This window comes from Dermochelys coriacea, chromosome 2, assembly GCF_009764565.3.
Source record: "Dermochelys coriacea isolate rDerCor1 chromosome 2, rDerCor1.pri.v4, whole genome shotgun sequence".
NCBI classification, from domain to species: domain Eukaryota; kingdom Metazoa; phylum Chordata; order Testudines; family Dermochelyidae; genus Dermochelys; species Dermochelys coriacea.
The window spans coordinates 66,497,388-66,641,566 of NC_050069.1; the positions used below are offsets into that span (position 1 = coordinate 66,497,388).

General features: G+C 41.7%; 1 protein-coding gene across 2 annotated transcripts; it reads right to left on the minus strand.

Annotated features, from left to right (window-relative positions):
• Positions 1–891: 891 nt before the first annotated feature.
• Positions 892–78,754, minus strand: RAB2A (RAB2A, member RAS oncogene family). 2 transcript variants are annotated; one of them, XM_038389927.2, is made up of 8 exons: positions 78,058–78,754; positions 60,394–60,465; positions 52,815–52,882; positions 33,057–33,139; positions 29,520–29,612; positions 24,217–24,328; positions 8,772–8,840; positions 892–2,277 (listed from the first exon to the last, which is right to left on the minus strand). In XM_038389927.2, the coding sequence occupies exons 1-8, from the start codon at positions 78,101–78,103 to the stop codon at positions 2,182–2,184; spliced, it is 639 nt and encodes a 212-aa protein (XP_038245855.1). In that variant the 5' UTR covers positions 78,104–78,754; the 3' UTR covers positions 892–2,181. The 2 variants fall into 2 exon arrangements, with proteins under 2 accessions (XP_038245855.1, XP_043363753.1); XM_043507818.1 differs by lacking the exon at positions 892–2,277 and adding an exon at positions 5,704–7,712 and having other exon boundaries at positions 78,058–78,399.
• Positions 78,755–144,179: the final 65,425 nt, after the last annotated feature.

The following is a 144,179-nucleotide window of genomic DNA, read 5'->3' on the forward strand; positions in this document are numbered from 1 at the left end:
TCCTGGGGGTGAGGTTGTATTGGGGAAGGGGAAGCTCTTGTCCATTAGACTTATTATTTTGACAATTGCTATGGCCAAGGAAGGCTGGCTCCAATTTCCAAAATGGCCTGAGGTTACTATGAAGCACTGTATTCCTATCTCCAGGATCAAGCACTTTATCTTTGCAGCACTGCCAGCCCCCAATATCCTGGAAGCAAAAAGACTCTTGGCTCACATAAGGTAGCAAGTTGTATTGCTAGACTACCACTCAGATCCAAGGTAGATTTTTATTCTTAGATTTCTTGTGTGGCTACTCGATCATCACATTGTTTACCACCATTATCCATATAACTGATTAGAATGGATTCAAATCAGTGTAGTACCATACTCTTCAAACCTCTGAGTCAGCACAAGGGAAACCCTTTCTTTTTTGTACTTTATGAATGCTTCAAGTTGTACACAATTTTGGCTTCAAATGATGTTATATTACAAATAATTAATATTCATAACTGAGAAATATGGAATTACATTATTATGGTCTCACAATGTTCACTAGTTGAAAATATTTAGGTGAAGGATATAATGTATTACAGACAGATTCCAATACTTCTACAACCATAACTGGATAGAAGGAGTCTAAAATTAGAATCAGTGATGATTATTTGCTTATTAATAACATCCCCCCTTTATAAAAATTGCAAAAGACCTCACAGAACCATTGCTATGTTACACTTATCAGAGTGAGCTTTATCACTTTTGATGTTAATGTTCCCTTGTGTAGCTTGACAGTAAGTGTGGATGAATTGAGGGGGAGTCCATGGCCCCAGATTTATGCCTCAGTCTCTGCTGGTCCATTAAGACAAAACTTGTGGCTGAAATTCTTTCCTTTAGAGAGATATATGAAGCATGAGCTAGCATCAGTGTCACCCCTTTATTTTTGTATGTAAATATGAAAAATAAGTGGAAGTTGTTTTCCTCATTTGCAGTCAGACCCCTATTAATATTCTGCACCTTAACAAGTTTAAATACTTAAACACAGAATTTTATTTTGCACTGTTAACTATTTCATTATGAGAAAAAATAAAATAAACCACCATATTGAGTAAAGTACCAAAGCATTTCCAGTTTTGGCTTTTATCAAGATTTTCAGTCTGGCAGATTTATTGTCACACCCCTTTCACAACAGATAAGATGCTTACCATATATTTAGGATTACAAGTTGCCACTGAAAGAAAACTTTACACGGTCACTGTACAACTAGGTTGAAAAACTGTCCTGCATGAAAAATATACTGAGAAATCAAGCGGTAAACAAGAAAAAAAATATAAGAAAAGATCAGTCTTCATAATGTGCCATTTTAAAAGGGTATCAATTCCTCCTGTATTTTTCATTCATTATACCGTGTTTTTACCTACAGTATTCATTAAGGCAAACTGCTAATCCATTTCTGAAGAGGTGCTGTGGAAATTGTGGACAAACAGCAAACATTTGGCATTAAAATAGTTAACACAGATGTAGCCTCCAGTAATATACATTAAGCATTTTTCTTGGACTTGAGGATAATGGCAGGAGAGGATGAACATGCTAACAATGTCAAAAAGGTTTAAAATTCAGCATCCAAGCGATTTCTAATAATGTTTCTGTAATTTTCAAGCTCTAAATAGTATAGAATTTATGCAAATGCATTAAAGAATTCTAGCTTGGCAAATACACCCAAGCAGGTTATTAAACTATATATACAGAAAGTAAATGATAAATACAGAATTAAAAGAGTCCTTCTGCTTTTCTTTATAGCCTTGAAAATTGACAAAAACTTGGACAGCTCTACAATATTAAACATTAGGTAACCACAGTAGTTGGAAACCTAACTACACAAACTGATTAAAATACTCAGATGACTTTTTAGTGTTTAATACAATTCAGTTTGTAGTCAAGGGCACAAGACAACATTTAACAAAAATAATCACATCAACTGAACTAGAAATCAAATGTAAATAGATATGAATACAATCTCCAAAATCTGTCTTTAAGTGAACATTAACCATTTATTCAAAGTTATACAAGAAGTTGAAGGATAAAGTCTTCTTCTGCTGCATGAAACCAACTTACAATAGTTTCATGTCTCAGTTGAGCTGCAGTGGGGGGAGGGTGAAAGAACAAGTTATTGGGCCCTATTCGGGCAGCTAGAAAGTAAAAATAGGTTCAACAGCAGCCTCCACCAGCTTGTTGTCCTCCCTGATTGCCTGCAAGTGTTGCGTTAGTGGCAGCATGCTGAGGGCCAATTTTAATACCATTTGCCTGAAATAAAAAAGTTGAATACACAGCAATTATTATTTTAAAACATTTTAATATGCTGGAAAATACTAAAATTAGTCCATTAATTTTTGTTTATGCATGTCTAAAAGAAGTTCTCCTTTTACTTTCATATACAATAAGCCACAGAAAAAACTCCTATTTAAAACTGTGCCTTGATGCAAATAAGAAAGTAAAATTAAGGGAAAGATGTTTTCCTTATTGTTTTAGTTTTTCTCCATTTCACTGCTATAAAAAACAGAACTCTGCCTGTTATCAAACTGTTAACAAACACACAGGAAGAATAGTATTTAAATGCTATTCCACATAAAGTAGCAAACTTTTAAAAATACATATATACATTTCTAATGCACACTTAAAAGAGATTCAAAACCTCCACTGGTTTAATACAATGTAAAACTTTTCCTCTCTAGACAGCATTTATTTCCATGTTGAATCAGCTGAACAGGCTAAGGGCATATGAATGTTCTGTGTCATCAATAATTTCTATGATCCCCAAAGACATGGCAACTTGCCAAGAACCCACACACAGCGTAGCTCTTTCATTCATCAAACTCACACTTATATCTTAACCCTCACTCCCTCAAGTGGATTTTACCTAAAAATACAGCACTTTGAGAAAAGTAATACAGTAGCTTTAGAAATTAAGCTCTTAAGGAAACTTTGCGTCACAGTAAATCTCAGATTTATAGTGCTTGGCAGTTGTTCTGCAACAGTAGTAGCCTTGGGGTTTCTGGCACTAGCTCAGTATTGACAGCAGCTGATGTGGTTTCTTTTCGCTCTTTGACTCCTCTTTAATAAAAAGCATGCCCTATGGCTCATTGGTTTTGCCCCCTCTGGGCTGGTAGCAACTTCTTGAGGAATCAAGGAGCCAGACGTGGCATTAAGCCAAATAAATAGCATGGACTGTTGGCTCTTGACAGCATATTGCAATCAAAGCTCCATAAGGCATAGTAAAGCAGTCAGCTAGTATATGAAACTCGACAGATACAATGAGCATGCCTCTTCAGAGGCCCTGATTACTGTCCAATTTATAAGCATCAGTTTCTAACTGAATGGGATCTCCTTTAAACCAACTCAAGATTTTCTGCTATATTAACCCTGAAGAATTTTGAAAAACTGAACAAGCTGGATGAAAAAAACGTATCAACATAATGAAATATTAATTCAAATTTACAAATAATTTTTGAGAAGTTGGGATCTTTGTTTTAAGAACCTATGCTTAAGACTGAAGTCCTATTTAGCTACAGGTCACATAGTTCAAGCAGCTGGAATGGTAGTGAAGCTTCTCTCTAATGCCTTACTAATAATGTCTATTACTATAACTAGAAGTAATTTTATTTTTTAAGCTTCCATGTGCTGAAACAACTTAATGCAGTTCTGCTAATTCCTTTGTGCCATATTCCCCAACAATTCAGTGACTTTCTTGTCCATTAAAAGCAGTCAGATTGACACTGCTAGAAAATGAAAGCCCTATTCACAGAACAGGTACAGAATGGTTCGTGGCAGTGCACAATCCTCCATGTGGTTCCAACCAACTGGCCTTAGCACTGATCTCAAGGGACATCTCTACGGGTGAAAGAAAGGCTATGTGCCAAGGACATCCTAGACTGCCAACAAGGGTGCCAATTAGTGCTGATTGTGCTGCTGCTTTGTGATGTGGACATTAGTCCACCGAGAACATGACTGATCCCACCAACTTACTTCAAAAAGGGCAATGAAGAGCTATATTAGATGATAACTTTAATTACTAACCTGTACTGAATTTGAACCAGTGATCAGATGTGAAAGGCTCTCTCTTCCTAAGCTATCCAGAGCCCCCTCACATAGTCATTTTCAATACAAGGGCATACGATGTATTTGAGAATTTAAGGACATACATCACAGAGATCTACTCTGAGACAGTACACGTTGATCCAGAGCAGAAATTTTCAGTTGTTCCAAGACATATGGGTTTTTTTGGCTTTAAGAATTTCTTTACTTCAGAACAAGAACAAGCCATAATCTTTACTTTGCCTACAGAAATTCTTAACAATGGGCAGTATTTTACTCCTTATAGTAACCAGCTACGTAAATCTGGATTATTTAGTCATATTTCATGTAATTCTCAAAGTTAATTCTTCCCTCCTCAGTCTGGGAGTACATGTAATTACGGGGCAAATTATAGTAAGGTATCATTTGATTTATAAAAATCTACAGAATCAATTTCAGTGGTGTCATCCTATCTGGAGTGAATGGGTGTACTTGCTAATCCCCCGGTTGGTGGAAATTTTGATAATATGTCATCAGGGTCAAGATGGGTATCATTCAAAAGCCCTTTTTCCCACGAACACAATGGTACCAAACATGACAACCCTAGAATAATTCTGTAGATAACATTTGAGAAAATGTTTAAAAATCAAAGCTTTTTAAATTATATTCTAATAGAGGCACGTCAAACATGCAGGCCTCTCAAAGTTAAATTGTGGCCCTCGACTAACAGTACTCTGTTATCAGTTAATGCTCAGAACATGATACCTGATTAAATTTTTTAATGTTACAGATTACTATAAATGGAAGAAGTACCTCAAGTTTATTTGCCATTATTGTTAAAAAAGAAGCAGCTCATTGGTATTGATTATCAGCTTGGTTTATTATGCCAAGAGTTGTAATGAGTAAGGCTCCATGGTTGTCACGGATTCTGTGACTTTCAATGACCTCCGTGACTTCTGCAGCGCCTGGCCCGAGGGCTGCCTGGCCAGCTTGGGCAGGCCCCGGGACGGGTGCACTGGTCACTGCTAGGGCAGTCTCGGGCTCTCCCGCCCCCCAGCAGCAGGAGTTTGGGTGTGGGGGCACTCAAGGCTGTGAGTTGGGGTGCAGGGTAGTGCTTACCCAGGGGGCGTCTCACCAGAAGGGTAACAGGAACTCCCCATCCTCAGCACCTAGCTCCACGTGTTGCCTCCACCCGCAGGCACCACCCCTGCAACTCCCATTGGCCGCAGTTCCCAGCCAATGGGAGCTGCAGAACCGGGGTTTGGGGGAGGCAGCACATAGAGCTAGGGTCACCGCTTCCCAGGATCTGGGTCAGGAGTCTGCCCCCACCCCACCAACCCCGCCCCCCAGCACCCGCACAGGCCGTTCCCCCCAACCCTCGCGGACCCCCCCCCAGGTTTTAGTTAGGGGTATATAGCAAAAGTCATGGACAGGTCACGGGCCGTGAATTTGTGTTTACTGCCCGTGATACATCCATGACTTTTACTAAAAATACCTGTGACTAAAGAGTAGCCTTAGTAATGAAGTACCGGTTAAGACGCCAGCATCCAGCCAGAAATTACTGGAATCCGTCCGGAAACAGTATGCACATAATTATATAACATAATTAATTACAATCCTAGAGTAATTTATTACAAAATCCTTGTTTTTACTTTGGTCTTGATAATTTTTAGGCATCAATTGGGAGACGAAGAGTAGCTGACTCTTTGGAGAATACCACTGTAGAGGACTTAGTTAAACACGATGCTCGGTGGCACCTTACATGCTATAAGAAGTACACCCATAAACTGAATCTGACAATGTTGGAGAGGAAGTACGTTGAGCAACAGGAAAAAGTTGAGGATTCTGGGACAAGTGCCAGCTATGGGCGAGACACCTAATAGTAGGTCCCAAGACGTACATTTTGAGAAGAACAACTGCTTCTTTTGCAGTAAGCAGAAAGATCAAAGGCATCAATTAAGCACGTTTCAGCAGGTGAGAAACTACATGAAGCAGTCACTTTTAGCAAAAGCACTGCAGGGAAAGTAAAGTGGGTACACTGACCCAAAAGACACCCATGTACATGACATTGCATATCACATCCTACACCAGAAATGTATTAATGTGCTACACCAAGCCTTACACCAGTAACATATATAATGTGTTATGTCAAAAGGGCAAAGCAACAGAAACCAATACTGATTTTACTACTGCAAACTGTGCGACTCAGCTAGAGTTCACGAATTGCCTCAAAAGCGCTCTAGTGGATGGGAAAGTGGTGGTGATGGCCAACGCAGAACTACGTACAGTGTGCTTTGAAGGGATTGAAGAGGAACAAATGCTTAGCAGAAAGGCTCTTAAGAAACTTATTGAAGATGGACTGTGGGATATGAATGTAGCTTTTTCAATCATATCTGCATAAATGCATCATAGCACCACAACATTTTGCAGCTTTTAAGGATACCAAAAGCAGAAGAAAGCACTGATGTTAATAGTAACATGAAGACTGTTTGCAGCTGCTAAATTTATATGGAAAACTATTCTGTCCTGGAGTATATGGGAATTTCAGGGATCCATAATGGATGACAAATCTAAAAAAAAAAAAAAAAATACTGTGTGACCTGTTCTACCTCTTTAAAGAAGTGCATCAGTAGTTTAAATGACTTCAGAACAAGTATATTAATAAGCAAGCATAGCACAAGCCTCATGTGCGTGTGTTTGAGTGAAAGGCAGGTTTCCAACACATGCATGACAACTGAGAGACACATAGTGGTAGATTACATACAAGTAGCTGTTGGTTTACCAATTCATTCCAAAACAGAGTACTCCATCTGGAGACTGCAATTGAAAATGAGGTTCTTTGCCATCTGCTGTATCTTCAAGGAAGTCCAAGTTCTCAACAGCACTAAATATAAAACTATCCTAGACAGGGTCTGGTGGAAAACACAATTCTTCATTCAGTTCCATGTGGCAAAGGTACCATTTATGCCAATGTGATGGTCTGCTATTAGAAGTGAATTAATGGGGTCAGTCCCTTCCTCAAGAGCTATCTGGACCAGCAAAAAACTGGGTCCTTGAAGGAGCTTACAAACTTCATAACTTACTCATTTTCCTATCAAGATTCAAAAATTCTGAAGCCAAGAAGTCCAGTTTTCAATGAAGTAGCAGTTAAATAGACTACAGTAGAGCTTTTCTACATTCGCTAACCTTGCCCTCACTTGGTTTATGCAAGTCAGATGTACTTCAGAGGCAAAAAAATCATTGAGTATGGTTTCAGTTGAAGAGATAGAACACACCCTCAAATGAGTTGGAAACCCAGGACACAGCATACTACAACATTTCAGGAGAAAGGTACATTCTCCAACATGGTCAGCTTTTAATACAACATTATAAATGGTGCCAGAGCAAAAGACGCATGTATGCATCCTCCCAATCATACCTGCTAACCCCACTGATTGCTCAGTTAACATTCTTTATGCAGCTGGAACACATGAACAAATATATCTGCATAACTGAATCAAATGTGTCATGACATTAGACATGGTCCTTTACAGGCCTGTTCAACAGCGAACAACATCCTGTGATGATCTTTGTGGACGGTGGAGTCTATGTCCTGGCGAACTGTACACGTTCTTTACAGCAATACATATAATTGGATCCTTTGTTGATGGCACTGGTGTTCCTGAGATTTGGGAGGGATTTTGAACAGTGATAGTACTGTAAACCAAATTCTTTGCAGGGAAAATGATGTGACGTGCTATGGAAGCAAACAATTGAATGCTTATTGCCCTTCAAAAATGCTACCTACATGTCTTCTTTGACAAGCATACTGATGTGTCTAAAGTAATTTCCCAAAGGGTACAGAACTTGCAAGACCAGTTCCACAAATCCAGTGTACATTCTGCTCATAAATGATCTATTGAGCATGATGGAGAGCTGCATCATCATCACAGAACAGATGAAGCAGTTCAATGAGGTTGAATTGATGACAAAGCCAACTTTCGGGATGGTGTGGCAATACATGTAGATCAGTGGTTCCCAAACTTGTTCGCCACTTGTGTGGGAAAAGCCCCTGCCGGGCCAGGCCGGTTTGTTTACCGGCCGCGTCTGCAGGTTTGTCCAATCGTGGCTCCCAGTGACCGCGGTTCGCTGCTCCAGGCCAACACTGTACTATCAAAATTTCCACAAATAGGAGGACGAGGATCTGGGAGGGTGGTGAGTCCCCATGACATGCCACAAAGGGCAATAGCATTGAAATTATGATTCTAAGATTTTTATAAATCAAATGACACCTCTCCTTTATTTTTCCAATCACTAATTTGCCCACGGAATGAGATTTTTACTACATTATGCTCCCATACCACCTCTTCCACACTGGACAGCTCATGTAGTACATCTGGCACATTAACATGGTCTCCCCATTTACACAGTGGAAAATTATCTTTGAAAGCAGACGACCCCATATGGGAAAGTGAATGAAAGTGGATTTTCTTCTCTTTTTTGGGGATTTATATGATTTTGTGATGTTTCATGAATGGATAGGGCCACTTAATTCTAATCTGTTTAAATCACAATAGTAAGTGAATCTATGTAAAATCAGAATGTACAAATGTTTTACTGCAGTGAGTGCAGAATACTGTAATACACGGGTTACAAAAAGTGGTCCAAGATTTTGTAAGTTTTGTGATTAAAAAAAAAAAAATAAAGTAACTCACTAGAGCATACTATCAGAATACTATAAATGTTACCTCATTATTAATATCAAAGACTCCTTCTTGGATTTTCTCATAGATTTCTTTTGCTGTATTAATAAATGCCTGAAATGGAAACAATATAAAATTAGATCATATTAATGAGACAAAACAAATATGGACATAAGATACTCTACAAAGCCCAATTCTCAAATGAAAGGTCAAATTCTGCTCCCACTAAAGTCAGTGGGAGTTTTACCACAGATCTCAATAAGGTATGAAGATTAGGGCTCTCAAGTGATTAAAAAAATTAATCATGATTAATCTCACTGTTAAACAATAATAGAATACCATTTATTTAAATATTTTTGGATGTTTTCTACATTTTCAAATATATTGATTTCAATTACAACACAGAACACAAAGTATACAGTGCTCACTTATTTATTTTTGCTTACAAGTATTTGCACTGTAAAAAACCCAGAGAAATAATATTTTTCAATTCACCTAATACAAGTACTGTAGTGCAATCTCGATCATGAAAATTGAACTTACAAATGTAGAATTATGTACAAAAAATTGCATTAAAAAATAAAACAATGTAATATTTTAGAGCCTGCAAGTCCACTCAGTCCTACTTCTTGTTCAGCCAATCACTCAGACAATCAAGTTTGTTTACATTTGCAGGAGATAATGCTACCTGCTTCTCGTTTACACTGTCACCTGAAAGTGAGAACAGGTGTTCTCATCGCACTGTTGTTGCCGGCGTTGCAAGATATTTATGTGCAAGAGGTGCTAAAGATTCATATGTCCCTTCATGCTTCAACCACCATTCCAGAGGACGTGTCCATGCTGATGATGGGTTCTGCTTGATAACAATCCAAAGGAGTGCAGACCGGCGCATCATTTGAGTCAGATGCCACCAGCAGAAGGCTGATTTTCTTTTTTGGTGGTTTGGGTTCTGTAGTTTCCACATCGGAGTGTTGCTCTTTTAAGACTTCTGAAAGCATGTTGCATTTTTAAGACTTTTGAAACTCACTTCAGATTCTTAAAGCTTGGGTCAAGTGCTGTAGCTATCTTTAGAAATCTCACACTGGTACCTTCTTTGTGTTTTGTCAAATCTGCAGTGAAAGTGTTCTTAAAATGAACATGTGCTGGGTCATCATCCAAGACTACTATAACATGAAATAGATGGCAGAATGCGGGTAAAACAGAGCAGGAGACATACTACTCTAGCCCAAGGAGTTCAGTCACAAATTTAATTAATGCATTTTTTTTTTTTAATGAGCATCATCATAGAATCATAGAATATCAGGGTTGGAAGGGACCCCAGAAGGTCATCTAGTCCAACCCCCTGCTCAAAGCAGGACCAAGTCCCAGTTAAATCATCCCAGCCAGGGCTTTGTCAAGCCTGACCTTAAAAACCTCTAAGGAAGGAGATTCTACCACCTCCCTAGGTAACGCATTCCAGTGTTTCACCACCCTCTTAGTGAAAAAGTTTTTCCTAATATCCAATCTAAACCTCCCCCATTGCAACTTGAGACCATTACTCCTCGTTCTGTCATCTGCTACCATTGAGAACAGTCTAGAGCCATCCTCTTTGAAACCCCCTTTCAGGTAGTTGAAAGCAGCTATCAAATCCCCCCTCATTCTTCTCTTCTGCAGACTAAACAATCCCAGCTCCCTCAGCCTCTCCTCATAAGTCATGTGCTCTAGACCCCTAATCATTTTCGTTGCCCTTCGCTGTACTCTTTCCAATTTATCCACATCCTTCCTGTAGTGTGGGGCCCAAAACTGGACACAGTACTCCAGATGAGGCCTCACCAGTGTCGAATAGAGGGGAACGATCACGTCCCTCGATCTGCTCGCTATGCCCCTACTTATACATCCCAAAATGCCATTGGCCTTCTTGGCAACAAGGGCACACTGCTGACTCATATCCAGCTTCTCGTCCACTGTCACCCCTAGGTCCTTTTCCGCAGAACTGCTGCCGAGCCATTCGGTCCCTAGTCTGTAGCGGTGCATTGGATTCTTCCATCCTAAGTGCAGGACCCTGCATTTATCCTTATTGAACCTCATTAGATTTCTTTTGGCCCAATCCTCCAATTTGTCTAGGTCCTTCTGTATCCTATCCCTCCCCTCCAGCGTATCTACCACTCCTCCCAGTTTAGTATCATCCGCAAATTTGCTGAGAGTGCAATCCACACCATCCTCCAGATCATTTATGAAGATATTGAACAAAACGGGCCCCAGGACCGACCCCTGGGGCACTCCACTTGACACCGGCTGCCAACTAGACATGGAGCCATTGATCACTACCCGTTGAGCCCGACAATCTAGCCAGCTTTCTACCCACCTTATAGTGCATTCATCCAGCCCATACTTCCTTAACTTGCTGACAAGAATGCTGTGGGAGACCGTGTCAAAAGCTTTGCTAAAGTCAAGAAACAATACATCCACTGCTTTCCCTTCATCCACAGAACCAGTAATCTCATCATAAAAGGCGATTAGATTAGTCAGGCATGACCTTCCCTTGGTGAATCCATGCTGACTGTTCCTGATCACTTTCCTCTCCTCTAAGTGCTTCAGGATTGATTCTTTGAGGACCTGCTCCATGATTTTTCCAGGGACTGAGGTGAGGCTGACCGGCCTGTAGTTCCCAGGATCCTCCTCCTTCCCTTTTTTAAAGATGGGCACTACATTAGCCTTTTTCCAGTCATCCGGGACTTCCCCCGTTCGCCACGAGTTTTCAAAGATAATGGCCAAGGGCTCTGCAATCACAGCCGCCAATTCCTTCAGCACTCTCGGATGCAATTCGTCCGGCCCCATGGACTCGTGCACGTCCAGCTTTTCTAAATAGTCCCTAACCACCTCTATCTCTACAGAGGGCTGGCCATCTCTTCCCCGTTTTGTGTTGCCCAGCACAGCAGTCTGGGAGCTGACCTTGTTAGTGAAAACAGAGGCAAAAAAAGCATTGAGTACATTAGCTTTTTCCACATCCTCTGTCACTAGCTTGCCTCCCTCATTCAGTAAGGGGCCCACACTTTCCTTGGCTTTCTTCTTGGAAAGAAAGCATGGAAGCATGTCCTCTGGAATGGTTGCCGAAGCATGAAGGGGCATATAAATGTTTAGCATACCTGGCACGTAAATACCTTGCAATGCCGACTACAAAAGTGCCATGCAAATGCCTGTTCTCACTTTCTGGTGACATTGTAAAGAAGAGGGTAGCATTACTTCCTGTAAATGGAAACAAACTTGTTTGTCTTAGCGATTGGTTGAACAAGAAGGAGGACTGAGTGGACTTGTAGGCTCTGAAGTTTTACATTTTTGTTACATAACTGCACTCAAAAGCAAAACAAAGAAAAATCTACATTTGTAAATTGCACTTTCAAGACAAAGAGATTGCATTACAGTACTTGTATGAGGTGAACTGAAAAATACTATTTCTTTTGTTTATCATTTTACAGTGCAAATATTTGTAATAAAAATAATGTACACCTTGATTTCAATTACAGCACAGAACACAGTATATATGAAAATGTAGAAAAACACCCAAAATATTTAATAAATTTTAATTGGTATACTGTTTAACAGTCCGATTAAAACTGCAATTAATTGCGATTAATTTTTTAATCGCGATTATTTTTTGAGTTAATCGCGAGTTAACTGCGATTAATCTACAGCCCTTATGAAGATCATGTCCATTATCACATCTGAAATAGCATGCATCACACACAGCTTACAAAAACAGTGTTTTTTGTAGTAGCATATGTAGCCCAAAATCTGTCATCCAGTAATTACTGAGAAAAGTGGTTTTTAAAATATGTATAAATTACTCTTAAATAATTTATTTCTGACCCTTATGGACAGATAATGTGGCAGATGGTTCTCCCACCCTTAATATCTTTGTAATATTCCACTCTAGATTAGAGTGCTTAGCAATGTAAAACCACAGGGTGCTTACGATATGATGTAAGGATGCTCTGCTTGTTGTACAAAACCTTATACTATCATTTAATATTCACCCAATTTTAATTTTTTTCTCTTAATTAATCTTGTACTTGGGAGGTTACAGGCAGTTATCTGAATAGTAAAAAGCCAAAGACCTGGGCTTTTTATACTGTCTTCAGAAAACGTATCTTTGAATTCACAGTAACGATTTAGCTATACTACACTTAAGGTCAGAACTAACACATTAGTCAAATGAAAGGAAGTTACTGGAGAAAGATTAGCATTAGTATTGAGATACAAAATGTAATCTTGCCCTATTTAGCTTTATAGGGCAAGTAACTCCTGAAAGACAATGTATAATTTAAGGTTTGATTGACAATAGATAATATCTATAATCAATATTACAAATCAAATTCTCTTCAGATTGAAACACCATCTCTGTATAATCATAAAAGGGATTCTATCTTCTGCACAAGCCCATCACAGCTGATGTGGCTCTAATTCAAATATAAAAAAGTAAACAGGGTTCATGAAGAGGAACAAATCATACCTTTCCTCATTTCTACACTGGAAGCATTTGACTGCTGAACTTGCCACCAGAGCTTTGTTTCCTAATTAACAGGACTGATATGTTTTCACCTTTAAAGGCCTTACAGCTCCCCAGAGTAATCAATCTACTGCAGCTCAATTACTGCACCAAGCACACACCACAGCCAGTGAAGGAGACTTGAACGACTGCAGCAGGAGTGAAAAAGATATGAATATGCATAAACTCTAAGTGGGTGATCGAATCATCACAGAGGGTCATGAGAATTTGCAGCAAAATAATGAGAAGAATTAATCATTGCAGATTCACAGGCACTTAGGAAGAGAGTACGTTTTTCAAACGTGTGTTAGAGCTGAGGAGGAGAAGAAACTGGCTTTCAGCCAACTATGAATTGATTCACATTCCTCAGAAATGGAAGTTTTCATTATAAAGAAGAAACTTATCTTTGTTTCTGATAACGGACTAATTATTGCAATGGCCCCATACACTGGACTAATTGAAAACTATGGTCAAAGCTTGTGAAATTCACACAGCTGGAAGCTCTTATGTGGATATTCACTTGTTCCCATTAAACTAGAACATTAAACAGAACCATGAAGTCCTGAAAATGTGTTATGATAACTTCATGTAAACAAGCACTTAACAATTGGCACATACAAGACGGCTAGTCCTAGAAGTCACTGTCTGAGCATGCCTACCTCTTACTGTTAATTCTATTAAAATAAAAGGTAATCTATCAAAATAAGTTCCAAGGGTTTTGTTTATTTTAGACAAAGAAAACGGCATTGTAATTTATGAGCATAAATGTTACAAAATACAGTGATAAGTCTCTCTAAAGCAAATATAGGTATTACAAACTTAACATTCAGCAGATAACAGTTTTAGGAGTACTTTGGTCACTCATGAAATAATCAAATGTAAAACATTTTTGTTCAATGACCTTAAGCATGTGCCTAACATTAAGAATGCGAATAGTTCTTTTGACTTCAAATGTGACTACTCACGTGCTTCATGTTAGGCACACACTTCCTGAACTGAGGCCTACAAAAGTGTGTGATTAAAAATGGTAGGAAAATAGTAATACAAATATTCTAATTCAACTGGTTATCTTTAGAAAACTTAAGTAACAGATTAACCACTTGACACCGGTGGTTCTGCAGCACCAACTATTAGTGGTAATGCACTGTACGTTAGCCTGCTGCATTGGGAAATAACCACTTCTATGAAGTTATATATTAACTTTAATCCTGATTTCAAAAAAAGTTGGATTTTCGTGTACTATAACAATATTTGGTAAGTTTACTTTTTAAAATTTTCTTCACTGGCACCGATTCTGAAAGAACTAGTCAGCTATGGAAGTGAAACACTTCATATCTACCTCTAAAAAATAAATAAAATAAAGAAACCTACAGTTTTCAGTTAATTTCCTAGAAATTCATACTTTAAGTCAGCCCATGGTTCAAACCATCAGTAGACTTAAAAATATGAGTTAAGAAAACTAACTAAAAATTGTAGTTGACTCACATTAAGGGCTCTATACCAATTTCAGGTTTTAGAGTAGCAGCCGTATTAGTTTTGTATTCGCAAAAAGAAAAGGAGTACTTGTGAGCTGTAGCTCACGAAAGCTTATGCTCAAATAAATTTGTTAGTCTCTAAGGTGCCACAAGTACTCCTTTTCTTTATACCAATTTCAGTATTCTATAATGCCCCAATTAGCAAAAGAAAGTGCATGAACTCAGCATAACTGACTTTCTATCAAAAGTCATTTATATGCTGATTGTACAATGTGAAACATTCAATATATATTTTGAAATTTCATGTGTTTATGCGACCTCCATTTGACTAAAATGTCCCACAACTATTACAAAAAATAATTACAACCAGGGATCTACATGTGCAAGTTTAAGCCTCAGTTTTTCATCTTCATAATTAAGCATAAAGTCATCAGTGAGATGATATGAACGGTGTTAGATCAGTCTGTATTGGAAAACTATCTGGGGGTGAAAATAAAACAAACAAACATGATATTTCATGAATTTATGGAGCACATTGACCTTCCGATTCCCTTAAAGCAAACACACATGAATGCTTACTGGATAAGCAATGTGAGATTCAGTATTTCCAAGAATCCAACTCACCTTAATGATCATCTAGGATATCAAGTGCAGTAAGTATCTACACTACCAAACAAGCAAGACAGGTAGCCTTTGCTCACTGGACCCTATCACTAACAAGCAGGAAGAATGAACTCGCTCTGCCTATTACTACTGGGAGTCCAGATCTGGAGTAAGTGAATAGCTTGCCTGCAGCTGTCTTAATACTTCACGAGTCCACAAATAAAGAAGAATCGATTCATTGAGATATCTTGAGGTTAAGGCACTAGACCGGGACTCAGGAAATCTGGATTTTATTCCTAACTTTGCTGCAGGCTGACACACACATTGGTCAAGTCACTTAAAAGTGTGGCTTGCTTTTCCAATTTGTAAAGTGGAGATAATATCACCTCTCTGCCCTAGAAGTTGATGGCAAGGATAAATCCTGCATAGTGTTTGTGAGGGTCTCAGATGCTAAGAGGAGAGCTACAGAAAAGCCTATAAATAAATGAATCAATCACTGCTGATTTTTGAAGCTTCATGAACACAAAAGTAGTGAAAAAATTAAACAAATACAGCAATAAAAGGAAACAAACTCTTCCTTGGCTTAAAACTAAAAAACATCAACCTGTTTTCTGTTCATGTAACATGCTGCCATCTGGTGGCCACATTAAAGTTATCAATTGTTAATTCAAATTTTCAGCTGACTGGGTCAACAATCTGAAATGCTGTCAAAAATTTATAGGTAATGTGCTATAACAATTTGAGGATAAATAATCAAGAAAATTTAAAAATAAGTTGGAATTTTAGTTAGCCAGAAATAAATGTCAGATATGATATTCATCTCTATTCAGCCAATCCCTGGAATTAAATGTTCATTTTTATTTTCCACCATTAAATAATAAGATTCAATTGAGCACAGATTGTCATACATTAATTCTAGAACAAACTAAAGGGTGTGTTTGGAAGCAGAAGTGAAACTAAATATATCTTCATATTAGAAATACAAATAACTTGTCAGTGAACATGCCTATGCATTGTCACTACAAATCTTAAGTGTCCCATATTCTTCAAAAAGTGAATTTAATATGTCTACCTATGACGTTTAAGACCCCTAATGTTAGCATGGAGTTCTGCAAATTATATAAATTAGAATCTCTGCTAGCCAAATCAAGATGTTTAATAGCTGTTTATTACTCTCTGATTAAAGTTTAAAAGACATATCCTATCACCCAACCAAGCAAGCTTAACTGGCAGAAGTGCAATATAGTGTGCTTTTAAAAAATAAGTTTACTTTGGAGAAAGGCTTGTCTCTGAGAACAGTTCAGTTTTGTTCAGGGTTTGTCAATTTCCCCCTCTTTTTAAATAATATGCATCACTTCTTAATGGAGAGTTTCTAGGGCCACCTTCCATCCTATTTGTTATCAGATATTATCCTTGTGGAAGCTACATTAATTACTTACATGGATAATTAATATTAGAAAGAGTAAGGTTTTTTTTTTAGCTTCCTTTAGTGCAATTTAAGAGCTGGAAACAAGAACCAGCACCATATGACTAGTCAGTTCTCCACTATCAATCTGATAATTACCCAGGTGATTGGTGCCAACATCTGAGTACCTGGGGTTAACCCAGCCTTAGTAAGAGCATTTCCACAGCAAAGTCCTCTCCATGTTTCTGTGTCCTTACTGTTTCTACGCTTGGTTGTGTGTGTCTGGGGCATATGCAATGGTTCTCTGTGTTGAGATAGTCTAGAATTCTTTCCAGTCAACTGTCAGTTGCAGGAGAACTTGCCTGTGCCCTTGAGGGAGGGGAAACGGTGTGAAGGGCACTGGAGGACTGACATTTGCCTGCATCTCACTGCCCAGGGGGCATGTTCTGGCCAAAGCTAAAGCGCAGTTTAGGCTTTAAACCATACCCCCAGCCATGAAAGCAAGCATGGGTTCAAAACACAAATGAGCACATACCTGAAAGTTGTGTGTGTAGACAGAAGGAAGGTTTGAGCAAATACAGGAAGGAGCGCAGGCTAAGCCTACCATGTAGACATACCATGAGACTTGATCCTAGACAACTAATCCACTAATAAGACTTTACTGATTCAAAACTACTTCTGAAAAGCTAGAACTCAAGGTCTATCCCTTTCCCTTAAACAACTCCTTAATATTAATGTCTAATACCCTCAAGAGAGGGACAATCTTTTACCTTGGGAGACTTCAATATCCATATTGACAAATCACTTTGCCATTAAATTCTATTCCCACTGGACACTGGGTTCCTCATAGTTTATCTCCAACTCCCCTACCTACTCTAGGAGGGAATATATTCCATCTAACAATATCAAATGTTATTTTCATCTTGTCCATCAGCAGTAAGTCACTCATATTTAACTAGGGGGGAGGGAAAGAAGGAAGAAGGGTACTAGCTTAGGATGAATAGTCCCTTTATTGTCCCATAAAATAATGGAACCTAGAAACTGACATCTCCATAATTTTCTAAATATGAATTTAGTACTTGTGAAGACAGTTGAAGCAGCTGCTCTGGAGCCACAAGGACGCATAAAATATGACCAGCATAGACAAGTCTTCAGTAAACTTCCCTATTCTACTCTGTCAATGTGTGTCAACTCTGTCCCAGTATATTTCACCAGAGTGGAAAGACAGTTCAGTCCTCATGACCATAACCTCATGACTGCAACCTCTCTCCCTACACTCTCCACAAGTGTACTCTACCAAAAGGTGGCGAATGCAATTCATGTGGTGACCCTAACAGGAAGTACTGACCACTAATTTATTTCACAGTAGCCACTGTGCAGTAGTAAGATAGTAGCAATTTTCGGATATTAATGAATTGGGTTGTGTTCAAACTAACAACCTAGATTTTGTATGTGTTACTAGGCCACTGAACCATCAATTCCTCCCTCACGGCCCTGCTATTTGTCTCCCAATGAATCATCTGCTGATCCCTCATTTGCAGATACTAACCCACCATTCAATATGTCAATAACTGCTGTAAAGCTCTATCCCTTCTTGGGCTCTGCTAACTTTGTCCCCACTTTTCCTCACTACCTGATCATGGTAACATGGAGACAGGGGCATGAGACAGAACATACTGTTCATCATTACTTGGGATTGCCCAATGCGCTAACCAATGATTCTCTTGGGAGCAGAGACCCAGTCTCTTTAAAGTTCAAGGTCCAGTTGGTGTGAGAGACTCAGTATGTTCAGGACTAATCCACCCTAACATTTCTCTCTCCATTAGATCCTAGGAGGAATTTGTTACTTTACCTTTTAAAAAGAGAAAATATTTAGTTCTTATAAAACACTTTTTACCTATAGCTCTCAAAAAGTTTCAAAGCAGGGTAAAGCATTATCTCCATTTTACATATGAAGAAACTGAAACACAGAGAGGTGAAGCAACTTGCCCAAGATCACACAGCAGGTCAGTAGCAGACCAGGAGATATAATCAAAGTCCCGTGATTCCTAATCTAATGGACCATGCTGCTTCCCATTAAAATGAGACTATTACTGCTTACAGCCAACACCAACAACTCAACCTGGTGCTCCCTTTATCCAAAATGTTTTTATGTCATCTATTAAATGCAAAATGCCATGCTAATTCAAGATTATGGCTGTACAGTGCACATTCAAGAAATATATAGGTTGAAGTTAAATTCTACCCCTTTGTACATGTGCATTATATACATGGTCACACACAAAGACCACTATACATATCTAAGGTAATGTGATCAAGAATTGAAAGATCCAATTGTAATGCACATATAAGGGAGGAAAAGTTATGGATTCACATTACAATTTAACACCCAACTGTATGGACCTTAATGTGGCATTAGTGTACCTTTCTTTCTTTTTTTAAAAAGGGAAAACAGAAAACTCCCTGGCTCTATAACTAGTCAAAGGACAACTAGTGCATCAGTATAGTAAACTAACTGTGCATTTCCATACCTATGTAAATACCTGCTATTATAAAATAGCATAAGCATCTCCCAATCCCTCTTGCTACTTCCTAGGACACTTTTTATGCCCTCAGTTTTGTGCCCTGCTTTTTGTCTTTTAAATTGAGCTAAGGTCTGTAAAATATATGATGCAAGTTTAAAATGCAAAAAGCTTCTACAAACTGGGATACAAAAAAGGGTCTAGTGGGCTGGCAGGTGCTTATGTTGCTTTAAATATTTCTTAAATTGCATAATTCATATACCTATTAGCTACTTAAATACAGGGCTTGTGGTATTTTTTTGGATACTTATAGCACTAAGATCAGGGTTCCCAACCTGGAGGTTGCAACCACCCTGTTCTTTCCATATTGCTAAATGGGAAGAGATAGCAAGGCAGGGGGCCACCTACATGGAAAAGATAGTGAACCACCTCTGTAGGGGCTATAATAGCTCTTGGCATGGTTATGGTTAATTAAGTAAACACATATCTTGGTTCAATAGTCATTTTGACAATGTCTCTGATAGACAAAAGTGGAAAGTAGTATAAATCTGTTTTGACGCTTATTTGATGAGAGTTAATTTGGAAATATTAGATGTTACTGTAACAATCCAGACACTTAAAGAAGTTAAATATGGAAAATCTGTTATGTCATCACATCCATCTCCCTGTCAATGCACAACTGTTCCAAACAGTACATATACTAAGGCATTTTATAGTCCAAATTTATTTTTCAAGCAATGATGTTTCCACTATTCCCTTTGTAAAAATAATCTATAAGTCACCATTTAAGATAAACATTCCTGATATCTGACCCACATGACTTTTGCTTCGTTTCATCTCATTAATTCTAGTTGGATCATCTTCAAATATACATAAACTATCATTTCATCACCTTTTAGTTGCAAAGTCAACTGAAGTCAATGGGAGCTTTGAGTAAAGAGGGCTAGCAAAACCTTGTCCCTCTAGTTCTTTATAATTCCTTCCTCATAAATTAATCCCTCCAGGCCAGAAATAACCTCTTTTTGGACACCCTCCAATTTCTTGACATCTTTTTGTTACTGACTGGTATCCAGAATTGAATGCAGGTAAGTGCAGTCTCAACAATGTTTTATGGAAAGCCATAATTCACCTCCTCATTTCTTCAAAATGTGACACCTTTTGCTTATGCAGCTCAAAACAGCACTGCCTGTCCATCCTTCAACGTAAAAATCAAATTTTACTTGTGTTCACCATCTCACCTAGGCTTCTTTTAGCATCATGCTTTCTTAAGTATTTCCCTCATTTTTCCCATATCCGTTATCTCGTGTGTTATAAGCCAAAGCTCATTATTTCCTGCTTACCGTTTTAACTTCTCTAGATCCCTTTGATTATTTCCTGTTCATGCCGTCTCTTAATTTAGTACTGCCTGAAAAGATAATTAAAAAGTGCTCTCTACCTCTTTTAGGAAACGCTGCAAAGCCTTCCTATTTCATAAAGCTTTCCTATTATAACTAGGGCTGTCAAGCGATTAAAAAAATTAATCATGATTAATATCACTGTTAAACAATAACAGAATACCGTTTATTTAAATATTTTTGGGTGTTTTCTACATTTTCAAATATATTGATTTCAATCACAACACAGAACACAAAGTGTACAGTGCTCACTTTATATTTATTTTTGATTACAAATATTTGTGTTATAAAAACAAAAGAAATAGTATTTTCATTTCACCTCATACAAGTCCTGTAATACACTCTCTATCATGAAAGTTGAACTTACAAATGTAGAATTATGTACAAAAAAACCTGCATTCAAAAATAAAACAATGTAAAACTTTACAGCCTACAAGTCCACTCAGTCCTACTTCTTGTTCAGCCAATCGCTCAGACAAAGTTTGTTTACATTTCAGAAGATAATGTTGCCCACTTCTTGTTTACAATGTCACCTGAAAGTGAGAACAGGCATTTACATGGTACAGTTGTAGCCAGCGTCGCAAGATATTTACATGCCAGATTCATATGTCCCTTCATGCTTCAACTACCATTCCAGTGAGCACGCGTCCATGCTGATGATGGGTTCTGCACAATAACAATCCAAAGCAGTGCGGACTGACACATGTTCATTTTCATCATCTGAGTCAGATGCCACCAGCAGAAGTTGATTTTCTTTTTTGGTGGTTTGGGTTCTGTAGTTTCCGCATCGGAGTGTTGCTCTTTTAAGACTTCTGAAAACATGCTCCACACCTTGTTCCTCTCAGAGTTTTGGAAGGCACTTCAGATTCTTAAACCTTGGGTCGCATGCAGTAGCTATCTTTAGAAATCTCACACTTGTACCTTCTTTACATTTTATCAAACCTGTAGTGAAAGCGTTCTTAAAATGAACATGTGCTGGGTCATCATCCGAGACTGCTATAACATGAAATATATGGCAGAATGCAGGTAAAACAGAGCAAGGGACATTGAACTCTTTGGGGGAGAATTGTATAACAAATTTAATTAACACATTTTTTTTTTTTTTTTAACAAGCATCATCAGCATGGAAGCATGTCCTCTGGAATGGTGGCCGAAGCATGAAGGGGCATACAAATGTTTAGCATATTTGGCATGTAAATACCTTGCAATGCCGGCGACAAAAGTGCCATGCATTCTCACTTTCTGGTGACATTGTAAATAAGAAGCAGGCAGCATTACCTTCTGTAAATGGAAACAAACTTTTCCGTCTTAACGATCGGTTGAACAAGGAGGAGGAATGAGTGGACTTGTAGATTCTGAAGTTTTACATTGTTTTGTTTTTGAGTGCAGTTATGTAACAAAAAAGAAAATCTACATTTGTAAGTTGCACTTTCAAGACAAAGAGATTGCACTACAGTACTTGTATAAGGTGAACTGAAAAATACTATTTCTTTTATCATTTTACAGTGCAAATATTTGTAATAAAAAATAATGTACACCTTGATTTCAATTATAACACAGAATACAATATATATCAAAATGTAGAAAAACATCCAAAATCTTTAATAAATTTCAATTGGTATTCTATTGTTTAACAGTGCGATTAAAACTGCGATTAATCATGATTAATTTTTTTAATTAATCGCGTAGTTAACTGCGATTAATTGACAGTCCTACTAAATTCATTAGGCACCATTAATAGCCTAATTCTGTTAAAAAAAGTGAGATGATGTCTATTTTATGAATGCATGCTGTTTATTGTTCATTGTACCATTACCCCTAGAGGCTTATTGATCTCAATATTTCTTCCGTTTTTGTTACTAGCAACTGAAATTGGACTTCCTGGATGGTTATTGTCAGGCTCACTGCCCCAAAATTTTTCTGAGGGATTATGTGGGGATGGAGAAGAATATCAGTGTCACACTACTTCCCCCACATTCTTCTAATGCCTCCCCATTTTCAGAAATTCTTGCCACTGATGAGGTAAATACATTACAAAATTTGCTCATCTTGGGATGCACACACTCTATACCTGCATATTATGAAGACATGTCAGCTTAGTTAAAGCTGAAGCAAGTCTTCACTTATAACCCTGATTTAACCCTCACCCTCACAATTCCACCCCAATTTTGCCACTGTGAAACCAAGTCACCTGAAATTTCACAGGCATTGAATTTGAGCCATTGTGAAAGTTTCAGTAAATTTAAAGTTTATTTTGGTGAATACATGTGCCTTAGACCAGTGCTACTCAAAGTGGTGGTCCGTGGACAGTTGCCGGTCTGCGAGCCATCGGCTGCCAGTCTGTGCGCACATTTGGAAAAAAAATTGCTGGTCCCTCACATCAGATAGCTTGAGTAACACTGCTTTAGTCCACATGAAACATTGACCAGTCTGGGAAAATACAAGTAGGAGCCTGTTTAGTGACTCTAGATGTGAGCTTGACTCATACAAGGTATGGATCCCTCCAGCAGGCAGAGAGAATTTATATCTCACGTAGCTCAGGAAGCTTGTATTCAACTTCCCTAGACAGAATTGGACTATTTCTGATTGCAGCACATGAAAGCCCTGTGCCTCAACTGGGAGTAAGAAGGCTGTGATTCTGTTTCCAGCTTCCTTCTACGAGAAGTAGTTTTACCTTGTTTTTCCTTTTGATATCCAACAGCTAATGGGCAACAAATCCACTATCAAAAGTGAACACAGTATGAAAAGGACCAAAATCAGACATAACAGTCAGAAATACATACTAGAACAGAAGAGTCTGAGCATCGTCCATCTTGCCCAGTATCCTGTCTCCAACAACAGCCTATATCAGAACTTCAGGGGGAGCATACTGATCAGGACAAGTATAGAGTGATCCATTCCCAGTTTCCACTCCCAGATTCTGGTAATCAGAGGTTTAGGGTCATCACTGACCATCTTGGCTACTAGCCATTGATGGATCTATCCTCCATGAACTTATCCAGTTCTTTTTTTTAACCCAATTATACTCTTGGCCATCACTAAATCCTATGGCAATGAGTTCCACAGATTAGCTAAGAGTTGTGTGAAAAAGTACTTACTCTGGTTTGTATTAAACCTGCTGCCTATTAATTTTATCAGATGACCAATGATTTTTTGCTAACAAAAACTCGAGGAAGAGGCATATGCCAAACTAGGTTTACGACACTCAGTATTTTGACACTATATTTGAAATGCTGTAAATGTACATCTTAGCTTTCTTAAACTGATAAATATCTGTCAATTCTTGTAGAAAGGTAGTATAGCAGGAAAGTTAAACACTGCAATCTCAGCAATTTACTCAGTCTGATGTGTCCACTACATTTTACTGAACTTTGTCTCAGAATATTAAAAAAAACAAAATAGAAAAATGAAGAGTAGGGTTCATGTCATATTTCTAAAAGGGAGAGTGAAATGAGATTCCAAAAAATTTCAGGATAAAAGGAGTGGGAAAGTATGTTAAAAGATTAAAAGCTTAAAACCAACTGTTTAATTAAAAGGTTATCAAGAACAATTGTAAGATCAGTTACCTCCTCGACATTAGAAGCAGTTTTGGCAGATGTCTCCATAAAAATAAGTCCATGCTCTCGTGCAAATGCTTCACCTTCTTCTTTTTTCACTTCTCTTCTAGACTCTAAGTCACTAAGATGACCAAAGAAGAGACAGAGTTACTTACCTGGACAAGTAAAAAGATTCCCAAAGCAGTTTCTTTAGAGACATACCTCACATGGCTTTCATGTGCTTCCCATCAAGGGAACTATTCATATCTATTAGTTAGATCTTTACCTCAAATCAGATATGCAGCAGTGGTACCATAAGGGATAGTCATACCACATCTGTTTGAAGTAATAAGTTATTTTTGACCCAAACTTTAACCATAGCATGAACCTTAATGAACCAACTTTCAGAAGGAAAATATAAGGGAGCATGCATGCATAGACACTAACTTCAGAGAACTATTGTTAGAGGCAAGTATCTCTCCTCTCAAATGTAGCATCATCAATTGGTAAAAAGCATGTATTTATATAAAGAAGATATTTTTTGTGAAATAAAAAGGTACCAGTCATCTTCATTTTCTGGTTCACATGCAGTAACACAACATTGCCATGTGGGGTTTGCAAAGGAAACAAAAGAAAGCTTATATTCAGACAAAAAAAACCTTATTACAAATCATAAAGAGAAACATTTCTAAATGATTCTATGTTGCCTTAAACCTCGTTTCTTACAAAACCTAATTGTTGGTCTCGAAGTTGCATACCCATAAAGACTCCTTTACAACAGACAGGTGAACTTGAGTGATTGATATACAAAACTACTCGTTTTTGACTTCCTAAGAAGTCTAGGTGAAAATTTATTACTGTAGGTTAGGAAATCGCATACTTGGATTAGACAACTAAAAAAATGATATCACATTTTGTGAGTTACGTAAGGTAATTGTAATAGCTTGGGCTATTTCATTCTTAACTCAGATTTTGTTACGTATGCAGAGTGATATATTTATTTCCTGTCCATTCTGCTTACCTTCATTTTGGACAGGAGGGATTACACTTTTAAAAAGTTGTACCTAAACTGTGCATGCAAAAATATGTATTTGCAAACAGCGTTCCAAGTAAAATAGCTAACTGTAAACTGAACACGCATTTAAAAAGATAAGATCTTGTAGTGGTCAGCCACAGATATTAGTGTCATATTGACTTTATAATGATAATTCTCATGAACACAATGTATACCAGAGTGAAGTATCTGTATAATATTTTATTTACACGTTTACTTTTTAATCACAGCAACTGCACTTCAATTTTGCATCATAAGACAGGTATCTGGTATTTTGATTGTCTTGTGTGAATATAACAATTTTGACTGTATACTTTGGCTTAGTACACATACTATGACTATAGCTGCATTTATAAAAGATACTAAGAGATACTGTGTAATGAATATGACTTAAGAAAAACAACCAATTTCATCATATTAAACATTTGACTCAAAGTTTGGGGCAAGTTAGCAGGGTGTTTGTTCTGGAAGACCTGCCCTGATAATGACTTTGAGGCTTGAGCTAATATGCATATGAAGTGTCTGTCTGTCAGTTGAGATCTGTAAGTTTCAAAAGTGGTCTAGAATTTGTAGGCTATTTTAAAATGTCCTTACAATTAACGTGTTAAAACACAAATGCAGACCAAAGCTTTAAATTTAAGTAACCATTTCAAATATTCATGCAAATATCTGACAGAACAGGTTGCTGCCTTGATATTACACACCCACCCACATGCACATACCCCTGCATGTGCATCATTATAAAAATAATTATAAAAACTGAAAATTCTCCTGTACTTTGTCTTCTTAACTTAATGAGTTAAGGCTTCTTTATTTCCAACTTAATCTTCCTAAGGAGATGTCAGAGTTACTCCCCAAAATTCTACTTATTCACTTTTTTGAAAAGCTAAAGTAAAGGAACATTTCCTAAAACCTGAGGACTGGGGAGGAGAAAGGGGTAAAGAAAAGAAATGCTGGGTATTAAGTCTCAGCCACTATAATATAAGATTAACCCATGACAGTGTTATGCCAGTTTTAAACTACTACTACAACTCCATTGATTTCAATGCAATTGCACCAGTTTAAAATTGGAGTAAGCCGAGGGGTGAATCCAGTCCAAATCCACTATTTCTCAACTTTTTTATTGGGGGGGGGGGGCAGGGAGTAAAGTCTTATCTGTATCTTCTGGTACTCCAGGTTGCACTCCTATCCCTACCCACCCATTCCAGTGATTAAAGTATTTGGTCTTGTCAGAATAGCATAGATATAATGGTTTGTCATTATTTCTTCTTTTGAAAGGATTAAGTGATGGGAACTGTATTGTTTTGGTGCTTTGTTATTGTGCAGATATAACAATGCAATTTGCACTGTACAGTCTTATTCTGACTATATTATTTGCATATACTTTATCAAATGTTTACAATGAAACATCAATTTAAGCAATATCTTGGATTGTGATGTTAGGGACACTTACATATCTTAAGTAATCTTCCCCATTACCAGAATTCAAGAAATAAAACCACTGTTGTAGTATATACATTTCAGCTGGGTGTATTTTTTCCTTTAAAGCCTAGTGAAATCTAAAGAAAAATGAGAAAGGTTGCTTCTTGAAGATTACTGCTCCTTTTGCTTCAGGATTGTAGCTTTCTAAAGGCATTTAAAAAAAATCTCACCACACTGTAAAGTTATGAAATTTCTGTACATTAACAGATTATGTTTAAGTAATAGGAGTTCTAAGTGTGATATTAATGATTGTGGCACACAAACTAACAGATCACCACACTCCCAGTTGTGTGTTATAGTAAACAGATTAGCATAAACTGCAAAATAATACATTCAAAATATGCAGTATATCTTAGCAGGAGAGAAACAGATGAGTCCCCTAGCAGCTTGGGAAAACATGCTCACAGTAGCCTTCATGCAGGAGGTCTTTATCCTGCTGGTCGGTGGAAAAGGGATGCTACCCCTTTAAAGGGATCTCCCTACAATAGGTAGGAAGGAGGCGGAAAGTTTACATGGATGGGCAGGAAGCAGCTGAGGCCACGTCAGGGTAGGGTCACTGGTTTTCCTGCTGATGAGATGAGTGTATATGGGGGTTATTTATATTCCAGGCAGCTCCAGAGAAGCACTTTTTACCACAATTGAGCTGGTAGCACCCATCCACAACTATGCAAAAGGACCAGGTGTTTTTCTCATGACCTGCTATGGGGATTACAATATTGACCCTTTTCTTTGGGGGCTGGGAAGGAATTTTTTCCCTCACTGCCAGATTGGTTGGGACAGGATGTTTTCCTTCGCTGTACCCATCAGCAGGTCTGGACCCAGTGAGGTAGAGCACAGGATTTATGGCATAATATTTTGCAACACAGTACATAAAACTCATGGCAGATGTCTAGTGCAGGTCTTTGGTATGCAAGGGATATGGCTATTGGATAAAATGGACTGGAAAAAGGATTTGATGGAAAGCAACCCTTACGGGATCTGAGAAAGGGGGGTTTAGGGCTCCTATGACTTGAACAGCAGGGAACTGATCTTTTATAGCCTCCATTTCATCTTATATGAGGTGATAGAAGAAGGGTCACAGCAATGGGATGGCTGGGACAAGGTTGGGAATTACGTGGAAATTATTAAGAAACTGATGATGACCTGCACTGTACCATTTATTGCCAGGTACTCCCAAATATTTTAAGTGAATGAAATTGCAGCCTACCACATTTATCATCTCGTCTTTCTTCTAACATGGCTGGACAAAGAGAAGTTATATTACGCAAACTGATGTGGTATTTATATCTCAAATACACACAATGAAGATCTAATTTGCCACAAGATATGCTGTTTCCCCCACGGCCATATTTTAGCTCACATGACCAGAAGAATGTGTGACCACTCATTTAAGTAAAACAGGTGTAGTTTGTACATTTCATTCAGTAGTGTTAGCATTTGCCAGTTTGACTACTCAATCCATTTCACTGGCTAATGGCAAATTGTCAGTTAGCCATACAGTCCTTTTTCCAAATTATATGCATTATGAAATTTTTAGGCAGCTTTCACAATTACTTGACTTCAGAGCATGTTAAAAGTTAGCTTTACAGGGAAATAAGATTTCATGGAAAAATATTAGATGAATGAGCCAGATTGTGAAATGAGCTGGTAGTCAGTTCAATTGAGTGGACAGGTATCCACATTACAAAAATCACCATTACAACTGACACCTTTGTAGAATTGCTCAGGCATGTAGATAGGTTGAGCTCAGACCAGGAAAAGGCAGCTATAACATAGCTGACAGATCACTTAAATCCTGAACTTCTACTGTCTCCTTTAGTATTTGAAATTGAAGTTCCAGATTTTTACCAAAAAATATGTTTTGTCAGTTCGCTGAATCAAAATGGTAGAAAAGTCAAGATGAGAGTTGATTTAATAATTGTCATTTTTCTAGGGACCTATGTTCCTGTTCAACCATTTCAGAATCAAGAGAGCATTTTTATTACATTTGGATTGCTTTTGCTGAAAATTAAAAGGCTAGGTGTTGAAAATGCAAGTAAGTAGGATAAAAAGTATATCGGTATCTAAGGCCAGACACAAGAAAAATAGGTCTAGATAATCAGTTACTGTGTCAGTTTGTTGCAAACATTTTTTATTTTTCCAACTAGCTTATAGAAATGTACAAGTTTTTTAAAAATGTAACCAGATCTACTTTCGTTTCACTTACTGAACACACTTCTCATTTTGGACAGCGTGTGTCTTTTTAATTTTTTCAGAATAAATGTGCTTATGAATTGAATCACATAGTATGAGTTTTATATATAAAAATACTTCTTCTCCCCCTCCTTACCATTCTTTCAGGAAAAGGCACAGATTTTTGTCAAATTTAGGGAAAAATTGTAACCACTCTGGCATAAAACATGCAAAAATTTGCATTTCAAGTAGTATTAGAAACAGAAAGAAATGCATATAAGCTTAGAAGATTAATAAACAGCATCAAAAACGAAACCTAAACAAATTACTGGATTTTGTCTTTTTAAATTAAAATTACTTCTGAATGATCTAGCCAGAGCAGGAGTGCATATAGCTCATCCATGTATGAGGTTATTACATCCAGACTATTTAAAAAAGGGCTGTTTTTTTTTGTGCACTGAAAAAAATCTTTATGTTCATTAAAGATTAAAAATGATCTAAAATTAGTACATTGATTACAAAGAATCACAAATATCAGAGGAGAACTATTACCTAAACAAGCAGGTCATAAAGCTTTATTACCTGAAAACTCATTAGCTTCTATTTCATAAAGGTTTATTTTTACCTTTTATTTCCAATAAGCATAATGACCATGTTGGAATTGGAATGCTGGCGAGCGTCTTCTAACCAGGTTGTCAAGTGATTGAAAGTGTCTCTCCTGAGTTTGAACAAGAATGAAAATTAAGAGTGATGTTTCAAGAAAGAAAAGTATTTGCTCAAATACGATCACCCACAGATTTTTCTTTAGTAATTTACTTCAGTGATAAGATTTCTTACATTAAGTTCACACACAAGCCAATATATTGTAAAAATAATCAAAGCTCAATATACCCTGTGACACATAAGACACAAAGGGTGAAATCCTGGCCCTGATGAAGTCAATGGCAAAGTTTCCACTGACTTCAATGGAGCCAAGATTTCACCCATATTCTGTGGCAAGTACACCTTGGCAGTCTGAAAAATAAAATAAAGTTTTATAATAGCATGAAATGCATTGAAAAGGATGCAGAAAATGAAGGTTTGTTAAACTAATATATATCTATTGATTGTGTTATTCATTTATGTAGTTTTAATGAAGATTTCCAGTTTGAATTATGCCACAGGCTGCTGTTCCATTTTGCTGCAAGATCCACTATTTGCCATACCTCCCTCTTCCTTTTTTTGGCCACAAGGAGTATAGGAGGTTTTAACTGCATCTTTCCTTCTTTCTGATAGCTAGGATGTTATCAGCTTAAAGGAGTAAGGGGTAAAGGAATGGGTGAAGGAAGCAGGTGATGGGAAGGAGGGCTCATCAAGTTCAAAGACACCTCAAGTTCAGCGTTCCAGAGTTTTTGTTGTTTTGTTATCAGCAGAGAGAGTCAGCATGCAAGGTTCAGGGTTCAGAGTGCCAGTTAGAAGATGTGCTGCCTCAGATGCTCCACCTCATGACTCAAGCAGTGAACTCACTGAGCTCTGAAACATGCCTGCTAGCAACAGCTAGAATTCCCCCTGGGGGAAAGGAATAGGCAGACAAGTAGCAGTAAACAGGGAAGCAAGGACAAAATGGTGGTTGTCTTCACCTAAAAATCAGCAAGTTTGCTACTAAGTAAGTTCAAACAAGATGCTTTCAGCAATACAACTGTAGATTTCATGACGATAACTTTCATTAAGAGTAATCAATAAAAGGCTCCACACATTGTAAAGAATTCTTCTAAATTACCTAAATAATTCAAACTTTAAAAACAAAACAACACACCAATGCAGTAGATACAATAGCAACTGCTACAGTCAAGATAAAAGATTTCCATTCTACCCCCCATTTTCTGGTGATCAATTTTCCACGTTCAGTGTCTGCCTAAAAGAATATATATTTTAGGAAGTTTAAGTTTTTTTTCTTTTAAGAAAAATGAAAAATTTTACGTAGTCTTCACTCTCCTTGTACTAAAACCACCCCAAAAACAGTTTCTGCACAAAGATGCTTGTTCCATTATAAACAAAATCACAAAAAAATTACAACTCTTTTTGAACAGATGTACAATTGAGGCTGCAAAAGATGAAACTTAGAATGGAAATATACCTTATTGAGAAAGCTGCTACCTGTTCTGATGAAATTTGTTTTAACTCAGTAGTTATAACCACCCTTGAAAAAAATTACATACTGCACTTTTCACCTTTTTGTTAGTTTGTAAATGTGAATAAGTTAGATATGTAATGAAAAAGTCTAATGAAAACATGCATGAACCACGGCAAGGATTCCGCAAACATTGTAAGGTGCAAAGGGAGGTCTGCTACACACTTTGAAAATACTAATGCTTTAATCCTGAATTCAGAACCTTATGTCTACCTACACAGTTTTCAAACCAGGAGCAGGGGCTAATGGTGTAAGCCCTTCAGAGGCCTCCGATGTGTCTTAGGGTATATCTACACTGCAACTGGGAGGTGTATAGGCTGACTTTATAATGGACACAGAGCAGCGGTAAAGTTCTGCTTTCAGCATGAACTCTGGTATTTTCTTAGTGCTTACCCATGCAGCTGTAACAACTTTTAAAAGATCTTGTACAGAATTTCCTATAGGGCTGTCATATTAAAAAAAATAATTGCAATTAATAGAAGCTTTAATCATACTGTTAAACAATAGAATACCAATTAAAATCTATTAAATATTTTTGGATATTCTTCTACATTTTCAAATATATTGATATCAATTACAACACAGAATACAAGTGTGCAATTCTCACTTTATATTATTTTTATTACAAATATTTGCACTGTAAAAAAGATAAACAAAAATAGTATTTTTCAGTCCATCTCATACAAGTACTGTAGTGCAATCTCTATTGTGAATGTGCAACTTACAAATGTAAAATTATTATTTATTTTTACATAATTGCACTTACAAACTAAGTGCAGTTGTGCAGTGTAAAACTTTAGAGCCTACAAGTGAAAGCATGAAGGGGTGTATGAATGTTTAGCATATCTGGTACGTAAATACCTTGCATTGCCAGCTACAACAGTGCCATGCAAATGACTGTTCTCACTTTCAGGTAACCTTGTAAATAAGAAGTGGGCAGTATTATCTTCCATAAGACTTGTTTGTCTTAGCAATTGGCCGAATAAGAAATAGGACTGAGTGGACTTGTAGGCTCTAAAGTGTTATGTGGTTTTGGTTTTGAGTGCAATTATGTAAAAAAATAATTCTAAATTTGAAAGTTGTGCTTTCAGGATAAAGAGACTGCACTACAGCACTTGTATGAAATGAACTGAAAAATACTATATATTTTTTTTTAAGTACAAATATTTGTAATAAAAAAATATAAAATAAGCACCATACACTTTATATTCTGTCTTGTAATCAAAATTAATATATTTGAAAATGTAGTAAAACATCCAAAATATTTATAATAAATTTAAATTGGTATTTTATTAACAGTGTGATTAAAACTGATTAATAAAGACTATTTTTTTAATCGAGTCAATTTGTTTTTAGTTAATCACTTGCATTAACTGTGATTAATTGACAGTCCTAATTTCTTAGTTTTCTGGGTTTAAAAAAAATGGGCAAAAGAAAAAGCTACTGACAAGCACTTTACTCTCCCTAACTTGGAAGCTCCATTGGTTTGCAATAAATAAGCAAATAGCCTATGTAAATTCCATAATTGGAAATTATTTGATTGTACATCCTGCAGGGCTTCTAAGGATATACTGTATAAGAGACATGATTGCAACACATGCAGGTATACCTGAGCTAGTTTTGATTGTGCTAGCTCACTAAAAATAGGCAAAGTTGTGGCAACACAGATGGCAACAAAGGTTAGCCACCCAAGAACAAGCCCACCTAGGATCCCAGGTGCGTACGGATTGTATTTGAGGAAAAAAAAGTAAATCACGAAATTAAAGACCATATGGTACAGAGATAAGGTTCAACCTTCACTTGGCATTTCTTAACTTTTGACCATTTAAACCAGGTGACATTAATACACTATTTACTACAGTTTTCGCGTGGCTTGTATTTCAGTTTATTTTACTCACTGACATCTAAAATGTATCAATAACATTTCTACAGACAAAAAAATCTAATTGTACATTCTAAAATATTTCTGATGTCCTTCATTAAGTTTCCCACCTTGTAATGTCATATACTAGTAAAGCCCCTGCTGCCCCTCTGTAGTATGACCTTGTGATGGAACGGAAGGACTCTTGCCCTGCCTGTAGGAAAACAAAGTACAGTTATTTCATTTATTAAATCACCATCTGTGACAAAAGCTACCAACTTATTAATTACATTGAGGGTTTTTTGGGGTAGGAGTGGGGAGGGCTTGGGAAACAAAACCTCACTAGTTCTGGAAAGAAAAGTCACATATAAGAAGATGACTACAGCAGAATGTCATTAATAAAAAAAAGAAAAAGAGAGAGAGAAAGAAAGATCAGGAACAAGACCTCTAAACCTTTTTTGGCAATCCCTGACAACCCAATTTACTGAATGGCTTCACAATACATGAATCATTATTAGAACACAGAATGGACTCCTAGCAACTAAGCTCTGAAGACAAATTTGAAAGGAAGCAAATAACCCAGAGCTTCACATTTGAATTCAATAACCCGCTCCCTGGGGCAGCTGTTGACACTAGAATAAATAAAGCCCATTGTAAATAAATGATGAATGACATCTTTACGCCCACCATCTGCTGGTGTAAAGGTTGTTGGAAGGCCAAGGATGCAGATTTTATCCGTTATATCATAAACTGCAGCCAGCTTTCAACAGTCTTCAGACAGAATTCTTTCAGTAATCATTTTATTATGAAAAACAGAAAATGGTTCAGAATTTAATTTCATATCATTCTGCTCTCTACTTAATTAGTTTCCTTTCTATTTGATATATAATGCTTGCCAAAAGGCAACAAGATGTCAGAGTCATCTTCATACCCACTGGTGAATCAAACACCAGAGATCCTGCATACATGAGGCAGTTTCTTTTTTTTGTAGATAAGAATTTCTGTTACAAAGGTGTATCAGCACAAGGGATGTGGCCCACTGATTGATATTTGTGGTCATAGTGAAAGATTCTCCAGTTTATTTTTACCCCTCCGTGAAGTCCAAAATGTCCCTAACTCCTTGGAAGTGTCGTCATGCAGCTTTCAGAGAAGATTCACCTGTACTATTTCTATTTGTAAAGATCCATTTCTGCATATATGACAGTATTAAATTTTTCAGCGCAAGGGAACTAATGACAAATGTAGTTAGTCAACTGTACTGTAAGAAAACAATTTACAGAAACTAAAACAGGTTCAGTGGAAGGAAGAGTAGGCCTAATCAAGATTCAGCTCCTGGAAAATGCAGAAATGCACAGCAGCAGACCCTGAGCTCCCTTCCCCCATTTCCCAAGAGAAATGCTCACCAGCATCTGACAACCATGTTATTATAAATACTGAGATGTGAAACGTTCACCTCCAATTCTAAGCCACATAGTACAATACGTCTTCCAGTGATGTCAGAAAATGCCACTGAGCAGGATTAGGACATACTAACATTTATGTGGAGAAGGCCCCCACAGGTAGTAAAATATTGTTACTCAGCTGAAATTAAGATAATGATTTTTGAAAAATGAAAATAATATTAAACATACATGATATTTTATTGAAAAAGAGAGGCTTCTGCCATATATGCATACTGGGTCTGCAAGGAACTTACTCCCATTGAATAAGCTTATCTTCCAAGAAAGGCCCTCTTGAATCAGGGAGAAGAGTTCACTAGCAGGAGTGACATAGGCCATATCTACTCTACAAAAGAATCCATAATATTAAATCTTTAAAGAAAACAAAATCAAAACCCACACACATTGTTAAGAATATTTTGTTTTAGCAGAGTTGTGCTGTGGTGTACATGGCTTTCTCAAATAACATTGGTTTCAGAGTAGCAGCCGTGTTAGTCTGTATTCTCAAAAAGAAAAGGAGTACTTGTGGCACCTTAGAGACTAACAAATTTATTAGAGCATAAGCTTTCGTGAGCTACAGCTCACTTCATCGGATGCATTTGGTGGAAAAAACAGAGTAGAGATTTATATACACACACACAGAGAACATGAAACAATGCATTTATCATACACACTGTAAGGAGAGTGATCACTTAAGATAAGCCATCACCAACAGCAGGGGGGGGAAGGAGGAAAACCTTTCATGGTGACAAGCAGGTAGGCTAATTCCAGCAGTTAACAAGAATATCAGAGGAACAGTGGGGGGTGGGGTGGGAGGGAGAAATACCATGGGGAAATAGTTTTACTTTGTGTAATGACTCATCCATTCCCAGTCTCTATTCAAGCCTAAGTTAATTGTATCCAGTTTGCAAATTAATTCCAATTCAGCAGTCTCTCGTTGGAGTCTGTTTTTGAAGCTTTTTTGTTGAAGGATAGCCACTCTTAGGTCTGTGATCGAGTGACCAGAGAGATTGAAGTGTTCTCCAACTGGTTTTTGAATGTTATAATTCTTGACGTCTGATTTGTGTCCATTCATTCTTTTACGTAGAGACTGTCCAGTTTGGCCAATGTACATGGCAGAGGGGCATTGCTGGCACATGATGGCATATATCACATTGGTAGATGCGCAGGTGAAGGAGCCTCTGATAGTGTGGCTGATGTGATTAGGCCCTATGATGGTATCCCCTGAATAGATATGTGGACAGAGTCGGCAACGGGCTTTGTTGCAAGGATAGGTTCCTGGGTTAGTGGTTCTGTTGTGTGGTGTGTGGTTGCTGGTGAGTATTTGCTTCAGATTGGGGGGCTGTCTGTAAGCTTCCAGGCTAACCAGTAACTTAAACTGTTTATTAAAAGCTTATGCCCTAAATACACTGGGGAAAACACACACACTTAAAATTATATTTTTTAAATTGCTTTCTTGGAACAATTGTAACAAAACAGGACTCTAGCCACTCTTCAGGTGCTATGTCCACACATACATCTTTACAAAGTTAAAAACCGCTACTCTCAGTTTGCTGTTAAAGTTTATATGTACCACAGACAGGATGCCAATAAGGTTTTACAACTCTGTCCTTAGTTCTAAAACCCAGACGCTCCATGAACTCTACAAATATAATTTTGTTTTTCCGAGTGAGTGAATAGTTCTCAAACTCACACACTGGTTAAAAAAAAAAAAAAAAAAAAAATGGGTTACTGTAACTGATTCTCCAAGATGTGATGCAGAGGTTTATTCCACTTAGGTGTGTTCGTGCCAGTGTGCCGAGTAGGAGACTTTTGCCTAGCAGTGCCCTTTGAGGGGTGGTGCTTGTGCCACGTGGCTGTAGCCCCTCCCCTGACTATATGAGGTGGTGCCACTCTGATCCCCCTCAATTCCTTCGTACCAAAAGACTCAGAGGAGACTCCACACAGATGGAGGGTGGGTCATGGAGTACATCTTGAAGAACCACAGTTACAGTAAGCAACCATTTCTTTTTCTTTGCAGGCATGTATTTCAATTAGGTGAGTTGCGAGCAGTATCCCAATCCAGAGAGGTTTGGAGTTTACTGCAATTGGAAGGGCAATCCTGCAATCCCTACACCTGGATCAGCCTGGAAGATGCAGAAATAGCATAATGGTCCCTAAACAGACGCATGGATGACCACGTGGCTGCTCAGCAAGTATCCAGTATGAAAATGTCACTGAGGAATGCTATCAATGTGCTCTTGTGGAGTGAGCCCATGTGCAATGAGGAGGCATAGCCAAAGCAGCCTTGATACAGGACAATATCCATCTAGAGATTGTCTGTGCAGAGATCGCTTGCCTCTTCATGCGGTCTGCATCTGCCACAAACAAGCAAGGAGAAACACAAAACCGTTTGCTCGTGTCTAGGTAAAAGGCTAGATATCCCCGACATTCAGAGTATGAAGGCATTATTCTTCTGGGGAAGAGTCCATCTCAGGGAAAAACACAGGTAAATACACTGCTTGATTCAGATGCAACTGAGAGACTGCCTTGGATAAAAATTTTGGGTGTGGTCACAACATTACCTTGTCTTTGGGGAAATGAGTATTAGGTGGATCAGTCATTAGGGCCTGCAACTCACACACCATTCTTTCCAAAGCGATGGCAATTGGGAACATGGTTTTCTGAGACAGGAGGGACAGTGGGCAGGCCGCAAGGGGCCTGAAGGAAGGGCCCATCAGAGCTGCCAGACTGTGTTTATGTCTCACAAGGGAACTGTTTTTTAGATTGGAGAATGTGAGGGGAGAAGCCCTTTCAGCAGGGTGGATAAAAATCAATGATAAAAAAAAAAATCCACAGATTTTTTTTTTATTTAAATCGGATTTTTTTGATAAAATGCTTTTGGGGGGGGGGACGACCAACTATCTAAAGACAGTTTTAATTAAGATACATTATAGCTGAAAGATATCTCACCATGGAATATGGATTATAAATTCTAATTCTATAGTATGAGACAATATATTCATGTAATGTTTAAGAAAAGTTTTGTAAATGAGTTCCAATAGTTAATGGATTAGAGACCCAATCTTATGGGGTTCCAGGGGGCTTGTGTATAGATTAACCTAAATAATCTATCTACTCAATGGGACTCAGTCTAGAAGATACCATCAGAGAAGCTTAGTTTTGCAGTTCTCAAACCGTGGATTTGTGTCTCCAGAGAGAATATGCTTATTAACAGCAAAAATGTTTTTAAATAAATAAAAAAAATTATATATTGAGGTGACAAATAACAGACCTCAACCCGACAGTCCCTCTGCAAATTTGCATACACACAGTCCCTTACCTCTCTCTGAGGGCATGTCTACACTATGAGATTAGGTCAAATTTATAGAAGTTGATTTTTAGGAAGCAATTTTATACAGTCGACTGTGTCCCGTCCTGTCCCCCCCCAAGCGCATTAAGTCGGCGGAGTGCGTCCACAGTACTGTGGCGTGTGTCGACTTTCGGAGTGTTGCACTGTGAGTAGCTATCCCACAGTTCCCGCAGTCTCCACTGCCCAATGGAATACTGGGTCAAACTCCCAATGCCTGATGGGGCAAAAACATTGTCGCAGGTGGTTTTGGGTACGTCATCAGTCGCCCCTCCTTCCGTGAAAGCAATGGCAGACAATCATTTTGCGCCTTTTTCCGTGACGACGCCATACTGCAGTCAGCAGACAATGCAGTAGGACTGCTAACCGTCGTCGTCATCCACCACTTCCACTGCAACTCTGCTCTCCTGGTGCCATGAATCCACCTCAGAGGTCCTCTCGTCGTTCTGTATAAATATCTATTCTCGTGTTTGAGCAGCATATTCCAGAAGGCTTGAGGTCTTTCTGAGTGTAGCCTTCACTGATTTGAGATCTACCATACTATTCTCTCACTAGAAGGGAAAACCTATAATGGCAGCAGGCCGTAAAAGAGACCCAGTTTGGGTCTCATATATCTCGGAGTTGTGAAGAATATGTATTATAACAACCAACAAGAATGCACTTTTATATAAAATCCATGATTAAACAGAGTCTTCCTGACTAGTGATTTAAAACATGATTTAAATCAAATCCACCCTGCCCTTCAGAAATCTTGTCCGCATGGCATGGAAAAAAAAATAAACTTCCCTTGAGTCAGGGGGTGGAACACAGATATCGCTGTCAAATGCGCTCTCAGAGAACTGAGCACAAGGCCTGATTTCTGAAGATATAGCAGGTACTCCAAGATGTCCTGGATGGGAGCCCTGTCAGTTGGATCCCACAGGTCAAGGACCACACCAAGAACCTCTTCCACTTCACTAAGTAGGCCGTCCTACTGTTGAGGAGAACTTGTTGGAAAGCCACCAAGCACTGCTTCTCCTCTTCATTCAACCATGTAGCATATATGCCATAAGGTGCAGGGAGCTGATCGCAGGATGGAGGGTGCAGTCATGGTCCTGAGTGAGGAGGTTGGGATGGAGAGGAAGCAGTACGAGAGGCTGAACTGATAGAGCAAGGAGATCTGAGAACCGGTACTGTCTTGGCCACACTTGAGCAATGAGGATGACCTTTGGCCCGATCCACCTTGGAGCTTGAGGATGACCTGTGGAATGATCGGAATAGGGGGAAAGGCATACAAAAGAGCCCACTGCCAGTTGCAGTGGAAGCTGTTGGAGAGGGAGCCTGGACTGAGACCTCTCCGGGAGCAGAATAGATGACACTTTGTTTTCCCTGTCACAAACAGACTGATGATGGGGATGCCCCATGTTGCAAAGACAACCCAGAGAACACTTCAAGGACCACTCGTGGCCGAGATGGTTTGCAAGATGATTTTATGTTCCTGACAAATGGATTGCTACTGGAATGATGTCATCTTTGATGCAAAAACATTGACACAGGTTGACTGCCTCCAGACACAGTAACATGGAACGTTATCCCTGATTGTTCACATGGTACATTGTTTTGATATTGTTTGTGAGTATGCGAACCACTGAGTGTATGATATAGTCCCAGAAGGCACAACGTGCACTGTGGATGGCCCAAAGTTCCAACACGTTGGTATGGAGGTCTGGACACAGGCCCTGTACCCTCAATGAGTCCAGATGTGCCCCATTTCCCCCAAACCCAGAAGGGAAATGTTGGTAGTCACTGACTTGCTTGGAGAGAGCTGAGTGAAAAGGACTCCTTAGCAACATTGCGTGGGAGTGTATGTGCACCACCCTGAAGGGGATCAGCGTGGCACCGCCTTATATAGCTAGGAGAAGGGCCACAGCCACGAGGTGCGAGTGCTGACCCTCTCCAGGTAGTGCTAGGCAAAAGTCTCTGGCTCCTGCATGCTGGGCACACGCATCCTTAAGTGAAATACATGTCTGTATCTATTCAAAGAAATTTTCCTCACAAACAGAAATATTAGTGTTCCAAAGTACTGTATGTGAAATGCTGAAATCACATCAGACTATATGCTATTCTGATATGGTTAGGCATTTGCCACAGATACTACTACATTAAGGTTGCCTGTTTGCCACGATCATAAATGCCATCACAAAAAACATGACAGGTTTCTCCCCCCCGCCCTCCTGAAAAATCGTAGTCTTTGTCACCCTGTCTAGCCTGCTACTGAGCAAGTGGCTCTACGAAGTTTTACAAATTTGGCTCCCTGTACATACAGCACATGGGTTTTGAAGTTATTGTAAACATTTATTGTCAAATATCTGATGATGTATCAATTTCCCTTCATGAAAAATATCGTGCACCATGACTTCTCCTTAGAAAAAAGCCACAAAAGTCTATACTTTTATTTTATTGCGAGAATGGTCATCACTTTTGCCATTTTTTGCCACAAATAATCAACCCTAGTTATTACCACCACCACCACCACCTGAAGAGGTGATAAGTGAAAAGTGAATTTACAGCTCAGTACTTAATACTTGTTTGAAAGCACAATCATCAGCATTACATCAAGCATGCCCTCATATATATGTTCTCAACACTCTACCTAAATGTAGTTTCTTTTCACCCTATATAGAATAAGAGAGTTGGTAAATAAGTTTCTATAGAGAAGACAATTAATTGCATATAAATCTAAATGTATGATCTTGCTCTTTAATAAGCAATGTCTTTTATTCTAAAAAAAGCATGCATCAAATATCATACTTTTTGAAATGTGTTTCTGCAGAAGGCCAAGATAGCAGGTAGATACACATAGAATACCAAATAAAATGGTCTACAATTGATTTTTAAATATGTATAATTTTAAGCCCTGCTAATCTGAAACACATACACGTTAAGGCTTCCTGATACCAGCAAAAAAAGAAAAGCAGTGTTTATTAAGCAGCCATAAAACTTTACATTTTTCCAATAACCTTATATTAAATACATTGATTCAGACATTTATAAAAAGTTATCATGTTACTACTTTGCAAGTCTGATCCGGTGGGACCAATTTGACTTTAACTACTTATGATGCCAAGAATGACATTTATGAAAATAGCAGACTGGAAGCTGAATCCAAAATTAAAAATGGGTCTGACATTTTATTATACATTCATATAGAATAGACAAAGAAATAGGATTAATCAGGCTCCTTGTAAAAGCCAATACAGTATATTCCTGTTTATCCAAAACCCTATTATCCAAACCTCCACAGCACGTATCTCATGCTGGAGGACAAGGAAGGGATTTGAATAATACAGAGGTTCGGATAGAGCCGAGATCCCTGGCTAGGACTGCGAGGACGAGCCCCCAGCCATAGGGGAAGCTACGCTGCTTCTGAAAGGCTCCAGGTGCAGCACAGGGAGCCCTTTGCAGCCCTGCTGTCACAGCCCCACTGACTCAGGTCTTGTCAGTTTTGTCAACAAAAGTCAACAGGGTCGTCTGGTGGCATGGCAAATCAGGACCTCTTTTTGACTTCAGAGGAGTCTAGCCAGTCCCAGCACTCCAGCTCTGGTGCACACGATTCAGGAGAAGGGAACTCTGGTAAGTGCTCATTCTGCTTTAATACTGCATAGTGTGTGGAGATTAAGCTCTCATTTACTTTGTTACATGGAAGAGGAAGGATAAGGGTCAGAAATTAACAATACAGCCTGTGGGAGCCCGGCAGAAAAGTTTGTTAATGTACACTGAGATGTCCTGGGAATTCTCCATAGTAATCTCTAGGAAACTCTCTCATAGGTATTCTGCAATCCTTTGCTGAAAGTTCCTTGGCAGAGCTGCCTTGTTTCTCCCCCACGCTGTAGGAACTTTACCACACTGTGATGCTCTGTACCTCGGGGGAACACCCAGCACCCCCATGTTCATCCTTGTAAAATGACTGTGGCAAAGTTTGTCATCTTGGGTGTCTGCGGAAGGCTCATGATGCACCAAGCATTGTTGCTATCGTGATATAGTAATTGTTGTTACAATTATAGTAATGTTACAGGTTATAATTTCATGTATATAGTTATGAGGCTGAAAATGTATCCTCATGGCTTAAAATAAGCCCAGGCAAAAACTCTCCAAGAGCAGGGTTAAATTCACCACTGTGCAGAAGGCCAGCACAACACCTACTCATAGATTCCAAGCTCAGAGAGGACCACTATGATCATCTAGTCTCACCTCCTGTATAGCACAGCCACTGAACTTCCCAAACACAATTCCAAGAGTGTATCTTTTAGAAAAACATCCAATCTGGATTTAAAAATTGGCAGTGATGGAGAATCCATGATTAACCTTGATGAATTGTTCCAATGGTTAATTACTCTCACAGTTAAAAACATAAATAAATAAAAAATTAAGCCTTATTTCCACACTGAATTTGTCTAGCTTCAACTCCTAGCCAGTGGACCATGTTATACCTTTATCTGCTAGACTGAAGACCCCATTATTAAATATTTGTTCCCATGTACGTATCTACAGACTATCAAGTCACCCCTTAACCTTCTCTTTGTTAAGTTAAAGAGATTGAGCTCCTTGAGTCTATCATTATAAGGCATATTTTCTAATTTTTTAATCATTGTCATGGCTCTTCTCTGAACCCTCTCCAGTTTATCAACATCTTTCTTGATTTGTGGACTCTGCAATTGGAATCAGTATTCCAACTGCAACTGCACCAGTGCCAAATAGAGGGGTAAAATACCCTCTCTATTCATATTCGAGATTCCCCTGTTTATTCATCCAAGGACTGGATTAGCCCTTTTGGCCATAGTTACATAGTTACTTGCATTACAAGCTCACGTTCAGCTGATTATCCACCTCAACTCCCAAATCTTTTTCAGAATCACTGCTTCTGAGGATCGAGTCCTCCATTATGTAAGTATGGCCTACATTTTTTGTTCCTAAATATATACATTTACATTTGGCCATGTTAAAATATATATTGTTTGCTTGTATCCAATTTTCCAAGCAATCCAGATCACTCTGAATCAGTGATCTGACCTCTTCATTTTTTACCAACCCACCAATTTGTGTGTCATCTGCAAACTTTATCAGTGAGGATTTTATGTTTTCTTCCAGGTCACTAATAAGGATGTTAAATAGCATAGTACCAAGAACCACAATCCCTGCAGGACCCCTCTGGTAACACAACCATTCAATGATGATTCCCCATTTACATGTTGAGACCTATCAGTTAGCCAGCTTTTATCCATTTAGTGTGTGCCATCTTGCCTGAATAAGTGCTTTTTTACCCACGAAAACTTATGCCCAAATAAATCTGTTAGTCTTTAAGGTGCCACTGGACTCCTTGCTGTTTTAGTGGAATAGAAAGAGTGCTATCATATAGGACAACATGATCTGTTTCTACCCGCGCCCCCAGAACAGAAATATTTATTGAACATTTCAGCCTTTTTTGCATTACTATTGATAATTCTACCTTATCCTTATGGCAATGGACCAATACCATAGTTAGGATTATTTTTGTTCCTAATATACTTAAAGAACTCCTCCTTTTTGTGCTCAAAGCTGCTGGTCATAGATTTCTCGTTATGTCTCTTTGCTTCTCTTATCAATTTTCCACAATTTCTAGCTTCTGATTTATATTTATTATAATCAACTTCCCCTTTCTTACATTTGTTATTTTTTAAAAATATTTTTTATAGCTTCCTTCATTTCCCCATTACACCTGGCCGCCTTCCTTGATTTTGGGATTATGGCTTTTTGAACATCTAGTAAGGTGTTCTTAAACAATTCAAATTGTCATTCACTAATCCTTCCCCAAGTCCCACTTAAGTTCTATTTTGAATATTTAAGTGGGATATAAGTGGTGCACTAGACATTTGCTGGCCCTCTGCACAGTGGTGAACCTTAACCTTCCTATTACCCCAGAAAGATGCTTATCGTCAACCATACTGTATGGTGCATAATACACACTTGCAGTTTTCATTTGAGACTATAAATGGATCTTATTGCTTGGTCTTATATGTGCAAACAAGCCTATGCTACTTGCAATCAGACTGCTGTTAGTAAGGATCAAAGACCCTTTTCTTCTCAGTAATCAAATTTTGGACACTAGAAATACAAGATCCTGGACATGCTCAAATTACTTGTTTCCTCAGTAAATTTAAATTGTACCACTGCTATATTTTTTTCTTGTGTAGAAAGCTTTATCTTCTGATTTGTGGCATATAATGCATAAAAAAAAGATTATATTGGACATAAGTGACTTACTTGTTTGTACTACAGTAGCAAAATGGCCCCATTCAGTAGTGGGGTCCTTTGTGCTACATTATACAAATTTTACAAGACATAGTGAAAGTCTGTGACCTTTAATTGCAAATATTATTTATTCGTAACTGAGATTTTATAATTAATTTAATTTACACATATTTTATAAGCTCTCAGTTCACTTTTGTGTGTGTAAATCTAAAGATAAGCACTAGCCCATGAAATTTGGGCAGAAGGATATCCAGGTTGGCTACCACTCTGGAACAGTTCTTAAAGTATGATCAGTGGAATAAAATATTTTAGATGGAGCTAAAGGGGAGACAGATATGTGCCCTTAAACTGTAATTCTGCAATATTTTCTGAAATTTTACACCCAAGATGTGTAAATAAATTAGAGAATCCAACCACATACGAGCCCACACTTTCATGCAAATGACTACTCCTGGGGGAATTCTGTGCCTCTGCACACGCACAGAATTCATGTTCAGCGCAGGTAGATTCTGCCCAAGAAGTGCTGCAGTTCTGCCTTTCTCCCACTAGAGGCTGCTGTGGCGCCAGAACAGCCAGCAGCCAGTTGACCGGCAGTAACGGCCAGCAGCCAGCTATGGACATCACAGCACCCTGCTTGTGGAACCAGGTTAGGAGGCACAGACTGGGGTTCAGAAGGGCTAGTGGGGCAATAAACTGGGACATGGACTCAGGAGCTATTGGGGTGACAGCATTGAGCCAAGGGCTGAATGGAAGGGGGGCTGCAGGGCTACATGGAAACATGAGATAAGTGGGCTGCAGGGCCACACAGGGACGGGGCAAATGTGCCTGACTGAATGGGAGAAGCTAGAAGTCAGTCAGGTCAGAATGAGCAAGGCTCCCCAACTCCCTAACAATCCCTCTCTCCCCTGCAAAAAACCTGTTCCATACTTCCCACCCACACTCAACAATCCTCTAGTTCACTCCCCTCTCCCTCAGGTTCTCCGTTACCCCGGACTACCCCAAGCCTTTGCACTGCTTCTGAGGGGTGTGGGAAATACCTTTCGATATTGTAGTTTAAATCAATTACTCAAAGTTCTGTATTAATTTGCCTAGTAAGGAATCTATTTGTCAAAAAACATTTCCTGAATCTTTTTTTTTTTGGTCTGTATTGTTAGACATACTTGCTGACAGGTATTCTGAAATAAATTACCAAAATAATTGAAACTGGCATAATTATATTATGTTATTTTGGCAAATAAAATATGCAGAATTTTAAAATATTGTGCACAGAATTTTTAATTTTTTGGCACAGAATTCCACCAGGAGTAAATGATTGATCCTTGCAATTATTTATTCCAGAAAAATTTGGTTCACTTCCAACTAATTCAGGGCATTCTCAGAAAACCTATGTAAAAGCAATGTAACTTGCCTGCAAAGTTATTCAAGAGACATTTATCATAAGAGTGAGCTGTTCCCTAAAGATTTGTAAAACAAATAGCTGCTGAATTTTCCACAGATAAAGTTATCTTTTTAGGACACTTTTTAGTACCTAGAAAGTAACATATGATTTCAGAATAATCCTCAGCATTCTCAGGTTTCAGAGTAGCAGCCGTGTTAGTCTGTATCCACAAAAAGAACAGGAGTACTTGTGGCATCTTAGGGTATGTCTACATTACCCGTCGGATTGGCGGCAGCGATCGATCCAGCAGGGGGAGAGGGGGTGTCAATTTATCTCGTCTAGTCTAGACATGATAAATTGATCCCTGAGCACTCTCCCGTCGACTCCTGTACTCCACCACCATGAGAAGAGCAGGCAGAGTCAACGGGAGCGGCAGCAGTCAACTTACCGTAGTGAAGACACCGCAATGAGTAGGTCTAAGTATGTTGAATTCAGCTACGTTATTCACATAGCTAAAGTTGTGTAACTTAGATTGATCCCGCCCAGTGTGGACCAGGGCTTAGAGACTAACAAATTTATTATAGCATAAGCTTTCGTGGGCTACAGCCCACTTCATCGGATGTATAGAATGGAACATATAGTAAGATGTGTGTGTGTGTGTACACACACACACACACACACACACACAAGGGCGAAGTTGCCATACAAACTGTAAGAGGCTAATTAAGATGAGCTATTTTCAGCAGGAGGAAAAAAAAAATAAATCTGAGATCCTTATCTCAAAAAAACAGTTTGGATTTCTAGAGGGATAAAGATATCCAAGTGCAAAATCCAGTGCCCATGCTTCCCATCCTAAATTAGATACACTTGTGCCTATTATGTTGAGGTTGTGAAATTAAAATCCATCCTTTTGAACATATTAAAGAGATCTCCTTTAAGTCACAGAAACCAAAAGCTTCTCCTGTTTACTACTGGTAAAATAGATTGAGATCACTGTGTGAAAACATGAACACTGTTGAGGTCTTCAGGTTTTAAATAAAGCCTACACTTATCTGCAGAAGCAATTTTAGCTTCCTTAAAGGTCATGAAGTCCTGATAAGGGCAACAGGAAACATTTTCCTCTCTTCTTCCACCTAAAACCACATCTTAAGTAAGGACCTGGTTTAATTCTGTTGCTGCCACGTACAAGGGAACTTTGGAGAAATTCCTGATGAACACAAGAAGATACAACACCACTGTAGGAATCGGAAAGAATCTTCTTTCATCGTGGAGGTGTTCAGCCAGTTTTTGAAACAGGAACATCTGCTCTCTCTGACACCGAACCTATGTTACAACTACAGTGGATGCCAGTTATTAGCAACCTCTCTGTTGCCAGGAAAAAATTGCCATTCTCTGAAAGTTGCCATTAAGTGAAAGCCTGGAGGCAGGGCAACAGCACAGAAGGGGCTGCAGCCCAAATGCCAAGAGAGCCCCTGACAGAGATCCAGCATTACAGACTGGAAGGGGAGGTTGCCGGCAAGGGCTCTCAGGGCTTTCCATTGTCTCTCTCTCTGGAGTACAGGTATTGAAGGGTATGTGCTGTTTAGGAAAGAGAGAAATAAAGGCAAAGGTGGTGGAATAGCATTGTATATCAATGATGAGGTAGACTGTAAAGAAATAAGCGATGGAATGGATAAGACAGAGTCTGTCTGGGCAAAAACCACACTGGGGAAGAAAGCTACCACAGACTCCCCTAGGATAGCACTTGGGGTGTGCTATAGACCGCTGGGATCCAATTTGAATATGGATAGAGACCTCCAATGTTTTTAATGAAGTAATTGTGTGATCATGGGAGACTAACTTCCCAGATATAGACTGGAGAACAAGTGCTAGTAATAATAATAGGGCTCAGATTTTCCTGGATGCGATAGTTGATGGATTCCTTCACCAAGCAGTTGCTGAACCAACAAGAGGGGATGCCATTTTAGATTTGGTTTTGGTGAGTAGTGAGGACCTCATAGAAGAAATGGTTGTATGGGACAACCTTGGTTCAAGCGATCATGAGCTAATTCAGTTCAAACTAAATGGAAGGATAAACAAAAATAGATCTGTGACTAGGGTTTTTGATTTCAAAAAGGGCTAACTTTAAAAAAATTAAGGAAGTTAGTTAGGGAAGTGGATTGGACTGAAGAACTTGTGGATCTAAAGGCAAAGGAGACCTGAAATTAGTTTCTGCAACCTTGACTTAAAGTATCAGAAGAAGCCTGCATCCCAAGAAAGGGGAAAAAAAAACTCATAGGCAGGAGTTGTAGACCAAGCAACTCAGAGAGGTGATTAAGAAAAAGCAGAAATCCTACAAGGAGTGGAAGCCTACAAGGGAGGGATCAGCAAGGAAAGCTACCTTATTGAGGTCAGAACATGTAGGGATGAAGTGAGAAAGGCCAAAAGCCATGTAGAGTTGGACCTTGCAAAGGGAATTAAAACCAATAGTAAAAGGTTCTATAGCCATATGAATAGGAAGAAAACAAAGAAAGAAAACGTGGGACCGCTAAACACTGAGGATGGAGTAGAGGTTAAGGATAATTTAGGTATGGCCCAATATCTAAACCAATATTTTGCCTCAGTCTTTAATGAGGCTAATGAGGAGCTTAGGGATAATGGTAGGATGACAAATGGGAATGAGGATATGGAGGTAGATATTACCACATCCGAGGTAGAAGCCAAATTCGAACAGCTTAATGGGACTAAATTGGGGGGCCCAGATAATCTTCATTCAAGAATATTAAAGGAACTGGTACATAAACTTGCTAGCTCATTAGCAAGAGTTTTAACGAATCTGTAAACTCAGGGGTTGTACCGTATAACTGGAGAATTGCTAACATAGTTCCTATTTTTAAGAAAGAGGGGAAAAAAAGCGATCCAGATAACTACTGATCTGTTAGTTTGACATCTGTAGTATGCAAGGTCTTGGAAAAAATTTTGAAGGAGAAAGTAGTTAAAGACATTGAGGTCAATGGTAATTAGGACGAAATACAACATGGCTTTACAAAAGGTAGATTGTCTAAAAAAATCTGTTACTTTCTCAAAGAAGGAAATCAGGTTGGTTTGGAAATGGAAACGCAGTGGATCTAATTTACCTCGATTTCAGTAAGGCATCTGATATAGTTCCACATGGGGAATTATTAGCTAAATTGGAAAAGATGGGCATCAATATGAAAACTGAAAGGTTGATAAGGAACTGGTTAAAGGGGAGACTACAACGTGTCATACTGAAAGGTGAACTGTCAGGCTGGAAGGAGTTACTAATGGAGTTCCTCAGGGATCGGTTTTGAGACCAATATTATTTAATTTTTTTATTACTGACCTTGGCACAAAAAATGGGAATGTTCTAATAAAGTCTGCGGATGACATGACGCTGAGAGATATTGCCAATACAGAGAGGGACCGGGATATCCTACAGGACGATCTGGATGACCTTGTAAACTGGAGTAATAGTAATAGGATGAAATTTAATAGTGAAAAGTGCAAGGTCATGCATTCAGGGATTAATAACAAGAATTTTTGTTATAAACTGGGGACGCATCACTTGGAAGTAACAGAGGAGGAGAAGGATCTTGGCGTATTGGTTGATCATAGGATGACTATGAGCCGCCAATGTGATATGGATGTGAAAAAAGCTAACGCAGTCTTGGGATGCATCAGGCAATGTATTTCTAGTAGACATAAGGAGGTGTTAATACTGTTATACAAGGCATTGGTGAGACCTCATCTGGAATATTGTGTGCAGTTCTGGTCTCCATCTTTAAGAAGGATGAATTCAAACTGGAACAGGTACAGAGAAGGGCTACTAGGATGATCCAAGGATGGAAAACCTGTCCTATGTAAGGAGACTCAAAGAGCTTGGCTTCTTTAGCCTAACTAAAAGAAGGCTGAGGGCAGATATGATTGCTATCTATAAATATATCAGGTAAGGAGAGGAATTATTTAAGCTCAGTACCAACGTGGACACAAGAACAAATGGATATAAACTGGCCATCAGGTAGTTTAGACTTGAAATTAGACAAAGGTTTCTAACCATCAGAGGAGTGAAGTTCTGGAATAGCCTTCCAAGGGAAGCATGGGAGACAAAAGACATATCTAGCTTCAAGACTGAGCTTGATAAGTTTATGGAGGGAATGGTATGATGGGTTAGCCTTATTTTGCAATTAACGGATCTTTGACTATTAGCGGTAAATATGCCCAAGCTTTTTTCACATCCATATCACATTGGCCTGTGATGGGACACTAGATAAGGTGGGATCTGAGTTACCACAGAGAATTCTTTCCTGGGTGTCTGGCTGGTGAGTCTTGCCCACATGCTCACGGTTTAGCTGATCACCATATTTGGGGTCTGGCAGGAATTTTCCTCCAGGGCAGATTGGCAGAGGTCCTGGGGTTTTTTTGCCTTCCTCTGCAGCGTGAGGCATGGGTCACTTGCTGGAGGATTCTCTGCACCTTGAAGTCTTTAAACCATGAGTTGAGGACTTCAATAGCTTAGACATAGGTCAGGGGTTTGTTACAGGAGTGGATGGGTGAGAATCGGTGGCCTGCGTTGTGCAGGAGGTCAGACTAGAAGATCATAATGATCCCTTCTGACCTTAAAGTCTATGAGTCTCTCTGCACTCTCTGGAATGCACCATCCCCTGGCACTGAGGGGCCAGGCTTGGCTTGTCCCAGTGCTTTCTTTGCTGGCTGCAGCCCTGTAAACCTGCCTACAGCTGGGACTTTCCATGCGGAACGAGGACATGGGGGGGGGGAGAGGAGGGGCGGCACAAGGCTGCACAGTTTCTCTTCTTGCTGCACAAGGCTGCAGACTCAGAGCCAATTAATTAATTACTAGTGGAACCCCTCTTCCAAAGAAGTTGTCAATAAGCAGCATGACAGTTGCTAATATCCAAAAACTCAACTAATGTTCAAGTCTATGGGACAGAATTGGTTCTTGGGAAAACATTGCTAATAACCAAAAGTTGTCTTTATCAGGATGGCATCCACTGTATAACCAAACATATGTGAATGCAAAGTCAAAATATAGCTGGGATGGAGGTACTTATAGGTGAAATGTGGATTTCAACTTAGCTGTAAACCCTCATTCTGGTTCAGACATTGGTCCTTGCATACAGGCTGTGTGTTGGAAAAAAATATTTGAAGGTACATACTACTCCCCTTTTGAACTCAGGTTAAAGACAAAATAAACTTACAGTTAGGGCCTTACCAAATTCAGAGTCTATTTTGGTCAATTTCACAGTCGTAGGATTTAAAAAATTGTAAATTTCATGATTTCAGCTATTTAAATTTGAAATTTCATGGTGTTGTAATTGTAGGGATCCTGACCCAAAAAGGAGTTTGGGGGGGATGGGAGGGGTCGCAAAGTTATTGTGTGTGTGTGTCTGTGTGTGCACATGCAGGGGTGTCTGCGTGCACGTGGAGGGTGGGGGAAGTGGTACTGCTACCCTTACTTGTGAACTGCTGCTGGCGCTACCTTCAGAGCTGGGCAGCTGCAGAGTGGCAGCTGCTGGCCAGAAGCCCAGCTATGAAGGCAGGGCCGCCACCAGCAGCAGTGCAGAAGGAAGGATGGCATGGTATGGTAGTGCCACCCTTCCTTCTGTGCTGCTGCCTGGAGAGCTGGGCCCTCAGTCAGCAACCGTAACTCTCCAACTGCCCAGCTCTGAAGTCAGCACAGAAGTAAGGGTGGCAATACCGCAACCCCCCTAAAATAATCCTGTGACCCCCCCTGCAACTTCCTTTTGGGTCAGGACCCCTAATTTGATAAACACTGGTCTCCCCCTTGAAATCTATTGAGTATAGGGTAAAAGCACACAGACAACCAGATTTCATAGGAGGAGAGCAGATTTCACGGTCTGTGACGCATTTTTCATGGCCGTGAATTTGGTAGGGCCCTAATAGCCAGTGGGTTCACAACTACACCTGTCCCCTGGCCTAAGCCTGCCCCACTCCAAACTCTCAGTGTAGCTTCTTTATACCGGCTGTATAAGCTATAAAGCAGAATTACACTAACAAATTCAGAGCCTTCCACAACCATAACTTGAGCCAGAATATTTAGATATAAACCTTTAGCTACCCAAGTTCAGAAGTAAGTCCAAGCCAATAGAGTAGGAGTTCTCAGACTATGGTCTGCAGAACACTTTCTGGTAGTCCATATTACCAACAAAAGGAGGTAGAAAATACCACAAAATAGGTGAAGAATTGAAAGGAGATGTTTACAGAAGGATCACAAAAACTGGTTCACAGAATGAAGACACTCATATGTGTGTTAACTTAGTCTTTTTGTTGGTGAACTTTATCTCATGTTACTAAAAAACAAAGGTGTTTACTAACTGATTTTAAGAAACTAGAACTTGAATAACTGACCTGTCAAAGTCAGCACTGGCATTTCCATCCAAACCCAGAGCATTTGCAAAGTATATTAAGAAAAAAAATCCTACTATGGGTCCCATGAATGGAGACATTTGGGATGGTTATGCTTTCTCTTGCAGAAATTCACTGTTTTTTAAAAAAGGTAATAAATACATACAACACTATTCAGTTGGAGAATCTCTATTTGGAAATACAGGAAAATGTTGGGTTTGATGCCACAAGCTCCAAGAACAGGAGGGGATTTATTAGAAGAAAGATGTTTTTCTCATTATCTAGTTTATGCAACAAAGATTCTCAAATCACTTATTTCTTAGAGACTTAGAAAAATACGGGACCTTAAACTGAGAGCAGTTTTTAAGTCACTCTCACCATAAATAAACCCCTGACCAACACAAATTCAGGAAAAAGTAACTGAAGTTATATTTTGACAAATTTCAAATAGAAAATTAAAAAAAAACATATGAATGATGGAAATATTCACATTTAACAAAGTTTAACCGAATGAGGAAACTTGAACTTAGTAAGGGCCACGTGTCTGTCCATCACAAATATGAGAGGTGGGAAAGGAAGGAGACAGAAAAATCCATCATCAGTAGTAAATCTAAGTTTAAAAAAAAATTGTTGAGCACCTGGACAATAATCAAGCAGTGAAGGAAACTCCACAGTTAAAAAATAAACACTCAGCTGTAATTAAATTGGTTATCCTCACAATGAAACAAAACTGAATATTAAAAATGCAGCATCTCTCTTTAAATACACAGGAAAAAATTATTTCATATCCAAGAAACCACAACATGATTCAGAGGTACAGCTAGAGATACATTTTATACCTATACCTAACACAAGTACTTATTACAGATTTCTTTTCCTTCCCATCTTCTCACAGAGTTTTGTCTTTGTTCCTGAGAGTTACGGTGCTAAATTTATTTAACAGAAGAAACGGCACAATTTTTAAGAAGTACTTTGAATATAAAAATTTAGAGGAACCAGTGAATATTTAATCTTTACATAAAATAAATGCATTTAAATGTATATACAAAGAACACATTTTTATTTTGCTTACCGTATCCCATATCTGAAGTTTTATCTGTTTTCCATCAATTGTTATCATTCGAGCACCAAATTCTACACCTGAAGAGATTTTAAGAGTTATAGTGTTACTACCCAAGTGGGAAAAATCTATCCAACATGAAATTAAAACAGGTGAAATTAAATTCAACTTTGTAACCATAGGAAGCAACCTTGCAGTGCACTTTTACTTTATATCATATTCTAGTTCAGTGGTTCTCAACACATGGCCCAATCAGTACGCAGCTATAGCTCATCGGACATTCTCTGGACCACACAGAGAGCTGCATATACAGCCCACAATGGTAAATAGGCTGAGAACCACTGCTCTAATTGCTTTCCTATATTGCCTTTACTGCTTTAAATGTACACTGCTTTTTCTAAATCTTCCAAAAGACTTAATAAAAAGGTGTTTGTTTCCTTAGTTCAAGTGGGTGAAAAAAAACAAAAAAACCCACACCCATGTGTCTGTTTAGGCTTACAGAGGAAATTAAAGATAAACATACAACCGTACTCATTTTTGTTCTCTATACATAAGATTGTTATTGGAATGCTATAATGTTGATGTTCATTATTTTCTCGAAATATAGATTCATACATGTTTTACATAAGCAAGAAATTCAAACAACAACAGACTGAAAGTAAAAATTCTGACCATTTGCAGTTAGTACAGCAATAAAAGCATGAAGTAAATATTGCTACCACTGTATAATCAATATCTGTAAAGAATTTCATAGTTTCTCACCTGTGAATAGTATTTTTTTTTTGATGGACAGGGTCAATTTCTAACTAGAGAAGTTTGTGCTTATATTAGAATTTAAGAGCTTGATGAGTCAAAGTGAAATTGTAGAATTTTTGAGCACTAATCAAAGTATCTCAAGGCTGCCGTTAGCTTTCTCAACTCTAAGTGCTAAGCAGAGATTTGGAGCAATCAAATTTTTGAATTGCTCCACTCCAGGTCTGCTTCGGTACCAATAGTGACTGCTCCGACTCCACTCTGTGCTCCGATTCAAATTAATTTTTAACTAAATAAAAAAAGAAGTGCATACTGTAATTTTGAAAAAAACATTTTTATTCAGACTTTTAAAACAATTTAAATATCAAAAGATACAAACTAGAATAATTCATAATTAATTCTGTAAAAAGTTATTGCAGCAATCACCTCATCTTTCATAGCCTGTAGCAAATCATTTAAAATGAACTTTAAAACCGAAAACAGTCACGCTACACTAGCTTGAGTTGTTGGCATACTCAAAGCAACTCTACAGGCAGCCTGAATGCGGTGTGGGTAGCTGTGAATGGCCTCAAAAACAGACAACTTTTAGTCTACCAACAGACTCCATCGCCTCACAATCTTCCCTAAAGTTTCTCTCGAATAATGCTTCATTACAATTATGAATCGCAGAAATTCGCCAGTGTCTTTCTTGTCTATCTAATTCCTTTTCAAAGGCATCATCTTCTGAAGAATTAGTGCTTGAATTATCTCCATTTCCCTGTGATGGCTGAAGACGTTTCAGGGATGGACACTCGAACAAATTCAGAGTGGAGACGGAAGTTTGAAAACAGCCTGCTATTTCTGAAGGATGTGAACTTTCTGAAACTGCAAATTCGATTGTTGATGACTCCTTTTGTTGTATTTCATTTTCTTCAACCTCTTTCACTGAGTTCAAATGTAGCAATAGATTTTGTTTTTCAAGTCGTCGAGCAATATCAAGGAGTCCTTCCTTTGCCTTTGGTATTTCCCTTGATGTAAGAAGAATCAGATACCGTGAGTCAACATAAACTCCAGCAAGGAAATGAACATTGTCAAAAAGCTTCTCTTCGTGTTTCTGCATGGAGGATAGAATTCCTTCTGCAATTTGTCCACCATTTTCTTGCAAGAATTTTGCCATATTTTGCCATTTCTTCATTAAAACTCCCGGGATTACATCAACAGCTTGAAGATTCATGGTTGTTCGGTTTGACTTTGCCAAGAGGTCTCACAGGTTCTTCACTTCGTCCCATTCAACTTTTGTTAACTTGAGTTCTCTTGTTCCAGCAGCAGCCACTTGTTCACCGTAAGATTGAAAAACAAGACGACAATCAATCATCGCAAATGTTGAACCCCAGTGAATCACAGTATCCAATGACTGAGTTACCCCATGTAGATCAAGCAGAACACTTCAAATAATTGGGGTTCGTAATTTAATGACTTGTCGAATTTTTGCCAGAAATTTCTTATATTCTTTGTTCAGTCCATCCCAGATACCACACCTCATCAGTTGGACTTTTGAGTCGTCCTCATGAAGCCATGTTGGAAGTATGAGGCTAGGGTCATTAACCCATTGCGCAGCAGCATCCATGTTGAGTTCGATTTCATCCATTCCTTTAGTTCCTTCATCAGGCAAAAAAGCTTCAGTTCTGTCCACATCGCTGTTCTCAGAGGTAGAAAAGGTTTCATTGTCCTTGCTGAAATTTTTGATGGCACACGTCATGTTTGCTGCATTGTCAACGCAGATGCTCAGCACTTGCATTTCACTGATCCCAAATTTTTCTAAAATAGCTTTTACTTGACTTTTCATGTACGAAGAATTGTGATGCCCTTCAGTGTCGATTATGTCCAAGGTTTTTACCACAGTTTTATCTTTTCCTTCTTCGTAGTACTGAGCATTGATTGCAAGGAAATTTCTGTTTCCACAGGTTGCTGCATCCATTTTCAGGTAGTACAATTTTTGCTCCAAAGCTTTCTTGAGCTCTTCGTAACCAGACTCAGCTGTGCGGACAACTAAATGACGAACCGCATCGTGCCCCGTCGAAACGTCAAGCTGCCGACCCATTTTGCCTGCAATTTTTTGGAATCCTTTGTTCTTTAGCCTGAAGATAGTGAGCGGTGTTCACTATCAAGCAAACCATTTCCATCAGCCCTTCACGGAAAGCATTGGCATCCCTTGTGACTGTAACCTTTGAGGACTTCAAATATGAGTCAAATTTTGTTTGCTCAATTTTGAGTTTCTTTTCAGATGAAGCTCTGCAAAAAATCTTTTCTCCAGTTTTCAAAAAGCCAGATGAACGTTGGTTAGCTGTGTCAGCTTTCTGTTTTGCTTCATCTTCCTGGTCCCTTTTTGTAATCAGAGCCACATAGTTTTCAGGATGGTTACGTTTTACATGCCGCCAAAAATTTAAACTTTTCACGGCACTTGCTTCACTTGTCTTGAAGCTACATGGTTTGAGCTCGCCATTCACTTCCTTTTCCACTTTGCATGTTGCTGATTTCTTCTCTGCTTTTCCCAAAAGCCCAAATTTGGGCTTTTCAAATTCAAAAGTAAAGATGTCGTTGAGATCCTTTTCTGTAAATCAGCTATCAATCATGGGAGGCAGATTTGATATTTTTGTTGAAGCCATGGCCAAATCTTCTTGTGCTGCTACCACATCTAAACGTTTCTTGTTATGATCTTTGAAAAGCAATGAACAAAAGCATTACATTTTTTTATAATGTACCTGCTTGTGATATCTTAACCACTTAAGGTACTTCTAATTTATTTTGGATTTTCTGGACAAAAATGATTGCATTTTCTTTTTACACAAAATTATTATTAAAGTATATTTTAACATGTTTCTTGCAGTTTTAATGAAGTATTTTTAATATACATAATATACATTTTTATTTATAAACTGAAAGTTAGTTTTTCTTATGAAATTTTGAGGTAAAAATATTTGACATATTTTCCAAGTTTTTAATTAATATCTCAAAAACGCTTTAATATAGATTATCAATGAAATTTGGTATGTGTCATAGTGTTAGTACGTGCTATCGCTGTTCTACAACATTAAATTGTTGGGAAGTAACGAGGCTACACATTACAAGGTTGAAAATAAACTTTAACGGGGAACAAAATATTACCGCTTGTAGCCGGGGCAGTCGACAACAAGCCTTTCTTGAAATATGAAATAAAAATGACCAACCACCAGTTTGGGATGCCTATGGTTTAAATAATTTTAGATAATGTAATGTAATATAAAATAATATGTAGCACATACCAACGCTAAGACACAGACATAAAGTTATGAAATTATATTAAAAGCATTTTTGATATATTAATCAGAAAGTAACTTTTCATCACCTCCTTGAAGGGACTGTAGCTCCCTAAGGAGAATTTTAGGACACATGTTCACAGAAACATTTTTTCTTAAAATGACCTAAGGATTCACCCCCAAAGTTGTGCTGGACATTTTCCACTCACTCTGGATATTCACAAAAATCACTCCTAAATTTATGCAAAAATGTTTACTGTATATTTATATGCCTGCTGCACGCGACTTTTCCAGTAAATTTAAAATTACAAACAGTACTACCAAAAGACCGTTGAACAGATGACATACAAAATAAGTCTGCCAGAGTGATACGGGAGCACGTACAAATAAACAAATGTATCTGTAATGGGAGCACATGTGAGAAATGAGTTGTTAATATCTCTTGCGATATCTTAATATATCAATAAACAAAAACATTATTTTTTTTGCAATATACCTGTTTGTGATATCTTAAATGTTGCGTCTTGCATCACACTTCTCTGTAATTGCAGCACTCAGGGTGTCTCGATCAACCCTTACAAAAGGAGTATCAACACATACTAATCTATGCGAGTATGTACTCGCCTAACCTTGGCACAAGGGTGGGAGCAGTCTGCAGTGTTGCCCGATGTCTGATAATTATCTGATTCTTTAATATATCTATTAATAAACATATCTCCAAAAAACTTTGTAATTTTGTATCTGTACATTAAATCTTGATTTCATTACGTAAAGTGGTAAAGTAGATGTTAATATCAATTGTTATACAATCTGAAACTTTTTGGCACCTTTAAGACTTTTGTGCTAAGTATCATTCATTTTGGATTGAAAATGAAAAAAAAAAACTGGAGCAGTCAAGATTTTCTGTGCTCTGGCTCTGCTCCAGCTCCGGGCAAAAACTTGCAGCTCCACTGCTCTGTGCTCCAGGCTCCACTCCAAACCCCTGGTGCTAAGTACCCAAGATAAAAAAAAACAACAACCTGGGTGAGACAGTGGTAAAAATGATATTAGTTTGAAAAAGAAATGAATTCTACTCAAGGTTAGATTAAGTTGGCAATGTTTATTGGTGAATATAACAGATAGTGAAAGTAACCATAGTCAAGGAGATATATTTCACTAAAAGGCCAGTTTAACAAACAATAATTGTACCAATAGTACTAATACATCATAACAGCAAAAGATTGATGCTGCCCATCCGAGCAGTGCTATTTACATGTGAAAGAGACTTGTTGAGTGGACATGGCACATCAACAGGATGGGATCTGGGGCATTTCTTCAGTACATAAGCACAGGACTATTTCTTAAGAACAGATGCTTCAACAGTTTTGGTAAATATTGTGGGCAAAGTTTTCAAACTTGGGTGTAAAATTATGCTCCTCAACTCAGGTTTAGGCACCTAAATAGAAGTGACCTTACTTTTAAAGCTGCTGATCTCTCCCTGTCATAACAAAGTCAATGGGTTCTGCAGGTACTCACTACTACTGGAAAATAAGGATTGAATAGTTTAGTTTTAGGAACTCAATTTGAAAATTTTGGCTAGTGTCTGCAGACATGCATGGGTGGGATTTTCAAAGGAGCTTAAGGAAGTTATACACCAAATCCCACTGAAAGTTGGAACTGTAATACCTAGAGGTACATTTGAAAATCCCAGCCTAAGTGTCTTTCTATAGCAGTGATATTCAGACCTCAGTGGTTCAGGAGCCAAATTAGCGATCAACCTTACCCCAAAGAGCCAAGCAGTGTGAAGTCCTTGTTTCATTTACTATATAACTAGATGTTCATATTCAAACAGTATGATGGGAAATATTTTTTTTTATAAATATATTGCTATTTTATTAACTACAATTGATTAACAACATAGTAAAAGCATGCTAGGAGAAAGTACATGTTGGTGGCACAGTCTGAAAATTGTCATGGATGGGTAGAGTACCTGGGGCAAACTTTTCTCATTCTTTCCTTTCCCCACCATGCTCCTAAGTTCTGTTCCTATCCCCCATTTTGTCTTTGGATAGGCCCAGACCTTTTAACAACTCCAGATCTCAATCCCCACCCCCCTCCTGCCAGCAACTGCTTTCCCTCAGGTCTCCAATGCTGGCTGCTGGTGAGGTAGGCAGAGCAGGCACCGTAGTCATCATGGGAACCGCAGCTCTTTACCATCACCCAGACAGATATAGGAGAATCCAGCTAGCTGCAGAAATACGTGACAGGGTGGCAAATGTGTGAATCTTATTCAAGATTTGACATACTTGACAGCCCTGGTCTTGAAAGAAAGATGACAAGAAATCTGCCTCCAAAGACCAAGTCCCGGTTCCTTATTCAACCAGCCTACCTGGTTCCAAAACTAGGGGGAACAAAGCTGCTGCTAAGGCTGACAGTTTGAAGTACTTCAGAGACAGCTGCATACAATGTCTGGGAGGTCTGTCAAGAGACAGACCATCTTGCACTCTTCTGCTAAAAGAGAAACGATTGTTTGTTTTGCACATGTCAATTTTAAGTACTCCCACAGGAGAGGAACTTCATTAATCTGTGAGAAACTATACAAGAGGGTGGGAAGCAAAAGTGGGTACAGCCTCATGTTGTCCATCCTGTGGAAGGCTGAGCATAATTGGGGAGGCTACCTTAACAGGGACCTTGAAATAACCTGAATTGTAGTTAAAAGATTCTGCAATTTCATTGTTGGCTGGTGTCTGTTCAAGCATAGCCTAAGTAAGACTCATCTGAAGACCAGCCTTGTCCACAAGAGAAAAATGACTTCTCATACCAGGCATCAGAAGTATCCATCTGCTTCACAGCGGAAAGTAAAAAATTGCAAATTTGTTTCATACAAAAAAAATAAAAAATAAAAATAAAAGTCAGGTCATAGCTAATACATTCCCTCCCAGCTCACTCATTTCACGTAGCTCTCCCACCATCAGACACACCTCACACACACACATGCAACCTCCCCATTATGCCCGTCCAGCTGCACAACAGGCCTCAAACCTTGCCCTTCCAGGGGATAATCATATCCACAATTCAACCTTTCGCCATCAGAAAACTCTATACAATTTCTCATCTAGTAAACAAAGGTTTTTATTTGTTGAAGTCTGCTTTATTTTTAATCTTAATTTATGCTCATGGCAAATGGCAAAGAGCCCTGGAGATTGAAGTTTAACCCACTGAGCAAATGCAAGCTCTCCATGACATTCTACTAATGTGCTTCAAGCCTGACCAGTTTTTGTGCCCACTCAATCTATGGCCTTTCTACAGAGGCAGCCAAGGAGGTTGCCAATTATGATTGTGGAGCATTTTTGTGATGTGAATATTTACTCACTAGGAATTGGATTATCTTATTTCACATAAATTATGATACAGGCAGCAGACAGCAAAGACATATGATTTGTGCCACAATACAACAAATGGCAATTAAGTGAAAGGATATACAAACCGTAACCAACATGCTAAGGCATCTAGCTGTCCATCACCTTTAAAAATAGATCCTTATTAATACTTTTTCAATAGACTATTTAATAGGAAGAACTTACCAATAGTAAGGTCATGCACTGGTTGAAACCTCTTGTCTGTAAACTGTAACAATAAACATGATTTCCCAACACCTGAAAGAGAGAATATTTTCTTCAAGCAAATTCAAAAAAACTTTACTTAAGCTGCAGCAATTAAAATCTAATTTACAACTCATTTAAAACAATATATATCATTAGACAATTTATCATTAGACCCATTTTGATATGCAGGCCCTGACATTTGTTTATCCTTGTCATATTATATTATATCCTTGTCTTACATATTTTAAGACAATTTCACAAGTGTCTGGAAAGTGACAACCACAATTCGAAGATTAACAGTTAAAATAATACACTTTATCTTTCATTCTCTCACTCTGTAATGTGAACGCACTTTTCTCTCTCAGTACCCAACATATAGTTTCTCTATCACTTCCACTTCTACCTTTCTCTCTTCCATATCCCTTCCTTCATGCTGCTTACACATTGCCAGATACATGCCTGCTACCTTTAAAACGTGACCAAAATAATCTGATCATCAACCTACCAAACAGAGAAAAGCAGAGCACACCAGGAACTCCAATCCTACAGTGATTTTCGGTGTGCCTGAGATAGCAATCTTGGTGGTGGGGGCAGAACAGAGAGAATACAATTGAACAGCCTACATGAATGTGACAGCAAAATCACTAAGATTCTTACAAGATTTTGTTGCATTACGGCAGAACAAGGCCATAAGAATGGCACACAAAGTAGAAGGTCCATTAAAAAAAAAGTACTTAAGTTATATAAAGACATAACGTCAACAGCAGACACAGCTGCTGCCTGCCAACAGTATAGAACACTAACCTTTCAGCTTCCTTTTCTTTAAGTTTTATGCATGTCTAGGAAATGTAGTATTTTGTTTTAGTTACATAATTCAGCTAGTTATAACCAAAAATATCAGAAGTATGTAAATAGGTTTGTGTAAAACTGAGGCAAATTTAAATGTAAGAGGAGTGAAGTCTCTCAGAAAGGGATAGAGGGAGACAGTTAAGAGGCAAGATTCCCTAATTAACACTTGGTTGCAGTTTTTCATTAAATTAGTAGTTCATCTTTCCATCTAGCTAGGGACAAACATTTTTATTAATAGATTCATAGAGTCATCTGAAATCCTCCAAGCATTTTGCATGTAGGAATCACTTCCTGTTTCCCACCGCTTAAACACAACTACCTCTGGGAAGAACATTTCATCTCACTGACAAAAGCAACTGTATGCATCAGGGTAGAGTAAAGTATCTTGTCTAATTAAAGCTACAGGAAGACTTCTGGTAGAGTATCCTTGTTGGAAACATAACCCCTCTATGATATTAATGCAAGCTTAAGATGCAACAGTCCAAAGATTTGAGTCGCTGACTATGTCGCTGAACAAGCTTTCACAAAAGTCTTGTCCTTGTTTCTTTGTAGCGATGCAGTTAGACTGAAAATTAATTCAGACTTAGCTAAACAAAGTGACACTATTAGGCAGTTTAAACCACAGCTTGAAAAAAAATTAATTTATGGTAAGTGGGAAGTTTTTCCTGGAGAACACAGGAGGCTCAAGCCAACAATTTCTGCTGAATTTGGGATTATATATTTCAAATTAAATTAAATTAAATTAAATTTCTGGACCTAATGGTTAAGATATCCTTCCAAATTGAATCTAATATAAAACCATGTAGTTTTGTCTTCCTAAATCTGCAGACAGCTATAATCACTCTGCTACTGCTCAGACTTACTAAGCAGCAGAAGAATGAAATTAAAGCCTTGTCTACACTGGCAAGTTTGTGCGCAGTAAAACTGCTTTGAGCACTGTAACTCCCGAGGTGTACACACTGCCATGCCACTTAGTGCGCAGAAACTCTGCAGTTGTAGTGCTCTAAAAAAAATCACCCCAATGAGAGGCATACAGCTTTCTTCACTGGGACTATAGCACCTGTATAGACACTGGCAATTACAGCGCTGTGATTGGCCTCAAGGAGGTGTCCCACAGTGCCTGTTCTCACCTCTCTGGTCATCAGTTTGAACTCTACTGCCCTGCCCTCAGATGACCAGCAGTCATCCCCACCCTGTACATTCCTTTTCAAATTTGAAAGTCCCCTTCCTGTTTGCTCAGTGATGCGTGCAGTGGTTTTAGTGCATCTTTCCAGGTGGCCATGCCTGCTCCACGCACCAGGAGATCCCTCGCTTGGAGCAATACTGAGCTGCTGGACCTTATCAGCATTTGGGGAGAGGCGGCTGTGCAGTCCCAGCCATGCTCCAGCCATAGGAATTATGGTGCCTACAGACAGATTTCACGATGCACGATAGAAAGGGGTCATGACCAGGAAACATTCCAGTGTAGGGTAAAAGTGAAGGAGCTGCAGAATGCCTACCACAAGGTGCATGAGGCAAACCACGGCTCCAGTGCCGCACCCATGAGCTCCCGGTTCTACAAAGAGCTGGACGCAATACTTGCTGGCGACCCCACCTCCACTGAGAAGGCCCCTGTGGATACTTTGTTGGTTCGCATGCCAGTCGAACGTGGACAGAGCCAGGAGGAGGAAATCTTGGACTAAGAGGAGAAGGGGGACCCAGAGGCAGAGGATGACTCGAAGGCCAGAAATGCATGCATTCAGGAGTTCTTTTCTATCCCGGAGGAGCCTAGCCAATTACAGCACTCTGATCTTGGCGAAGCGCAAACAGGAAAGGAGGCCCCTGGTAAGTGGATCTGATTTTGTGAACTACTGAAGCGAGTCGTTGAGGGCAGGAGGGTTGCAGAAAACAGGCTTGTATCCCACCGCATGCCTAGTCTGAGTGGCGGAACAGGCTATTTATAGACTCCCTCACTTCACAGGAATCTCCCTCAGAGATCTCCAGGAAACTCTAGTGGAGATACTGGGCAATCCGCTGCCGCAGGTTCCTTGGCAGTGCTGCTTTGTTTCTTGCCCCATTAATGGTAACTTTCCCACGCCACTGTGCCATCACGGGGCGGGAGGGGGAGAAGAGAATTGCTACACACAGGTAAGTCACATAGGCACCAGGGCGGAAGCCGCAGGCTTGGGGAAGACCCTCCCTTGATTCAATGCTCACCCTCACTAACGAGATATCTTCCATAATGATCACCTCCTTTGGAAAGTGTGGGGACAGGAATGTACATCAGGCCCCCCCTACATTGCTGGTTCTCCCCAAGAGCCACATGCCCAGTGTACAGCAGGGTACGGGAAGAGCAATTTATCCTGCCCCTGCAGCTACTCACCATTTTGTGGGTCTTGTGGCTCATGTGTGCTTTCCTGCGGTCAGCCAGTTAGTGACTGGTGTGAGTACTGGCTGCTATATCAGTGTTGTCTGTGTTGCAAACAATACTGCTTCTGTAAAAGGTTGCATTTAAACTTTATTGAGATGACCTTGGGAGCCCAGCCTCCCTCTTTGTTATTGACGGCAGAACGGCTGCGCAGAATTAGAAAGCGGCCAAGAAGAACTAAGAAGGACTTTCTCCGTGAGGTTATGATGCACTCCGCTGCCAAGAAAAAGGAATTGAAGGAGTGGCGGGACAACAAGAAGAAGGACCGAAAGGAGAATGCAGCACACCAGAAAGAAACCACGGAGAGGCTCTTAAATGCTATGGAGCACCAAGTGGACAGGCTCCAGGAGATACTAGCTCTTCAAACCTAGCAGCTTCGCGCCCACCCTTCCCTGTAGCCGCAGAACTCTTTCCCATGCACCCTCAACACATTGCCAACACACTTATCAACCTCCTGGCTCCACTCTCTACCCACAGCATTCCACTCCTCCCTCCTCACAGTCCAGCACTGTGGACTCACACTACACTCAACACCCATCCCTCTGCAGTTTGACCCTGCTGAAGTACGGTACCTGCTACATTGTACTCCAAAGGAGAAGGCTGGGTATGATCTGTAGCAATCCCAGGACCCCTCCTCCTTTTGCGACCTTCCCTTCCCCCATTCCTGTCCCCCTCCCTGCTGATGAATGTTTTCGTTTGACTCTGTCCTTCGATTATTGTCTTTTATTAAAAGATTTGTGTTGGTTTGAAAGCAATCGTTATTCTATTAAGTGAAAGCAAAAAGAGCACTGCAAAGCAACATACAATAATGTTAAGCCCCCTTCTTGCATCATATGTACCAATCACCTCCTAGAATTACAAGCACTGCAATCCCAAGCATAGCAACAAATATTAGTGGTTTTCAGCTTCAAACTGCTGCATCATGGCATCCCTGATCCTTACGGCTCCACACTTTGCCCCTCTAATAGCCGTGGTCTCTAGCTGTTCAAACTCAGCCTCCAGGCACTGAGCCTCTGCAGTTCAGCCCTGAGGGAAGCTTTCATCCGTCCCTTCACAAGTATTATGACGTGTATAGCACCTGGCTGTAAGCATAGGAATATTGTCATCGGCCATGTCCAGCTTCCCATAGAGGCACTGCCAGCAGATTTTTAAACAGCCAAATGCACACTCAACAGTCATTCTGCACTTGCTCACCCTGCTGAGAGCAGCAAGGAGCGGTTCAACAAGTTGCCCCATGTATGGCTTCATGAGCCACGGCATTAAGGGGTAGGCGGTGTCTCCCAGGATCACAATGGGCATTTCGACTTCCCCTACAGTGATCTCCTGGTCAGGGAAGAAAGTCCCTGCTTGCAGCTTCTTGAACAGGTCAGTGTTCTGAAAGATGCGTGCATCATGCATCTTTCTGGACCAGCCTGCATTAATGTCTGTGAAATGCCCATGGTGATCCACAAGCGCCTGGAGAAACATTGAGAAATACCCCTTGCCATTAATGTACTCATGGCTAGATGGTCTGGTGCCAGAATTGGAATCGCCATCTATTGCCCTCTATTGTTAGGGAAGCCAATTTGTGCAAAGCCATCCACATCAGGCATGCTGCCCTGAGTCACAGTCTTTCGGAGCAGGATGGGATTAATGGCCCTGCACACTTCCATCAACATGACTTCAATGGTCAACTTTCCCACTCTGAACTGGTTAGTGACTGATCGGTAGCAGTCTGGAATAGCCAGCTTCCACAGTGCAATCGCCACAGGCTTCTCCAGCGACAGGGCAGCTCTCATTCTCGTGTCCTAGCGCCGCAGGGCTGGGGCGAGCTCATCACACAGTCCCATGAACGTGGCTTTCCTCATGCGAAAGTTCTGCAGCCACTGCTCGTCATCCCAGACATGTATCACAATGTGATCCTACCACTCAGTGCTTGTTTCCCGAGCCCAAAAGTGGTGTTTCACTGTGGTCAGCACCTCCGGGAATGCCACAAGCAATCTCATGTCATAGCTACTACGTATGGCAAGATCAATGTCACACTCCTCTTGCCTTTGTAGTTTAAGGAATAACTCCACTGCCACTCGTAACGTATTGGTCAGAGCGAGCAGCATACTGGTCAACAGCTTGGGATCCATTCCTGCAGCCCAAAAGAGGCAGGGCGCACAGTACACAAACTGCTAAAATATGGCGCCAAATGCAGATGGAAGCACAGGGATTGCTGGGATGGGAAGCAATGCATCACAGGGCATTGGGACAGGACCCAGGATGCCACGTGACCCCCTCCGCCTTCCCACAACTCTTAGCTGTAAAAGAAAAAAAGGGGCTCTGTGGGCTAAGTGCCCAGAGTGCACCACTCCAAATAGCGCTGCAAGTGCCGGAAGTGTGAACACACTATTGCGCAGGCAGTTATCAGTGTGAACACACAACAGTGGTTTTCCTTCTGTGCTCTCTGAGCAGCGCTGTAACTGCTGGCGCTGTAACTTTGCCAGTGTAGACATGCCCTAACAAAACTCTGATTAGTTCCACTCTTGCTATTCAAAACCCTGTGAACAGCAGTGAAACTGTCAAAAATCACATCAACAAACAGTCACAAGGGTGAAATGCCTGCAAGGAAACTATTTAAAAACACCATAATATAAGCTCAAACTAAACACAAACCCCAAATTTAAAAAACAAACAAACAAAAAAAAATAGTAAGAGGAGTAAAAAATGCAATCATAGGTAAACAGCAGAGTAAACAAGGCGGTTAAGGCAAAAAGGCATCCTTTAAAAATTGGAAATCAAATACTACTGAGAAAAATAGAAAGGAACACACTCTGGCAAGTCAAGCATAAAAGTATAATTAGGCAGGTCAAAAAAGAATTTGAAGAGCAAATAAAAAACACAAAAACTAACATTATTATTATTATTTATTTATTTATTTTTTAAAGTACAGCAGAAGCAGGAAGCCTGCCAAACAATCAGTGGGAGCACTAGACAATAAAGGTGCTAACAGAAAACTTATGGAAGACAAGGCCATTGAGAAGCTAAATGAAATCTTTGCATTGGTCTTCATTGCAGAGAATGTGAGGGAGATTCCCACATACATGAACCATTCTTTTTAGGTGACAATCCTGAGGAACTGTCCCAAATTGAGGTATTAATACAGAAAATTTTGGAACAAAATGATTAAACAAACAGTAATGAGTCACCAGGACCAGACAGTATTCACTCAAGAGTTCTGAAGAAACTCAAATATGAAAGCACAGAACTACTAACTACAGTATATAACCTATTGCTTAAATCAGCCCCTGTACCAGATGACAGGCAGATAACTAATGTAACTGTTTTTTTTAAAAAGGCTCCAGAGGCAATTCTGGCAATTACAGGCGAGTAAGCCTAACTTTAGCATCAGGCAAATTTGCTGAAACTGTAGTACAGAACAAAATTTATCAGACACATAGATGAACATGATATGTTGGGGAAAAGTCAACATGGCTCTTGTAAAGGGAAATCATGCCTCACCAATCTATTAGAGTTCTGAGAGTGTCAACAAGCATGTGGACAAGTGTGATTCAGGTGATATAATGTACCTGGACTTTCAGAAAGCCTGTCATAAGGTCCCACACCAAAAGCTCTTAAGCAAAGTAAGCAGTCATGGGACAAGACAGAAGATCCTCTCAGGCATCAGTATCTGGTTAAAAGATAGGAAAGAGAGGGTAGGAACAAATGGTCAGTTTTCAAACTAGAAAGTGATAAATAGGATCTTCACTGGGACCAATACCGTTCAAGATGTTCAGAAATGATCTGGAAAAAGAGTAAACAGCGCAGATGACACTAACTTATGCAAGATCATTAAGTCCAAAGCCGACTGCAAAGAATTACAAAGTGATCTCACAAAATGGGGTGACTGGACAACAAAATGGCAGATGAAATTCAGTGTTGATAAGTGCAAAGTAGTGCACACTGGAAAACAATCCAAACTCTACATACAAAAATGATGGGTTCTAAAAAGATCTTGGCATCATCATGGATAGTTCTCTGAGAATATCTGCTCAATGTCCAGCGGCAGTCCAAAAAACTAACAATGTTAGGAACCATTAGGAAAGAGAAACTAAGACAGAAAATATCAGAATGCCATGTCTTGAATGCAAGCTAAACATTGTAGCATAAATCTATCCCATGAAGACAAGAAAGTGAAACTAGTGTGTGTTTTTATTGTCAAACTGATTGAAAGGCAAATCATCAACAGCATAAATAATGAAAAGTAAATAAGTTTTCAACATTGTCATTCCATTTTAATTATAGGGAATTTTAGAGGTGACGAATCCTCCCCCCATTCCACATGTTTCTTTGAAGTATAAAGACAACACGAAAGGTTGGTGGGAGGAGGGTGCCCTACTTGTTTTAATGGAAGACTTGGAGACATCGTTTGTTCTGCCACCTCAATTAAAAGGGCAAGTGTGCTGAATCTTCAGCTAAGACTTCCTTTTTTACCATATTAGTCACTCAATCAAGTAGGTGTTAACAATTTTTTTTTAAATGTTAAAGTCTGACTAAAAAATCTCTTTCCCTCAACTGCTCAATTTCCACTCTTGGCTCTTGTGGAGACATCTGACTAGCTCTCCAGTCAGAGTATTTTAGACTACACTGTACCTAAATTTACAATATAAAACAAGCAGAAAACACTTAAACAGCCTTTCAGGTGTCTGCTCTTTTTTGTTTATGATGTACATCAGTGGTGGGCAACCTTCAGTGGCCGCAAGACAGTTTGTTTACATTGACTGTCCACAGGCACGACTGCCCACAGCTTCCAGTGGCTGTGGTTCGCCCTTCCTGGCCAATGGTATGATATGGTATTTTTGGTACAGAATTTCCCTCAAAAGTATCAGGGTTCTGTGAGGTGCAACATGGGTGCAAGCAGCTCAGTGAGGGGTGGGGGGGGGGTTTAGGGGGATCTGGATGCACAAGGGCTTCTTGGGTTGTTCTGGATGCAGGAAGAATGGGGCCCTGCAGGGAAGTCCAGAGGAAGGTGGTTAGGGCTCAGCAGGGGGTGGGGGGGGGCTCAGGGTGCAGCTGGTTGGGGCTAAGTGGGATGGGGGACTCCCAATGCCGGGGGTGAGGTGGGGTTCTGGGGGGTGGGTCAAAGGCTCCTGATGCAGGGGTGAGGCTCGGCAGGGGGATTATGGTTGCGGGAGGAGATGAGGCTCAGCAGGCAGGGTTGGGAGCAGAGAGAGATGTCCAGATGCAAGGGGGTTGAGTGGACAGGAGGAGCAGCTCACCGTGACCCCTCCTTCTGTAGTTGAAGTGCAATAGGGTAAGGAAGTGGGGAAAGGGATTAATGTGGGGGAACTGCTCACGTTGTCTGTCCAACCCGTGCATCTAGATTCCGCCCCCCCGCCAAGTCTCTCCCCCTGCACCCAAAATCCCCATCCCACCGAGCCTCACCCCTTGCACTCAGAGCCCCCTGACAAATCCCCCCCCAGTGTAGAGCTTCCTGAAGCTGGCAGAGGTTTCTGGAGGTTGATATGACCCAGCCCCACCTGCTCTGTGCAGGGGAGAGGGAACTCCATTTCCGTCGTCGTCCTCCTCCTCCTCCCGTCTCCCCACAGCTGGGACTAATATCCCTGGTCAGCTGGGGCATCCCCAGACCCTCCTTCCTTCCATTCCCTCCCCCACCATGATTTACCTCTCCCCTGCCTGTGCTGCCCAAAAGGGGTTAATGAGCACTGGTGCACCTTCTCTTTGCTTCCCCACAGAAACCATTTTTTTGCAGGGAAGCAAAGAGAATTTAAGGGGGCAAGGGGTGTCCTGCATGCACAGTGGCACAGAATTCCCCCAGGAGTAACAATACCATCAAGCCTATGGAAAGGACACTGGACAAGTGGAAATCCACCGAGATGAGGCATTTCTTCTGTAAAGATATACAAGTAATTCTCTTCACTAAGATTGGTTTCTTTTCTTGAGAGGATTCCTCATCTTCAAGATTAAAGTCTACACTGTTAATAATTACTTTGCCACAGTAATGCCTAGATGCCACAGCTTAAATCAGGCCTCATTATGCCAGGCACTATTCAGATGCAGAGTAAAAAAACAGTTGCTACCCCACAGATTAGGAATTAGCAACTCGTGGCACGCGGCGCATCAGGGAAATCTGCTGGCTGGCCAGGATGGTTTACCTGCACCATCCAAGGTTCGGCCGATCACAGCTCCCACTGGCCACGGTTCGCCATTCCAGGCCAATGGGGGCTGCGGGAAGCGGCAGCCAGCACATCCCTCAGCCCACGCCGCACCCCGCAGCCCCCATTGGCCTGGAACGGCAAATCACCACGGCCAGTGGGAGCTGCAATCAGCCGAACCTGCGGACGGTGCAGGTAAGCAAACTGTCCCGGACCGCCAGCGGATTTCCCTGTCATGCTACATGCCAAAGGTTGCCGATCCCATAGATGGGCAAGACAGACAAAAGATGGGGAAAAAAGTATCTTTATAGACAGGAAACAGACACAGAGATGTGAGTGACTTATCCAAGGTCACACAATGAGCCAGGAACTGAACACAGATCTTCTGACTCCCAGTCCAGAGTCTTAACTGCAAGACAGTTCTTCCTCTCATTCACTTTTCTATTAGCGACACATATAATTAAAGTTGCACAAACATTTCTATTCTGAGGGATCACTTCCATTTTCAATTGCTTATAACTTTAAAAAAAATCAAAGTTTGAACAAAAGTGGAGTAAAAATATACCTTTCCAAGTTATCAAATATATTTTGCTACTTTGGTTTTTTTGTGTGGGGGGAGGATGGCAGCTATAGTGACTTGGCAATTTGAAAAAAATTTGAATTTGTATAAGATTGTCTATGGGGCATATATGCCTTTCTGTAGTCTGGGAAAAGTTAACTGTAATTTTTGAAAATCATAAAGGTTTCTAAGAAGGATGTTGCACATACTCACTAGATCAGTGATAGGCAACCTGCAGCCCTTCAGGGTAATCTCATTGCGGGCTGCAAGACATTTTGCTGACGTTAACCGTCCAGAGGCATGACCCTCTGCAGCTCCCAGTGGCCGTGGTTCGCTGTTCCCGGCCAATGGGAGCTGCGGGAACGGGGAGGGGGGGGATGCTGCAGGGATGCTGGGAACTGTGGGGAAACATGCCTGCGGACGGTCAATGTTAGCAAAACATCTCACGGCCCGCAATGAGATTACCCTGATGGGCTGCAGGTTGCCCACCTCTGCACTAGATTTTATAATATACCTCCTAATGGTTTGTCAACATTCTATGCAAATATTGTTTAAGCAAATTTGAATGAAGATACGGAGGGAGGAAAGCAGATCTCAAATGAGAATTGGTGCAGAAAGGTGTGCATGAAACAAGAGAAAGTCTTTTGCCTTATTAACTGCACAGCTAGATATGGTAAACCCCACAAAATTTTATACCCAAAGACCTCAAATGAACATTAAGTTTGCAAAATGAAACAGTCAAAAGTCAGGACATAAAAGATAAAGTGGCCTTCCCAAACTTAACTATGCCCTCTTGTATGTATACACAATGACACATTTTTTAATTACATAATCATATTAGACCAAGAATTAGGCAGAGCTATATAGTGAATTGTTCCAACATGCAGAGCATGCCTGCCACATTTGTTGCATTTGTATTGTGGATACAAGAGGTTGAGAACAATCCAGGGATGATATGCTAGACTGGAACCCAGAAAAATCATGTTCTATCCCTGCCTCTACAACAGACTCCCCATGCAACTTGGGAGTCAATTTTCCTGTGCCTCAATTAAGCATCTGTAAAATGATGATTGCATTTCATGACCTCACAGGGATGTCGTGAGGATAGATTCATTAGTATTTGCGAGGCAGCAAACTATATGGCCCTACAATGTGTGAAACAGCTGTCTCATTCATTCAGCAGTGTTATTTTGTATGTGAAATGAGGCAGAGGTCCTAGGGAAAAAAATAGTATGTGATCTTGTAATAAATTACTATCATAATACATAAAAACAAAGGGGCAGATTTAAAATTGCACAGGCCTTAACTCTGTTATTTCCTAATTGATGTGATTTTCACTTTATTGCCATAACATTCTTTTAATGTTGTTATACATATTTGGTTAAGGCACATCCTGAAGGGGTGCGAACATTTGAGATGTCCTGAGTTCCTGCTTAATTCAAGACAGAGACCAAAAGTTTGGACACACCTTGCCAAGAAACAAAGTAAACCTGAACTCTTGTTTATAAACCAAATCTAAACAATAATGCTTGGTTACATACTAAGAGTTTACCACTTGGCATCTCTGAAATCTATTGAACAGATTTGAGGCTGGCAGTTGAAGCATATTCAATCATGTTCTTCTACTAGTCCCTCAATAGTGAGGGCAGAAGGAAATTCCAACTAACCTTATAGCTTGCAGTTCTAGTGTCAGACCCTGAATTCAAGGCAACAGTCTTGATTTGTTCCCTAAATTCTCCTGCCTGCCTACAACTACTTCCTCCTCCTCAGTCTCTGTTTCTCTTGGTCTCTGTCCCATAGAATGTGTAACTTGAAATGTTGTTTCAGTGCATTTGTTTTCTTCTTCGGAACAAGTAAAAAGTATTTAATCAGGCAGCAGTCTTTGTATTGCCTCTTCTAGAAAGAGAGAAAACAAAAAACTTTCAAAGACTACCAAACAAAATAGTTTATAAAAAACCCTAAACTATCTTTAAAACAAAACCAGATTAGTAGTGTTATCTTCATGAAAAGTAGATTTCCAGTCCAGTTGCCGAGGCTTGATCTACACTTAAAAGTTATGTCAGCAGGTACGTCTGTCAGAGGTGTGAAAAAACCACACCCTGGACCAGCATAGGTATGCCAACAAAACCTCTAGTGTAGACTCAGTCATGTTGATGGAAGGACTTCTGTCAGCGTAGCAAACGTCATTCAGGGAGGTTGATGACATTTCTACACCAACAGAAAACTCCTGTTGTCATAGGCCACGTCTTTACTAAGGAGCTACACATGCACAGTTATGCCAGTATGGGTTCTGTAGTGCAGACATAGCCAAAGAAACCCATTCTCCGAAGCTCCTTATTAGCTTGCACTTCCCTCTCCTGTGCTCCAGGCTGGCTTTCTGTGAGGCTAATGTGCTCTAGATATTGCATGATCCTGCTAGCTAACTCTTGCTTCCTTGCATAGAGGCCAGGAGGCCCCAACACTTTCTAACCTGGTCACCTGTCTAGAACCCAGAGAGGCAGCATAACCTCTCACAGCCCCAAACGGAATGAGACTTGACATGATGCTCAAGTTTCAAGACTGTCAGGCCGCAAGAGAAAGATACAATCAGCAGCTGTTTACAGATGGTTCTCTTGGTAACAAGAAATCCTATTTTTTGTATTTGATGTTAAAAAGATGGGTGGACTCCAGGATTTCAATAAACCTACTGATAAAAGCGAAGGGACCTTCAAGCTTATGGTGAGGGAGGGGAGAAGTACCTTTCCAGGATGAATGACTATAAGGTGGGACTCCATGACCATATTTGAAAGGAATTCACGATGTATCCACAGAACCTTGAAAAGGTTACTGTAAGATGATCAATCACTACAACACTACGTTTATGTACTGTAAGATGAAGTCACAGCCATCAGGAAAAGAACCTTTCTACATGAGGAACTTGATACCTGTGTTACATGTAAACTTAAAAGGACTTTCTTCATCTTAATTCGGTCTGATTTAATATGTGCAGTTTAAAAGGAGCTGTTCAATAGTTTTTTTTTAAAAATGCATCAGGCCCCTCACGCATTGACAGAGCTGCAGAGAAACTAGTTTATGTTTGATGTGTCCTCTGTTACAGATTCAAATGTGAAACTGAAACAGAACACTATTTAATAACCACCTGCCAGTTTAAAAGTCTGACTGAAATGATCTGATACAGAGCACTTAGTTATCCATTAATATAGAAGCATAATATTTTTATTTTACCTTAAACTTTTACGACCTGCTTCGCAGCTCATGGTCTACTGCTAGCTAATTCAATGTCTTTGAAAACTGAATCCAAGTATTTCTAGAATGCTATAAAATAGAGGCCTATTTCCTCTAGTAATTGCTGTTTAGAAACAGTTTTCAGAGTAGCAGCCGTGTTAGTCTGTATTCGCAAAAAGAAAAGGAGTACTTGTGGCACCTTAGAGACTAACAAATTTATTTGAGCATAAGCTTTCGTGAGCTACAGCTCACTTCATTGGATGCATTCAGTGGAAAATACAGTGGGGAGATTTATATACACAGAGAACATGAAACAATGGGTGTTGTCATACACACTGTAAGGAGGGTGATCACTTAAGATGAGCTATTAACAGCGGGGGGGGGGGGCGTGAGGGGAGGTGGGAGGAAAACCTTTAGTAGTGATAATCAAGGTGGGCCATTTCCAGCAGTTGACAAGAACGTCTGATGAACGGGGGGGAGGAGGGGAATAAACATGGGGAAATAGTTTTACTTTGTGTAATGACCCATCCACTCCCAGTCTTTATTCAAGCCTAAGTTAATTGTATCCAGTTTGCAAATTAATTCCAATTCAGCAGTCTCTCATTGGAGTCTGTTTTTGAAGTTTTTACTTTGAAGAATTGCAACTTTTCGGTCTGTAATTGAGTGACCAAAGAGACTGAAGTGTGCTCCGACTGGTTTTTGAACGTTATAATTCTTGACGTCTGATTTATGTCCATTTATTCTTTTACATAGAGACTATCCAGTTTGACCAATGTACATGGCAGAGGGGAATTGCTTGGCACATATCACATTGGTAGATGTGCAGGTGAACGAGCCTCTGATAGTGTGGCTGATGTGATTAGGCCCTATGATGGTGTCCCCTGAATAGATATGTGGACACAGTTGGCAACGGGCTTTGTTGCAAGGATAGGTTCCTGGGTTAAGTGGTTCTGTTGTGTGGTGTGTGGTTGCTGGTGGGTATCTGTAAGGACTGGCCTGTCTCCAAGATCTGTGAGAGTGATGGGTCATTCTTTAAGATAAGTTGTAGATCCTTGATGATGCGTTGGGAGAGGTTTTAGTTGGGGGCTGAAAGTGATGGCTAGTGGCGTTCTGTTATTTTCTTTGTTGGGCCTGTCCTGTAGTAGGTGACTTCTGGGTACTCTTCTGGCTCTGTCAATCTGTTTCTTTACTTCAGCAGGTGGGTATTGTAGTTGTAAGAATGCTTGATAGAGATCTTGTAGGTGTTTGTCTCTGTCTGAGGGGTTGGAGCAAATGTGGTTGTATTGTAGAGCTTGGCTATAGACAATGGATCGTGTGGTGTGGTCTGGATGAAAGCTGGAGGCATGTAGGTAGGAATAGCGGTCAGTAGGTTTCCGATATAGGGTGGTGTTTATGTGACCATCGCTTATTAGCACTGTAGTGTCCAGGAAGTGGATCTCTTGTGTTGACTGGTCAAGGCTCTCCTGCTGGTAATAGCTCATCTTAAGTGATCACTCTCCTTACAGTGTGTATGGTAACACCCATTGTTTCATGTTCTCTATCTATATAAATCTCCCCACTGTATTTTCCACTGAATGCATCCGATGAAATGAGCTGCAGCTCACCAAAGCTTATGCTCAAATAAATTTGTTAGTCTCTAAGGTGACACTCCTTTTCTTTTTGTTTAGAAGCAATGATACTTTAAGAATCTCTTTTGAAAAATGACTAAAAATTACATCATAGGGTTCCATGCTTGCTGCCTCTCTTATTCCAGATACAATCTGTTCAGTTTTATAAATATGTTGTATTTTCCTAGCTTCCAGTCCTTCAAACACACCCTGGGATCTGAAAGCCAAGATACATTATTTTGGCATGTGCCTCACCCACAACAGAAACTATGCAACTGGACATTAACAATTCTGTCTGAGATATGATCTAGAACAGAATCCATATCACTCTATCAAAACTGTTATTGTCTGAAGCTAACAGAAGGAACAAGTCACTAGAGTAAGGAGAACACAAACCAATGAGATTGGTTGAGTAAAAAGTGCCACCTTTACAATCAATTTTCTGTAGCTACAATTGCAATTTTTTTAAAAAAAAAGCTGTTATGATACCTGCACTTCAGTGAATAAAAGTACTCGGCATCATGATTCAGATCAGAGACATGCAGTTTTGGTATAACTGAATACCATTTTTGTTACTACTTGCATAACCTGCTTTCTGTTACGAAGTAATGAGCAATGGAGATCAACTTAAGTTTAGTCTTTTGAGAGGGTTCAATAATGTCTCCCTTGAATTTTTCTTTTTACAACACATTGAAAGATAATTGCCGAATAACCATCCAACTGATCCAACTCTGAAGACTCTACATGGAAATCCTTGAAATAATCTCTGGATCAGATAAGCCAGTTCCTTGATGGCATACTAAATTCTTAAAGTGTTTAAAAGAGGTCTAAATACCACAAACTCTCAAAAGATTTTCCACAATACACAGTGATTTCAGTCATTTACAGAAATATGATTCTCCTTCCTTTACAAGCAGAACCCCTCATTTTAAAAGTAAATTTATTTTACCCAAGATTTTATTTCCTTTATAAACTTCCATCAGAAATTCTGAATCCTGAAACTGAAATTATAAGAAATAGTTTTAAATTAATAACTTGTTTCTATCACAGGTATTTTCCTCCATCTTAGACTTTTGTCATATTGTGCCACATTCAGCATTTAAAGTTAAAATAGACTCAGGATTGGGTGGGCTCAGGCTTCAGTCCTCCGTTCTGGGGTCATGTAGTAATTTTAATGGTCAGACAGGGGTTGCAGTGCAATGAAGTTCGAGAATCCCTGGTCTAAATGCCTTTTTATATTTAGTAAAGTATTTTAAAGCACTTACACGTTTGTTAAAATATCTTAAAGAAAATCTTGCCAGATAGATCAACCATAGACTTTTTTTTTTTTTTTTTTTTAAAGTTAGCCACAATCAAAATATGATACCTTACCATGCCAAATAATTTTGTGGAATTTTGATTAGCTGTAGGCCCTGCCCACACTGGGGAGGAAAGCACATTCACTTGGGAAACGTGATATTAACACCCATGGCTAGCTGTTTTCAGCCCTAACATGGAGAGCGGCCTCATATATTAAGGCCTCTGAAAGCTCAAGATAAGCCCACACTGGCCACAGCAGTGCCACTGGGCTATGAGAAGGAGCCAGGGTGTGCCTGACCAAGAGAAAGGGACCAAGTCAGACAGTGATCTGGCAGAAGGCAACATCTGAAGTCTATAAATAGGGACATTTGGTGACAGAAGCAGAAGTGGAACTAAAATGATTAGGGGTTCAAAAGGGGTCCCATATGAGGGGAGATTAAAGAGGCTAGAACTTTTCAGCTTGGAAAAGAGATTACGGGGGGATATGACAGAGGTATATAAAATCATGAGTGTTGTGGAGAAAATGAATAAGGAAGTTATGTCCTTGTTCCCATAATATAAGAACTAGGGGCCACTAAATGTAATTAATGGGTAGCAGCTTTGAAACAAATAAGAGGAAGCTCTTCTTCACTCAGCGCACAGTCAACCTGTGGAACTCCTTGCCTGAGGAGGTTGTGAAGGCTAGGACTATAACAGGGTTAAACAAGACCTGGATAAATTCATGGAGGTTAAGTCCATAAATGGCTATTAGCTGGGATGGGTAAGGCATGGTGTCCCTAGCCTCTGTTTGTCAGAGGGTGGAGATGGATGGCAGGAGAGAGATCACTAGATCATTACCTCTTCAGCTCACTCCCTCTGGGGCACCTGGCATCGGCCACTGTCAGTAGACAGGATACTGGGCGGGATGGACCTTTGCTCTGACCTAGTATGGCCGTTCTTAGGCACATTTTAGCTGCCTGAAGTAGTTGGACTAGGTGCTTATTGGGGCCAAGAGGAGAAAACAACATGCCTGGCCAAATGGCAGGTGCTGTTACACTGCCTGGGGGGGAGGGGCGGGCTAGTGCCCTGAAGCGCCATGGCTCTTGCACATGGAGGCTCGCGAGGGCAGGGGCCTTGCCACACGCTTCTGCGAGGCCCCTGGGAGCCGAATAGCATCAGCCAGCAGCCGAGCCGCCGGGAAGGCAGCTCCCGTGTCGTATGTTTCCGGCGTGGCACCCTTCCCTCCCCTAGCACTCGGGGCTCCAGCGCCCCAGGGCCGGGCCCGGAGCAGAGTCAGGCCCTGCACAAGCCTCGGAGAGGCAGCAGGCCCCAGCGACTGCGACCGCGGCCTCTTGCGGGGCCGGGACAGCCGGCTGCGGGGCTGATCAGCGCAGGCCAAAGGCACGGCGGGCGGGGCCCTCTGCCGAGCGCAGGGCGGGGGAAGTCCCACGTCGGCGACGCCACCACTGCGGAAATGAGACAGCCGGGGTCGGGCTTAGCGCGGACGCTCTCGCTCTCCCCGCCGCGCAACCCTCCCCCATTTCCGCAGTACAGGTCTCCGCTCCCCTGCCCTCTTACCCGTGTCCCCAATGATGATATATTTGAAGAGATACGCGTAGGCCATGGCCGCCCAATCCCCGCCGCCTCTCGGTCTCTCGCTCGCTCCTCGCTGACGCGCACTCTCCCCCCACCCGCGCTGTCAGGGCTCGCGCAGCGGAGAGTTCGGAACCGTTAACAGGCACCGAACGGAGCCCGCTCCCCTCTGCTCAAGCGCTCCGTGCGCCTCCCCCCCCCCCTCGCGCCGCTCAGCGTCCGGAGACGGCCGCCCGCAAGAGCAGGAACAATAACAGGCAGCGGCGGCGGCAGCCCGAACCCTTCAGCAACGTCACGCATCGGCGACCTCCTTCCCCGCCCCGCCCCCCGCCGACCCGGAAGTGCTGAGGCAGCCGGTGCTTGGGGAGGTTCCGTGTGACAGGCAGCTCTTACCCCTGCCCTACCCGCGGGGCGTCCTGCGCCTGCCTGAGGCTCGGAGAGAAAAGCTTCTGGTGGGGCGGCTCCCCCCCAGTGCCTGAGGGAAGAGCGAATCCTTCGGGCGGGCCTCCGTGAGGGAGGCCGGTGCCCTGCCTGGCTGTCCCTCCCCCACTCCCTCCCGGTGACTGGGCTCGGGAGCGAGGCTGTGGTGCCCTACGGCACACCCGGCGCTGCCGTTCGCTGTGCAGCGGACGCGCGTGGCAGCCCCCTCCCGGGAGTGGAGGGAGGGCGCCGTGGATGTCGGCGCCCCCCCACCCGGCTCGGGAATGTCACTGTTTGGTCTGACGGCTAAGATCCGTTGTGGGATCTTGTTGTTTGTATTGCTGCGGCGGCCTAGGGCACTGGGCGGGGGCCAGGACCCCGCCGTGCCAGGCGCTGGCCAAACACAGACCAAAAAGGTGGTTCTTGCCCCAGAGTGGCTACGCGCTATGGCCTGGTCTACACCTAAAACTTAGATCAACCAGCGCTCAGGGCTGTGAAAATTCTGTGCCCTGTGTGATGTAGGTGGGCGATGGATCCCCTACTGTAAACACACTACGTTAATGGGCAAATTTTTTCCCTCAAGGGGGTGGATTTACTATAGTGATGGAAAAACCCCTTCCGGCCCTGTAGCAATGGACTACGTTACGGTGGCGGAGCTGCGGCTGTGCTGCTCTAGCACACACAGTGTAGGCATATTCTAAGTGGCCGTTCTTTTTAATTTTGCTATCAGGAAGTAAAGAGTCAAACCCCTTTCCCTGGTCTTGCAGTTGGATTTTTCCCACGGCTTTTATGGGGAGGAGGGTGTCACACTGTCTGGAGGTGCTCAAAGTTGTGAGTGCCTACATCAGGGCAGACAGCCAAGAACAGAACAAAAAGAAAAGGAGTACTTGTGGCACCTTAGAGACTAACAAATTTATTAGAGCATAAGCTTTCGTGAGCTACAGCTCACTTCATCGGATGCATTATGAGCTGTAGCTCACGAAAGCTTATGCTCTAATAAATTTGTTAGTCTCTAAGGTGCCACAAGTACTCCTTTTCTTTTTGCGAATACAGACTAACACGGCTGCTACTCTGAAACCTGTGATTATGCAAAGAACAGAACAGACACCCCAAACTGGTAGTGTGTTTTATAATTGGATTTCACCAAGCCAGTAATAAATGTGAACGCCTGGATCGCTATAACAATCTTACCATCACAGACAGTCCCTACACTCTCCTGTCTAGCTTGCCACCCATACAAACTGGATTTAGTGATAAATGGTCATTTACACCAGAAATTGCATCACATGTAGGTTACTTCCAGTCCCAAGAGACCAGTCACTTGCACCAGATTAGTTAATACTCTAGCTCCTACACCAAAGACAATGCCTGTAGAAATCCTGTAATAAACTATCTAAAGGCTTATTATCGAGGAAAAAGGAAGAGAGTTATTTACAAGTTAAAGCAAGTAAACATATACACACAAATGAGTTAACATTTAAATCCTAAGAGTGACAGAGTTGTTGTGTTCTGTCTATTCAAAGTGGCTTTCAGGGCAGACCCAGGAGGCAAACTCTGGGGATCTCTGGCTTCAGTTTAGTCTCTGGCCCTTCAGAGTTCAAACAGCCAAAAAAGATGCAGTTCCTTCTAGTCAGGAATTTTTATTCCCTTCCCCCAGAATTCAAGATGATGGGATGAGTTCATGTGCACATCTCTTCTTCATGGGGCAGGGTGGGGGAGGGTGGGAGCAATCAACAAAATCTTTTGTCCTTTGATGTTCCACAATGGTTGTTGGGCCTTCTTTTGTTGAGCGGGAGATAACACCTCTTGTGGCAAACGAGTATTTCACATTTGGTAATGATTCTCTCCTGACTATGGGGGTTTACAGTTTCAGAGCAAACACTTTTATAGTTACAGAGCAAACACTTAAATATTACCTTATAACATGGGATATAGAATTATAAGTGAGATTAATATATGCAGCAACGTACAAGTTTTCATAGAGTCTAAACGCTAAATACATTCTTATAAAGCTAATACCTATTTTGAGCAAAACTAACATAACCGGTGACCTGGTCTGATCTCCAGCTACAAGTCAGTTCTTAATGCCTGCAGCCTGGGCAAGATCTGGCATCTGGCTTGCCAGCATTCCAGAGGGATAAAATATCCTTTAGCATCAGCTCATGAGAGGGATCCCTGAAAAGGGGCAGCAAGGGACATTATGGTGTGAATAACAATGTCCTTCTCTGTGATTTTCAAGGTTCATAGTAATTCCATTCCATGTCACAAGGGGGAAAGAAAGATGGTTGCCAAAGGTGGAGGAAAGGAAAATGTCTGTCTCTAAGGTCAGTTTTCAGAGTAGCAGCCGTATTAGTCTGTATTTGCAAAAAGAAAAGGAGGACTTGTGGCACCTTAGAGACTAACAAATTTATTTGAGCATAAGCTTTCGTGAGCTACAGCTCACTAGGTCAGTTTGAGGCTCTCAAGCAGTTTGATAAATCTGGTATCTTGTACCAGCTGCAGAAGATGCTGACTGAATTATAGTAGTTTATGGAAGACTTTGTATGTCTGCTTCAGGAAGGTAGCTTGCTTTGGGGTGTGTTTCTAGCCTAGTATCTGGGTTCTGATGTATTAGGCCATCTCTTAGCCTGAGAAAATAGAGATGACTTTTGAGTCCTTCAGCTTTTGCATAAACTCATTTGTTTTTCCCAATTAACAGATCTGAGTCCTTGAATGGTGTTGGGGTTCCCCTGAGACCTCTTCCACTCGGTTCCCCAAGAACTCAGTTCAACTTCATTCTCGTCACTCAGGTTCCTTTATTGGCATACAATTAAACTACGCTTGAGTTGACCAGGCTCAGTGTAGGGGATGGATATAGGGTATACCACAGATCTAAAATTATACAGCAAACCTCTTATTTTACCCAAATGTACACATTGCATTGTATTTACTGTACATTGCATCACAGGTTTTGGGATTGGGTTTGTCACTTTCTAGAAACTAATTCCTGTACAGCATGCTCTGTCCACGCGCTGTTGCTATATGACTTACTCTTTACCTCGTCTTTACATTCCTGACTTATGTTGTCCATTATCTTACATATTGTAAATGGATCCCTGGGTGTTCCTCCTTATCCTAACTAGTATAGACATTCTGTTTTGAGGCTGCTGATTTATTTACCTCTTAGTACTGTCTCCCAACAAATGGGGCCTCACTCATGTCCAATTACTCACGTCAATCCATGCCTACATTCCACTGCTTTTGTTTTTCTTATTTATATTAGCATTTCTTTCATTTGCATCATATTCATGTCTTTTTATGCTTTCTTTTTTAAGTTCATTACCTAGAAACATATTCCCAAGACCATAGTAGTTGTAATCATTTGAACCACCATTAATATTATATTAGATAGCACTCCATCATATAGTTTTGTTTTTACCCTCTTAGTAACATTTATTTTACCCTGAATTAAACAGAACTTTTCAATGGTTGGGGGTTTTGTCACATTTTTGAATGGCCACTCTACCATTCAAAGTAGCTTTATCATTCATAATTAATAACCTGTTAAAATAAAATAGAATTTAGATGGCACTTTTGAATAGGATTTTGGTGGTTGGGCTTTACTCCTTATATTTGCTTGGTTGGTTTCTGCTCTTAACGTACACTGCCACCAGAAAAAGAATACACAAACTGTCATAGCTCCTCTTTGGAAACCTTATAGGATTTTAATTAAATAGCATTTCTTGTTTACCTTTCTTTTACTCTTTTTATTGTATACACTGCATGGTCAATTGGAATGCACACTCCTTGCTTGATTTAACTTCCATTTTTTATTTGCTATAACATTACATTAGCCATGTACATTTACATAATTATATATTATATGTTATTAATATTTATTTTTCTTTTGAAGCTCTTAGCTGTTGCTTTACTACTCTCCCCACTGTCCTGGTTCTGGCCACCCTTTAGTCCTAATTTTCATTTACTAATATATATTTAACATTTGTAACCTAATTTTAAAAAAGAATGCTAAACTTTGTGTAACCCTTCTGCCCGTCAGACTTGGCAGCAACAAGGGCCGGGTTCAGTATCTAGGGGTTCCATTCCAATAACACAATGCAAAACCGGCTTGAGCCCCCACCTAGTGACCTGGGACAAATATATACCACCCCTGCTGGGTGCCTCCAAGAGGCAATACTTCCCCTCTCGCAAGCACATAGTCTGAGTGTAGCAGAAAGCCTTTTAATAACAGGAGAAACAATGGTTTCAGAGTAGCAGCCGTGTTAGTCTGTATTCGCAAAAAGAAAAGGAGTACTTGTGGCACCTTAGAGACTAACAAATTTATTAGAGCATAAGCTTTCGTGAGCTACAGCTCACTTCATCGGATGCATTTGGTGGTGCATTTGGTTTTTTTCCACCAAATGCATCCGATGAAGTGAGCTGTAGCTCACGAAAGCTTATGCTCTAATAAATTTGTTAGTCTCTAAGGTGCCACAAGTACTCCTTTTCTTTTAGGAGAAACAATGTGGCATTATGTTGGGGAAACACCACCAACAGGATTCATAACACAACCCATGAGCAAAAAACCCACCCCAAGCAAATTGGGGTGTGTCGTTTCCCTTTGGTTCTTGAGTCCAGCAACCCAAAATCACCCAAAGTCCTAAAAGTCCAACGACCCAAAAGTCTCTGTCCCTAGTCAGGGCAGCCCCAGAGTTCGAAAGTTTATCTGCAGAGTTTTACCTCCCAACCTGAGTGGAGATTGGGGGTGGGGGGGAAGGGGTTAAGGGACACCTTACGTGGTCCAAAGCTGATTGCCCCACCTCTCCATGGGGCTCCACTCTGCCAGCCGCCCCCATGAGCTGCTCCAGGCATCCGACAAACTGCTCTGCTCCACCAGCTGCTCTGCTCTGTGTCCCGCAAACTGCTCTGCCATAGATCTTCAGGCTCCTCCACTACACAACACTCAGTGATTTCAGCTCTATAGTAAGTTTAGCTCTCTTGTGATTTCACCTTGTAGTAAGGGAGCCTCAGTGCCAGTGTACCATTAGCTCAAAGTGAATTCAGCTCAACTGCCTGTAACTAGACTCCTAAGGGAATCAAAACTAGCTCTGATATTCCACAGTAGAGAAAGGAGAAAGTACAATTAGCATATAAGGCCCTCCGGAGGGGAAAGGGAGCTAATACCACCAAGCATTAATACCCCTCACTAGGTTTTGGAACCCATGACCCTTGCCTATCAAGTGCTGCTTAGTTGATGGTGAGTCCCTCCATCATAACAAAAGGCCAAGTATAGTTCCACTGTCCTTGAGTCACATAATCAGGATAATAACAGTTTATTCCTGCCCCAATAACAGAGAAACTAGGGCTCCTACAGCAGCCAAAGTGACCACCTAGGCAGGGTGGGTGTGCCTATGCAAATGAGATCAGCCTCTGAAGTTCTTTTCCACAACCCACCATGACTCACTTCCAGATGTCAGGGTAGAGCTCATCCTGACTCTGCTTACATCTGTAAAAGCCTACAAACGGTAGATTTTCAATCAATTTCTGTTCCTCCATCAGCAAGCTGGAAGCCTTGGGCCAGCTGGAAGCCTTGGGCCAAAAAGGGCTACATATGCTCACAGTTATTGCTATCGATGTTGCTGCTGAAACCTGTCATTATGCAAGGCACTGAATTTAGCCGTATAGAGTGGAAATCTGTCAACTTCATGAAAAAACTCGCACAGATACAGACAGACATCATCTTCCTCTCCAAATGCAAACAGATGGACATCATACCGAAAGGAATGAAGGTAAAAAATCCATTACAATCTACATACCACACAGACTATGCTGACAGCTTGTGCCACACACTCTCAAAGAAACTGCGGAACCACCTGATCAACATCCTCTACAGCAAACAGGGAAAGATTAAGAATGAGCTCTCAAAACTGGATACTCTCATAAAGAACCAACCTTCCACACAAACTTCCTCGTGGCTGGACTTTACAAAAACTAGACAAGCCATTTACAAAACACACTTTGCTTCTCTACAAAAGAAAAAGGACACTAAGCTATCTAAACTACTATATGCCACAAGGGGCCACAACAATGGTTCCCGGAACCCACCCAGCAATATTGTCAATCTATCCAACTATACTCTTAGCCCAGCAGAAGAATCTGTCCTATCTTGGGGCCTCTCCTTTTGCCCCTCCACCCCCACGAACATGATACAGTTCTGTGGTGACCTAGAATCCTATTTTCGACGTCTCAGACTCAAGGAATATTTCCAACACACCTCTGACCAACATATTAACCCACAGAGACCTTCCTGCCAACACTACAAAAAGAAGGATTCTGGGTGGACTCCTCCTGAAGGTCGAAACAGCAGGCTGGATTTCTACATAGAGTGCTTCCGCCGATGTGCACGAGCTGAAATTGTGGAAAAGCAGCATCGCTTACCCCATAACCTCAGCCATGCAGAACACAGTGCCATCCACAGCCTCAGAAACAACTCTGACATCATAAGCAAAAAGACTGACAAAGGAGGTGCTGTCGTCATCATGAATAGGTCGGAGTATGAACAAGAGGCTACTAGGCAGCTCTCCAACACCACTTTCTACAAGCCATTACCCTCTGATCCCACTGAGAGTTACCAAAAGAAACTACAGCATTTGCTCAAGAAACTCCCTGAAAAAGCACAAGAACAAATCCGCACAGACACACCCCTAGAACCCCGACCTGGGGTATTCTATCTGCTACCCAAGATCCATAAACCTGGAAATCCTGGACGCCCCGTCATCTCAGGCATTGGCACCCTGACAGCAGGATTGTCTGGCTATGTAGACTCCCTCCTCAAGCCCTTCGTTACCAGCACTCCCAGCTACCTTCGAGACACCACTGACTTCCTGAGGAAACTACAATCCATTGGTGATCTTCCTGAAAACATCATCCTGGCCACTATGGATGTAGAAGCCCTCTACATCAACATTCCACACAAAGATGGACTACAAGCCGTCAGGAATAGTATCCCCGATAATTTCACGGCTAACCTGATGGCTGAACTTTGTGACTTTGTCCTCACCCATAACTATTTCACATTTGGTGACAATGTATACCTTCAAATCAGCGGCACTGCGATGGGTACCCGCATGGCCCCACAGTATGCCAACATTTTTATGGCTGACTTAGAACAACGCTTCCTCAGCTCTCGTCCCCTAATGCCCCTACTCTACTTGCGCTACATTGATGACATCTTCATCATCTGGACCCATGGAAAAGAAGCTCTTGAGGAATTCTAACATGATTTCAACAATTTCCATCCCACCATCAACCTCAGCCTGGACCAGTCCACACAAGAATCCACTTCCTGGACACTACGGTGCTAATAAGCGATGGTCACATAAACACCACCCTATATCGGAAACCTACTGACCGCTATTCCTACCTACATGCCTCTAGCTTTCATCCAGATCATACCACTCGATCCATTGTCTACAGCCAAGCGCTACGATATAACCGCATTTGCTCCAACCCCTGAGACAGAGACAAACACCTACAAGATCTCTATCATGCATTCCTACAACTACAATACCCACCTGCTGAAGTGAAGAAACAGATTGACAGAGCAAGAAGAGTACCCAGAAGTCACCTACTACAGGACAGGCCCAACAAAGAAAATAAGAGAACGCCACAAGCCATCACCTTCAGCCCCCAACTAAAACCTCTCCAACGCATCATCAAGGATCTACAACCTATCCTGAAGGACGACCCATCACTCTCACAGATCTTGGGAGACAGGCCAGTCCTTGCTTACAGACAGCCCCCCCAGTCTGAAGCAAATACTCACCAGCAACCACACAACAGAACCACTAACCCAGGAACCTATCTTTGCAATAAAGCCCGTTGCCAACTCTGTCCGCATATCTATTCAGGGGATACCATCATAGGGCCTAATCACATCAGCCACACTATCAGAGGCTCGTTCAGCTGCGCATCTACCAATGTGATATATGCCATCATGTGCCAGCAATGCCCCTCTGCCATGTACATTGGCCAAACTGGACAGTCTCTACGTAAAAGTATGAATGGACACAAATCAGACGTCAAGAATTATAACATTTAAAAACCAGTTGGAGAACACTTCAATCTCTCTGGTCACTCGATCACAGACCTAAGAGTGGCTATCCTTCAACAAAAAAGCTTCAAAAACAGACTCCAACGAGAGACTGCTGAATTGGAATTAATTTGCAAACTGGATACAATTAACTTAGGCTTGAATAGAGACTGGGAATGGATGAGTCATTACACAAAGTAAAACTATTTCCCCATGGTATTTCTCCCTCCCACCCCACCCCCCACTGTTCCTCTGATATTCTTGTTAACTGCTGGAATTAGCCTACCTGCTTGTCACCATGAAAGGTTTTCCTCCTTCCCCCCCCTGCTGTTGGTGATGGCTTATCTTAAGTGATCACTCTCCTTACAGTGTGTATGATAAACCCATTGTTTCATGTTCTCTGTGTGTGTGTATATAAATCTCTCCTCTGTTTTTTCCACCAAATGCATCCGATGAAGTGAGCTGTAGCTCACGAAAGCTTATGCTCTAATAAATTTGTTAGTCTCTAAGGTGCCACAAGTACTCCTTTTCTTTTTGCGAATACAGACTAACACGGCTGCTACTCTGAAACCTCTGATATTCTTGTTAACTGCTGGAATTAGCCTACCTTGCTTGTCACCATGAAAGGTTTTCCTCCTTTCCCCCCCTGCTGCTGGTGATGGCTTATCTTAAGTGATCACTCTCCTTACAGTGTGTATGATAAACCCATTGTTTCATGTTCTCTGTGTGTGTGTATATAAATCTCTCCTCTGTTTTTTCCACCAAATGCATCCAATGAAGTGAGCTGTAGCTTACGAAAGCTTATGCTCTAATAAATTTGTTAGTCTCTAAGGTGCCACAAGTACTCCTTTTCTTTTTGCGAATACAGACTAACACGGCTGCTACTCTGAAAGATGTTGCTGCTATTTCTGCTGCATCATAAGCAAGGCTACATTTTAGTCATGGGTATTTTTAGTAAAAGTTATGGACAGGTCACGTGCAGTAAACAAAAACTGATGGCCCATGACCTGTCCATGACTTTTACTAAAAATACCCCTGACTAAAACTTAGTGCTTGGGGCAGAGGGGCAGTCTGGGGGCACCACGGGTGCTAGGAGAGGTGATCCAGGACCCCGCTGGTGAGGGACAGGGGCAGGCAGCATGGCCTGGGACCCCTGCTGGTGGTGATGGGGGAGGAGACTGACCCTCTGTTACCGTCAGCTCTGTGTTCTTGGGGAACCAGGGTGCACTATCCACCCTGTCTGACTCACGAAGGTCCCCCCTCCCCTCCAGCCTCTGCTTGAACCAAAACCGATCAGAAGAAAGACTTACAAAAAGCAATGAAAAGGCAGTGGGAGACACACCAAAACCCCTCTGGACAAGGGTGACAGGATTAAGGTAACTCCCCTAGCCTCATTTGCATCGAAGATGGGACAGGGAGGGTTCTCCATTAGCATACAGAATGGAGAACAGAGATTCCAAGGCAAGAACTGCGCTGAACTCTGGGACCAGAAAAGCAGGGAAGCACTGCATGATGGGGGATCTCTGCTCCAGATGTTAATGAACCCATGCTGTACACCCAGCTCAGTAGTTATCAGACCAAGTAATTCTAGTAATTCTAGTATTCTAGTAATAAAGCTTTTAATAAAGGTATCCAAAATACTAAAGCTGCCTAATTGCATTGTAAGCTCCCTCGAAGCACCACCCATAGACAGGAATGATCAGTTCCTATTGTTTAGCTTGAACAAAACAACTTTGGTGTACTTTGAGCTATCAGTTTGCCCATAAACAAATCTAGTGTTCTCCCTTGAACCATTGATGTATCTCTACACAAAACCCCTACCCACGCTCAAGTAAGTGTTCTGATGCTTAGATGCAAAATCTGCATCAGTACCATTAGGACTTCATCTGCTCCTGACTGATCATGCTGGGGGCTCTGCCTGTCCTCAGCACTCCAGACCTAGCTACCACCACCACCTGGCAACCCCGACTGGTTCAAGCTTCCTGGAATGATGAGAACCCAACTCTCTCTCTCTCTCTGTTTTTTTTTCTACTCTAGGTATAGGTTTCTAACCCTCACTTGTGTGATCAGGTATAGTTTTCTACACCTGTCTTTTGTAATCAAATTTAAGATAGATTTAATATTGTAACTATTTTGTTTGTTTGACTCTCCTTGTATGGTTATTACCTGGCAATAAATAACTTTTATGGTTAAACTGGTTGCTTCCCTCCCTCTCTCTCTATTGTGTTTTTGACTTCTCCATTTGCTCTGCAGCAATGCTCCTCTTACCTAAGCTAAAGATCACTGTAGCGCCCAAAAATCCTGTGGGGATTGCTCATCAAGTGGGTTACTACCAGAACAATTGTAATGTGAAAGTGGGGATAGGGACGTGCTGAACCTGTGGAATAGAAGGGTGGCAGCTTGGAAGTACTGGTCTACCCAGCCTGCAGAGTCAGGGGCATATAAGGGTGGCAACTTGAAAGTGCTGCTTGACTAAGCCTTCTCAGGCATACTCTATTCTGGTGCGGTGCCCATGGCATATGCGGGTGGCAACTTGGAAGTGTTGCTCGACCCAGGCTGCTGAGTCCAGGGACATATAAGGGGTCAGCTTGGGAGTGCTGATTGATCTGGTCTGCTCAGACGCTCTCCGTTAATGTGTGTGTATGTGTGTGTTCATCTGATTCTGCATCTGGACGAACCCATCCCTGGGGAACCTAGGTCCTGCAGGATAGCTCTATTGGGAGGGAACTTGCAGAAGGGAGAAGTAGAACTCCATATGAAAACACAAGTGACACAAGCAATACATTGATAGAATTACAGAACACACCCCTCCCAGAAAAGTAACCCTAATAAATGAGCGTACCCCAAAGTAATGGACAAGTCTAGTAACAAATTGGTGGAGAACATGGATAGCACATGTCCCTAATCAAGTGGTAATTGTTGAGTAGTTGCTGCTGAGTGGGGAAACTGAGGCACAGAGCTGAGCAAACTGTCTCTTCCTTTTTAAGATTAAGCTCCTTTATCAAGGTCTCTCTCTCTCATAAAATATTTGATAACGTCCTGTAACTTTTAAGTTAAGAATTGTGCTTAGAATAGCTGTAGGACTATGCAATAAGAAGTTAAGAGTTGTGCCTTAAAAGTAAAGAAGATTTTGGAGCAATACTGTGACTGCATGAAAGGGCTTTTGGTAGGGATCATTAGTGAGATAAGGAAGTAGAGATGGCTGAAAAAAAAAACCCTTGGTTGCTTGTTTGAGACAGAAGAAAACCAACAGTTTAGAGAGATGGGGAATGAAGAAGGGGAAATGCCCCTAGGAAATGGGGTGCTTTAAAGGGTGAGAGTCCCCTGATTGAAGCGAGTCTGAGCTTTGAACAACATTGCACAACCATTAAGTCACATGGTAGAGCAAAGGATGCGGCTGCTGCATGATCATTATTTTATGCATGTCTGGACATGGTTGAAATGGTAAAGGGAAGGCAGGAACTGGAGCTGGAGAAAAAAGAGTTACAACAGCGTTTGAACAAATGTGAGACAGACAAGTGTGAATTTATAGCAGAAAAGCTTAAAATGATGACTGCATTTAGAAATATGCAAGAAGAGAGAGACAAGGCAAGCAGGAATGCAGAACAGTATAGGAAAGAGTTAACACACACACACAAATTTTGTTAGAATAAGTGAGAGCAGCAACTTGCTTCCTGGCAGATGAGAATAAGGCAGCAACAGGCATTCAGGAGTGTGAGGCAGAGATTAGTAATTGTGTGCCCAATTTAGCGCCCATAAGGGGGTGGTAGCAGCTGTAAGGTTGAGAGAGGATTGCGATTTGGAGCCCCCTGGGAAAGTAGAGATACCCCCTGATGTTGGCCCCAAAAACCCATTCAACCCCGATTGGCCACACATGCAAAATGTTACCCCTGTTTCCACCATGGAGGTTAAACACATAGTTGCAGGAGCAATCTTCCCACAACGGAGCTGGTCACAGGTGTAGTAAGATGGTCTCCTAGTCAAGACAAGGCTATTGCTGAGAGAATGGAGCCACTGAACCATGACACTGTCATTGTGTAGCTGGCTTGCATTTGGCAAATGTACCTCTCTGCTGACGGCATGGACATAACCCAGTTGGCTTAGTTATGTGCCTCTCCTTGTGATGCAGATGCTCTGGACATAGGCACAGGTTCTTGGTAGCGGACGGCTACTGGGCCCGGGGAATGGATGATAAGTGCTCTTAAAATATTACTGCCTGCTTCTTCCCTTAAGAAACTATATATAATGGAAGAGCAGAAACCAGAAGCTTACCTAATTTGAAAGAAGAAGCTGGCAGTTCTCTCTGATTCATTACCCAAGACAGAAGAGAATGGGATTATCACTTCCCATTATCAGGGACCCGAATTAGTACAGAGTACTTATGGACATAGGCGCCGACTCCGTGGGTGCTCTGGGGCTGGAGCACCCATGGGGAAAAATGATGGGTGCTCTGCACCCACCGGCAGCTCTCCACCCTGCCCCCCCACCCCAGCTCACCGCTGCCTCTGCTCCGCCTCCTTCTCTGAGCGCGCCGCTGGGTCCTGCTTCTCCCCGCTCCCTCCCAGCGCTTGTTCCGCGAAACAGCTGTTTCGCGCGGCAAGCCTGGAAGGGAGGGGGAGGAGGGGGAATGCAGTGCGCTTGGGGGAGGAGGCGGGGCCGGGGCTGGGATTTGGGGAGGGATGCAGGAGGGGCGGAGGGGTGGGGGGGCACGAGCACCCACCGGCGCTGACAAAAGTTGGCGCCTGTGCTTATGGAGGATTAAATTCTCAGACAAAAATGACCTTGGGGGCTGTGGATGTAGAACACCTAACCTGGAATGAAGTATAGCAGAAATCAAGCAGGCTTCAAGACTACCTCAGAACCTGTGCAGGCTCTCACATTTGCAAATAATGGTCCTCACTCTGCCAGTCGCCCTCCCAATTCTAATCCCTCTGCCTCTCACAACCCTGGGCAACGCTGACCCAAGGAGACCCTTAGAAACATGATTTGGAAGGAGCTGCTGAACTTAGGGGAGGATATGGGAAAATATGATCACCAGCCCCTCAGATCCTGATTAATGCTTTATCTCAGGTCATGCAGAGAACAGAGTTAATGCAGGGAGCACCCAGTCAGCCCACCGCCCTGGTATGGAGTGCATCTCCCGTGTCCACTCCCTGTCAAAACCAGATCCCTGCCCCCTCTTCTGAGTGGAGGCTCTCGAGGGAGTCTGCCATTCAGTAGGGGTGCTGGGTGCCCAGTGGGCCTCCCCAGCTGATCGCAAGACTTCAGTGCGACATATGAGGGAGACCCACTGTGAGGGCTACAGTGGGGAACCCAGGGATGTTTGCCCAGTTGCTAGTGGACACTGGAGCATCAGTAAATATTCTAAGTCGCCGGTGGATCTCTGGAGGGATACCGACTGCTAAACAGGTTCAGCTCAGCAGGTATGGGGGAGAAATCCAGGAAGCTCTGGTCTGGCAGGATGTTCCCTTGCAAATTGACAGACCACAGGGACAAGTAGAATTCTGTGCTCACAAGGGAAATGAGAAGGGAATCTTAGGTGTTCCTTTCCTCCAAACATTTCAGCTAACTGTGGATTTAGCTAACAGTGTGTTACGGCAGTTAGAAGGGGGATCTGCAGAGATCTCTGCTGTGCATCGTTGTGCTGCTATAAAGACACCCACAGCCACCCTGACCTCGGTTAGTGATCCATGGGTATAAGAATTTCCCAGTGTACCGACTGAAAATAAGATGGAGTATGGAAAAATAGATGCTGAAGTTTTGATTGTGGGAAAAAATCCCCCTCCTCAAAGGCAATATAAATACCCAGTTGCAGTAGAGGAGGGCATTAAAAATACTGTAGACTGTCTCTCGGAACAAGGGGTGCTCATGCCTATGCAAAGTATCTGCAATTCACCAGTATGGCCAGTCCTTAAGGAGGATGGGGTAACTTACAGAATAACAGTAGACTTCTGTGCATTAAATGTGGCCACCCCTGCAGCAGCCCCTGTGGTGGCTAAATACAGTGAAATCATAGCAGCGGTAGCAGTTGGCTCAAAATGGTTCTCTGTGATCTATTTGGCTAATGCTTTCATGGCCATACCCCTCCATCCTTCGTGTTCGTATAAGTTTGCTTTTACCTATGGGAACAACAATATACTTTCAGCCAGATTCCCCAAGATTCCCATTCTTCCCCTTGTATTTGTCATGCCCACATCACTAAGATGTGGAACCATTTGTGCCCTGACCACCACCCACACAGAATTTCATACATGGATGACATTTTAATACACACACCGCCTTTGGAAATGAACAAGGAAATCATGAGGGAGGTGTTGACTATAGTGCAGGAAACCAGATTTAAGGTCAATCAAAAAAAGGCTCAGTTAGTACAGCAACAAATGAAATACCTGGGTGTGTGTCTTGGGGAGAATGGCCGGACTTCTGATCAAGAAAAGGTAGTAATGATAGGAAAGCTACTTGTTCCCACTGACACACACACCCTACAAGCTCTCTTGGGAACTTTTAATTTCTCCAGAGAGTTAATTGAAATGTTCTCTGACAAAGCCAAGCCTCTGTACCAATTATTAAAGAAATACAGGATTTGGGAATGGGGACCAGACCAACAGACTGCCCTGGCCACCTTGAAACAAGGTTTGGCTAGTGCTCCTGCTCTGGTTTATCCGGATTCTGCCCTGCCCTTTGTGATTCAATTGGTCTCCTCAGAGACAAGTGTTGGAGCTACTCTCAACCAAAGGCAATGCAACAAATTCAGAGTCATCGCATATGCCTCCCGGCTCCTGGATCAAACAGAGCAAGACTTTACCCCCTGTGAAAAAGAGTGTCTTGCATCGATCTGGAGCCTCACGCATTGGGAATTTATTATTGGAGGGTCAAACATCATTGTTCAGACTGTGCATTCCCCTCAAATACATCACATGGGGGAAAATACAGGATGGCCAGGTCTCTAACCCCTGCATTGCTCAATGGACCCTCAGTCTAGTAAACTGAGGAGTCGAGTTTAAAAAAGAGCAAGCCATTTTGCCACCCCCGTATGGGCTAGAAGGAGAGGGGCATACCTGTGCCCTCCCCTTGTAAAACATAAGAGTGGCCAGTCAAGGGAGACATGAGGCTTGCAGACGCTAAACAGAAGGGGTTTGCAATTTGGTTTACAGATGGCTCAAGTTTCTACCATATGAGTCATCCCCAAACAGGGTATGGAGCCACCTGCGTAAATGAAAGAGAGATGCTCCAAAGACCAGTTCGCCCCCATTCTGCCCAAGCAGCTGAGGTGGAGGCAATTAGAGCTGTCCTAGCTTATGAATCTCAGGACACTTCTGTTACTATTTACACTGACTCTGACTGGCCAGCCAGAGCCATCACTGTGTGGCTCTTCCTTTGGTTGAGTAGAAAAATGGTAGCCACAGATGGGTGCTCCATTTCTCATTCAGACAAATTGCAAATCTGATCAAGGAAAGAACTGGAGACACCTGGGTGACTCACACAAAGGGGCATCAGAAAAATCACTCAGAAGAAGCACACTGGAACAATAGAACTGATGCCTTAGCCAAAGCTGCTGCTACTAGTAACCACACTAGAGACACAGACCATGTAGAACAAATAGAGGCAGTAACTACCCAGAGAAAAACTTTAGGCAAAGGAATAGATACCTTGGACTTAAGTACCCTTCAAGATGGGGATACAGAAATCCAGTCCTTAGCCAAGACAGGGAAAGATCCCACAGGAAAATATAGGATTGAGTAGGTTGGAGATGTCTGGTAGGTAGTGGATGCAGATGGTCAAAGGCACTAGATAGTCCCCAGCCAGGTACAGTGGGGACCTGATTCAGTTTGTGCATGAGGAATGGCATAGAGGATAACAGGATACTTTAAACAGGGTTAAAGATACAGGGTGGTGGCCAGGCATGAAAGCAGATATAGATCAGTCGTGTGATAATTTTCTGTAGTACACCCTGGTTAATACTGATCGCTAGGTTCAAAAAAATGCATTGGGGCACAAATAATAGAGCGTCCCTGGTCCCGGATTCAGATAGATTGCATGAGTCCTTTACCCACCACCAGCAGAGGGAATAAATACTATCTGGTAATAGCAGATCCCTTCTCCAAATGGGTGGAAGCCATCTCTACTAAAACCAACACTGCCTCTGTCACTGCTAAGCAGGTCTTTAACATGGTTTTCTCAAGAATGGGAATTCCCAGATTTGGGACCCCATTTTGTGGGAGAAGTTATGGAAGAGCTATGTAAGGCTTTAGGCATTAAGCAATGTTTCCACATAGCTGGACACCCTGAGTCCTCTGGATAAGCTGAATGAACCAATCACACGCTAAAGGAAGCTTTGAGAAAACAAGTAAAGAGCTTAGGGAGGGATTGGGATGAAAAGCTTCCAATCGTCTTAATGGCTCTAAGAGGCTCTAAGGAGATACATTCGTTCACACCCTTTGAAGTTATGACTGGAAGGCAAATGTGCATGCCTGAAAGTTGGTGATTGGGAGTGGAACTGCCTAGTGCCTGGGAAGGGAAGGTGATAACAGATGAATGGGTACAAACCTAAGTAGAGACGACAGCTGCTCTACACAAGCAAATGGCAGCACAGCTGGGCATAGTACAGCAAAACATGGACAAAGAAACTAGGGTTGGGAAAAAACTCCTTTGATATGGAAATTAGACCAACCAGTAATGTACAGAAGTTTTCAGCAAAGGAGCACTCTTTGACACACACCTAGGATGGCCCCTGCTTTATTGTGAATCGGGCCAGCCGCAGTGTTTATCAGGTAGAAATTCTGAATGGAAAAAATGGGAAACCCTAGCGGAAATTGTTTCATACCTCACAGCTCAAAAAGTGGAAGGGTAAACCACCTGACCCTCAAGGAATAGTATAACTGTCTTCTCCATCCTGCCAGCCACTCTTCTTGGCTAGCAAGAAGGAATGGCTTGGGGCCGTTGGAAAATACACGTTGGGTGGGCTTGTCAGTGCCTACCCTGATCTTAAGGCAGGAAAAGGCCAAAGAAGTCCTTAACTTATTATGGACACCCTCACAAAGGTCACTGCTTTATGTTCACCCTGCAGTATTGGTCCCAGATTCTCCCAGTATATACATGGGGAGTGTGGGAGTTTTTTTCTCTCTTCTCTGCCCCCTCATAGGTCCCGAACACAAGCCATGACATCCTACCGTTGCATCGGCACCCTGCTGTTCATAAGTGTTTGGAGTCTGATGCTGTCCAGGTTCTATGCTGAACCTGTGATCCCTCTAAACCTCTGGAGGTGCTTGCTAGCTGGAGCCCAGGAAGTAAAATTGCTGTGCCACATGCATGGATTCTATGGAATGGGAGCAACCCCCTGGCCCTGCAGCATCGCTGTCAGTTTTACACTATCAGCAACTCCTTGGGTTGCCCCGGGAAAGCGTTGCCAATTGCACGCAGAGTGCCATCGGCAAGTCACTCAAGTTTTGTTACGAAACTAAGACCATACCAGACTCCGTCCCATTCTTCTGTAAGTCATTGTGGTCTTAAAAGGGATGTACACTGTCAAATGCAACCACTGACAGCCTCCCGGGTAGCAGAAGGTTCAGGATAGTCCTGGTTTCCTCCTCTGTTTGGGGAGCAACCATGCCCCTACATGTCATCATTGTCATCGGAACCCAGATGCCTCCGTTACCTGGAGATGAACTGCACCTGTCTCTGATTACACCAGCAGGCAAGAATATCACATGGTTCCTCATAAATTGGGAACTGCTGAACTAGACTTTAGCTGGACATGACCTGATTCAGCAAGGTCCCCCAGACTGGGTAGTCCCATTAAAAGGCACACGTGACAAGCTCATGTCAACAGTTTGGTTTTAATTCTATGGGCACATTGCCATTTTGGAGGGATTCCATGAGCCCGGATTGTACAGAATGGAATTGGGCCAACAACAAAAAACAGTTTTAAATTTTGACGCCCTGATCACAAACCTCGCTCCCCTCCAACGTTTAAGAGTCCCAATTTCAGGGCCCCTTGTGTTGAAATTGGATCAACAAGAATGTTTGGTTCTTCAACCTCAGACTTCTCTGAGGGAGGTTCAAATCCACTTAGAAGGCATGAATATCTCTCACACTGCACCTTGTATGTGCTCCCTTGATTGGAACTAGCTATAAGGGTTGGGATGAATGGATAAGAATGTTGCAAGGGGTCGACCATGTAAATAGAGTAAAAAAGGGAATTAAGTGATTGGATTGCACCTGTAGGAATAGGAATCTCTTTGGTTGATGCCGCAAACATAGAAGTTCTGGCTAATAAATGATCATATGCCACTGAAAATATAAAAAAGATGGGAACCCCATTAACAGCATCTTTGAAACAGTTAAGTGAGGAACAGCAGGTAATAAGTAAGGTATTTCCTGGGTAGGAAAGACTCATAGAAAAAGATGAAGAGTTAATAATGTCTGGTGTACAGTCCCTGCAGAACAGGAGTGGGCAAACTTTTTGACCCGAGGGCCAAAACTGGGTGGGGAAATTGCTTGCAGGGCCATGAATGTAGGGCTGGGGCAGGAGGTTGGGGTGCGGGAGGGAGTGTGGGATGTTGGAGGGGGTGTGATGTGCAGGAAGGGGCTCAGGGCAAGGGGTTGGGGCGGAGGAGGGGTGTGAGGTATACAAAGGGGCTCAGGGCAGGGGGTTAGGGTGCAGGAGGGGTGCAGGGTGCGGCAGGGGATTCAGGCAGGGGGTTGGGGTACAGGAGGGATGTGGGGTGTGGCAGGGGGCTCAGGGCAGGGAGTTGGGGGCTCAGGGCAGGGGTTGAGGTGCAGGAGGGGTGCAGCATGGGGCTCAGGGCAGGGGGGTTGAGGTGCAGGAGGGGTGCATGGTGTGGCAGGGGGTTGGGGTGTGGGGTGCAGAAGGAGTTTGGAGTGCGGGTTCTGGCCCGGTGCTGCTTACCTGGAGTGGCTCCGGGGTGACAGCGGTGTGCAGTGGGGCTAATGCAGGCTGCCTGCCTGCCCTGGTCCCGTACCACTCACGGAAGCGGCCAGCACCATGTCCCTGCAGCCCCTGGGGTAGCGGGTCAGAGTGCTCCATGTGCTGCCCTCGCCTGCGGGTACCTCCCCCGAAGCTCCCATTGGCCGCAGTTCCCCGTTCCCGGCCAATGGGAGCTGTGGGGGATGGTGCCTGGGATGTGGTACCTGCCACTTTTGGAAGCGGCATAGGGCCCATGGCACCACGGGGGTGGCAATCCCGTGGGCCAGATCCAAAGCCCTGATGGGCCGGATCCAGCCTGCTGACTGCAATTTGCCCACCTCTGCTCCAGAATAATGTCTCATTGACCTCGGCATGTGAGCAAACTCAGGCTCTCACCCAGAACATAATCATGGGAATGGTTTGGCAAGCCATAGCAGGACAAATTCCCATGGAGGCAATCAACTTGATTTGGCCTCATGTAACGGAGGAAAAATTAGTCCTCCAGCCCTGGTGGAGACTAGTTAATGCTTCATACAATCACCACCAACAAAGCTTGAGGTTATTCTTGATAACTGGCAGGCAAAAAAATTAGAGTAATCCACCCAGTAGTCCGACTGTGATTACAGATTAATGGTAACTCAGTAATGTACTCCAGAGATCCTAACACTTGGGCCTGGCAAAAAGATATAAACACAGTAAATATAAAAGAGTGTGGAAAAAAGAACGTTTGAGCTGTATTTGTGAAGACCAAGCATTGGAGGAACATGATGAATGCTTCTTCCCACAACCTGGGAATAAGTCTCACTGTTCCTTCAATGTTATCCAAGAAGAGGGGTCTGTTATTGTCTATATTGGTAAAGCATATGTGTGTGTGAGAATGAGATGTAATATTGTATTGATTAATGGACATTGGATTCAACCCATGGTGCCTTACGTTAATTCCTGTTTCTGTAATGTAAACACGATGGTTAATTGTGATATTAAGTTTGCTGTGCCTGTATGGACTGTACAACATTTGAATGCCTATCCAGAGCTCTACAAGGGGGTTTCTCCCATTTCACTGGGAATGGGTCTCACTGCCATTAAGGGACTATTAACTCATCCCTCCTTACAAGCTGAGCTGCAAAGGCTCCAAACTTTGGGGGAGAATGGCCTCCATTAGTATCCATGGGTACAAGAATTTCCCAGTGTATGGACTAAAAATAAGCCACAAGCGCCGGCTGCCGCAGCTCCCATTAGCCAGGAACCACAGCCAATGGGAGCTGCAGGGGTGGGGCCTGCGGGCATGGACAGCGTGTGGCATGGCACTCCCCCAGCCCCTCTGTTGCCTAGGAGCTGCAGAGACATGCCAGTGGGAGCCAGGGGGAACCCTACCCCGAGGTAAGTGCCCCCCCTTGCACCTTCTAACCCCTTGCCCCTAGCCCTGAGCCCCCTCCCACACACCCAAACTGCTGCTGCTGGTCCAGGGGCTGCTCAGCTCCGGCAGCCCCTGAGCCAGCACCAGCTGCTGCAGAAGTCACAGAGATCATGGAATGTCACAGAATCTGTGACCTCCATGACAGACTTGCAGCCTTAATCATAAGTGGCTCAGAGTATATATTTCTTGACCTGTTGACCTACAATCATAATGACTTTGGCCTCCTTAAAGCAGCTCATCATATAAAGAGGGCAGCTTTTTCCAAGTCATTAAGTCATACTTGCCCAGGACAGCTTGGTAATTGGCTGTGTGAAACTGAAGAGTTCAAAGTACAACTTCCTGTCCAGGAGAACCAGGCACTTTGTTGGATCATATTAAAGAAGTTCTGTATTAAAATCACAAATGAGTTTGATTCCCTATAGTTTAAATTCCAGGGTATTACTAATTAAGAGGTCTCTTGGTTTTTGGTACTGTTTCTCTCCCGCTCTGTGAGAAACTTGCAAGCTGCTAATTGTGTTAGTACATTCTAAGACAGAGTCTGTTCTCAAAGCAATTCTTTGTACAACAACTACTCACACAGAGAGAGACTCAAAGCAATACTCTGTAACAACAGAAACAGCACCCAGAGACTCCCCGCCCTTTTGTTGTATTCATCTTGCTTTGTTAACAATTGTGATTAAAATAGAGATAGAGGATGTATGTGGATGGATGTTTGGTGTGGATAATAACTGAATGATCAGGGAGGTGCCAGCCTAAGAATCCAGTGTCCATCAGCTGAAGAAGGCATCAAGTGGAAATAACCAGAGGACCCCCGGAGGGCAGACTGGAATCCATCCAACAGCCTCAAGGAGGGGAGAACCAAAGAACAAGATAACATCTGGCAGCACGGAGCCATCAGGAATGTGCCATCTGCTGATTGATTCAGCAACAGCATGATGAAGCAATTCCCATAGACTGGCATAGGAAGAAATTCCTATAAAAATGGTGAGAACTTTGAGGTCTGATTCTGCAAACCAACTTCCAGGAGCATCAGATGAGCATCTGACAAGGCCCTGCTCCCTCCTCACGTCCAGGTCATCTGGCCAGTGGCTTGGCATGAGCAACTCTAAGGCTGGTAACTATGATAACAACCTTGCAGAACCTGTGTGTGTGTGTGTGTGTATGAATGAATGTGTGAATAAATATGAAATTGAATGGAACGTTATAGCTATAACTAACTGCTTACTATGATTCTTTCTGTATTCACAATAAATGTGGCATTTTGCCTTTTCCCCTTTAATAAGGTCCTGCTGGTTTTTATTTTATTGGTATAACAACTTTGCTTTGTTGAGAGGGGTGAGCTAAGATGAATATTTCGTCTTGATCTCTCATGAGCTACCAGACAACAAGTGGTGTGACAAAATACTCAAACTCCTTCTGTGAGAGCTGATAGAGAAATAGAGAGCTGCCTTCCTGGAAATGGGAGTACTGGGTGCCAGAGTCAGCTAAAAGTCCTTTGCTGTTTATAAAATGCCCTCATTGATAGGAAGGACCACTTTCCAATTGCTTGAACTGCAGGACGTTGAAGAGTCAGTAGTATTTTTAATCACTACTGACAATTCCTAGCCCAGAATATTCCTCTTCTGAAGATCCTGGACGTTTTCTTTAAGTATTTCAGGACAGATTTCAGACCGTGTAACAGCCTTTGGGGAGGAAGGTGGTGGCACTGACTCATGTGTTTTGGCCTCTTCCACCACATCATAAGAACATAAAAATGGCCATACTGGGTCAAACCAATGGTCCATCTAGCCTAGTACCTTGTCATCCAACAGTGGCCAGTGCCAGAAGCTTCAGGGAATGAACAGAATAGGGCAATTATCAACTGTTGTCCAGACCTAGCTTCTGGCAGTCAGAGGTTTAAGGACACCCAGAGCATGGGATTGCACCCCTGATCATCTTGGCTAATAGCCATGGATGGACTTATTTTTCATGAACTTATCTAATTCTTTTTTGAACCCAGCTATACTTTTGGCCTTCACCACATCCCCTGGCACTGAGTTCCACAGGTTGACTGTGTATTGTGTGAAGAGTGACTTCCTTATGTTTGTTTTAACGCTACTGCCTATTAAATCGACATCCTAATTCTCCAAGTAGTTACAAGGAGACAGCTCTCAAGGAACCTTGACTTCAAGATGAAATTGACATGGAAGTGGTCTCCTAGTTGCCTTTCCTGGGGAACTGCCTCTGCACATCAGGCTGGTGAGTCTACTTTGGCTAGTAGGACTGGAGAGCTAGTGATGCATAGGATGAGATGAAGCTAACCTATTCTGATTCCCATTTACAGATATTAGGGAATGAAAACTTGCATTCAAAGATTTCTTTGCAGTCAAAGCTTGTTTTCTTGGTTGACATTGGGGAACACTTTAGGCATCAGCTCCTTTTAGAGCAATGAAGTTGCCCATTACCAGCACCAGACTCAGTGGACCAGAATAGGTATCTGGACATTGAAACACCTTAGTATTCAACATGATGGGTAAGGGGGAAATGAAGTCTTCATAGTGATGTCAAACCGGTGAAGTTTGAGGCAGATTTCTTAAGGGCTTTGTGCAGTTAGAGAAGGCCTCACATGAAGCAACAATTGGCAATATGCCCCTCCCTTGGGGAGAACAATAAAAGTACGCTGTCCATTTTGGACATAGGTTCCTCACAGGAGAGGCATGGCTGACTTGGTATGAGCCATCCCAACAAGAGTAGGTTCACAATGGAGAGACTGAGGCTCAGCAGGGCCACAAACAATGAAAAAGGAAAGCCCATTAGGGCAAAAACTTGGGAAAATGGAGGCAAAGTTTGTTAACTAGAGCTGGCTGGAAAAGGGAATTTCCATTTCACTGGAAATTCTGGGTTCTCAATATTTTGTTTTACATTGGAACAAAACATCAACATAGTAGAATTACTCACAGACTAGAAGGATCCATTCTGGCATATGCCTGTCTGCTAGCTGGGAAACTAACCATCTTGCCTGCTGACTGGCTGCCCAGCAAGGTAGCCAGGCAGCTCACGTGCCAGCCAAGAGGCCAGCAAGCTGGCTGGGGAGCCAGGAAGCCTGCCTAGTCAGTTGCCAGGGAACAGGGTAGTTGGCCAGCTTGCTGGCTCTCTGGCAAGCCAGCCAGAGAGCCAAGTGAGGTGCTGGCCAGTTAGCTGCCTCACCAGCCATCAAGTCAGGCAGCTGCCCACTCATTGGTTGGATAGCTTGGGGAAGCAGCAAGCCAAGCAGCCCACCTGTCATGCTGGCAGCTGGGGAGCAGGCCACCTGGAGTTGGGCTGCCTAGAAAACCAGCTTGGCAAGGAGATGGGCTGGCCAGCCTGCCTGATTTCTGTCAAAAGGTTCAGCAGAATCAAACCATTCCTGTGAAACTTTTCAGTTCTGTCAAATCAGTATTTTCCAATGGAAAATTGTTTCATTGGAAAATTTCCAATGGTCTATTCTGACTTGCTGAGGACATGGATGGTGAACAGGGGTTCTCTGACCCGAGGACTTAGTCTAAGAGTGGGATGAACTGTAGGACTCCGCCCCAAGAGAAGTCCATGTGTGGGCCTGTCATTTGGACAGAGAGACTAAGCAAGAGGGATCAAAGGTCGACCTCTCCATGGAACCATAAAAGTGAATATGTAATTGAAGACATACTGAATACATACAAGGGGGCAGAATTAAGATTGCATGGGCAACTGTAAATATGGCATTAGCTAACATTTAAATACTTTGACTTTGTTATCTAAATATCATTCTTTTAAATAGGGTTTTAAAATGTAATTCTTAAATGTAGTTGTGCAGGAGGGGAGTTGTTTTAAGGAAAAAGGTAAACAGTCCTATTCTCTTCTGCATGTGAGGGTCATATTCTGTTCAGCTGTAACAGTCCCCCATCATCACCACTTGGTGTTAACCAGGAATAAACTCTGCTTATATCTTGCCAGTGGTTAACTGATTATGCCCTAGGTTCCACACCTTAAAGCCCCACCCAGCAGACTTATTCCCCCAACCCATATCTATCATCGGCGAGAAACTACAAACAGGCCTAACTATGAAACAGATTGATTTATTTAACAAAAACTAAAACAGTAACTAATAGGACCCCCAAATAAGAGAGTACACAGTGGGTATTCAGGTACAGGTTGGCTTAACAAGCTGACATGAAGTCAAGGTCCCAAACCCACAAGACAAGGAAGTTTACCACAGGTAAGGTACAGACATACTATACCAGGTTCAGAGGAATGGTCCCATGACAATGGACTTCATGGACCAGGTGCAACAGGATTCTTGAACACAGGTAAGACAGGAACTAATCAGGAGCAGGTAACTGGAACAGGAGTTTGGATCTTCTTCTGTGATCTTCTGTAGATCCCTCCTAGTCTTGGCTACGACATGCATTATGCTGCCACCAGGAAGTCCAGCCCCTTCTCTCAGGTGCACGAGTCTTTTATGTTCTCCTGTTACTAGGCAGAACACATACCATGTGACCCTTGCTCTTTTCCCGCCTCAGAGGGAAAAAGGTGTCAATTGTCTCAAGAAGAAGGTCATCAATATGGTGGACAAATAACAACTATTCACAAACAAAATGGCGAAGTGCCTAAGCAAAATGGAACTTGTAGATTTCCCCCTACATTTGGTTTGAAGCCTGAACTTTCATCATTACAGAACAGACTGCTACCATATGAGGTACAACAGAGACTGCTTTAGATGGTAGCAGGATAAGACTATCTCAGTGGGGAGATAAGCCATTTGGTGCAGGGACAGAGAGGGAGTTGTGCCCCCATGGGAAGCCATGGGTCTCTGAGGCTATGGGCAAGTCTGGGAGGGGAGCTACAGAATGGTGGCAACACCCCATCATCCTCAATAAAGTATCATCATCATAATGAGCCCAATCTTAGAATGATAATGTGTTTAGTTATTTTGGTATTGTGCCAAATTTTTCCCGAGGAATGCATGTCAGAGATGGGCAGTGGCAATTTATAACATTTTTATATCAGTAAAAAATGAACAGTGTGTCATACAACAAAAAAAAAAAAACAACAACTAAAAAACCCAACACATTTCTGTAGCTTCAGGGCATTCTCCTTGCTGAATGATCAAAGGTCTGCTACAACAATAGAGGTGAGAGCTTTTCAAAGGAAAGGTTGTAAGAATCCCAGTATATAGACTTCTACTATCTCCTCTATAATATTGTTTAAATATATTATTTTAACCTTCTAAAAAAATCTTACACTTCAATTCCTCATATGGTTGTAGCCGATGGACCTCTGTCATCCATCACAGGCTTCTGTAATTCATTATATATTTGATGAATTATATATGTTTGTATTTTCCAGTTGTATTTCTAAGATGTTCAATTCCATCAGTAGTCTCCACACATTTCAAACACTTCCAACCAGAAACTAATGAAAAATTGATTCTCCTCTATCTTATATATACTTTATCCCTACGTAAAGGGTTTTAATTGACTCCCCTGAAAATATGCATTGAATTTGCTTCATTTTTACCTCTGGTTCAAGTTTCTGCTAGAGAAATAAGGTGGGTGAGGTAATATCTTTTAGTGAGCCAACTTCTGTTGGTGAAAGAAATAGGCTTCCAAGCTTTGTGAAGCTGTTTCACTCTGAATAAACATGTTAATAATCATTGGCCCAGAGAAAGTGAGCAGAATGAAACTATAGCCTGGTGGTTAGGGCACCTACCTGGGAGGCTGGAAACCCAGAGTCTTGTCCTCCTGCTCCAATGACTTTATCTAGAGTTCAACAGCAGATTTTGAGGGAACCCCATACCAGAATATTCCATATCCAAATGGCTAGGGTGTTCCCCTGAGAGATGAAAGACACCTGTTAAAATCCCTTCTTCCCATCAAGCAGTGGGGAGGATTGAAACTGAGTCTCCTGCAATCTGGTGAGTGCTCTAACTCCTAGGCTAAGAGTTTGAATCAAGTCCCCTTCAGAAAGTGTGTGAAGCAGTGAACATACCCAGAGGCAAAAACTTAGGTATCTAGAGGACTCTTAGAACAAAAATTTAGGCACCAAGTGATTTGAGCACATATAGAGTTCAGCAGTAGCCAAGAAGGGTCTTTTTGGATTGCAGTGGTGCCTAAAATTGGTACTTATGTGCCTTAATGTGGGGTTTAGGTATCTAAGTGTTCTTGCAGATCTGGGCCCATGTAACTATATTTAATATAAGGACCATGATAGTAGCTCTTCACATGTGTATCATGGTTTCATGTGCAAGCTAAAATCAGTGACGGCCAGTGAAAGTGCAGTTCTCTGAAATGTGACTATGAAAAAAAAACCAAAACCCTGCTACCTTCTTATTCAAGTGCTCTGTTCCTGTGTGTATATGTACAGAGCAGGGGCAGCCAAACTTATTGACTGTCCAAACCACATACGGCAATCTTCAGAAGTTTGAAAGCTGGGGCACACCGGCTGGGGCTCGGGACTTCAGCCCCACTCCTGATGAAGCCCCAAGCCATGGAAAGCCCCCAAACCCCTCTCCCCTCTGGACAGAAGCCAAAGGTGATATGTGGGGGGCACATGTGGTAATGTGCCTCCCCAGATTTTTGCTAGGGTTTGCTGGCCCCGCTTGGTCACATGGTGCCACCTACCAGGTCTCCTCCCTGCACAGAACCTGCTGGAGATGGCAAGCTGGGAGCTGAGGCTATGGGGAGAGGGAGTGGCAAACAGCAGGGAGAGTAACTGCTTTTGTTGCTGTCTCTCCCCACTGAACTAAAGCAGTAGCCCCTTCCTGCAGCTCCCAGCTCTTTGCTGCTACCTCTCCACAAGGAGCTAACACCTGGGAGCTGCAGGGAGGCACTGGTAAGAGGGGGTGTATGCCTTGGGGGGCATGATTCAATCGGTTGGGGGTAGTGAACCTTTAAATTGTGTCTCCCACTTTCAGCAGACACCAGCCGTCTCTAGCAAAAGTCCATAGCCCCACCACCCTGCTGCAGGGCAGAAGCTCCGAGCCTCCCCCTAACCTCCCAGTCTGGTAGGTGAAGAATAGGCGGGGGGCTCTGCGAGCTGCACTTTAACTGTAAAAGAGCCACACAAGGCTTGCGAGCCACAGTTTGGCCACCCCTGGTATAGAGTTTTATTTCTTAAGAGAAGTTTCCTTTTTAAGTGAAGAAATGAGATTTTACTGGTTAGTGTTGCAGAATCAACACTGCTGAGAAAACTCAATTCTGTTCTTCCATGTGTATCAACATAATTCTCTTCTAAATTCCAATAATTTACAAATGTGCAAAACTTACTCAGAGGACGAGGCTGGGCTGGTGTAGGTAAGGATCTAGTTTGGCTTGCAGAGCCTTTGCTAGAGGTGATGCTCAAAAGAGAACCTAATGTAACTTTCAAAGCTGAAGCTGATTTTGCAGAGCAAGCACTTAGAAGAAATCATTTGTACACTTAGCTCATTTGTTATGGAAATTTCAAACACAACTGGAACCTGATTATGACACTTCAAACCACACTAACTGCAATTTCTGTGGCACTAGCACTTAGAGGTCAATCGTCACCTGCTTTACAAATAAGCTTAAACATTTCAAAATCATTCCCTTTAAGCTATTAATCTATTTTACCAGGTATTGAGCACAAAGTGTTATTGTGCAGTGACTAATTGATCTATGAGCTATTTCTACATTTTAATATTAAGTGATCACTTAATGATTGTTAAACCAATTTCACAAAGATATATGAGAATAGGTTCATCTTCTGCCTAAGCAATAAGGCAACAACTTGACTTACTCATTCATTATTAATTTTCAAAAGGAGGGCCATGCCCCAGATGAAAATGTGTACAGTAGCCACTGTGGAAGGAGACACAACTGTAGAAAAGGGTGGGAGTATAACCATATATTTGAGGAAGCACTGCCTCCTGATAGGTGATGCTTTCAAAGGTCACCATTTAGGAAGGCTAGCTCCTTGCCCTGCTTCTTTCCTTTCAAGGCCCTGCCCCTTCCCCCCCGCTCTCACTGGCACAGCTCCATACCTTGGCCAGTTCCCAGAGCACCCCTGAGCTCGGCCCAGCCCACTGGTACGCGGAGCAGCCCCGAGCCCCGGCCAGCACACGGAGCAGCCCTGGGTTGGCCTGTCAGTGCCCGAATAGCCCTGAACCCTGGAGGGCCAGCACCCAGAGCAGCCCTGAACCTGGGCTGGGCCGTCAGCACCCGGAATAGTCCAGAGGAGCCCTGGCCAGCCAGTCAGCCAACCAGGGCTGAGCCCTGAGCCCAGGCCACTCAGAGGAGCTCTGAGCCCCACTGTGGCCTGGCTTCAGGGCTGTGGCAGGGAGCATTAGGGGGAGGTTTGGGGAGGCTTAGCCTCCCCCAGCCTCATGGGTGGCGGGTGAAGCTTCCCCTCAGGGAGGCTAGCTCCCCATCCCACCTCTTCTACTTGTGGCCCCACCCACACTCCACCCCAGGCCCATCCCTACTCTACTCCAGGCCCCACTCTGTTTCCCCCTTGGCTCCCTCCCTGGTCACAGCGTGCGTCCTTCCTCTTCTCCCCCCACCTCCCCACTCGAGTGACACATCCCTAAGTGACTTACTTTACATCGACTTAAATGGTAGTGTAGACAAGCCCTTAGTCAGAGAATCATAGAAGATTAGGGTTGAAAGAGACCTCAGGAGGTCATCTAATCCAACCCCCTGCTCAAAGCAGGACCAACCCCAGCTAAATCATCCCAGCCAGGGCTTTGTCAAGCCAGGCCTTAAAAACCTCTAAGGATGGAGATTCCATCACCTCCCTAGGTAACCCATTCCAGTGGTTCACCACCCTCCTAGTGAAATAGTGTTTCCTAATATCCAGCCTAGACCACTCCCACTGAAACTTAAGACCATTGCTCCTTGTTCTGTCGTCTGCCACCACTGAGAACAGCCTAGATCCATCCTCTTTGGAACCCCCCTTCAGATAGCTGAAGGCTGCTATCAAATCCCCCTCACTCTTCTCTTATGCAGACTAAATAAGCCCAGTTCCCTCTGCCTCTCCTCATAAATCATGTGCCCAGTCTCCTGGTCATTTTTGTTGCCCTCTGCTGGATTGTCTCCAATTTTTCCACATCCTTTCTGTAGTGGGGGGCCCAAAACTGGACACAATACTCCAGATGTGGCCTCACAAGTGCCGAATAGAGGGAAGTAATCACTTCCCTCAATCTGCTGGCAATGTTCCTACTAATGCAGCCCAATATGCCATTAGCCTTCTTGGCAACAAGGGCATACCGCTGACTCATATCCAGCTTCTCATCCACTGTAATCCCCAGGTCCTTTTCTGCAGAACTGCTGCTTAGCCAGTCGGTCCCCAGCCTGTAGCAGTGCATTGGATTCTTCCATCCTAAGTGCAGGACTCTGCGCGTGTCCTTGTTGAACCTCATCAATTTCTTTTGGCTGAATCCTCCAATTTATCTAGGTCACTCTCGAGCCTGTCCGTACCCTTCAGCTTATCTACCTCTTCCCCCCTTTTAGTGTAATCTGTGAATTTGCCGAGAGTGCAGTCCATCCGATCATCCAGATCATTAATAAAGACGTTGAACAAAACCAGCCCCCGGACTGATCCCTGGGGTACTCTGCTTGATACTGGCTGCCAATTAGACATTGAGCCGTTGATCATTACCTGTTGATCCTGACAATCTAGCCAGCTTTCTATCCACCTTATAGTCCAGTCATCCAATGCATACTTGTTTAACTTGCTGGCAAGAATACTGTGGGAGACGGTATCAAAAGCTTCGCTAAAGTCAAGATATATCACATCCACAACTTTCCCCATATCCACAGAGCCAGTTATCTCATCATAGAAGGCAGTAAGGTTGGTCAGGCATGACTTTCCCTTGGTGAATCCATGTTGACTGTTCCTGATCACCTTCCTCTCCTCCAAGTACTTCAAAATGCTTTCCTTAAGGACCTGCTCCATGATTTTTCCAGGGACTGAGGTGAGGCTTACCCATCTGTAGTTCCCCGGTTCTCCTTCTTCCTTTTTTTAAAGATGGGCACTATATTTGCCTTTTTTCAATAGTCCGGGACCAGCCCCGATCGCCACAAGTTTTCAAAGATAATGGCCAATGGCTCTGCAATCACATCAGCCAATACCCTGAGCACCCTTGGATGCATTAGATTTGGACCCATGGACTTGTGCACATCCAGATTTTCTAAATAGTCCTTAACCTGTTCTTTTACCACTGAGGGCTGCTCACTCCTCTTCATACTCTGTTGCCCAGGACAGCAGTGTGGGAGCTGACCTTGTCTGTGAAGACCAAGGCAAAAAAAGCATTGAGTACTTCAGCTTTTTCCACATCATCTGTCATTAGGTTGCCTCCCCCATTCATTAAGGGTCCCTACACTTTCTCTGACCTTTTTCTTGTTGCTAACATACCCGTAGAAACCCTTCTCATTACCCTTCATATTCCTTGCTAGCTGCAACTTCAGTTGTGTTTGGCCTTCCTGATTACACCCCTGCATGCTCGAGCAATATTTTTATACTTCTCCCTAGTCATCTGTCCAAGTTTCCACTTCTTGTAAGCTTCCTTTTTGTATTTAAGCTCACTGAAGATTTCACTGTTAAGCCAAGCTGGTCGCTTGCCATATTTGCTATTCTTTCTGTATATTGGGATGGTTTGTTCCTGCACCCTCAATAAGGCTTCTTTAAAATACAGCCAGCTCTCCTGGACTCCTTTTCCCCCTCATATTAGCCTCCCAGGGGATCCTGCCCATCAGTTCCCTGAGTAACTGAACATTTCTCCAGAAGAGACAGAGGAATAATATTTGAAGAATTCCATGAAGAATTGACTCTTTCAAAAAGGCTGCTGAGTTCCAGTCTCAGCAAGACTCAGGCCAGAGGCTGCCTTTAGAAAAATAGTCATTGACTCTATTTACCTGCTCCTCATAATGTTCTTTTTGACTTCCGGACAGCATGCAGTACTACCATCTTTTCCACAAACAGGTTGGATTCACTTCTATTTGGAACAATGGGAGATGCTGTCCTTTTTGAAAGAGGGCATCATCACAGAACAGCCTGTGGTCTATGTTTAGAGCACAAAGCTGATTTTAAAACTACAGTGATGTCATAGATGTCTCCACACAAATACTTGATGTCTCCCCACTTATCCACTGGATTTGTAGAGGGTTAATTTGGTATATTACAAACATCTGTTTTATTATTCTCTCAGAGCAATCTCCCCTCAGATATCATCCTTGTGCTTCTTTCTTTAATGTATGGAAGTATGTCTGTAAATTAGGCCCAATTTCACCACGTATAACTTGTCACAACAGCTTTTAGTTTATATTAACACTTTCAAACATTAAAAGAAGAGGCAACATATAAAACCATAAATATATTAAAACAGATATTTATTAAAGTTTTCATATATTTATCTAAATTCATAAGAAAAAAATCTCTTCAGTTCTCTTGAACTTACAGGTAATGTAGATATTTTCAGTAACCTGTTACTTCTAGAAATTGCTCAGTCAATAGACCTCTCAATCAAGACTGCGGCAAGGCAAGGAGTTACAAGATTCAAGGCACAATAGTCTATGGTAAGCCGACACATCGTTTTATCCACCTTCAAGACAGGCCATATGGATGTGTTTCAGATGCTATCTGTTGGGATCAGCAACCCTTGTGCCTTTAGGGCCTCTATGGTTGATCTAATGCCTTCCTTGGCCTCCAGCAGATATTTATACCGCCGCTGGGGCTTAGGGTCTAAGCCTAATAGCAGCATCTATCTTTCCACAGTCCATTTTGTCTCATGCAAAAACTTTCCCATGTCTATTTGTGATCAGCATCACATGTTTTTCCCAGGTTGGCAAGTCCAGTTTAGTTGGCACCTTTGGCACTTACCCTGTGTGCCTCGGGAATGACCAGTCCGTGTTCTTCACTAGGATTCCTGCACAGCATTTTATTGGGTAGGTCTACGATGACTTTTAAATCCTTTAGGATGTTGACTCCCAGGATCCCATACCCGTCTAAAGCTTTCAGTCCTAATGAAGCTTCAGTCACCAGAGGGCCTACTGTGCAAAACAGTGGCACAGTGAATGGTACCACACTCTTTTTCTTACTGTAGCTCTCCAGGGTCTTAATTTCCCTGACAGGGATCTTTCCTGCTTGTGGAGCAGCTTGGGTACATATTAAGGACATAGAGGCTCCAGTGTCCACCAGCATTTTTTTCTCTAACTGTCCAAACTCCCCTGCCAGTATGATGGAAGTAACTAGGCCTTCCCCAATTACCTTTGTTAAGTGGAGCCACAAATCCAGGGGGAGGGAGAGCTTGGCCTCTTCAAAAGGTGGTGCTCCTGGGTTAAACTGGGCACCTGTTCCTGGCTGTCCACTCCCTTTGTGTCTGGAGAATCTCTGGAAAAACTCCTCAGTTGACAAACAATTTATCTGAGCTTTTGGCTCATACTTCACCAGCCTTTTCCAGAGTATGTTTCAAAACACTCAGTTCCTCTGCAGTGCTCTGGTATGCGCCATCTGCTTTCCAGTTTGCAGGCTTGGTGACTATCTCCTTATTGAAAGATCTCCTTTTCCCCTTGTAATTGGGACTAGAACTGCTGCTGTTCTGGTTTTTGTCCCTGGAATCATCAGGCCTTTTGGCAACAGAGGTGTTAAAAGCTGCTATTTTTTTCTTGCCACCTAGTCCAGGGTCAGCTTCTTTGTTTAGCTCATAGGCCTCATGGGCCCTGTCCTCTAGTTCTTTAAGACCCACAACCCGTGGGTTTACTGGACCCATTGATAGTCTCAAAGCAGGTAGCTGTCCCTGCATATATAGTTCTCAAAACTCAGGAGTGTCATGCGTCTATTTACTACGTTTACTATGGGGGTCAGTCCAGTAAGCCAATACAAGAGCCTTTTCCTGGCTAGATATCTTTCTGGGTGTTCGGAGGGCTTCTGCCTATCCGATTATAGTTTCCCCATCAATTTCTTGTGTGGGAAGTATAGTTTGACTATGACCAAGTAAATGTCCACCATCTCAGTTACATTGCCCATTGGTATCTCATGAGGCAATGCATTAAAGTCCTCACTACCAATACACTCCTTTACCACGGTGACCACATCCTCTTTGCTGAGACCTGGGGAGCTGCTCAGTCGGGCAAGACAATCGAGTGCATTTTCTCTGTTGAGAGGGCCCATCTGCTTCCCAACCGCCCTTGCTTGTTCAGGAGACAACAATTTAATTTCGTACCTGGTTTCAGATGACCGATTTGGGCCAAATTGCACTATCGTGGTAGTGATTGGGGCAAATGGAGAGCCTCCCCTCCTGGCTTTCCTCATGACTAACAGGGGCTGATGGTATTGAGCCAATGCCATGGATAGGTGGTGAACAGCCAGGTGGTGATCTTTCACTCTTAGAATCCTCTCCCTCTGACTCTGACCCATCTGTGGTGAACCCGGCTTGAGGACTAGCCTTGATAGCATGGATCACTCCCTGTGATCTCTTTCAGCTTCAGCTGCTCTTTCAGCTTCTTTAGCCTTTTCAGGCAGGCCTCGTGGTTGGTGATGCCTTCCCCAGACCGCTTAGCTTCCTTAAGCAGCTGTCTCACAGTAGCTTGTGACTCCTTCAGCTTCTTGCTGAGGATGAAACCTTCCCACTCAGATGACAGCAATCTCTCATTCAATTCATGCACCTGTGTCAGCTGCAGAGTCTGATTAGTAAACTGTACAGCTGCTGCGCTGTACTTTACTGACAGCTTCTCTAGTTCTAGATCTTTACCCTTTAATTGGGCTTGGGTAGTTGATGCTTTAAGCAGCTTCACCTGCTTCTCTAGCTCTTTCCCAGCCATCGTGAGCCCGTATAACAGAGCTCTCTTCTGAACCCTCATTTTGGGCAGCAGTTTACAGATCGTGTACCGCTCCCATGACCTTCCCAGTTTCTGAAGGGCATCCTCCCTGGAAAATAACCTGCCCAGCCCCAGGGATTGTGCCCTTTACCAAATAAAGAAACACAATACTCTAAAGATGTTTTATTGAACTGCTGTGTCCAACCTGATAGTCTGAATACTGTCTCCATTGCTGGTGGTTGACTCACCATCAACCAGTACAGTCCCAAATAGGCAGCTGCCTAGCAGACGAGCCTACCTTAGCCCACCACTCTGCTTACGGTCAGGGCTTTTGCTACCAATTCCCTGGGCCCTGATGAGGACCCTTGTTGCAACCACATCCCTTGGACCCTCTTAGGCTGGGATACATTAATGGCACTAAGTGGGGGACCTCACTTAATCTGTGCTGCTGCTCACAAGCTCCTATGGGCAGACAGGTCAGCCATGTCTTCTCCCTGGAACCCAAGCCTTCACTTAAAAAAACTGGACCAACACCTGCTTCTCTGCCACCTAGGCGGATGGGACTGGTTCCTCAATACCTTGTGTGGTTAGTCAGATCCCCTGGACTGCTCTCCAGCCAAGGGGTCACAGCCCCCAATTGCCAAACTGTAGGAGGGTGGTAGCAACCTTAGCCACCCGGCAGCTTGTCTTTGACTGCCGACCCCTTCTTGGGATTTCCCTCCTTGAGTTGCTGGACTGATGCAACCACAAAGCAAATAATAAAGGGACAAAACAAAACCAAGCAGACTGGCAGATGCTAGGACTTACTCTTCTGCCAGTCCTGCCGTGGTCGCCACAACTGTTACACAGTCTCAGGTAACAGGGTCAGGTTCTTAGACTGGCAATACCAGTATCTAATCACCTGTGGAGTAAGTTAACTAAAATCTTCCCACCGACCACCAGGTAGGTAACAGAAGACAAGAGAGCAAAATTCTTCAAAAACAAACAGGAAATTTATTAAAAGCGTTACTAACAATGTCAGGGAGAAGAGGGGTGGGGAAAGAATAAAACAGATTAAAAACATAAAAGGCAATGTGGTTGCCCAACGATGGGTCTGAAGCCCAGTCCCCAATACAACCCTTGGCAATTTACACTTCTAACAAAACAAACTAAACCAAGGTACCCCAGAACTCTACTGTATTTCAAAGGATGGATCTCGAGTTGGATCAGGTGTGGGTGTTAAGTGACAGTCTTTCTGTTGCTTGGGTTCATAGGAACCTGGACCTGCAACTGTGCACACAGTGGTAACTGAGGACAGGAGAAGCTCAGGACCGTCACTGGGTTGGAACCAGGAGACCGCTGGTGTTGGCAATCACTGGAAACAGGACAAGGTAAATAGATTCAGGTGGAAGATACCCAGATTGGTGAGATAGATAAGGTAAGATGGTGAAGGAAGTTCTCAATGCTTGCACAAACATGACAGTCATTGGCTGCCTCTCAGATGGACAGCCCCACTGACAGGGTGTGCAGCCCTGTTATGCCTTCTGTGTCATGAAAGTTCTAGTCCAGACCGGTTTGATCCAGTCTCCTCAGAGGCAGTTTCTGTGGCAAACCCTGTTTCCCGCGCCAAGCGAAAAGGTGGGAAAGTGAATTGTATACAACCAAAACTGGACTCCATTTTAAAAGATGGATTCCATTGTCCAAAATGCCTTGTAACTAATTATTTTAATACAAATACAGTAAATTCAAATGTGAACAGTGAAACAAGCATAAGTAAGCATGACTAAACATATATAGGGAACTCCGCCCTACACCAGGGCCTTTTCACTCAGCTGAAGCTCTAAGTTATGGGACATCTTCAATTCCTTTAATAGCTCTTTTTGAGTTGTAGTTAAATTTGAGTTTTCTGTCCATCAGCCTTTAACAGTTTATCCTGTGCCAGGCCAACTCCTTCCTTCTAAAACATATTTGGCAAAAATAGTCAGAAATGCAGACTTGGTAGTTGACATGACAATTCCTGGTGTTGCCCCTAGAAAGACCAGGTGATTCATAAGGAGCATAAGTTAGCACCCTGAATACATACATAGTTTCAGAGCACGTCCAAGCTACTGTATAATATTGGTACTTTTTGTTTGGAGATAAAAATATGCCTAAATAAAGTGTTTGTACTTAAAGTTTCCATCCAGAATAATTTGTCTTTGTGTTAAATTGCTAAAAATAAGAGTAATGCATTCTGAGATACTCTTTAAATATTCTAGCACCAGTGTAATTACTGACTTTTGTGTTTTGTATAATCCATTACTGTTAATAAATTATAGTTTAGAAAGCAAGTCACTTTATTAAAATATGTTGCTTTAAAAGTATAATTTGAAGACCACAATCTCAAGCCAGTGCAATGAGAGAGCGCAATGTAAAAGTATAGTTTTTCTACACAATTTTATGTTTCCTAGCCAATTGAAGCTGCGGAACAACTCTCGAGAGCAACATTAAGCCTACTTATTTACTAATGGATCTTTGAATGTAGTCAGTACATTCCCTTTATCCTTTCAAGTAACCATATGATTTACTGCCTTGAGATCTAAAAACAAACAGTTTGATAAAACTGCAAAGGAGACATATACTTTAATATTTTCCCCTCTCAAACAGTGGGAAAACGAGAGTCCTTGGAATAATCTTGAGATGGCTAAAGCACCCATAGGAAAGGATAGCCTGAGGCTTGGAGACTTGGTATTTTACTCACAATAGTGTAAGAAAATGATGTGTATTCACATCTTTTAAAAAATCACAAGAATATGCAGGATTAGTGTTATTCAGGAGAAACCAGAGATCAATACAATAATCTACCTACGCATTAATCAGGGTAGGCATTCAATTCTTTATTTCCAAACCTCAAGATCTCTAATTTCATTTTTAATATTGTCCTGGCAAGTCTATGTAAGGGAGGGTGGTGAGGAAGGGGAAACAAAAGAACCAAAAGTCACACACATGATTTGCACAAAGTGGAGTGACCAAAACATGGTGATTCAGCCACGGAAGGACAAAGAAGTTTCTAGGGACCTGGTAGCATGGATTTAAATGAGAAGGGGAAAACTGGTTGTGGGTCTGAAGGGAGTTTGCATTAGAAGGGTGTAGGAGTAACTGGGTAGGATAAAGATAATTGAAAATGGCAAAGGGTTTCAAAGTTTGCTGCAAGAGAGTGGAGAGTTGCACAAAGTTTTTTTGGTTAAAAAATGGCTTTTAATATTTTGTGAAACTGGATTATAACTGTTTTTCCTCTTTTTTTTTTCTCATACCAAAAATGCTATCAAGGCTTTCTGTTTACAAAACCCACCTATTTTCAGTACAGCACACTTTTTAAAAATAGAAAAAAACCTTCCAAAACAGATCTGTTTTGCAAAATGAAAGTTTCAGCATTTTTTCCCTTCATTTTTCTGCATCTTTATTGAGTGAGTGGATGTGGTTACTGCAGAAGGAGTAAGGAATTGTCTAGACTAAGATTTGGGGAATCAATTGAGTTGGTAGAGAACTTGGGACAGGACAATTTTAGGGTGTGAATGGGGAAAGTGGCAGCGAAGGGAAGTGACAGGTGACGCTTTTGTGGACTTACAAGAGGATCTGGATGGGGAAATTAGGTGACTATCTGGTGGATGGGTGGTAAATTAGGAAATATTTCTGATAACTATGGTACAGTGATAAATGCACCATACTTAAGATTGCGTAGCAAAATTCTGTTCTGACAGGAGCTTTTTACTTTTATTCTGTAAAAATCTCATTGAAATGGCCAAAACCAGAACATAGAATTATGTTTAACCCTATTTGAATTTTTCATAGTGATTTCATGGAAAAAAATTGATAGAGAATAATAAGTTTTAACATCACTATTTACGGCAGTTTTTCACTGGATTGATCAAAAGGGGTACAAAGAAAAGTGAAAAGAAAAGGAGTACTTGTGGCACCTTAGAGACTAACAAATTTATTAGAGCATAAGCTTTCGTGAGCTACAGCTCACTTCATCGGATGCATTTGGTGGAAAAAACAGAGGGGAGATTTATATACACACACAGAGAACATGAAACAATGGGTTTATCATACACACTGTAAGGAGAGTGATCACTTAAGATAAGCCATCACCAGCAGCAGGGTGGGGGGGGGGAAGGAGGAAAACCTTTCATGGTGACAAGCAAGGTAGGCTAATTCCAGCAGTTATTAACTGCTCCCCCCCCCCCCGCTGCTGGTGATGGCTTATCTTAAGTGATCACTCTCCTTACAGTGTGTATGATAAACCCATTGTTTCATGTTCTCTGTGTGTGTATATAAATCTCCCCTCTGTTTTTTCCACCAAATGCATCCGATGAAGTGAGCTGTAGCTCACGAAAGCTTATGCTCTAATAAATTTGTTAGTCTCTAAGGTGCCACAAGTACTCCTTTTCTTTTTGCGAATACAGACTAACACGGCTGCTACTCTGAAAGAAAAGTGAGACACTTTCCCAAACTGCAAAATGGGGATAATGAAACTGACCTCCTTTGTAAACCATTGAGATCTGCTGATAAAAAGAGTGGCGTGTAGGTAATATTATTGCAAGAAATGTAAGACAGTCTTGACCTATCCTTTACCATATTGGGACTCCTTGCAGAATTGCACTTGCTCTCTACAGCAAACTCCTTGTCTACACAAGGATTAAAAAACCCATGGCTGGCCCAGGCCAGATGACTCAGGCTTGCAGAGCTCAGGCTCTGGGGCTGAAAACTGCTGTGTAGACTTCTGGCCTGGCGCTGGAGCCCAAGTTCTGGGACCCTCCAGGGTGGAGGGTCCCAGAGCACAGGCTCCAGTCCAAGCCTGAATATCTATAGAGTGATTTTTAGCCCTGCACCCCAAGCCACACAAGCCTTAGTCAACTGACCCAAGCCAGTCATGACTGTGCCACAGGGCTTTTATCCCTGTGTAGACATAACCCAACAGGGACTTCAGTAGTGGTAAGGAAGAACGTGTTCCCAAATGCATGGAAGGTATGTTAATAAGATGTGCTGATCTGTGTATAGATGATATCAAAGTATATGAGGTCACTGTTAATGTTGTGCACTGGTATGTTACTTTTTGGTATCTGTTGGAGATGGAACTGAAGGCCAGAGGGAGTGTTGGACTGAGTTACTGATATACTGAAGGCAGTACAAAGATGGAAAGGAATACACGTCTTTCCCGTTAACTTATCTCCATTCTTTTAAAGTGTTGGGTGGATGGAATATATCCTGCCTCAATCTTCTCTTCTATCACACAACATTTTAGTTTGCTAGTGTGTATTAATAATTCTAATTAACTCTATTTCCTCATTCCTATCTCTGCATTTATAATGTAGCAACTTGCAATATTTCAAAGTGTGTCACATACTATTTCTTTCGAGCGTGAAAGGAAAAAATGCTCATACATTTACAGAGCAGTGAATGAGTGTGATGATGCATCCTGTGGTTGCACGAGCAGCAAATACATCAGCTTCTACATACGGTTCTTATTTAAACATTGACAATGACCACTAGGTTTAATAGTTCCTCATAAATCAATCCTCATAGCATTCTATTATTTATATGACCAATTATTTGCCGCTCTTCTCTGAATTATCTCCAAGTTTGTCAGTATCTTTCATGCAGTGTAGTGCCCTGACATAAATGTAATATTCAAGATGCGATTGCACCATTATCAATGTCCTCTGATGGAGGATATCTTTGTGTTTGCAGCCCAAGTTTGCTTCCCTTCCACCTTCCACCACCCGCCCACCCAGCCATATTGCATCTTAAACCGACGTCTAATTAAATGTGTATGCTCAGAACCAATCATTCCACATACAGAAACACCTCATCCTTAAGTCTCTTTTCAGTATTCTTAGGGTTCTCCCTTCCATTGCATATACTTTCTTTGGATTATTTTTCCTTTTCTAAAGTTGAATCTCATTTTTAGAATTGCAAAACTTTTTTAAAGTGAAAGATGACTTTTCAGGCAAAACAGAGTTTTTCCACAGAAAATTTTCATTTTGGTTAAAGTTTAACAATATTTTTATATGAAAAACTGAAAACCAAAAGTTTCAGTAAACGTTTTTGGTTAAAAATAGGGTTTTGGTAGGTTTGTCTTTTAGCAAAACAGTTTTTGTAGGACAAAAAAGGGATGTTGTGACCAGCTACACTCATTTGTTATTTCTGCCTATATTTCTCACTAGTGACCAAAAGATAAAATTCAGTCTCTGATAAAAAAACAGAACTCTGTTGTATCACATGAAAATAGTAGGGCTATCAAGCTATTTAAAAAATTAATTGAGATTAATTGTACAGTTAAACAATAACAGAATACCATTTATTTAAATATTTTTGGATGTTTTCTACATTTTCAAATATATTGATTTCAATTGTATTCAAAACAGAATACAAAGTGTAGAGTGTTCACTTTATATTTTTTGATTACAAGTATTTCCACAGTAAAAATAACAAAAGAAATAGTATTTTTCAATTCACCTAATACAAGTACTGTAGTACAATCTCTTTATCATGAAAGTTGAACTGACAAATGTAGGATTATGTACAAAAAAAAACTGCATTCAAAACCGAAACAATGTAAAACTTTAGTGCCTGCAAGTCCACTCAGTCCTACTTCTTGTTCAGTCAATTGCTCAGACAAACAAATTTTTTACATTTGCAGGAGATAATGCTGCCCTCTTCTTGTTTACAATGTCACCTGAAAGTGAGAACAGGCATTTGCATGGCAATGTTGTAGCCGGTGTCACAATATATTTACATGCCAGATGCACTAAAGATTCATATGTCCCTTCATGCTTCAACCACCATTCCAGCCGACATGCGTCCATGCTGATGACAGGTTCTACTCAATAACAATCCAAAGCAGAGCGGACTGATGCATGTTCATTTTCATTATCTGAGTCAGATGCCACCAGCAGAAAGTTGATTTTCTTCTTTGGTGGTTGGGTTCTGTAGTTTCCACATCGGAGTATTGCTCTTTTAAGACTTTTGAAAACATGCTCCACACCTTGTTCCTCTCAGACTTTTGGAAGGCACTTCAGATTCTTAAACCTTGGGTCGAGTGCTGTAGCTATCTTTAGAAATCTCACACTGATACCTTCTTTACATTTTATCAAATCTGCAATGAAAGTGTTCTTAAAATGAACAACATCTGCTGGGTCATCATCCAAGACTGCTATAACATAAAATATGTGGCAGAATGCAGGTAAAACAGAGCAGGGGACATACAATTCTCCCCCAAGGAGTTCAGTCACAAATTTAATTAATGCATTATTTTTTTAATGAGCGTCATCGGCATGGAAGCATGTCCTCTGGAATGGTGGCCAAAGCACGAAGGTGCATACGAATGTTTAGCATATCTGGCAAATAAATAGTTTGCAGTGCCGGCTACAAAAGTGCCATGCAAATGCCTGTTCTCACTTTTTGGTGACATTGTAAATAAGAAGAGGGAAGCATTATCTCATGCAAATGTGATAGTTTGTTTGTTTGTCTTAGCGATTGGCTGAACAAGAAGTAGGACTGAGTGGACTTGTAGGCTCTGAAGTTTTACATTGTTTTGTTTTTGACCACAGTTATGTAACTAAAAAAAATATCTACATTTGTAAATTGCACTTTCATGACAAAGAGATTGTGCTACAGTACTTGCATGAGGTGAATTGAAAAATACTATTTGGGAAAGGCACCGTCTTTATATAGGATATCAGCTGTCAAGTGAGATCAATGACTATTATGTTGGAGACCTACATAAAATAGCTAAGTCATTTGAATTTGAACAATTAAAAATTGGACTAATCAAAGAACAAGTTATTTGTGATATTATGAGTCAAAACAAGACTTTAAAGTATTTGTCCAAGTGAAAGCAGTGAAAGAAGTGGATCTTATAAAATGTATAAAGGCAAAAGACGAGTACAAGAATGGGCATATGGCAAATACAGTATTAAAATGTAACACATAATGTATGCATCCGATGAAGTGAGCTATAGCTCACGCAAGCTTATGCTCTAATAAATTTGTTAGTCTCTAAGGTGCCACAAGTACTCCTTTTCTTTTTACGGATACAGACTAACATGGCTACTATTCTGAAACCTGTCAGTACAGGGAGTACAATGTCAGGCATACCATAAAAATAACCATTTTTGCAGAACTGTTTATTCTCAGCGTAAATTGAAAAAAAAGCAGAAAGCAAAAGCAAAATACATTCATTGTGACATGCCAATTGTACAAGTGGAATGACCCCAAAACAAGTAGACTATACAGAGATTCATAGGCTTGTTAACATATCCAAGTGAATTCATCCTTAATTTGTCACAGTTAAGCATGCCTCTCTCCTGCCCCTTAATGGAGGGAAAAATGTAAGAGATCTTTTGGGGCACCAGTGGGTTTCATGAATATCCTACCCTTTTTTTTTTTGTTGCTCATTCTTCTAGGTTTCAGGTTAGGATGTTTACTTGTTTTGTCAATTATTAGCATTATTTTTGCTATAAATATAAGAAATGTCATATACTTAAAATATTCCTAGAAAAGGCTTTCATGATAATTCCAAAGAGTTTATACATTCTTGCAGAAGTCACTTTGCAGACTACCATCTTGCTCTTCAGAGCACCTTACCAGTTCCTCAACTAAACTTACAAATGGCTTTTAAAGTGAAAACAGAAGGATTCTATGCAACAGTTTATCCTATCCCTCAGATAAGGATCAAATAGGTCTAATGCCATATTTTGCAGTAAACAGATGCTTGACCTTATGTCCTAGGATGAGTAAATTCCTCACATTTTTGTACACATAAGTTGGTCTCTGGCTTTTACATAAAAAAGAATCAGAGAATGTCTAATTTATGCTGATGAGTATCTGTGATCTAGCTGGGGTTTATGTAAATGCAAACTTCTAGTTAGGAACCAACTACAGGTTGTGGAGGCAGAATAGAATACATATTCCTGTGCAAGAACAGTTAACTTGATGACTAGCAAAGTTCTTGCTAATTATTTCTGAATGTGGAATGATTGCCTCTGAGCATACGAATTTAATTCCTATGAGTGCAGTGGAGTGCTAGGGAAAAACACCATATTAAAAGAGTGAGACAGTGATTAACATATAATAAACAAGAGTTGTAACAAAGGAAACAAAGTTTTTTTTGACACTTGTGTATATGTAGGCTTCATGTGTTGGTAAGTGCAAAACATACTGTAATATGTTGAAGGATGCTGCAAATCTCCTCTAGTAAAGTTTTGCCACAAAACTGAGGGAAAGGTTGAGGTGATTTATCTCTGTGGCTCATAAAAATAGTTCTTAAAAGCAAACGTTTTGCTCTTCGAAGAGATAAAATTGCTCCCCATGGCTGGTGGTGTAAAAAATGAATGACCAAGAAGGTCTCTTTTATTACCTTCCCAACCCATTTCAAATGACACACAGCAAACATTATGCTCTACTGACAATATATGCAGTACACCTTTTCAGCAGAGAGCACTTGACATGTTTTTGCCAAATGCTGTTACTTCTGTACTGGCTTATGAGAAAATATTTTTGCTTATGTCAGAAAATACATAAATTCTTCAGTCTCCCATCCCTCCTCTTTGTGAACAATCAGTGAAACCATATCTGAAATGCCAGTGTATTCAGCTCTTGATTTTCAATAGTATTTGAAAACAAATATTATTCTAAAATTACTCACGCACTGTAGGTGCAGTCATAATGTTCTGTCAAAGGTCCCCAAACTGTGGGGTTCCCCCCACAGGAGTGGCACAGAGGAACGTTTGTGGGGGAGACATGGCAGGGCCTGGGCTACTCCCCCCGGGGGCATGGAGAATGCCACTCAGCCCTACTCCACTCCCAGCCCCAGCCCTGGCTCCACCCCCAATTCCCAACCCCGCCCCCAGTCTCGGCACCCAACCATGGGCTGGCTGCATCTCAACACCTGGTCCCGGCCCCACCACCCAGCTTCGGTCCCTGGCTACAGCTCCATTCCTGGCCCCAGACCTTCCCCCAGCTGCAGCCCCAGCCTTGGCCCCCTTACCCCTGTCTGTACCCCACCTCCTTCCCCAGGAGCCGTGACCCCGCTCCCGGTCCTGGCTCCGGGAGGCAGGGAGGCATGGATGGGGTAAGGGAGGGGTGATGCTGAAAAGTTTGGGGACCACTGTTCTAGGTGATAAAATGCAGACAAATTTAACATGGTGGAGAATGTACTGGACAAAACAGCTTGTGAATTCTAGAAAGGAACTGGAAAAGGTATCTGGAATACCTTAAGAAGCATCTGGACCAGGAATTCATGCTTTTGTAATCACATTGGTTGAACTGCATCCTGAAATGGATGCAGCCTACCTTGAATACAGTCAGAACACTGATGAAAAACTGAAACTGAAACTGACACTTCCCATAAGATCATTCCTATAAATACAGTGATAAGACCACACTTTTAGGTTTGAGTTGAAATAAGTTTAAACTCCATGTTGCACAACAAACTCTCTTCACAGCTATTCTGACCAAAGGAACCATTATCAGGAATAGGGCAGCAGTAGCGGGGGGTAGGAGAACTCCAAATGGAGGAGGCTGCACCAGAGGAGGTGCTTTGGAAGATTGAGAAAAGGAGTGCCATAGTGGAAGAGCAGTTTCCAGCGGGAGCCTCTGCGTTTCCTTGCCTTACAGGGGTAGAGGGATGGGGAAGAAGAAGAGGAGTAGTCCAAGAACAGCTTTTCCCATGGTCAAGAGGAGCAGCAGAGAGAAGGGGAGCTTTGGAGCCTTTTAATTCCATCAGAAGCAGCAAGTGGGAAGAGAAGCTCCTTTCTACCCAGTCAGGAGTAGCAGCATCCATAGGGAGGAGGAGCCACTTGATCTGGGGAGAGCAGCTGGAGCATTGTGGTCCTTTCAAATAGGATGTTCCTGGAGAATAAGGACATGGGGTTTGCCAAGCTCTGATGTCTGGACAGGCATCTAACTAATTTTCATTGAAATGCTTAAGAATTGCTAGTCTAATAATGACCCTTGGTGAACTAAGATTTAACCCAGGAGGGATCATATTAGCCTGAGGAATGTTTGTGGGTGCCAGGAAGGATTTGAGAAGCAGAGGGACCAACCACTTGGGATGAAGTAGCAACAGTTTCTTTTTTAATTGGATTGATTTGCCCTCACAGAGTCACAGTTATAGGGGTTCCTTCTTAGCTAGAATCCAGACACATGCCCACAGAGCCCAGGTATCTATATACTGTGTAGACACCCATTCATAATTGATTCATGGGGCAGCACTGAAGGTACATATATTCTTTCCCATACATTACACAACACTGAAGTTGTTAGTTAGATTTTTAGATTGTTAGTTAGATCAGATTTTTATCTAACAAGAAGCATGTCTGCCTGCCATAGTTGGGTGGATTTAGCACAGGGGTGGGCAAACTTTTTGGTCTGAGGGCCACATTGGGTTTTTGAAATTGTATGGAGGGCCGGTTAGGGGAGGCTGTGCCTCCCCAAACAGCCAGGCGTGTCCTGGCCCCTGCACCCTATCCGAACCTCCTCGCTTCTTGCCCCCTGATGGCCCCCCCCAGGACTCCTGCCCCATCCAACCACCCTTGTTACCTGATGGCCCCCCAGAACCCCTGCCCCATCCACCCCCCCGCTCCCTGTCCCCTGATTGCCCCCGGAGTCCTGCCTCTGACTGCCCCCCCCATTGCCCTATCTAACCCCTCCTCTCATGCCTGACTGCCCCCCTGATATCCCTGCCCCATTCAACCACTCCTTCTCCCTGTCCCCTGACTGCTCCCAGAACCCCTGCCCCTGACTGCTCCCTGCCACCCCATCCAACCCCCCCCCCTTCCTGACTGCTCCCCCGGAACCCCTGCCCCCATTCAACCCCCCTGTTCCCCGCCCTCTGACCGCCCCGACTCCTATCCACACCCCCGCCCCCTGACCTCCACCCCACTCCCCTGCCCTCTATCTAACTCTCCCTGCTCCTTGCCCCTTACTGTGCTGCCTGGAGCACTGGTGACTGGCAGCGCTACAGCTGCGCCATGCAGAGCACCAGGACAGGCAGCTGTACTGCCTGGCTGAAGCCAGCCACGCCACAGTACAGCACAGAGCACTGGGTCAGGCTGCAGCTCTGCAGCTGCGCTGCCCAACAGGAGCTCCCAGCCCTGTTGCCCAGAGCATTGTGCCGGTGGCACAGTGAGCTGAGGCTGCGAGGGAGGGAGGACAGCAGGGGAGGGGCAGGAGGCTAGCCTCCCGGGCCAAGAGCTCAGGGGCCAGGCAGGAGGGTCCCACGGGCCAGATGTGGCCTGCGGGCCGTAGTTTGCCCACCTCTGATTTAGCACACCTCCAGCTCCCGGTATTTACCTGCACAAAGGACCAAAAGGAGAAGCAACTCAAAGCCTGATTTCTCCCAGTTTCTGGCAATTTGCAGCCTGCTCTTCTGAATCATGAAGTCAATCCAGTGTAATAATTTTTGATTAATGAAAGTTCAGCTGATCCTTACCCCAGCAGTAGAAATGATAATGAGAATCTTTGGAAATGTAATAGAACGAATCATAAAAGAACACAAGAACAGCATCAATGGATACCACCAATGGTTCAAGCAGATCTGCCCTGGAAGTCCACAAATATTTTTCTCAAGGTGAAAAGCACTCGTCACTCTTTTGCATGCAACAGCACTCTTTTAGCTATTCATCTTTTCACTTGCAAGTGTGTCAGCATATTTATACATAAAATATTCAAGTTAATGATATTTATTTAGTTTATTTATTTATTAAAAATATACCAGATGCACAAGTGCATCCTACCAAGAATAAAAATGGTTACATTAAAATAAATGAGATATTGTGGTTCAGGATTTAGGAAACTAACTGGATCATGCAACTCTTATTCACTTTAGTGAGATTACTTGTGAAAGTTGGTGCTCACCAGTATGAATAAAGGCTGAATAGTATGGTCCCAATTTAGTAAAGGTCAGATGAAGGATTATCTTGATGTATTAGGACCAGATTCTGATAGCCTTATTCACAAGAAGTGTGCTTTGCTCTGCCCAGAGTTCAATTGATTTTAATGGAATTACTCAGAGGCCTACTTGAAGTGAGTAAGGCACCAACTGCTCAGAATCTGATCCATATGACTCCAACACTTGTGCGAAATCCCTCCCCAGTGAAACTTGAATAGGAAACCTTTGGATACTGAATGATAGCATTACCCAACTAAAGTGAAAGGAGATATCCATGAGCTGTCTGTAATGGAAGCAGCCCTAATATGCTTTGTCAAGCTCCCAGAAAGGGAGAAACTCTGGATACAACCAGACCCAGTACTTAAAAATTATTTTGACTTATTCAGATGTATTCATCCTAGGTTGCTCTTGGATCTACTATTTTGGTTTACTTCCAGTTTGCAATATTATAAATAGCAGCACAGATGGGAGGCTAAATTCAGACCTATGTAAGCAGGAGCTGCACCCATTTGGTCTGATTCTAGCCCAGTAAGTTATGAGGAATTATGGTCCTTGATAATAGGTATTAAGTAGCACTTATCCCCACAAGCAAAACTGGTAAGCTTTGCAGAGATTATATAAAGGTGTATCACCTTGAGTGCTAGACCATTCTGTTTGCATGCCTCCCATAGTAAGGGGTAGTACATAGGGACACCAGTTACCAAGGAATCCCCTGTTGTAGCTTGGGGAAGGGGGAGAAGAAGGAGAAGGCATGGGGAAATAATTTGCTACACTCTTTTATGGGGTGCAGCATACTTCCGCTCTGTGCCATCAGCAAGTTCCATTGGTTATGGTGTACAAGAGGGGACCTGTGAACCCACCTACTTGTTCCCTGTAGGATGAGACAAAGGTATCTGTAGTACTTCCCCAAGCTCCCCAAGGGTTTGTCCAGACTAGAGTTTGATGTCTTGTTCTAACTCCAGTTAATTTGTTGTTAATTAAGGTGAGTTGACTCACACGGTTGTAAATGCTAATCTAGTTACTCCACAAATGTTTGATCCAGGACACAAGCTCCAGTCCAGACATACCATATGTGATCACATCAGGCCTAAATACAATATAGCTATTAAGTAGTTTCAGCACAAGAACAACATTAAACAACAATTAGTAGCTACTTTGATATTTAATGATACGGGGTGTGTCATGTTTGCTTTCCCAAAAATCAAGTGAAATTATCAAGGTTAATTCTCTGCACAGTTCCCTCAATGAGTATAAGGTTTGATTTGCATTTCAAAATAACAGCAGCACATAGTTTTCAATTCAGACTGATTTAAGTTAATCTTACACGTTGACAGTTATTCAAAAGAACGTTTTGACATTGCATTTGTTCCAAATATTTGGGGAGTTATCTTTGACTCATTTTGAAGAAGCCTTGAGAAAGGTCACTAGTCATGACTAAAACATTAGTTTACTGATTGACTGTCAAAATAAAAGTGTTTAAATAAAACTAGCATGGATTATTGAAGCTAGTGCTTGTGACACAGAATCTCATTAGCCAAGGGGTCCCCTGTTCTTTGAAAACAACTCTATGGACTTGTAAGAGTTAGTCACCAGGAGATAATTACTCCTGGGGGAATTATGTGCCACTGTGTGCTTGCAGAATTTGTGTCCCCTGCAGATTTCTTTGCAGAAAATGACAGGGAAGCAAAGGGAAGCCACAACATTTTGGGCACCCAGAGCAGTTGGTGGAGAGGTAAATCACCACAGGGGAGGGTGTGGCATGTGGGGGGATGGCGCCCTGGCTGGGCTCAGCTGCTGGTCCTGTCTGGGCTGGGGAGGACAGGACTTACTCTTCACCTGCAAGGAGCAGCCAGGGCTGGGGCCAGGCAGACCCATGCCTAGAAACCGCCCCCAGCTATAGGAAGCTCCCCACCACACTCTACTTTCTGGCATCATCACTCCTCGGCTGCAGGGGGAGGGGTCACCGTAGGGGGAGCTGCTCCCTATCCGTCCAACCCCTGTGCATCTGGACTCCCCCATACCCAGAACCCCCTGCTAAGCCTCAGCCTCACACACCTGAACCCCCACCCTGATGAGCCTCATCTTCTGAATCCAGAGTCCCCCTGTACCCAGACCTTCCCACAGAAACCCCCCCCTGCATCTGGACCCCCACGCTACACCCAAGACTACTTCCTGCTGAGCGCCCCGCACTCGAACCCCCTCACCAATGAGCCAAACCCCCTCTGCACCGGGACAACCCTGATGAGTCCCCTGCACCTGAACTCCCATCCCAGTGAGCCCCAAACAGTTCTCCCAAACCCTCACCCCACCAACTCCCACTCCACCGCATCCAGACCCCCCCGCTGAGCCCCAAGCACCTTCACCTGCAAAGTCTCATTCCCCCTGCACCCAGAACTCCACAACAAGCCCCTGTGCATCCAGATCCCAGCTGACTCCCCACCAATCTACCCACATCCAGATTGCCCCATACAGATGTTATATCAATAAAATAAAAACCACCAGGATCTTATTAAAGGGGAAAAGGCAAAATGCCACTTTTATTGTGAATACAGAAAGAATCATAGTAAGCAGTTAGTTATAGCTATAACATTCCATTCAATTTCATATTTATTCACACATTCATTCATACACACACACACACACACAGGTTCTGCAAGGTTGTTATCATAGTTACCAGCCTTAGAGTTGCTCATGCCAAGCCACTGGCCAGGTGGCTGGAACATGAGGAGGGAGCAGGGCCTTGTCAGATGCTCATCTGATGCTCCTGGAAGTTGGTTTGCCGAATCAGACCCCAAAGTTCTCACTTTCTAGAGTCCATTTTTATAGGAATTTCTTCCTATGCCAGCCTATGGAAATTGCTTCATCATGCTGTTGCTGAATCAATCAGCAGATGGCACATTCCTGACGGCTCCGTGCTGCCAGATGTTATCTTGTTCTTTGGTTCTCCCATCCTTGAGGCTGTTGGGTGGATTCCAGTCTGCCCTCTGGGGGTCCTCTGGTTATTTCCACTTGATGCCTTCTTCAGCCAATGGACACTGGATTCTTAGGCTGGCACCTCCCTGATCATTCAGTTATTATCCACACCAAACATCCATCCACATACATCCTCTATCTCTATTTTAATCACAATTGTTAACAAAGTGAGATGAATACAACAAAAGAGTGGAGAGTCTCTGGGTGCTGTTTCTGTTGTTACAGAGTATTACTTTGAGTCTCTAAGAAAGGCAACTGTTAAGTGTAAGCCCTATGTGGTATTTTATTATTTTGTTTTGTATTGTAATAATTTGTTTCCACCACTCTCTTGTTTTTAATTGAATCTCTGTTCTTTGTGAATTATGCCTTCTTTTGTTTCATTATAAGTGCTGTGTGTATTACTGGAGTGGTGATTTAAGGTAAAACTAAGAAACTGGGGTCACTGCTCCTTTGGGGTCTGAGGATTTGGGATTTTTGTGAGTAACCACTGTCAGGGGAATGATTCAAAGGAACTCAGGGACTGGAATGCATGTATTGTTAACTTGCAATGCAAAGACAGTGCTGGCATAGCCAGAGGAGAGTGCTGAAGTGGTTAACAGGCTGGTGGTGTTAGGGAGCTAACAGTGAGTCACCACAGGCAAAGCTACTTCTTGTTAGAGACATGGGGTAACAAGATGATTCTCAGTCTTGGATACCCCAAGAACAGTCATTGTTGCTTATTGCAGTATTTTATATTAATTGAGAAGGCTGTGGTACTGAACTTACCTGTATTAGACATGGAAGTCTCAAGGTCACTTCTCCCCTTCTGTCACCTCTCCATGCTTAAAAAAAGTGTATAAAACAGGAAAGAAATTTGCTACTGCCACAATCAGTTTCTCCTGTCCCCAAAACCGCAACACAACAAAGAAACTGGAGGTTATCTAGAGAAAAATTGGCAGAGAGATGAATCCTGAATTGATATGATGTGGTTGGTATGTTTTGAAGGTATTTTTTTTTAGGATTAATGATCATTTCCCCTTTATTCTTCATAATTTAAAGTTTCACTTTCAGCAGTGGCTGAAGAATAATATTCTCCTTCAGAAAAACTCAAAGAATTTTCTTCTTTCAAAATAGTTGCCATCTCTCATGACTGCTAATGGAACTAAGACCACAAACTACCCTCAGTTAAGACGATTTCCTCAAAATGGCCATCACCTTCATTGTTCACAAGTTCACAAAGGACTGAGGCCACAAGCTGCTTTTAGCATAAATGGCTATCTCCTCCACCCACCTGCCCTTGATAGTTCTTCTCTCTTCCTTGAGAGTATACAGGGCCACCATCTTTCTTGAGGGCAGGTTTGCTTCACTGCAGAGGCCGTATTTGCTAAGAAAAATCTGTGTTCTCAGTCATCGCCACTGGAATAGGGGAGGCCAGGGGCCATGGCCCTCCTACTTTTTGAAAGTGGTTGGGCCTGGCCCCCCAACACCCACCCATCCTCTTTCCCCCGAGCTGGTACGGGGTAAGAGCCATGCAGCCCGGCAGCTGTGTGGAGCCACAAATCCTCCAGCTGCTCTGGGTGGGGGGCCCACAGGTCAGGGACACAGGCTGAGGGCTGCTCTCGGCCTCCTCACCCCAAGCAGGTGTAGGGTCCATGGGTCCCAGCTTACTTTGGCTTCCGGCTTGGCCAGGGTTGGGGCCTCGAGTAGAAGGGGAGGATTGGAGCCACTGAGGGGGTAGGGCTCCTGCACACCCCATTTTTGGGAAGGCTTCACTGAGGCTGATCTCAGTCCCATTGAGAGAAATGAGGAAACAGTGGCCATTTTTTAAAGAAAGGACAAAGCTTTGAGAGTTTATCTGAAGGAGATTTTATGCGCCAATTTCTTTTTAGGGAGAAACTTTTCTTATTAAGAATAAGGGGCACCAACTCAAGTTTAGGTAGGGAGGTGTAACTTGCCTGTTGCTATAGTAAATGAAGAATGAATGTAGGATGAGTGGAGTGGCTGCCTCCCTTAATTGTTCATTTTCAGATGTACATCCCAGGTATTGTTTGAGATAGGAGAATTATTCTGTGGCAATTATAATAACCAGAAAATGTGTTAGGTAGACTCCACTGATAAGACACTTCAGTATTAACTATTTCCTAGTTAGTTTTGTTCATATATATATAAACAAACTATATATATAAACATTTATATATTATGTTTATATTTATAATATAAATGTTTATATATTAAATCCAAAAATAACTAGGAAATAGTTAATATATATATTACACGTGCCAAGATTTTTGAGACATGATTAGTGATTTGGGATGTCTTAGTGTTGGGGTACCTAACTGTAGACACCTTAAAATGGCCTATTTTTCAGAAAGTGCTGAGCATCTCTCTCTCTATGTACGGTATTAAAATTATTTGACCATGTTAAGCATACCTTTTTGTTGGTTTTCTATGTAATATTATTGCAGTGATCCCTGCTTTTCTTTCCCCATGTCCATTCTTCCGTGTTGTCACATCAAGTGTGAAATGAGATTGTAAACTCTTTAGGGCAAGGGTTATGTGAAAATTTTCTATACTGTGAGGTACTGAGTATACTTTTGGGTGTTGTAAAATAATGCTTAAATTCATATGCAAAGATACCTAGACTCCTCATATGATCACATGGGCCAAAAGTTATGGTTGTTGGGGGAACCATAACTATATAGTTCCTTACTTTGTGCAAAGTCTTGGGCATAATTTTGCATTAGTGTAGCTTTTTCATTTAAGAGCAATATTGGCAATTGGGAAGCATGAGGCGTATGCACCACAAAACCTTCAGAGTCCAGGGCAAGTAGAACATAACTGTGGCATAAGCCTTGTGCTGTCACTCTGCTCAGGTGTGAAGTTCACTTATTGAGCCTAATAGGTAAAAAAAAGTTTGAGTCTTCCAAACGAGCTAGAGGGACTCATTCACAAGGGACCAAATCTCTGGCAAACTGCTTGCTGCAACTCTAGTTCAGACTAAGCATTTTAATAAATTAGGTTTCAGAGTAGCAGCCGTGTTAGTCTGTATTCGCAAAAAGAAAAGGAGTACTTGTGGCACCTTAGAGACTAACACATTTATTTGAGCATAAGCTTTCGTGAGCTACAGCTCACTTCATCAGAAGCTGTAGCTCACGAAAGCTTATGCTCAAATAAATTTGTTAGTCTCTAAGGTGCCACAAGTACTCCTTTTCTTTTTAATAAATTAGTTATTGCAGTCTAAGCCCTTCTTTCTCTTGTAACTCCATGTACTATACAGACCCAGTGTGCTTCAATAAATGCAAACTGAATCAGTCTTTGTCTAAGTTTCTGGAAAAATATCCAAGATTGCCTGAGTTATGTGGGGCAAAAGGACACAACAGTGACATCTGGAGAGCTAGCACTGTCACTATCAGCAGCACAAATGTGTTTGTGCCACTTAATTCAGTTAAGGATAGAATAGAGCTTTTGACAAATGCTGTACTACAATTGCAAGTCTGTTGGTCAAAGAGAACACTGTTTATTGAACTGAGAACTCAGAGACCAGCTTTGGTTATCTATGGACTAGGCTGCTACAGTAATTTAACACAGAAGCAAGGAACACTATCAGATTATAGTAAGTAATATCTACATCATATTGACTGCTTTTCTAAATAGTGTGTTTTGGAATCCTTTAGGACAAGAGGAGATATACGTATAAAATAATGAATAAAATATTGAAGTGACCTGATTACTGCTTGGGATGTAAGGGAACACAATACTTTCATTTTGTTTCTTGGCAATCTTGTCATTCCGCTCTAGAATGTGATGTCACGATATCCAGTATAGCTATGACAACAACAAAAAGAATAAAATGAAAGATAATTAGTGATATATATCTGATTATTTTTTCAACCTCCTAATCTAGTGTGGGAGTGGTAGGCAAAGGTCTCCTGGGAAAACAGAGAAGAGGATGTGTGGTGCCAAAGGTGTTTTCCAATATTTTAGGGCTAAACTATGGGATAATGAGACCTGAAGAGGGGGTAAAATTCTACAAAAATGAAAAGATTGATTGGTGTTTAAAGTAATTTTTAGTTGAGAACTTAGTGCATCTGAAATTTAATGCATTATTACGGAAAAAAAAGGGAAGGTCAAAGCCTCAACTCTTGTAAATCAGAAGAGCACCATTGAATTAATTAAAGCTGTGAAGCCAATTTACACCTGATGAGATTTTGGCCCTCTTTGATTAACCGGACATTTAGTAAGATTTCTCAGATAGCTGTGGTAAGATCCAGAAGAGTTCTGGGGATTGTGGTCAGATTAATATCTGAGAGTTTGTCTACACAGAAAGTTGCACTCATTTAACTTAAAGCTTAACTTAATTTAAATAGATTTAACTAAACCCGGTGTAGATTAAAACATTTGTTTCTCAGAGCTTTGTCCCTAACTATGCTCCCGAACTAGGGTTCTCCGACTGTCAAACTCAAGGCCAGTATTTTTCCCAGCATTAAGGATACAGAGTTTTCCTCTATATGAATCCCGTTCCTTTGTGTGGACAAGGAGGTCAGTTGTCTTCATAGACTTGTCCTCCTGTTCCAGCCATTTGGATTCACTTCCACAGGGCTGGAAAGTCTGTGGCTAGTCAAAGACTAGACAGAGTAGCATGTGTGAATGACATCCTTCTTCCAAATGCTGAAGAAGAGCAGGCAAAAGTAATGTACCTTGTGGCTGCTTTCTCTCTTCTATAGTCCCCTCCAAGCTAGTGTCTTTGCTAATACCCCACATTTGTGGGGATAGTGGAGTGGCATGGAAGCCCAGGGACCTGAAGGGCAGGTTCTGTGCACAACTACAAGCCATTCCACTGGGGAGCAACCATGACAGAACAGCCCCAAGGAATTGCCACCTACGGGATCCATGTCTCCCCCCCACTTCCATTCATGCACACACCATGCACTCTCCCAGGGGTATTTCCATGGAAGAGGTGATCTGGGCTTGGGTCTGTAAAAGTGAAAGTGCTTTTCCTTTATAGCCCAACAGTCAAATTCAGAGCTGGACCTATTATTCATTTCCTGGGGCAATTGAGTCTGCTCTAACTGACTATCTTTCCCCAAGAAAGCTTCTAGAATCTGCTTTCTATGAGTTTCATTGTCAGCAGACACATTGATAGCATAACATTCAATAGCTCTTTATCATTAATCTTTGCATTCTCTGTATGGGAAAGATTCTGTACTGAGTTACTTGCCTTCCACTATTCACACAACATGAAATGTAGTGCAGTGCTGCTAGTGGCGTTTTTCTAATAAGACAGTGATGAATCCTTAGTGTTGTAGAATGAAAGCCGAAAGTGTCACTTTCTAGAACTTAATGTGGAAACCTTCAGTGTGGTAGGAGTACAGATCAGATGAAAACACCAAGTCAGATACACAAATAATCAGTCTATATGCTTCCCACAATTTACAACATTTTAACAGAGTATAATCCTTGCCAGCAAACAAATTGAGATAGTGAAAGACCTTTGAGAATTTTTGTAATTACTCAACGGTCAGCTCATAAAGGAACATTTTCTTACATATTGTACATGTATTTAACATTGCTGCTATTTAAAGTGCTGTGTGTGTCCATCGTCTATCATCTTTAGGAAAAAAACCACCCTGAATTTGGAATCACAATCCAGTTCCAAGGAAAGCTCATTTATGTCCAATATGTCTCTAATTATAATGATAATATAATGAAGCAATGTTCCCTCCCTTCCTATAGCTGCACAATAGCAATCTGTTCAAAAATTGCTTTCAGCTGTAAATATATGAATAAGTGTTTTGGAGCTGCAAGTTGTACTTCTGCTGTAGCATGGGTTTTTATTTTTGTTTTTTGGGTTTTTTTTTTGCGTGGAGGTGGGTGGTTTTAAGAACGTCAGCAAAGACAAGGGAAATCCCCCATTATCAAAAGGGTAGCAAAGTAGTCTGAGGTCAAAGCAAAGTGCCAGTTCAGTTTTAAATGAATGCAAAGGAAGGTACACTAGCATTAATAATAGTTGAGCCACAGCTTTATACCAATGTAAGTGACTATTTTAAACAATTTAGCATACTATAGCTGGAGCATTAGCAACAAACATGGTTAAGGATGTCTAAGCATTTCCATTCTAACCCGCTATTTCCAGTGGCTCATTGCTTTCTGAAACTTTCACTTACCTCACTGAAATTTTCCAGGCTCAGTCTCTATTGCAAGGGTCATGGCTTTTTGTACAGATTGAGAAAGACAACTCAGTCTTCTTTGACAACAAGGAAAGTGGAAAAAATATTTTCCTCCCACAATAAAAAATATTTGTTACAGTTCTAGTGCCAAAACATTTGGGGGTAAGGAAGCTAAAATTTGGCAGGGAAATAGCTCTTTAGTGTGCTGCCAAAAAGCATTTTGATTTGGCCAATTTGAGTTGTTAGGAGTGTTGAAAATTTGGTATTATTTCCTAGGAAGATTTGAAAACTAGAGTTTGCACAAGTACAGGAATCTTTATTTTTAAAACAGTACTTTTTTACTACCTCCCTATAAATCAAGCTGCCCATCACCAGTCTATCAGTGCCAAGGGAACTCCCAGCCACCTGTGTACCTGGGTTAGGAAGTGTTGGGTTGATTTTTACTGTCTGTAACCATTGTGCCTAGGCTATTTGCACCTCTTAATTTCTGGCAGGCACTTCTAGTACGGAAATCCTTCTACCTGAAGCATGTGAGTGCTTATTGGAACCCACAAAGGGTAGAGCCTATACAACCCAATCTTGCATCAAATCTCACACTACTCAGAGCATACTACCAGACAACCAGAGGGGACTGCTGTCCCACAATACTCACAGTAACATCCAGAACAGGGTCAGTTACAGTATTTACCCAAACACCATCTTAAAACAAAGTGAAAGCTTATGTGATATTTCCTTGATGAGGCCCAGATCTTCCTTAGCCCAGTCACTATTGGCTGTTAAGCCATTTTCCAAAGCCCCTGCCATAGGCTTGTACTTCCTCTTATAAGCACCAAGATACTTAGGCTTTCCAGCTACTTAACTCTTGCCTTCCCTTTCTGGAGCTCCAGGGCTTTGAGCCCATCACACTCCCAACATTATAAAAAAGAGAGAAGTGCACTGTGCATGTGTCAAGCAAATAATTTAGGCTCCTAGTAAAGAGACTACTGAGTTTGTAGTGAGTGCTGCCTCATTCAGTGCAATAGGACTTAGGTGCTAAGGGAGCTCAGCAACTTTGAAAGAAAGCAGCTACAAAACTCTGCAAGCAGTATAGAGGTGCATTTCTCCTCTTTCTTTAAAAAAAAGAAAATTAAATGCAATAAACTAGTGTTAATTTAATATTGAGACTGAGACACCAAAGACTCAAAAGTCACAGAATTCAAGTAGTTAATGTTTTTCCCACAATAACAACTCAGCCTTAGTAAGGGATTGTACTTCTGAGCATCTGTAATTTTTGCCAAATGGGGCAGCATACAACCATATCAACCCCTACAGGGATCTGGGCAAATCTGGCATGACCTGGCCTTAGGATTGCCAACCCTCCAGGATTGGCCTGCAGTCTCCTAGAATTAAAGATTAATCTTTAATTAAAGATTATGTCATGTGATGAAATCTCCAGGAATACATCCAACCAAAATTAGCGACCTTACCTGGCCTATAAGGAATAACTTCTGTACAGGGCTATGGCTGTAGGTACTATCCTCTTTCCTGGTTGGAATAAAAGTCTGATGTTTTGGAAGGGAATGCGATCAAGTGACTAGAGTACAGGAATAGAATCCAGTAACTCCTGAATTCTATTTCCTGCTCTGCCTCTGATTCGTTGTGTTTCCCAGGTAAATCTTAAGCTCCTAGAGTGTCAGTTTCCATTTTTAAGCAATAGGAACAATGATACCGACTTACATGGGTATATGGAGGATTAGCTAATATTTGTATAATGCAGTGGTTCCCATACTTGTTCCGCTGCTTGTGTGGGGAAAGCCCCTGGCGGACTGGGCTGGTTTGTTTACCTGCCGCGTCCGCAGGTTCGGCTGATCACTGCTCCCAGGGGCCACAGTTCACTGCTCCAGGCCAATGGGAGCTGCTGGAAGTGGCGGCCAGTACATCCCTCAGCCTGCGCCACTTCCAGCAGCTCCCATTGGCCTGGAGCAGTGAATTGCGGCCCCTAGGAGCCGCAATCAGCCAAACCTGCGGACGCGGCAGGTAAACAAACAGTCCCGGTCCGCCAGGGGCTTTCCCTGCACAAGCAGTGGAACAAATTTGGGAACCACTGGTATAATGCTTTAAACATATGAAGCTTTATAGAAGTGATAAGAATTATTTGAGTTCCCCTCCCCCCACACACACTTAAAGTAATTTTATAGCTGACATGAGAGACATTTTTGTTCACAAAATTGTGAACTTGAAACATATTCCAAGCACATGCTAAAAGTGAGACGATTACAGATAATCCTTGGCTATTTTTCTATTGTCTTTAAATGTTTTTAGCTTGTTCTGCTTTGCTACAATTGCTCCTCTGCCCCAAGGACAGGGTACTGAGGGATCTATATTCTAACATTTCCTGTTGAATATGTATATGAAGCCATCAGGAGGGTTAGTGAAGGAACATGGGGTGCCATACTGTAAATACAGGATGGTGAAACTAGCTCCACAACTCCATTACAACTGATATGCCTGATGCAGGGGAACAAATAGCCCAGTGTCTGTGAGACTGCATGCTGGATAGGAGCAAATTAAGTGTGACTAAACCCAAATAAAATTTTGATAAGACTTGTTGGGTTGGCGGAAGCTGCTGATAAAGATTATATTGAGATCTCCTTCAACTGTAGGAATGTAGCCAATGTTGGAAACACAAGTTCTCAGGTTAGTATTATTAGATTCTGTATGAGGAGGTTCAGATATTTTGTTAGCCCAAGTGTACGGTTTGATCTGAACCTGTTCAGAATATTGAGACCTTTTCTCTCTGCCACAGTAATCCTTACCTTTGGGACCTCAATATTAAATGACTAATGCACTCTGGATGTGGCTGCACCTAGAGAACACTCTGAAACCAAGGGTAGTTCAACATGCAACCACACAACTATTAAGTGGTGTGTCATTCAGGGATGAGAACACATTACAGCAGTGCTCTGGGATCTGCACTGGATGTGAATAAATATCTTGGTGCAATTCTTCAAGTTATTGGTTTTGACTAGGTTCCCAGATGTTTAGCGGGGGTTAAGTTACCTGAGGGAACACTTCTCTTCTTGTGTGACACTGCCACAACTGTGATCAACCGAGGCACTTGAGCAGGAACCCAACCCATTTTAATTAGGGGATGCTGCTTGTAGGGTGATCTCCGTGAAGGTTCCTTATATTTATTAATTTTTCCCAGAGACTACCTCTCTTCTCAGACATCTAATTTTGATCTAAAGATTCAAGTGATGCAGAATCTACAACATGCCTTGGTAAATTGCTCTATGTATTAACCGTTACTCTAATGGGCTAGTGGCCTTGTTTTATTATTGAGATATGAGCAAATATACAAATATATTTACAGTCTAAAATTGTATAAAATGTTTGATTTTAATATTTGAAACACCTAGGAATTTCAAATAGATGCTAGGGGAAAAAAAAAAAACTAACTAAAGAACGGCCAGACAGTCAACCTCTGGGTGAATAAAGTATCTTGGAGCAGTGTTTCTTTAAGTTATGCTGTGGATAGACTGTAGTTTTTAGTAAGTGTGGTGTTTATTTAAAGTTGTCTTAGCTTTTATGTTTTTGAAATAAAATATAATTCTTCTTTCATAAACATTATGTACAGAAATGCATTTTTATTTTGGTAATATTTGTAATATTGCATAAATACTTAAAATATTATATGAATGAAAAACATAACTATTATGGACTTTGCATTGCTCAAAAATACAAGTTATCCCATATAATGAATTATGAATCAATTACATGGAATTTAAAATTAATCCACTAGGTGGAGAACTTGCATCAAATATGTACCTAAATTGTTAATTCTAGTGAAAATCATAGTTACCATTACACAGATTAATATTTTAGTAATTGAATCATTTTTGTATCAATGTCTCTTTTCAATTCTGATCTCAAGGACAACTTTTAATTTCTTCTATAAAATTTCATTGATCTTTTGGAAATATACATTAATTTATAAATAGTTTATAAATACTTTCAGGTTAATAAAACAGTCAATTTATATTCCCTGACAAAAACACAACAGTTAAAGGAGATGATTTTTGTCATTTTCAAACTTGCTGTGAAATTGTTCACTCAAGACATTTTTATTGGCTGTCCAGTTAAGTCTAATGAGCTGGTTTACTGTGCAAAAGCAGAGTAAGTGAAAAACGTGTGCCAAGGGAGGAATAGTTATTTCAGCAAAACAGCATGTAACTGGATCCCAGTTAACAGAAAATCCAAGTATAGTAATATTTAGTTATTCTCCCTGGCTCTGCAAATCTGGTCAGCTGATATACAAGATCTGCACCAAACTCTAATAACAGGTTTCAGAGTAGCAGCCGTGTTAGTCTGTATTGGCAAAAAAGAAAAGGAGTACTTGTGGCACCTTAGAGACTAACCAATTTATTTGAGCATAAGCTTCCGTGAGCTACAGCTCACTTCATTGGCTTAAATAAATTTGTTAGTCTCTAAGGTGCCACAAGCACTCCTTTTCTTTTTACCAAACTCTAAGTAAAGGTAAAGCTCATCTGTGCAGGAGACAACTTTCTTGAGGGCTGGTTCAAGACTGTGGAATGAACTACCCCAGGAATTAAGGACCATTAGAAACCTCACCACTTTCCAAGTGCAAGATGGATTTGACCTTTGATATTGCTTTCTCTTACATAAACACATAACATATATTAAAAAACAAACTAATCAAAGAGCCCTCCAAAAATAAATAAAACCACACAAAAACTAGACACTTCACTGCACACACTTCTTCCCCTGGGGAGAGGATAAGAGAACAAACAACATGTGACAGATGTTAGTCTTGTTGCTTAATGCACTACTGGAAGGTGCTCAGATACTATGGTGATGAACATGGTTTAAGAATCTGTGTAGAATACAATAAATTCTGGGCTTGGGAGCCACAGCTGAGCTTTTCAAAACTAGCCAGCCAGAAACCTGGTGATTAGAAGTTTCATCTCCCCCTATGTAGTGGAGGAAATGGAAACCTTCAGCAAAACAGGCTTATATTTATTTTCATACACATTTACCCCCCAAAATACCCATTTCTCATATTTAATCTGGCCTGCTAAATACCCATAACAGTTTCTGATGTAAAAAAATTAATTTAAACACACACATGGAATAAATTTGTGTAATGCTTGCAATATTCATATCTCCATTTAATGATCTTCCTCCATATTCATTATCAGAGGCGTAGCTGTATTAGTCTGTATCCTCAAAAACAGTGAGGATTCCGGTGGCACCTAAAAGACTAACAGACTTATTTGGAAATAAATAAATCTGCCCAAATAAATCTCTTAGTGTTTAAGGTGCCACTGGACTCCTCGTTGTCTCCGTATTCTTTATATTTCTATGTTATATAGTAAGACATCCAGCAAATGGAGGGAAGTCTAACATTTGAGCAGGGTATATCTTGAGCAGTCTGACCAGGGCCAGCTCTACTGTTTTTGCCGCCCTAAGCAGGACGTCTGAAGATAGAAGCTGCTGCCGAATTGCCGTTGAGGCACAGCTGGCAGAGTAAAGCTGCCGCCGAATTGCTGCGGCCACGGAAAGAAGAGTGCCGCCCTGATGACACATGGACTGCCACCCTTTTCACAGTGCCACCCCAAGCACCTGCTTGAAACACTGGTGCCTGGAGCTGGCCCTGAGTCTGACTACCAGTCTTGCTCTGTGTGTGTGGCTGTAGAGCCTAAGAAAGGAGCAGCATCACCTTGGATATAGTAAAGATCTGTGGCGGTATTATTGTTACAAACTTACAGTGTTGATTCCATATAGACAAAAGTGGACAAGGAAATTAGGACAAGGTAGTAGCTTAATTAAGTGATTCACATTAATTTGTCTGCCAGTTTCCATATGAACTATTTTTTGATCTTTAAAATTTACAAGGTTGGCTCACTTTGTTTTATTATAGCTTTCTTGGCCTGTAGCAATACCACCTTGGACTATGATCCTGTCAGATTATATGCAGAGTCAGGCTTGGTCAGTATTTGAGTGCGAGACTGCTGAGGAAAGGCCTGGTGTGACAAAAAGTGGTGGTGATTCAGCAAGTAATAGTTTTTGTCTTAATTAGCACAGAATTAATGCACCAGCATGATGGTAAAGGACACAGAGCTGTGAAGGTGCTGCTTTCATGTGAGATATAAAAACAAGGTTCTAAGTACCTGAGGTCATTACAGATTCTATTACACACTAAAAGAACAGGAGTACTTGTGGCACCTTAGAGACTAACAAGTTTATTTGAGCATAAGCTTTCCTGGGCTAAAACTTTTAGCCCACGAAAGCTTATGCTCAAATTAATTTGTTAGTCTCTAAGGTGCCACAAGTACTCCTGTTCTTTTTGCAAATACAGACTAACACGGCTGCTACTCTGAAACCTGTTATTACACTCTAGAGTCTTGGTCAAATTCCAGCTTAGATAATTATTTTCTCCTAGACTTCCTTACTTTATCCCACAATGCAGGGTCTCAAATTTCAGTGAATGCCCTGTACTTAAGTGTCCTCAGCATTCAGTGCTCCCTATGTCATGTATCCGATGGGTAATTCTGCCTCTGATAACTGGAAGTCCATTACAAGTATATAATGCCCAGCATCTCCTGATAGGTGATATCAGAATGGATATTGAGCACACATAGAAAGCTTATCTTAAGTTTATGCTTTCTCCAGTGTTCAGCTAACAGCATGATGTATTTCTCAGTTATCCATTCTTCCAAGTTTGTGACCAGATTACATAGTAAATTATCTTTCACTGCCAGCCATTACAATAACATGTTTACTTCACAGTGGCAGGGTACAAGTCAAGATCAATATTTTAAAAAGTTAAAATCCAGATTTATCTGATCATCTTCTGACTATACCAAAACAGGGAGCATGTAACATGGGGAAGAATATTCATTATGGCAATGTCTGCCAGTGTCTTTGGTCAGCTGACTAAGCAAAGGTAACCTTTAAGGTTCCAAACTGAAAACTGGTAATTTTTGAGAAACTGTTCATCATAATTGTTTGTACTCATTTCCCTATTTTTCCCTCCAAGTATGTCAGGCAAGAATGAAACTTTTGCTTTTCCTAATTGCAGTTAGGAAAAGGTACACTGTGCATGTCGGGGACAGGGAGGGGAGGGGTTGCCCCTCAAGAAAGGATTTTAGAGAATTCAGTGTTAGATACAATCTGTGCATTCTAAGCAACATTATAATCATGCAACTTTAATATGGCTGAGAAGTCATTTAGCCTCTCTATTCTTCAGTTTCCCATCTGTAAAATGTAATATTTCCCTTCCTCACAGAGGTGTTTTCTGGATAAATACATTAAAGATTGTGAAATGGTTTGAGATCTACTGATGAAAAGTGCTAAGAACTAGGTATTATTCTTTTTTTCATTCTATGGCAGAAGCAGTAAGGTATCAGTTCTCTTGTTCTCCTTTTGTCTTTAATTCTTGTTCCTTTTCCTCCAAGGATAACAGGGATGTAAGAATGGATGAAAGAGTAGAGGAGAAATGGAGAAGATAAATTTCACAAAGAAAAGAGATGAAACAGAGGGAGAGCATGGAAATCACGGTAGTCTGCTCTTCTTCTAAGTTCCTTTGTGCAGAAGGACACAGATGAGCCAGTAAGTTTTTATATGAGCTGTTATATGGCTTGCTTGGTCTATCTGCCTCAATTTCCCTCTTCTTTATAGAATAGTTTGTCTCTTTGGCCAAACTAAAACTATTTCACTTTCTTAGGTAACTGAAAGTCCAAATGCAAATACCACAAATCCCAACCATCACCCCTTGGTTCAGGAGGCAGTGAAACTCCTTTGCCCTTCCTGGGCCACAGCCTCTTTATGTGACCTCACCTGTCACCCCTTGCATGAGGGGTACCGTGTCTTGCTGTCAGGGGTCCACAAAGTCCCCTTCTTTAGGTGCAACTGTAACAGTTCACCACTTTCTTGTGGCAGCTGAGCGTAGGGGAGTGCGATATGGAGCTCAGGGAGCTGGGCAGCCTAGTGATTAGCACATCCAACAACTTCTAGCCCCTTGTCTCTCTGTCCAGGCAGTAGAAGTACCTATTCCTGACCTTAAGCTAGGCATCTTTGGCTTTCCACCTACATCTGGGTCTACGCCCTTAAGGAGTTTGGTAGGGGGACCCGGGCCTTCCATCTCCACCTAGTCCCAGCTCAGGATCCTGTGGGAAGCAGCACCAGCAGGGTCCTCTCTGCAATGAGTCTAAGTTGCTTCCCTGGGCTACTTCCTACCAATAGATCTCTTTAGTTTGGGGCATAGTCCTTATAGTCCAAAAGTACAGTATAGTGAAACTGAAAGATTCAAAAGGAGCAAAGCCCTACCTGACCTTGGAGTTCTCAAAGGGGATGGTGGTTAGAGAAGGCTCTGCCTGTGGGGATTTCAAGCTCTGTGGTCTCTGTTCAGGATCACTCTTCTGTCTGACTTCCTGGAGAAGGATTACTCTTTCCTGCAGCCTGTCCACCAACCTTTCTTTGGATTTCTTAACCTGCTCCTTTGTGGTTGGAACATACTTAGCAGGTTTAGGGGTAGGTTTACCACCTTTGAAATGCAAAAAAACTTGCACCCCCTCCAACAAGGCAAGCCTGCTGCGACCCCAACCCCAAGGCAACTCCATAGCCCTCCATCCTTCAACAGACACTTATAGAATCTAGAGGGATAACACATATAGATAAAAAGAAAAGGAGGACTTGTGGCACCTTAGAGACTAACAAATATATCTGAGCATAAGCTTACGTGAGCTACAGCTCACTTCATCAGATGCATTCAGTGGAATTCATCCGATGAAGTGAGCTGTAGCTCACGAAAGCTTATGCTCAAATAAATTTGTTAGTCTCTAAGGTGCCACAAGTCCTCCTTTTCTTTTTGTGGATACAGACTAACACGGCTGCCACTCTGAAACATATAGATAAGATTGATAACATCATTTTCTTACCTGGGTTGTGTTTCTCCAATCTGCTTTGTTTGTAGCCATCTTCACTGTGATTATTTTTTCCCAAACTGCATTGATTCGACATACCTGCTTCAGCCAGCCTTTCAGTGCTTTGAATGCCTCCTCACAGCTTTTTGTCCAAAATTTTTTTTGGGTGCTGAATCCTTTACTCGATCCATCCAAGGGATGGCAACAGTAGCAAAGTTTGGGATGAATTGCTGATAGCGTCCCACCAATCCCAAGAAATGGCAAACTTACTTCTTGCTGGAGGAGACAGGGCAGTCTGCTAGGGCTTGGACTTTGCCCACCAGGGGTTGTAACTGTCTTCCTCCCACTGTATACACCAGGTAAGTGACTTCTTGGGCAGCTAGGCAGCACATGGTTGTGTTGGCCATTAGTCCTGCCTCCTTCAAAGTTTGTAATATTGTTTAATGGTGCCTTATATGGTCCGCCCACTCTTCACTGTCTAAGATGCTGTCATTGATGTAGGTGTCAGCATATGCCCAGTGCAACCATAGCATTCTATCCATCAGCC

What these genes read in the sequence shown, in the direction of transcription:
- RAB2A (XM_043507818.1), bottom strand. Translation starts at nt 78,103, where the DNA reads ATGGCCTACGCGTATCTCTTCAAATATATCATCATTGGGGACACGG. An exon ending in CTAGTATATGACATTACAAG is followed by an intron (nt 29,613 to 33,056) that starts GTGGGAAACTTA and finishes GTTCAAACTCAG; the next exon opens with GAGAGACACTTTCAATCACT. An exon ending in CTGCTTCTAATGTCGAGGAG is followed by an intron (nt 8,841 to 24,216) that starts GTAACTGATCTT and finishes TTTCCATTTCAG; the next exon opens with GCATTTATTAATACAGCAAA.